This window comes from Tachysurus vachellii, chromosome 14, assembly GCF_030014155.1.
Source record: "Tachysurus vachellii isolate PV-2020 chromosome 14, HZAU_Pvac_v1, whole genome shotgun sequence".
NCBI classification, from domain to species: Eukaryota; Metazoa; Chordata; class Actinopteri; order Siluriformes; family Bagridae; genus Tachysurus; species Tachysurus vachellii.
In genome coordinates this window covers 13,525,308-13,669,486 of record NC_083473.1, presented here as the reverse complement: position 1 = coordinate 13,669,486, position 144,179 = coordinate 13,525,308, and the positions used below count along the sequence as shown (strand labels likewise).

Below are 144,179 nucleotides of genomic sequence, written 5' to 3'. Positions count from 1 at the left end.
CAGTTCGATTGTAATGTTAAATTGGTTCGGCTACCTCTGCTGTTGTTGTGATGAATGTTTGCCCATGTTCTTTTAGTGTAATTTGATTCAGTGTTATTATATGAAATGTGAGAGATAATTCTGCTGCTTCCACCATTTAAACATGCAAATGATTGTGCTCCAGATTCCACAGAGTTACGTATAGCTCCTTTGTAGAGACGCAGTAACCAAACCCTGGTCTTTGACTGAGAAGCTTTTTGTGGCTATGTTTATCTCCCACCACTTAGTGTGTGAGAGGAAATCTTCAAAGGCATCAGTTTAGCTCCACTACAATGGCCCCTTAAGGAGATTGAGATTACGCTGATCATTAAATATACTTCTATTCACCAGAGGCCTGTGCAACAATATCAATATATTTAATATACAATATTGTGTTTTATTTCACTTATTTATTTGTTACAAAATGCAGGCCAATTTTACATGCCAACACCTCACCTGGACAATGAGTATGAAGTACAGGGGAGATATACAGTATATGGCCACAGATGTTTGAGAGTTCTTGCACTGAATTTTCAACTGCACAGCGACATTCAAGTCATTTCCCATGCCTACTTACTGAGGCTGTGTCTCTTAGGACTCTGTTTATTATTCAAATCCAGCGAGGATTTGTTATTGCAGTTTTATTGCATTAGATATGAATGATGGAAAGCAGTGAAAGGCTGCGGTTGGACGAGAGAGGCTGTCACTGCTGCTGTGTAAATCTGGTTGACATATTTTTCACTCAGATCAAATTTCAATATTCAGGCTGTGGTGAATCAGATGCAAATTATGGATTTTTCATTTTCAGCACTCATGTGTGAGTACATCACTTCAAATCAACAGTCCTTATTGTCAGTTTGCTGTTCCAGTCCCCATGACTCTGCTTCACATGAATCATATAACCATTATATATTTACTATATATTTGCTTGGGATTATGAAGATATGAATGCAAATTTGGTCTAGTTATGTTTTTATTGCTTAATGCACTTTACTCTTAACAGACACCACATTTCATAGAGAAATGACTTCTTCTCTGTCTAGACAATACTGCTGTTGCATGTCATTCATTGATTTCTTTTAGCAGTATGCAGCTTGGATTAACTGTTCATATTTGGCAGGAAAGAACCTGTAGGTCTGTGGAAAAGACACATGCATACACTTGCTTACACACCAATATACAAATGTACACACACACACACACACACACACACACACACACACACACTGTTCCTCTACAGTCCCAATGCAGACCTATCACGTCTGATTAGTGGGGTGTCAGCTTTGTGTTTATGCCCTTAAGCTACGGCGCTTGTATGACAGCGATACCTCGTCCCTTATCGACTCACTTTCTTTTCAAAAGCTCCCCTCCTCTGGTCAGCGTGGGCATGGAGGAGGCGAGTGCCTGTGCCGGCCTCTGATTCGGCCCTGTCTCGCCGGCGGCTGTGTGTGGAAATTGTGTTTAGGAGCACAGGTGCCCACACTAAGTGTGTATCAATGGCCTGTTAACCAGGGTGCTCAAATTGAAGTAGGAGGGTTGTAATTAGAGGCAGAGCTCTTTTGTTGCTGCTTGAAAGGCCAGCAGGAGGGGGGAGATCAGCACAATGTGGAGGGTAGCTGGAGCTCTCCGAGCAGCATGGTGTTGTGGACTGGGTGGGAGATTATGAGCACTGTGAAGCGTGAATTGAGCAGAGTGGGAAAGGGGAGAGTTGGCCCTTGGTGGCCTCTCTGTGGGCTCTCTGCTTTCAGCCTCGGGCTAAAACTCAGTCTCAATGATCTATACTTCTGATTACGCCACTCATAGTGTCTGTTTTATGAGCCACAGCAAAAGGTAAGAACATTAGAAACGTTAACAACTAGGTTTTGTTGGGGTTGTCTGGCTCATTTTGGTGTTCGCTGCCAAATTAGGTGTGTAGTGGAATGACAGTGCAGCAGTTAATGCTGTGCGCTAGTGATAGGAAGATTGTGAGTTTAAAATCCTATGAGTTTTAGAGAACCAATGTTGCTCCCTTGAGAAGGACCCCTAACCCTTAAAGTGCTCAAATTCTGAGACATTTTTGTGAAACGCTGTTAATCTCTGATGAAGAAATATTAATTGTATGCTCTGTAGGTAAGAATGCATGGGTGTATGACTAAGTTGGCTTTCTTACATCATCTATCAACCAGCAATCATTTCTCTTCACTCCAGCATGTATATGTAGGGTGTGTGTTGTGTAGATAGCTCTCAGCTGTGCTGTACTAATCACTCTACATTTGACCTCAGGCTAAATCAGCAGGACGATCCATTCATCATCACTCCAGCTGGAGTGGGGTTGTGTGGCGCTACAGGACGCCCCAACATGTGACAGCTGAGGCCCCCAAACGGTGCTCCTCGTGTGGGGGGGTTAGAGGGTGGAGGAAAAGCACATCAAGCCTGGTCAATTCACACACCTACACACACCCCTACATGAGCTTTTCTGTTCAGGACAACCCCAAAACCAATGCAGGCTTCTTATCTGACTGAGTGCAGAAGGGGAACCATTGTTTGATAACCCAAACCTCCCACACAAGAACCCCCCAGAGAGGGGGAGGGGACTAGAGATTGGCTTCTGTAGCATCATCCCACACAGGTTAAGGCCTGAGCTCTTCCATTGGAGACCAGTCCAAATAAAGCACCCACTTGCTCTTATGCTCATTAATGATCTCCAGGAAGAGATTGAACCTCATGCTGAGTTTTCCACCGACATTGCTTACACAATCCCCCCTGCCTGCTGTGTCTGGTGTGGACACACACAGAGGGTTCTTCTTTGGGGTGGTTCTCAGGATGTGTTCCACTCTGTTGGTTCATAGCCACCTACAAAAGGTCAGGGGGGCTTCATGGTACTTACTGTGGTTATATCCTGACCCACTACCTCTGCCTCATCATCTGCTACAGCCATTAGCCTAATGGCTGCAGAAGGGCCATGCAGTGTGACTAATTTTTTGCCTCCATTCATCTCTGTAGGTGCTAATGACTGTTTAAGCCCATATGTTTACTATTCTATGTATTTTTTTAATAAACAGAAATAAGCAGCATTCAAAATTTGACAGTTTGTGTATTCATGTATTGCATCATGTATTTAGAAAAAAGTCCATGTTAGTTAATGGTAATGTGGTATTTTGATCATTTACCTTCTGCCCCACTCTAAGGCATGTAGATAGACACATCTGTGAGGTCTCCACTAGAAGCAAAACCACTCTCTTTCCTTCTGACATTCTTTACCAGTCATTAAAACTGTCTGTCTGTTCTGCTCTATAAACTAGAGATTAGTTACAGAAGTCATACACACAAAAATGGTGAGATCTTTATAAGCAGAACCATGTCTGTTTTTAACATGAACCCTCATTGATAAATGGCAGAAAACACACAAGGGGGTAATCTTTTTATAATTTGTGCATCAACTATAAATTTGCTGTAGACATGCTCATTGGCCCGAAATGCTAGTGACTAGTTTGCATATTGCTTAGTTTTAACTGGTCATGAAATCTCTATTGGAGAAACATTCTTGCCCTTTTCCGCTTGTTCTGAAGGGAAATTGCTGTTCTCCCCTCCATTCATATGCATCTGCCACTGTTAAAAAAAAACCCATGCAAACTTTACATTTTCACCATGGAAAAGGGAATCTTTTTAGGTCACTGGAAAGATTCAGACTTTTTTCTGTTCATGTCACCCATTGAAGTGCCTCTGAAGTGGAAGGGTCCATTCAGTTGTTTAGTAACGCCTTTTGAAGTCGCTTTTCAGGTCATTAGCCCATTTCCCATTCAGCCAGATTCTTCATGACAGCCATTTTAGCTCAACAATGACCGTTAATGAGTTAACGCTTCTGTTGCATTCTCTGTTTTCTTACAAGCTGGCCTGTGAGGCCCATGGGCCGGCTCTCCATTGGCTGCCTGTCTTTTTATTGGGTATCATAACAACTCCCAGCTGTGGGAGGGGATGCTGAGGTTTGAAGTTAACACAGTCTGAGAGGGGTCATGCCAAAGTTGAGAGGTCAACGTATTGTTGTGCTGCCAGTGAGAAGTGTATTTAGGAGCCTGTAAACAGTGCTCATCTCATTTGGCCTAAGTTGCCTTCCCTGCTAGCCTTTTGTGTATGCTTATTCAAGTAGCCAATTACACTCAGAGCTTCTCAATAGGGTTAATTTTTAGTCCGCTTTGTGCTCCTTGTGTATCAAGTGCTCCTTGATGGGCAAAAGGGCTCTGTAATTGATGATCATTAAGGGCTGTAAAGCTGTTTGGGCTTTGGAGGGTGATTTGTGAATGAAGACAGATGCAGTGCTATAACAGCACTTCTCTGGAGACCATTGTCAATGTGAGAATGAAATGGGAACTAAGCGATTTGACTGGCACCATGGTGCTGACCTTCAGTTAGCCGAGATTAAGTAATGCTTGGATAATGAACTAAGAAGTCTCTTTTGCAAGCTATACAACAAAACTCTATGAATAATGCTTTTATTTATTTATTTATTTATTTTTCCAGAAAAAAAAATTAACCAAATATAAACAGGAAATTCAAAGATTCACATCCTTTTATATCATGTGTGGTAAAGCTATACAACACTGGGGGCACAAAAATGAGGAAAACTAAGAAAACAATCAGCTGTAGCACTGTTGGCCCTGTCAGTCAAGTGTGCTTTAATCTTAATGGAATCAGGCTTATAAGAGAGGAAGACACTGAAAGATCAGTACAGTCAGGGAGGCCTGGAAAGACTCCTCTTCATCCTATCTGCCCTCTATCCACTCATCTGTCTATCAAAGCATCATTCTCTTCTCTTGTCCAATCTTCCTTCCCAACAGTACCTCCATTTCCTTTCCTTTCCTTTCCTTTCCATCCTTTCCTTTCCTTTCCTTTCCTTTCCTTTCCTTTCCTTTCCTTTCCTTTCCTTTCCTTTCCTTTCCTTTCCTTTCCTTTCCTTTCCTTTCCTTTCCTTTCCTTTCCTTTCCTTTCCTTTCCTTTCCTTTCTATATCAGTCTCTCTCCAGGAGAGGGGCCCACAGAGAATCTGATCTCTCTCTCTGGGAAGCTGCAAGGTTTGGTTTTCTGCCTTATCGTCTGATTCACTCCCACTTCCTTACTGCCTCAAATATTTGCAGAGCCAACATGCCATTTAGCATGTGTGTAATTGACGCAGTGATTGTTGCCACTACAGGAGAACACACATCAGCGCAATTTGCAATGTCCTGGCATGCTTTTGCTTCGCAGAGGTGTACAGTGTTCTCTCTCTTTTTCTGTCAGGTTGAAAGGAAGATACCGGCGCCATGGGCTCTGCACCTGGTTGACTTAAAAAACGACAGCAACAGTAAAAGGAATAATGACAAAAGAACTAACCTCTGGTCCATGTAGTGCAATACGTATAAATCACTGCCAAATACTGCATGTGCTTTCGGGATGTGTTGTCAGACCCAGGATTCCCCTCTTTTATCTGTTTTTATTTTTTTTAACAAACCCTTTAAGAAATCAATGAAATGCACCACAGGCAGCTATCACATCATCTGAGCACATTAATCAAAAGCAGTGTTATCAGTGTAGTTGCAGCTTTATTATGTATATCTGATTAATGCCACTGATAAAAGAGAGAGGGATTAATCAGGGATCAGCTCTAACTGATAGAGTTTTCATTAGAGGGAAACATTACATGTGTTTAGGTTGATTTTTAGGACTCAGGGAGCATGTGGGTCTCACTTGCTCAACACGGGGAGCAGAGTGTTTTTGCCCACTGGGCTCAAATTTAATCAGAACAGTGAGCTAAAATCTGTTCAATTCTGTAATGTACCTTCTCTTTGATGCCACAGACTGGGTGAACCTCATTCTTCTGTCAAATTATGTGCCATTTGACAGTCTAAACAAAAAGCTTTGTTGGCCACTTGCTGGACAGCTTAACTCTATAATCAGCGAGTACATGGGGAATCGTTTTTTAATTACTCTTTGTGTACATTGTCTTTCTCGTGAACTTAAAAACACACCTGCAAATCTAGGGCAACCCTCCCTTCTCACAATAACTTACAAATCACTCTTTAAGGCTGATTTACCTTATGCCATTAGGCGGATAAGTGTAGAAGTGTTGTATTATATTGTTGTACTCTGACTCAGTAGTTTGAAGTTGCATTAAATAGTTGTGATTAATCATTAAGCTTATATACACAGATACAATCATTTAGATGGAAGGAGAACAATGTTTACCCACCTGTTCAGATTGTACATTGAACTAAAAGGTGAGACATGATAATATCTTATCAGCCACATTGTGTGGGGGAATGAAAATACTCACCATACACAAGCGTCATATATTATAACAGTAGCACCTTTACTGTATGTATCCACTGTTTTCTCTCTTCTCCTTATAACACAGACAGAACAACTCACAGCAAATTTAAAAGGGAAAACATGTGGCTTTTTGTAACATATCTAATGACAAAGTGGGTGTGACTCATTCAAGGTTGTCCCAATGAGCTGAAGGGGCTGAAGTAAAACTCTACTGTAATTATCCACACAAAGGCCAGGCCTAATTGTCCTAAAGTAATCCAATGGCCACTGAGAGAAAAGGATCCTTTCTCCAGGCTGAGGTGATCAATCTTCCTGATGTCGCATGAGCACAAAGAAAGTTCAGGCAGGTTAAGCCATGATATATAGTCATGTATTGTATTCTTCACTGCAGACAAGCGACACAAAGAAAAAGTTAACCTGGATGACTCCATTGTTGCTGTTGACTCACATCTGAGGAGAATTTAGTAATAAAAACAGGTCCTTTGTGTTATATGATAGCTGAGATGAAAACAATATGAGAGTGGCTGTTCAGACTGACTTCAAGTGATTAACCATAACTAATCTACATCCAAAATTCCAAACAGTATTTAAACCAAAGGTTAAGGGAATTTCAATAATTTTCACACCTGTTGACTGTGTGTGTGTGTGTGTGTGTGTGTGTGTCTGTGTGTCTGTGTGTATGTGTGTCTGTGTGTGTGTTCATACAAGTTTCCACTAAAATCCTCAAAGAGCTATGCAGTTAGCCAGAGGTGACAGCAATATTTGATTTAAATCTTAACATAAACAAACATTTCTTTAGCTCAGAGCAGGTGACGAGTCTGATGTAACTGAGGGAGAATTGGGGTGGCAGATTCTTGACCTTTCTGCGTTCTCTCTGCTTAGCGAGGAACCCAGTAGCCTATGGCTGCATTTTGACTAGAGGTCTATAGAGAGTAATGCACCAAAAAAAAGAGAGAGACAAAAGATTCATGCCACAAGAATTAGACAAAGAGAATGTTAATCTATTGAATTCACCAGATTTAGTGCAAGTACTTAACAAACATCTACAAATATAAATAAGGAATAAAACATGACGAAAATAGGATTATAATCAACTATGGACGACTATGGACAGTTAGTGTTACTACCTCAGATATAATTATATTTGAAGAATCTGTAACATTTTTTATTCACTAAAAATCACACAGCATCTTTTTATCCACTTAAATTTACATATAATTTTGTTTACATTTTAACTTAGATGATACTAGGTTCTGTAATCACTTATGTTAGCAGCTATTGACGGTCATTTCCTTGCATTTGAACTTAACCAGACGAAAGTTTGTCATGTTATTAAGGACATAGAAACCGCAAACTCCTTAATCTTGAAAACTACCTTGTGTCAAAAAAACAAAGGATTATATTAGCACTGACACTTGAAAATCCTTAAATAAATGCTGAATAAACATCCCATCAAAGTCTAAACATATTATATTATAGCAAACATATTGAGGAAAAACCCGGGATTTGCCCATCGGATATAGAAATGTCAGAGTTGCTGTAACTGAAAATTAATTTTTGACCAATCAGATTTGAGAATCTGTCACGTGAGAACTGCTAATTCATGACACTAGACTCCAAATGAAATGGCACATTCTAGCTGATAATGGGAAACAGTTTAATTAAGAAATAAGACATGCATTACATTTTATTCATTGTCCTCCAGTTGAACCATCTACAGTGACCTAGGCTTTGAGCACATCTTGACTCCACATTGCCTAAATTAGACTGTCACCAGTGTGTTTGTTTTGAGGACAGCATTGGGAATGTCACACCCTGGCAGAAATGACTGTCGAATAATTAATGACGGAAGCTGCTACTAATACAAGTCTAAAACCAAGCTCTGCAGTGCAAAAGCACAAACTTATGCATGATCATGTAAATTGATAATGATTGGTTGTTATTCAAATTGTTCATACATTGCTTCAAATACAAATAACCATTTTCCATCTTGTAGTAAACAGACATATTTAATTTGTATTTATTTTTATTGCACAGAGACATCTCATTAACTGCATGGAAAAAACAACACCATTTCCACTCTAAAAGTCCCTGCCATGCTGGACGATGTCTGTGATAGCTAGTGAGAAATTCTACAGCTCTTGGTCAAATTGGTGGGAATAGAGAGAGCAGACAGGAGGACTGTACAATAACATGTGTTTCATGCTGTTACACAAATTGGAGTGTGCACTAAGAATGAAAGGAGAGTTTTGGTGTTTCACTGGCTGGTAATTGATGAATTTGGCTACTTTAAAGATCCTGCAATGTTCTTTAGTAAATTAAATTAGCAATTTCTTTTATTTGAAAGAGGGTTTTGTTGAGGTTTGTTGCATAGTTATGGGTTCTTAGATTCATAAAGGTTTTTTCTGAAATACGTATGATAAACCCTCTGTTGTAGGGTGTATCACAGGGAAGAAGAAGACAAACTCTTAGGAGTTATAGATTATACTTAGATTAAACATACAGACTTAAATGTAGATTAAATCTAACGGTGGTTGGGAAGAGCAAAAGGAACATCAGTTATACAACAATTATAACAAAGACAGTAGCAAAATGTCACAGTGGCAAAAAGTCCCGACTAAAGATGTCTAAATCCCAGAAAGCTAAGGGTGATCTCCTCACATATTTTATATCATAATTCAAAGACTAAACACACTGCTTGCATACTGGTTGTACAATTGTCCATAATTTAGCTGCAGCTTTCAATTCATAAGTGTCTAAAGTTTCCAGAACTATATATAGAAGAAAATGTCAAAATGTCTCCAGGGGAATGCTCTTCCCAGGTCAGCACACATTTATGTCTGTTGCTTAAGCTAGTGCCTGAGGATGTGTAGTGCTCAATGTGCTCAATAAAAGTCATTAAAGGAGACTGACAGATCATCTTCACTTTATCAATCCCAAGGCATTTCTCATTATTTCTTCTCCCAAATAATACTTATATTTGGAATTATAGAACAATGATGTGTACAATGAACGGCATAGTTTTATCAATGGTTTGTGTGCACATACTCACATGAAACAGATACTACAATAAATATCATTCACACAAGACATGTCAGCGTTTAGAATGAAACAGAAATGTGAGGTGTCAGCTCCAGGGAATCAGGCTCCAGTTCTGTACTGAGGATTTTTTGATTGCCAGAGCGAGACAGCAGAGCTGATAACAGGGCATAGTGCTGACTCCAACTCTCTCTTGCCCATTTTATACCTGAAATGAGCAACATGGCTGTCAATTACCTTTTGTAACCACAAGCAAGGACAGTCACCATATGCAGCATATGACATAGAGGAAGATATGAAGAACATATAGGGAGGAAATTTATAAATTGAGCACAAAGCTCCTTTAGTAGACATTGTGCTTGAGTGAGTGTCAGATTTGGGAAAAACATCCATGTATCCATTCCAGTAATGAGTAGCCAGCTTGTCATGGTCCCATTTAGAATCTAATGGGAAAGAAATTATGTTAGTAGGGCAGATTTTTTTAAACTTTACTAATAATTATCAAGCCCTTAAGTGGTTACCCATTGAGAGTAAACATATGTAATATTGTTTTTGTAGATGATAAAGAAGTTCCACATTTAGCAGAATGCTCGTATTTGTAACTTTGAAGTCACAGAAATTGAAACCACAGCATATTAGCTTTGCATATCATGTTTACGCAAGGACAGCTGTTACTTAATTCCCAGTGCATTATAGACATCCATATTACTTTGTGGTGTGTTCCCATAAACACACACACACACACACACACACACACACACACACACACACACACACACACACACATACATACATTCACACAAACCATTACGTACATCATTAAAGACATGAATGAGTTCTTAATGTTCCTCTACCATACAGCTGTCACCAACACAGCGGGTTTAAATTCAATCTGTTTTTTTTTTCCTACAGAAACATTAAAAAAAAACTTCACAGTCTCTCCTGCAGTAGCAGGGATATGAATTAGTGAGTACATTTGTTTCAGTCCGCTGATCCAATTCCTCGGGACAGCAAGAAAATATGTATCCAAACCCTCCTCGCATGAATGAAATGTTGACAGAGTGATCATTGGTGTGGGTGTGCATGAATAGAAACAATAATAGCATGTTCCTGCCTAAATCCACTTTGGATTAAATCGACTTAATGAACACATAATATCTTTCAGCAGTTGTGTAACAGCATAACATAAAAAGTGTCACTATCTTCTAGTTTGCTTTCTGGCTTTTTCCTTTTTCTTTCTTCCTTTCTCCCAGTAGTAATTTTATCTGTAGCAGCAGAGGGCAAATACATGTTAAAGAGAGGTCAAGGGCATGTGGAGTAGAAAAGCTTCTGCTTTAAAATAACAAATGTACCGTCATCTGTACCATTGGGGAGTCATTAAAAATAATATACTCTGGCTTTGTGCTAGGTGAGGGACTTGCCTCCACCTCCATCTTTCTCTCTCTGTGACCGCCGGTGATTATCACAGTGGCGGTGTTCCAGCCATATGGTCTCAGGCTGATCTGGGCGCAGCTCTAATACCTGGGTGGTTAATTAGGGGGCTGAATATTGGGCGACTGCATGCTGATCTGAACTCCCTCCAGATTTAGCCACACCAAGAGCCCTTTTAAGTGGCACAAGGCCTCCAGGGACAGGGCCGAAATGGAGGGCTAATTATTTGAGATAACACTGAATAGGGAAAGGGGGATTGTGCATTTGAAAGGAAGGCAGACACCATGAGAAAGAATGAGGGCAAGCATGAGAGTTAGCAGTAAAGGTCACTGGTTTCTCATTTTCATGTAGAGTGTCAGCGTCCTGTTATGCCTTTTTAAGTGAGTGACAACAGATTGGGATTTCTTTTATAAACAGATTCACAATGGTCTGCTCTATCTAACAAACGGACCTGCATTATCATCAGGTTTCATTTTAGATGTTTGCTACCTGTGCAATGAAATTAATCAAATTATAAAACAAGTATTTAAGTTGATAATTTTTTTCAAATTGGCACCGTTTATGGTATTATAATGGACATTCCCTTTCCCCTCACTGACTCCTTGTGTGTGTTCAGGATAATGAGCAGCAGACACAGACACACTTTACCTCCCTTTCTAAGGTTAGAAATTACAAACTGTCTTTGAAAAAGTTGTATTGAGCTCTAACCAAATGTTGTTTCTATTTGCCTTTCAGCTGAAGTAACAACCTCATTCCAGCCATGGAGAGCACAAAGAGGCAAAATGACTGACATCGATAGATACTACTGGTGATCCACAGGAACCCTCCCAAAAGACTGAATATCAAATCAAATTCACAACAAAACGAAAGAACCAAAATATAGAAAAAATTGGTCTGAGTCTGATTTGGAATCGGCATGTTACTGCCTGCACAATTTCTCTTGTGTTCGCTTTGAAATTGACATTCAGTCGTCGCTGTATCTTGAGAAACTGCAAACTGTCTAACACAGTTATATGATTACTGCTGTGTCTAGAGAAATTGTACATACTTTAATACAGTTATAGGAGGTCTTAAGCTTGCCGGCGCTAAGAGAGGCTTATGTTTCTAGAAGCACAGCAGTAATCCTATAACTGTGTTAAACTATACCGCTTAAGGCACAGCAAGCAGTCAGCTCATAACCATGTTAAACTATATTCAGTTTCTTCACCACCACACACACGTCTCCCACCACATTAGGTTTTGGGCTTAGCTTTCTTCAATCACACCCACTGAATTGTTTCTCACGATGCTAAAACTCACTTGAGTTTACTTCTATTGTCTGTAGATTTTAGATTCTAACAGTAACAAAGATGCTGAACATTTAAAATAGAAACACTTGTAAAATATCAGCCATCATTTACTTAATGAAAAGGAAAAACATTTACAATAAAAATGAAACATTGCAAATGTCATATCCGTCATGTTTTTAATTGACAAATAAACTGTGAAGGATGCTAATTTGCCTGAACAAACTGTAAATAACAGCCATCATTCAGTAAACACTAATCTGGACATTTAGTCACTAGTGCAGACAGGGCCTGGGAGTGCCAGCTTGGCTGGGCACGGCTCATTGGTTTTGGTGGTGCCCGGGTAAAGGCCTGGCAGCAGTGCACCCATCACTGTGATTGAGAATCAGTGCCACAGCGCCACTCAATTTATATCCAGAGACAGTGAGAGACCTCCTGTTATCTTCCCTTGATTAATGCCAGACTGATAATTAGCTGTGTTTAGCTGCAGTCCTGTCTGTCTGATATTACAGAGATAGATATTGGTATATTTGATACATTTTCGCAGTCCATATTACTGGGATTCCCTATTGTGATGTGCTCATTTTCATAGTATGGACTTGGCAAAGATGTGCAAATGTATGCGCCTGATGCAGTATATTGTGGCTACCCAGGGTTTTGGCAGTGACTGAAATGATATATTTGGATTGTTTGTCCTTGTTTGCAGTGAAATCTGATATCCAGACAATCAAGAAAGCCCATGCACATGCAGACACTGATGAGAAATGTAAAAAGTACACTGAACTCTGAATTTGTTTTTATTAAACTGAATTAGTCTGTTTACTCTAAAACAGTGGTAGATCCTCATATCATAGAAATTGTGAGAGAGGGAAAAAGAGGAATCTAAGAGAGTTTAGAGGTGAGCGAGTCAATTACATTTCATAAAACAAACTAAACAAATGTATATCTTGCTCTCTTTCTTTAATTCTTTCTGCCTGTCTGTCTGTCCCTCTTTCAGCACAGGAAGCAAGAGAGCACTAGGTGATGGAGGCAGACCATGGAGTATTCATTTCCACGCACCATATGGAAACTCTGTTGTGTGTACAGAGGAGGTGTATGGTAATAGTGACCTGAGCCATATGTGTTTTAGAGAATTACAAACACAACAGAGCTGTGAGGTTCCCTAACACACAACATGCAGGGTCAGTTTTGAAATAGAGGTTTTTACAAACAATCCCAAACACACACATGCACACACACACACACACACCCACACGCACACGTGCACACACACACACACACACACACACACACACACACGTGCACACACACACACACACACACACACACACACACACACACACACACACACACACACACACACACACACACACACACACACACACACACACACACACACACACACACACACACACACACACAAATAATAGCCAGCTCACAGTCCGTCCAGTCAATGAATCTCAAGGGATTGCTCTAATGAATAGCTCTATTGACACACTCTATGGTTTGCTTCATTAGTGAGGATGAGTGCTCACTCACAGTAAGGGGCACAGAGCAGAACTGAGCTTTTTGTTATAGTTCTTCTCTTTAAGTCACTTTATTATTATTCTTTGCCTCTAATTCATTATAGCACAATATTTATGTGTAGAATGTTGCTACTGAGGCATACAGATACCCACTTTATTATTTGGACATGTACACTCAGCAGTCACTTTAATAGGAACACCTGTACCCCTGCTCATTCATGCAATTATACAATTATGTGGCAGCTGTACAGTGCATTAAATTGTGCAGATACAAAACAGCTTCAGTTAATGTTTACAGCAAACAGCAGAATGGAGAAAAATGTGATCTTACTGACTTTGACCTTGGCATGGTTTTTGGTGCCAAACTGTGTGGTTTGAGTATTTTACACAACAGAAAACACAACAGTCTCTAGAGTTTAGATAAAAACAAAAAAGAATTGGGTGAAAGAATAAATGTCTTATTGATGAGAGAAGTCAGTGGAGAATGGCAAGATTACTTCCAGCTGACTGGAAGTCTACTGTAACTCAAATCAGCAATCTTTACAACCATGGTGATCAGAAAAACACACAACAACTTTGAAACTTGAGGCAGAAACAACAGAAGACAATATTGAGTTCTCCTCAGAGAACAGTAAGCATAAGCTCACAGAAATTAAACAGCTGAAAAAAAAGACCCGTTGAAGTTTTCCCAGTCTTCAGCTGCCCAATATCGATGAGTCAGATGTTTGACGTGAATGTTAACCGAAGCTCTTGTATCTGAATGATTTTCTGCCTTGTGCTGCTGCCACATGACGTGCCAGTGAATATGTGAGTACGTAGGTTATACAATCACATGTATAATTTTCTATATTTAAAAGCCAGAAGATAAATGATTTGGGAATGCCCAGGTCCAACACATAAATAGAAATATTAGATAAAAAAACAAGAAATAAGCATGTATTATCAAACAATAATAGTAAACAAGGTTGTTATCCTTCATCCATACATCGAACTGAAGCAGCCAGTGCGTTTGTATGTAATCAGCTATATGTTAAACGCATCTGTGTGTTTCTGCGGGGAGTAAACTGACAGCCGCTCTCACTGCCCCACTGTGTCTGTCTGACGATTGTGATATTAAAAAGCAGCTGGATGCGGATGCACACACCTGTATCAACTCAACGTTTATGCAGCTAGGCCAAGTGGGGAGTTTGCTGCAGGAGACACTACAGTACGCCTGTCATTTCCAGGCCTGCACATTAACACTGGCCATGCTCCTCCTGGAGCTACTGTCACTCATTCACCATTATCACACACATACACACACTCGGAGTGTTCCACATGTGAAAGATGTCTCTTTTACTACAAACAGGGAGAAGAACTGAGTTGCAGTCAGCAATGGCAAGAGAAGGCAAAAGAGATTCAGTGCTGCTTCAGTTGCGATCAACTGACGGCTTTACTAAACATGCTGGGTGCTTAGTGAAGATCAGTCCCTCTGACTGCACATTAACACTCCACAGGAGAGCATTTCCTGTGAAAGCAAAATTCTAGGAACTCCAAGATAAATGGATGAGTCTTGTCATTGCTTTCTTTCATTTGTCTGATATTGCTTTCCATTCACTTTCCTTTAAGGTGTCAGTCAAAATGCTGAATGTCTACATGATCAGAAAAAAATCAGCAATTAATCATGAATGAAAAAAAACCATAGAGGCCTTGATGGAAAAGTTGAACAGGTTCATATACCTACCTTTATAAATACTCTTTGATCATAGTTTAGAAAGCATAAATGTCACATCGGACTAAACCACAGACACCAACAGCTCCAGGCACTTCAAGAAGCTAACGGTTAAATTTAGCTCATCGAATAGAATGGAATTCAACCAAATAATCTCCCCAATTAGTCTCTGACAACTACAAAATGCAAACATTTATAACATCAAATCAAGGTTGTTGATCATAAAAGCAAGTTATATCATGCACTCACATAGCAAATTATGTGATCTTGTGGTCATTTCATAGGGTCTGTTCTGGCCAATACGGCAGACATGCTGATCTGTCACAGACTTTAAAAACAGCATGTTCTCTCTGGGTTTTCCAGTTTGCTTCCACATTTACATAAACAAGCCAGTAGGTGGATTGGCCCTAGGTGTGTGTGTGTGTGTGTGTGTGTGTGTGTGTGTGTGTGTGTGTGTTTGTGTTTGTGTGTGTGTTTGTGTGTGTGTGTGTGTGTTTGTGTGTGTGTTTGTGTGTGTGTGTTTGTGTTTGTGTGTGTGTGTGTGTTTGTGTACATGGTGCTCTGTGATGACCTAATGTCCAATCCAGGGTGTGTCTTTGCCTGTCCAGTGCTCCCAGAAAAGACTCTGATCAGCTGACCAAAATACTGCACATACTGGAGAATGATTTTTTCCTCACCAGACCTACAGCATCATGTCTGTGTTCACCACATATCTGTGTTCACTTCACCACAGTTCACTCTCAAGTCAAGTCTTACACACTAGAAATAAATGGCACTGTAGGTGAGAAAATGAATAGTTCCTAAAGGGAGTTGAACTAATGGTTTCCTTACTCATTTCCCATCAGTATATAATCATTTTAATGCTTAATGGAAACCATTAAGCCAAATCCCATTAGGAATGATTTTTGTTAAGCAGAGAATCTTTAATTAATTAAAGTTTACTCATGTGCCACTGGAGCCATTATGATTTCATAGTATACAGCCTACAGCTACACAACGTAGTCCTTAAACGGCATGAGAGCTGAATACAATAACAACCAATGATCGTTGCAGTTGAAGTGTCCCTGAGATGGCACTTCTGCTGGTGGCCTTTTGTAATGTGCAATACAGTGTAGCTATGTTGCTAACCACAGCGCTAGCATAATGCGTTTTCCCACAGCATTGCTGCTCTTAAAGGTTAACGTAGGCTTCCCTCTGCTCTAGTCCTCATTACTACATGAGTGCTAGCATTGACATTTTTTGGAAAGGTCACAGGCACTTTCATGTGCTCAGCTTCATGTTTACTTTAAATGTAAGTAAAGGCCAGGGAGCAGCTGGCCAGGGGGCCAAAGGAGCCAGTGGAGATCAAGGTGAGTCACTGGGGTTCATTTTAACGAGTCCATTTGACAAAACTACTCTCTCTCTCTCTCTCTCTCTCTCTCTCTCTCTCTCTCTCTCTCTCTCTCTCTCTCTCTCTCTCTCTGTCACACACACAAACACACGCACTTTTTTGTAGGGGCTCATAGGAAAAACCTTATTGTGAGGGGAGTGAGTGATTTCTGTATTGAAGATGAGAGGTCAATACAGATGGATTGGTGGATGGCTGTCCTCTTACACTTCTCTGTATGGCACTGTTTTTGTAATATACCTCAAGTATTGAGCGGCATTCACAGACTGTCAGTTCGTAACTTGCTGGAAAATCCAAAAGTGTCTCCCTTTTGAATTTTTAATAAAACCTATTTGTTCAATGTCCCTGCAGGGAGATGAGATTTCGTTCTCCAATAGCACACCACACAGCGCCTCCCACAATCGTCTCCTATACGTGGACACAAAATCACTGTGTAGTGTGACCGCACTTTGAATCTTAAGCACATTTATGCTAAATCCAGACTCATTTCACAGGTATATTAAAATAGCACTCACCCCCCTTCCCCTTTAGAGTGAAAGAGAGACAGATGGAGGAAAAGAAGGATGTCATCAGAGTCCAGTTTCCGCACTGCTATGCAAGAATAGGCGGGAGAAGGATTAAAGAAAAAGAATAAGCATACTGCGCAGCACAGGCTAGGTCAGGAACCTAATTTCACACTGACATTAAGGGCAATTTGGCCTTGGAAATATTTCGTCAAGCCTCCATTCAAGTAAAGAGTATAAAGCTATAAGTCTGCATTTTCTGAATATGAGATAGACAGTCTGAACCACGGTCATTTGAAGTGGATATAAATGGCGGTACTTACGTGCTGCAAGAGATCGAGAAGAAACAGCGTGGATCATAAAAGAAAAAAATGAAAGAGAGAGAGAGAGAGAGAGAGAGAGAGAGAGAGAGAGAGAGAGAGAGAGAGAGAGAGAGGAATTGTAATGACAGAAGGAAAAGTACAGAGAGAATTTAACATCTATGAAACTTTTTTGCACCCTACTGTTAGGCTATCATCTAATGCTGTGTGTCAAAATCCACAACACCTTGTCTAGAAGTGAACAACTGAGTAACTCACTTTTAAAAAAAAACACCCATTTAACATGAGAAGGAGGTGTGAAAGGCCCTGATGGCACTCTATGGATTATTGATTTTTTATTCCCTTCCTGCCCAGAAGGGGCTCCATTTGAACGGCACCATTACCTCCATAACGATTAGAGAGCAAAAGTTAATTATGTAATTATGAAGGCAATAAGTGGCACGTGTGTGCTTGTCTGTGCCGGTGAAGGCTTTAAACATTATCTCCAGCTCGCACATCCCGGCAGACAGGGTGAGAGGAAGAGATTAGTGCAGTCGAGGAGAAACAGACGGAGAAACCATTAACTAATCACAACAATTTCCCTCTATTACATTCACCAGTGCCTTTACACAGGGAGTGAACAAACACACACACTCATACACACAAACACACACATACACACACACACACACACACACACACACACACACACACACACACACACACACAAACACACACACAGCGTGTGTAAATACAATTGATAGACTGGAGAATCACACACATCTTCTTATACTAAAACTGTTACCGGATAGCGAAGTACATTCAGTAATCAAACACACAAACACACACACACACACACACACACACACACACACACACACACACACACACACACACACAGTATATATGCATAGCCAGAAAAGTAGCTCTTTTGAATTTAGATAAACTGTTTGTGGTGAAATGAGCCCCAGGCAGAGAGAAGATTCAAACTCTTCAATCCTCCCATCCGAATCTGTCCAAACTGAAAGGTGAAGAGACGAAATGAAATGGAATAAAAAGATGAGTGAGGCCAAGAGTCAGATAAAGAGAGTGAATGACTATTTCACCTTGACATAAAGAGAGAGGACTGCCAGAAGCACAATGATTCTCTCTGCACTTGGCCAGACCTAAATGGCGAGAGATAAGATGCTGCGATTTAGAATATGCATGAACTGGTGGGGTGAGGCCTGAGCAGTCACTGTCCACGTTGGACAGCTGCTCTGTAAATGCAGATTTTGAATAAATAAATGCAAGATCATGTTTATGCAAAGTCGCAGGAGAGAGTGTAGGAAATGGCCCGGAGCAGGTTCAGCTGATTCCTGAGCTCGACGGACGGATAAGTGCGCACACGCACACACACACACACACACACACACACACACACACACACACACACACACTATCTGTGCAAGTGTGTTTGATTAATAGACTAATTCATTCAAATAGTTAAGTTAGCCTAAATTAGAGGGAAGAGCCAGGGGAGACTGTGACCTAAGGCCACTTATCATAGAGTGATTAAAACAGAGTCAAATAGTTGATTTATGCACATGACTAAACACACATGCAAACACACACAAACACATGCTTAAACAGGGCATGCACAGCTAGAACTTAATGACAGTGAAAGCTGCTACACCTCAAGAGGAGGTGTTAATTTTCTGAGAGTGTGCATAGTACATATTTCTATGTGTGTGTGTATGTGTGTTTGTGTGTGAGTGAAAGAGAGAGAGCAAGAGAGAGCCCCTGCAGAGGTGTAAATGTGAGTGTGTCGGTAGGGGCTCTGGCTCCTGTCAGCTCTCACTGCTCGCTGGTTGACGTCTGCGCCAGAGCGAGCCATCATGTCCACCGTCTCTATGCGGCCCTGCTTGGCTGCCCACTGGAGCGCCATCTGCAACGACATACACACATGCAAAGCCTGTCAATCAAATACCTGCTGTCAATCAACACAGCCTGCTAAGGCACACTCTATATCCACCTTCTCCTGGATGCAATAAATTTATTAGACTTTTTTTAAATGTTCATATGTGTCATAATTTGTTTACCAACAGCAAGCTATATAAATATAAGCAAAACAGAATCTCTTGCTATATTCCACACATCTAATCACGATAAATATTATCTTCAGGAGCTATTAGAGACAAGAGTGTTAGTTTATAGTTGGAGCTAAACTGTGCCAAAAAAGAGCTCTATAAGTCCTAGACTCAGTGTAACAGGTATTAAAAATGAACACAACAGACAGTACAGTAAGCGCAATACAGTTTATCAATGGTGTAAGGTTACAAGTGGCACAAGACACAAGAGTCACTTTATTACTAAGTGAAAATGAATAGCTGATAGTACAGTTACTATTGTGTATGTTTAATAACCTGATTCTTATTCCACTGTGGGTCAGCCTTAAAATACACACACCTCTGGCCAGAAATGTGCAGCCACACCACAAACACACACATTCTCTTATCACACTGCATGAATCATCGTACAAGCTGCTTTTAAGGCTATCAACTTTAGCACTTATTTTCAAGGAAAAAAAAAGTTAAGCAACAAAGCCATCTCTGTTAAGCTCCTCTCTCCCAGCTTTGTGTAATGTAGAATGACTGTGCTGATTTATCAGCCGTTTGAGCAGCACCTCGCCTGTGCTGCATTCACGGTCCATTTGCATAAGCTGATTTGGCCTGAGCAGAATGGGCAAGCACTGCTGCTGGTCATTAGCATACCGGCTAATTCAGCACAATGTTAGCTCACTGAGGCTGCACTAAAGAGCCTGATTCAAGGACATTTATCCCATCGCCTGCACTTAGCTTTACATCCTGTCAGACAGCTTGTTATGAGGTGCACACTTCATTTTCTCTAATTTAGCTCACTGTATACATGACAGGGGAAAAGGAGTATTACCGTACACAACATTACCTTCATTATTATCAAAACTCAAATAAATTAATGCATTATAACTGAGCATTTCTGACTGCTGTAGACAAACTGGTTCCCTGTAAAGCTAACCTTTCTATAAATCAATACTGATGTATGCAGTGACTACTAAATAAATGTTTTTCCTCATTTAAATTTTACAAAAAATATTAAATACAAGAACTTTAGAAAATTGTAGTAAAAAGAAGATATTTCTTGTATTCTCTTATAAGTTGTAATCTTATATTAAAAAGATTTGAAAGTATGTATGTATATATACATCCATACATACATACATGCATACATACATACATACATACATACATACATACATACATACATACTGATAGATAGATAGATAGATAGATAGATAGATAGATAGATAGATAGATAGATAGATAGATAGATAGATAGATAGATAGATAGATAGATAGATAGATGTTTGGTACTTCTTATTTTTGATAATGTTATTAGACCTTGCTATAGACTATATCTGGATTGCTTGAGCTTACCCTTTTATAAACCAGTGATAACAGCTGATCCTGCTCTCTCAGACTGAATGATAAATGACCTTATCTTTAAATAAAATCAGCAAGAATCAACTTTCTTATTTATTATATTTGATTAGTTATTACAACAAACAATTTCGCTAGTATTTGTGTGCATATATAATACATACAACTTTATCAAGAAATATATATTTATACATGCAAATATACTGTCTGTCTGTGGGCATGCTTTTATATCTTGAATTATATTCCTTTCTTTAACCTTGTAAGGGACAACTATTATATATTATCTAAAAAAATATAACAACTGAAATGTTTTCTGATATTAAGGCTAAAGTTATTGTTAGATTTAGGTATAGGCTCAGCATTAATGCACAATGGAAGCCAAATGTGTGTATGTGTTCTAGTCGTGAGAGAGAGAGAGAGAGAGAGAGAGAGAGAGAGAGAGAGAGAGAGAGAGAGAGAGAGAGAGAGAGAGAGAGAGAGAGAGAGAGAGAGAGAGAGAGAGAGAGAGAGAGAGAGAGAGAGAGAGAGAGAGAGAGAGAGAGAGAGAGAGAGAGAGAGAGAGACAGAGACACAGAGACAGAGAGACTGGATAATTCTGACTTGTCAGTGCCCCTCTCCACATCAGTGTCACTGCCCATGTCAGTCTACTTATCCAACAGCACACAGAGGCTCTCCCTCACCCTACATTCCCTTGCTGAAAACGACATCAAAGCCAGAGGTGCCCTGCTTTTGTGAAACTCTCCTCCCTGGTTTTCTCAGCACAATCTTTATCCAACTCAGATCAGTGCCAGCCTTTAACTGATGCTGAGCAGATTAACTGAATGCTTAAGCGCAGCCTAAGGGGAACTATAGAAACCTGTAATCTTCAAGTGTCTGAAAAGAAACTATGTATCTTGTCACACAGAAACTGGCATACCACCTTGACCCCACAAGCCCTCTTTTCTATAGTCCTGACTGTGCTGACAGCTCTTTGGTTAATTCACACTGACACAGTCCATTGAGAAATTCCCTGCCTCCTACTTGCTCTCCTCACTGTTTCTCCTGTCTCTTCACATACCCGCTGAGCACAGACCTTCCTCTATCAAGGGCAGGAAGAAGGTACAATCACAGAACTGTACCCACTATACATTTATGGATTAAAACGAATGCTTCCGGAGGACGTGTTCACATGTTCGGGTTTACTCACTTAGCATATTAAGTAGGGGAGAGGAGGGAGGATAAAACACAGTATACTTTTGAGATACATGAGATTGTTTCAGGTTTGAAAAACAAGTTCAAGCTAAATAACGGTTCCATATTTTCAAACTTTTGAATAAATATTAATGTTCACAAAATGTAGTATAAAACATTTTATTTTTTTTATTGTCAATTGCATCTTATTTTCTATGTATTTAGCTACGTTATGACACACTCAGAAAAGTGTTTCATGATAAAAATATTTTATCATTATTATTTTGTCACAATGTCATATGTTTTTATTAATTTTTTAACATATAATACGTGTCTATTATTAACATATATGAAGCGATGTAGATATATTATTGTGAATATAGTAGAGATGAAAATGACAGATTTTGAATGGGTCATGGACTTCAAAGTTTGATTTGGGCAGAGAAAAGAAGAAAAAAAAACAAAAGAGAAAAAGAGAGTGTGTATGCCTTTTACTAAGGGCCAGATGGACACTCTTTCTTTCATTGTCAGTGTGAAAGGACAGCTTAAACTCAGCCTCCCTTCTCCAGCTCAATAGTGAGGCTGAGAGAGCAAGGACCACCACTACTCTGCCCTCTTTCAAAGCTCAGTGTCTCTCACCATATGGACCTGTTTAAAAACTCATGCAGCTTCACACAAAAGAGCAACACCAGGAGCCTCTCAGAACAACTGTAGTGATATCATTCAATTATATCATGGGGAGTGTGGTAATACTGTGGCTTCATATGGTCACACACACTGTGTGCTATAACTGTGGTTTATACAGAATGTAAAGTGGGATAAAGCTCCTAAATACAATACTCAAAACTCATTAATGGAATTTACTACTGTTTAAACATTAACATCTCTGCATGTTTACTGTGAAATTCTCTTTGCAAATACACAAAAGCCATCAGAGAGAGAGAGAGAGAGAGAGAGAGAGAGAGAGAGAGAGAGAGAGAGAGAGAGAGGCAGCTCTTGTTAAAGTACTAACCCTTGCATTTTAATCCTTTTACTCCATACTAAAACAATCATCTTCTCCCATTGGTTGAGAAGTCTCAAGAGGTGTCTGCTTGCCTTTAGGCCTTGCCTGAGTTATGTGTGTTTGTTAATAATTCCTGTGTAATTAGACTATAATTACACACAATGATTGTGGCACTAGCTTACACCAGGAAGCGCTGTATACTAGACACACCGATTATCATGAATTAGAGTCCCCCATCATAACAATTATTAATGTTAAACATGAGTGCAAATCCTCCTCAGAAAAGGCCAGAAGCTATAAAATACCATGACCATGTTTTTTTTTTCCTCACATACTTTAAGATAATAATGATGTCAATAACAAATATAAAATATTTTTGGTGGGAAAGATAATCTAATATGGATATTGTAATATTACAATATAAATGTCTCAAATAAATGTGAATTGTAAATGTAAATGTTATTGTTAGTATTTTTTTTAAATGTACAAATACAGACTGGAAGCAGATGATTTGATGTTAAACATGGAATCTTTAAAATTGTAAAGGTCAACATTTTGTAGATTCCTCCCTTTTTCCATGTTAAATACTTTTATTCAACACCTACAATATTAGAAACAAGAAGTTAATTAGTAAACCTATATATGACACATATTCTCTATCACTGAATTGTCTTCATGAAAGCTTTTTGTTATATTGCAAACAAAGATTTTATATGTTGTATACATGAATTTTTTTTTATTTTACTGAAGAAAATCTACTATACAAACCATAATTCATATATAGCCAATACACCCTGGGAGTCATTAGGAGTCATTAACAAAGAATAATAAAAAACAGTGAGTAATAATGACTCCCCAGAGTTAACTGCTAATACTAATTACATTAGTCTAACTCTCCCAATAACAATCCCAAACATCTAACTAGTTACTTTAGAGTAAGGTTTGTTAGCTGGTATTTTCTGAGGCTTCACCCATTTTCAATATGTCAGAGCAAAACTTTACCATCACAAGACAGGGGCACTGACCAAAGATGAGGCTAAAGGCAGAACTTAATCTAGGTACATAGATTAACATTCACAGAGAGGATTAGGGACACCTACTCCCATTTCAAAGCAGAAACTGGTTTGAAGTTTTGGGGGTTGGAGATGAGTTTAAAGGCTGATTGCAATGGGAACTACTCATCCTAATCCTCCTACTCCCCCCTCTCACCTTCTCCTGTTATATGATCAGAGCAAGATCAGTGTCCAGCCTGCCCATGGAGTTCTCTTCACTGTTCATTAATTTCTTTTAAGAGGATTATTACGCACATGTTTATTATTGTTTACAAATCAGGTTTTCCCAGGGTGTTGTATTGTAATAGTAATGTCATGAAGACATGACAGGTGAAACAAAAGAAAGAACTGTGGGTAATTATATATCCCTACCACAGGTCTTGGAGGCAAGAGGCAAAAACTTTAAAACTGGAAGTGTGATAGTTACTAGTTACTGTAAAACAGTGTATCAGGGTTGTAGAGTTCTAACCTGAGAGCTGCTGCTATAATCATAAAGACTATGATGCTCATAATGAATCTCATCCAAGCACTGTTAGGCAATATACAGTATCTTACAACTGAAGAGTAATGATCTATAATCCTAATACACTCCCGAACAAAATCTTAAGACCAGGGAAAATATTACAAGTATTCACACTTCACACTGGTGGATCGTAACCAGGTTGTAAGTACTTGCCAGAAGCCAAAAAGAAGAAACAAGAGCAAGAGACAAAAAATAGAGAGTATATAATTAACTGATAACTGCATTTAAACTCAACCAGGCTGGTCATCGGCTAATCAAAAGTTTAAACCATAGCCTTTAACAGTTAAAATTTATGCCAAAAATATGGCTTTAATGCCAATGTCCTTCAGAGAGTCACACTGTCATGATCTCCTGATGGCAAAAGCAAAAAGGCTTTCTGTGTTTGAACGTGGCAGGATTGTTGAGCTACACAAGCAAGGGCTCTCGCAATGTGCCATTGCTGCCAAGGTTGGACGCAGTAAGACAGTCATTTTAAATTTCTTAAAAGATCCTTAGAGATATGGGACAAAAAATTCAAGTGGTAGCCCCCAAAAAATTTCACTTGCACTGACCCGGAGAATCCAACAGGCTGTCCTTGAAGACACAGGCTGATCCTCGACCCAAATTAAGGTCATTACTGATGCTGACTGCAGCCCAATAACCATAAGACACCATCTGCAAGAAAAGGGCTTAAAAAACAAATTCCGTCTTCAAAAACCACCTCCCACACCACAAACTTGCTCTTTTGGAATTTGCAAAGGAGCACCAAACAATGGACATTGAAAGATGGAAGAATGTTTTATTCTCAGAGGAGAAATTTTTTTACCTGCATGGTCCTGATGGCTTCCAACGTTACTGGCATGACAAGAAGATCCCACTGGAGATGTTTTCTACCTGGCAAAGTGGAGGAGGCTTCATCATGATCTGGGGTGCTTTTTCCTTCAATTTTGAAAATGGAGCTTCAAGTTGAGCAGGGGCGTCAAACCGGGTCTGGCTATGTGGACATGTTGCAGTAGGCATCCCTCTTGACTGAGGGCCCTTATCTGTGTGGTAATGACTGGGTCTTTCAATAGGACAACGCTGCAATTCACAACGCCCGCCTGACGAAGGACTTCTCCAGGACAATAACTTTGCACTTCTGGATCATCCTGCGTTCCCCTGATCTGAATCCCCTTGAGTATGTTTGGGGATTGATGCCAAGGGAAGTACAGGACGTCAGTTCCAGACTGTGGATGGATGCCCTTTGTAAAGCCATCTTCACCACATGGAGCAACGTTTCCACCAGCCTCTTGGAAACAGTTGCATCAAGCATGCCAAAATAAATGTTTGAAGTATTCAACAAGAACGGTGGGGCTACTCACTACTGAGTCTTTTTTTGACACTTTTAGTTCTGTTGTGGGTATTTTTGGGCTATGGTCTATGCAGCTAAATGCAGCTTTCAATAAATTGCCAATCTCTTGCTCCTTTTTCTTTTTATGACATTTTGAAGCAGTTCTTACAACCTGGTAATGATTCACAAGCGCGAAATGCAAATACTTGGAATGTCTCCCCCGGTCTTAAGATTTTGTTCAGGAGTGTATCTGGTGTCATGCAAAAGAGGATGGATTCTTTTTTATTTTATATTTCTGGTTCCTCTTAAGATATCTTCACTGTTGTCTTCACTGAAGGTTTATTATCACTTTGAACTCTGGCTTACAACTAAATTTATGGAATTTGGCAGAAATCCTTCTCCAGAGCAATTTATAGAAGAAATCTCTATCAATTAATACATCCTGATACTGGTTGACTAGATAAAAACTGGGGAGGTAATACAGCAATAACTTTTTTTGTTGATGTTGTTAGTTTTTAAGTGCTAGTTTTAGAATTTCACTAAATGAAGGTCACATCTAGGAGAAGTTCAGTCTACCACGAAGATGCCAGAACAGAAATGAGTCTTGATGCATACAATTTTTATACAATAAGAGATGGTGGCTTGTTCATTAGGGGTCTAAAAATTTAATCTGCATCTTGATTTCCATAAAGCTGCTTTGTGACATTGTCAACCGATAAAAACCCATTATAAATAAAACTGAATTGCATTGAAAAAGGAGAAACAGAGTGATTGGACTTCAGAGACAGCAGGTGACTTTTGTGTACTTTCAGTGACAAAGACCTGAATGAAGGATAGTGGGGAAAAAAGAGAAAATATATAATGAGATGCCAGATATCATAGTCCCATACATTAAAACATGGTCAAGGATTGTGAAGTGAAGGAACCCCAATTAAATTTGAATTGATTTCCATTTTGGGGTTTCACAAAGTATCCAAAAGCAACTATTTGATGTAAAGAGGAAAGGCACATCCTTTCACTGATTAATTTGAAAGGATCTGTTATCTTCCTCTGTATCATCTTCTGTGAGCAGAGTTTTAATCATTTGGCTGTGATGATTCAAACACAAAATGCTGCCTCTCCCCTGAGACACCAATGCCAAGTTCACCACACAAAGCCTTCCAATCTGCCCAAGCAATTCCAGTCATGCCATTAATTCCACAAAAGCCAAATGTAATTGATTGATAAGCGTTTGAGATTAACCTTTCCCATGAGTTTTTGTCTCTCAATCTCGATGGCCACGTAAGATGCTGTCTATTCCATCAACACTATCTCCTTTATCAGATCCTGGTTAAGAGCATTGGCCATTACTGTTGACCTGGGGGGACTGGCAGAGTAAAAGAGGGCCACTCAACATGGCTGCCTTTGACTGCCACATCTACGGCCAGATCAGATGAGAGTGTCCTGCCTTATCTTTAAGGGCAATATAGATGGTGCTTTTGAACCTGCTTCCCCTTAAAATGTATTGTTACCTAGAGGAGAAAACCTTGTGTGCTTTTTGAGAAACTCTTGTATTGGTGTAGCATTATTCACACAAAAGCTGTGTTTTTGTACCTCTGCTTGCATACTAAAGCAAACATGAATGTCATAGATCCATGCATCCACTCTGACAGTTTCAAACCACTGTGTAAAGCAAAAGTCCTGAGAGTCTGGGAGGGAACATTATAGCAGAACTCACAGTGTGTGAATGCCTTAATAAAGGTACCACTGCCTGAAGGACTACGAAGAGAAAAGCGGGGTGGGGGAAAAGAAGCAACTATTATAGCTTTAGTGGAGAAATGTGTGATTATTATTTCTTAGGTTTCATTTTAAATACAAGTTTCCAGTGCAATACTACTATTAGTATCAGAAGCATTTAAACATAAGAGATTATGGATTTGTGTGAAACTGGCATTGTTGGGGCCTGATCTATTATAAACATTTATTAAGGGACATCGGTATTATTGAAGCTTATATCAATCTCCTGTTATTGACCGTGGTTCTGGCATGGCAATGCTCAGACAACTGTAACGTGCTTGAAATACTTTGATAAATCTAAGTCCTTGCAGCAACAGCAGTAGCTACCGAGCCTATAAGCGCATTTGTCAGTCGCTTTACGGAGGCGCTGCAGGCAACAGCACTGCCAGCCGCTCCCTGTTGACTTTACTCACCCCACTGATCCTGCAAATTCACTAAACTTCATGGAAATTTAATAAGTGCTGCTGCTTTGGGCCCCACTCCTGCAGAGTCCGAGCCTGCTGCTGCTGGGCACATATGTGATGATTTACAACCAGACACTTATCTACCACCTTCCTCTTTTTCTTCCTCTCTTCTTGGTCCCCTGCACCCTTGTTTCGGAAGTGCCTGTTATTGTAGTGTAACTAGCCGAATAGACAGCCTTGGGGCCTGAGACTTGTGAAGTTTAAGCTAAACCAGCCTTTGTACACATCCAGGGGCCAAACAATATCTGGAAATCGTCAACATGTTTTATTTTCTTTTCTGTCCACCCTCAAAGGGAGCAGCGTGGCCTTTCAACACTATCAAGCGACAAAATGCTCCAGGTCAAAAGACTATCTGTTCCTGTCTGGCTCTTTTTCATCCCCCAGCACTGCTTCTTCCTCCTTGTGAAAAGCTGAGTCCTGCAGTATTGCATGTTATGGTTTATATTAACATATATTTAACTTAAATGAGGCTTCATCCCACATTGTAACTCTCCCTCACATACCAATACAAAGGTAAAGATCACTTGTGACAGGTTTGTTATTTAAGATGATCTACTACTTCTTTGTAAACTAATTTTAGTTATTTTGTGAGAAGAGGATAAAATCTAGTTACCAGCAGTGAGGAGGGAGGGAGGGGAATTGGGAGGGTTAAGGAATTGGAGACAGGGATGTTTATGGTGGATTTTTACAGAGACAGGGCTCCATGGTTTCACCTTTTTACAGACCAAGGAAAGCTCTTATAGCAGAAGATGGCCTGTAACGTTCCCCAGTGCTGCACAATGCAACCACTCATGCTCCACAAGGTTAAACTGAACACGGATTACAGACAGGACTAAAAGTGTCAAAAATACCACTCATTTGCGACACTCAATATTTTTAAATGCAATAAATTACAATGTAACATAAAACCTAATTTCCATCAGACACATTGCACGTGTCTAGCTTCATGCCTCTCCTTCTCTACTGTATGTAATCAGTAACAGTTGAGCCATTTAGTCTCAGCTAGCTTTGACCTGACTTCTACACTAATCCGGAATTGGTTCCTAGCAGCTTTAGCCTAAATGAAAACAGACAGGAGTTCTTGTCTCTGTGATGATCAGTGAACTGTGACCAGTCCTGGGGCCCTTCAGAATCCTCTGGCCGGCACAAGAACCCTGTTGTTAAGCCTTGCAGAATAGAGAGGGGCCCCAGCATTCAGATAACACAGGCCAAGAGCAGCCAGCAGATCCAAACACCACTAATCCCCATGCTTAGTACCTGTTTATGATATGACAAATTGAAACCCCCACCGTGAAGGATTTCAACATCCTTGCAGTTTCGGCACAAAACATTGATCCATCATGAGAACTTGGCATAAGTCTCACAATGCTGTTGAAGCTATAGACATATGTGAATGATAAAATCTCATTGGAATGCAGAACCAAAGCATAAAATAATTAGGGGGCCAGGAAAGTACAAGAGGTCTCTAAAAAAAAGTAAACCAAAGGGTTGGTAATGACTACATATGTGTAGTGGTTGAGAGAAGGGAAGAGAGAAGGTAGGAGGTGGTGGTGGGGGATCCTACAGCCATGACTTGCACTGACCTCTGCCCTTGTGTTAAAGGCAGAGCGTGCAGAATGGAGAAGCAAAAACGGCTGCAGATCAAAAAGGCTGACAGATGAAGGGGAAGGGTCTGCTTGACCTTGACCCTTTAACGTCAGCTGTGTCTCCAGACAAGAAAACCCTGACATGAGCACCATTCATCTGCGTCTGTTAGTCGCACTGTGTGCCAGAGCACAACATAAGCTGTTAATTAAGAGCCGGTCATTAGAAAGCAACCTTATACACCAGCACATTTTCATAACAAATATGAAAAACTGAAAATGCATAGTAGTTCATCCCATAACGTGTACATTACAAAAAAATACATAGTACAGTTTGTTGATGTATTGACATTTTAAAACTGGCCTGAAAGAGAAAGATCTTGTAACTGGTCTGAAACCCAAGCCATAAAAGCACTAAAATGGTCCCTAGGTGCAAATGCAGCACAAAAACCTTCATATATTTATCCCACAATTCTGCAGTAGAGGAAATTCCTGCTGTGAGGGAGCAGACCTCAATAACAAGATCTTTAAAAATAAGTGTGACATCCTGTTGCTATGGTCAACAAACACTGAGATGACTGATGAAGACAAACTGTTAGATTGATGGACATTGGGTGATATCTCTTTTAGATGACCTGTCATTCCCAGACTCATTTTGACAAATGAAAGGTTTTAGTTTCTCTTCCAGACAAATCAGATATCTATTCTCAGTTTTTTTTTCCTCTCAAGGTGTTTTTTTACTTTCAGTTGTCTTCAACAAATAAAATGTGAATGTCATGTAGAAGCCATCAATTAGAAACGATGTCAATTCTAATAACTGCCAAAATATCTGTCATTTGGACATTTGACACAAAACATTTTGCACTTCAAAATGTAAAATGTAATAACTAGAGCTGGAAAAATACGTTATTATCTACTACTATTTTTATTTCTGCTTCTTTTTAAACAATGTCGGTGTTAAAAATAATTCAGCGCAATCTATTTTCTGTTGGCTTTTTGTAGCCTTCAGCTCTGTCAATCTTCAATAAAATCAAGAGCATAATAAGGCCAAGTTAGAAAGGCTACGTTTTGACTTGTTGAACTAACAAGGCATCTTAAATCTTGCTTGAAGCCTGCCCTCACTCACAATTCCAGCAAATTCACCTTTATAAAGTGAAAAGTTTCTTCTGATGGCCTGAAATAGGTAAGGTTGAGGTCAAGGAACAGGCCCTGCTGTGAATTTATCACTCAGACATAAAATTAACAAGGTAGAGAAGCCATAATTGGGAGGCCAGTTGGTTCCCTGCCAATAAAGTTTACAGCAAAGTTTACATAAAACTTTACAAGAGACAAACTCCCCTCGTTTATTCTGAAATTAATGTCTTTGGTGTTTTATGACTCTGTTCTCTTGTGACTCATAGTTTCAAAGCAAAGCTCCGAGTGGCTAGTTTACAGTGTGCTTTATGGTCTAGCTTCAAAATTCATAGCCATAGTCTTGCTTATATAAATCACTGGTGCTCAGTTCTCTTCTGGACCATGGAGGTATTTACGGGGTCAGAAAACACTGATTTCTAATATCCTCATAAGCAAGAAATACTGTGTATATGCACCAAAGCATTCCACTGTGATTCATGTACATGCACCTATGACACAGTTTGACCTTAATTAAATGATTATTAGAAATCCTGCTAATAAATTTTGAGCCCAGTGATAAACCTTCATATGTTCAGTGCGTGTTGTCATATTGTGGCCATAAGCTTGACTCCTCTAGTGAAAAGTGCTTGGCAGCATTTGTGCTGTCTCTCGCTGGCTCCCTATTAATGAGGTTTTGCAGTGAGCAGTGGCATGCAGGGTCACGGCCATGACGGCCGAGTTCACAGACCTGTTTACAGAGCAGGTGAAAGATGAGCAGGGGAGAGGTGTCACCTCCACGTTAATTAAAAAACGCGAGCATTCGCCGAGGGGGCTGTCCTTCAGCCGCCCGCCTGCTGGGGAAAAAGAGGCTAACTCGCCCTACGCTCAGGCACAGGTGTTATTATAGGAAGAGGTGTTGATACACAAGGCAAAAATGCTTTAAAGTAGTTCAATTACCTTTCATTAAGTGCACCAGTTTTCTCAGAGACTGGTGTGAATGTATGTGAATGTGAATGGCCACTCTAGAGTGTAATGTTGTATCATATACAACTATAATCATCATCGTTATGCTTTTTCCTTTTTCTATATGTATGTCATGAAGGCTTAAAGGTCATTATAGTGACAGAAGATGGTGTGACACTCCAGGAATATCTTCCTCAAAGCTTTCCTAAACACACAAACAAACAATACAGAAAGTATAGTGCATAATTTCATCCTATTCTGTTCAGCTGAAAATAAAAGTACTCAAAAGAGGTTTTACTACTGAGACCATACACTCTGGAACATTTTCTTCTGGAATTGCCTATACACACACACACACACACACACACACACACAAACACATACAAATGAATGATAATGAAAAGTTTTCCTTTGTATCATCTTAGGATTTGTACCTGCTTTATTATTTCTTCCAAATCAATGTGGATATAATGCAAGACTTATAATGCATAGAAGACACTATAGCACTCGTGGCATCTTCATCACTCTAAACACACAAAGATAGAAACTGAATGGATGATAAATGGCAGACAGACTTAAACCAGTCATTGATAAGGACTTTCCCATGGTCCATTCACTTTCTATGCACATAATCCCTCTATTTCACCAAGTAGAGCAATCCACCACAGTCATGAAGTCAACATCTTCCTGAATAAATAATGTCCATCTTCCCTTCAACAAAGTGACCATATTTTAGCATAACAAAGCCCTTCCAGCCTGCCCCTTTACGCCACTTCCACTCCCCCTGTACCCCATACAACAAAAACAACACACACATACACACCATCTCTCCTTTTCTCTTTCCCTCTCTGTCAAACAAAATGAAAGCCCTTCATACTCTGACAGCTAGAAAGCCCTGCAGCTTCAGAGTACCTTACTGTCAGCAAGGAGAATCGTCTCTGCATTTGAAACTACAACAGTCATTTTTATGAATAAATCAGTGTTTGGAGAACATTACATTTTCCAATACATTTTTATATCTGACAAAATGGAATAAAGAGGGGCAGCATGTTGCATTCTACAAGCTTTTATAAATGAGGAAAAAAATCTCTCTGAAAGATATTTACATCAAAAAAGCAAAGCAAAAAGCCTCGTAAACAGGGCTTAGTGAAAACAGAGTGACTGCAAAATCTGACAAAAAGTTACTGACAAACTCAATTCAGTTCTAGTTATAACAGCTGCCAAAAAAACAGGTTTAGGCTTCACATGCTGGCAAGCAGTCAAACAGCAAATGTGGATCTAATCGTTTCAAAGGCGCTATCCAGCTTCTGAATTTGGTTACATAACAACAAACATAATAAGCTAGCAAAAAATACACAATAGCACAATGAGATAGCGAAAAATGTTTCGGTTGTTTGACCAAACTCTTTAAAAAGTAAAATAGAAAATTTGGTTATAGAAAAATTAAATGCAAGTTTTCTTATTTTCAGTATGCACAACAGCTTTAGATTAGATCTTTTATTATTTTTCTTAATACTTACTATGTTTTATTCTTTTTATTTGATATGCTATGATATGATTAATTTATGTTGCACTGTCAATTCCTAAAAAAGGAATAAAAATACATTTTAAATTCATGTGTGCACACAGATTTCATGGTTTACTTATTAGAAAACTCACATCAGTACAGGTGTAATAGGATGTCTGTCCTACTACTAACACAGTGGCAGTTTCAAATCTTTCAGAAATAAGCAAACAACAGTTCTTTGGTCCTTCAGGAATTTGATAGGACCGGTTATCCTGTACAGTGTTTCAGTGCTAACCACTTTGATTGTTACTTCAGGCAATGATGAAAAATATCCTAATGTTATGATTAAAAAGCCTGAGCTAAACATGGGAATAATGTTTTTATACATAATCTATGAGACTTAGTAACCCATTTACATTTCTAAATGATTTACATACGGTAGAGAGACCCTCTAGTCATAAATAATTTAATATCACAACATATCCTGAAGGAGCAGATCATCAGTGCTGTATTTAACTTTAATTACTCTTTTAAAATCTAATGTTGGCCCTGCAGTTATGATTGAATAATTCTGTCTGAAAGCTAAATGTTCCTTAACAGTCTACTGAGATGGAAAAAAAAACTCAATGAAAAAGAGACCAAGACTGGGGGAGGGAAAATAATAGAGAAATAGGGAAAAGAACAGGAAGAGACGTGTGTGTGTGTGTGTGTGTGTGTGTGTGTGTGTGTGTGTGTGTGTGTGTGTGTGTGTTTCTGTTACCGATTTACATGCAATCAGGGGATACTTGACTAATGTCATACCTTTCAGCTGGTGGCGACAGCTGTGATGCAATTGTTCACTCAAACATTGAAAACAGAGTTTGATTTAAGAAAGAAAGAAAAAGAAATCAGCATTAAGGTTAACATCAAATTATAATAAACTGACAGCCACAAAATAACAGAAAATGGTAATCACTTCTCTAAAACTGCAATACATTCCATACTTACACTAATTAAAAAGCTTGAACAGCAACATTAACATATTAATTGAGGTTCCACCACAGGGCTGTTATGATGAGGATATTCAAATGAGCCTTTCAGGAACTGCACCACAGAGAAATTAAAGCGAGAGAGGGATGGAGATAACACTGGAACAAGACACACACACACACACACACACACACACACAAACACACACACACACCTATTGTAAATCTGACCTTATTTCAAATACAGGACCATATTTGTGTGATCTGACATGCCACCCTCTCGCTTTATCAGATGAGTATTTGAGAAATGAAAAACCCATTTACACAAAGCCCGAGTGTGTGGCAGAGAAAGATCGACTGTTCTATACAATGTGCCCTCACGTCGGCAAAGTGACACCACCATGCAAGGTCAGTGAAATTACGAGAGAATGTTTCACCACGTTTGTTCAGAGAGACAAATGATAGCGTCTCCCTGCCTCGTCGTTTAAGAGGTTCCCGCTTTCTGTATGATAACATGTTATTTTGGTGAAATTACAGGACTAGATGTGGGCCTAGTGAAACACGAGTGTAGTAGTTAAAGGATAATAGTTTGGCCAGCCCTGCTAGGCTCGCCTGAATGTCAGAGCAACGGCTGATAGCAGCTGCTCAGTGTGAACCTGGGTTTAGGCCACTGATCCAAGGCTAGAAAGCACTCAGCCTCCTCTCTGCTGGGAGCTGTGAAGGAGTCAGGCTCTGATGAGCATGAAATCACTGGATAAAGAGAGGAATCTCTCTCGTTTCAGTTTAGATTACAGATACAGCACTTGACTTATCGTTGATGGTTGTGAGGACTGCACAATATCATGTATTTCTTTATTCAAAGAATTACCAGTAATGGTTTCTGATGTAAGCACAGTGTGACACCAGTCGTCAAACTGCCATATGTAAAATATACAAAGAGTCCTGTATCTGTGCATTCAGACAGTGGCAGCATTTTATTGCTTGCACTTTTCTATCCAGAGCATTATACATTATTTTAATTACGTTCTGCAAATGTTTGCACACATTCATTTACAGATGAGTAAAAAAAAACAAAGAAAATTGTTAGATTTATACTGTACATGTGTATACAGTGCACCTCTAGAGATTTTCAAGTCAGGGTTCTGGCTAGACCACTCTATTACATTCACAGATTGTGCCTAAGCCTCTCCTGTGTTGTCTTGGGTGTGTGCTTAGGGACAATGTCATGTTGAAAGGTAAACCTTCTGCCATGTCTGAGGTCCTGAGCTCTGTGGAATAGGTTTTAAATGAGGATATCTCTTAACTTTGCTCTATACAGCTTTCCTTCAAGCCTGACCAGTCTCCCAGTCCTTGTTGCTGAAAAACACCCCCACAGCATGATGCTGCCACCACCATGCTTCACTGTTGGGATGGTATTAGGTAGGTGATGAGTGGTGCCTGGTTACTTCCAGATCTAACGTTTAGAAGTGAGGCCAAACAGTTCAATCTTTATTTCACCAGTCCAGAGAATCTTGTTCCTCATTGTCTGAGAGTCTTTCAGGTGCTTTATTGCAAACGCCAAACAAGCTTTCATGTACACTGAGGAGAGACTCTACCTACTCTGCCATAAAGCCCAGATCAGTGGAGGACTGCAGTGATACAGTAGTTGTCCTTCTGGATCCTTGTCTCTGATCTCTGGAGCTCAGTCAGAGTGGCTATCAGGTTCTTTGTCACCGCTCATACTAAGGCCTTTCTCCCCTGATCGCTCAGTTTGGCCAGGTCGACCAGCCCTCGGAAGAGTCATGGCTGTGCCAGACTTCTTCCATTTAAGAATTATGGAAGCCACTGTGCTCTTGGGAATCTTCAGTGCAGCAGATTTTTTTTAGCCTTCCCCAGAACTGTACCTTGCAGCAATCCTGTCTCTGAGCTCTGCAGGCAGCACCTTTGACCTCATGGCTTGGTTTTTACTCTAATTTGGATTGTCATCTGTGACGCCTTCTATATAGAGGTTTGTGCCTTTCCAAATCAGGTCCAGCCAATTTAATGTACCACAGGTAAATCCAATCAAGAGGTAGATACATCTCAGCAATGATCAATAGAAATGGGAGGCACCTGAGCTAAATTTCAAGTGTTGATTCAAAGGGTCCGAATACATATATACATGTGATATCTGAGTTTTTCCTTTTTCATACATTTGCAAACATTTCTAAAATTCTGTTTTCACTTTGTCACTATGAGGTACTGAGTGTAGATTTATGAGGGAAAAAAACGAATTGAAGGATTGTAGTATCAGGTTGCAACATAACAAAACTTAAAATAGTGAAGTAGGTCTGAATACTTTCTGAATGCCAATACAGACTGGCCTAACTTGTCTGCTTTCAGGATAGCATCTCTGTAACTCATTAGAAAGATATTCTTGTCACCTTTATCCTATGATGAAACATTTCTATCATGATGTGAGTGGTCACTACCAGAATGACAGTGCCCCATCCTCAAGACACAAGGGCTCCCTGAATGGTTTAGTGAAGATCATATTCTTTGACCTTTACAGTCACTCAACTGAAATAGTGTATGGAGATTTCATTCCTCTATGGCAAGCAACATGAAGTTGTTCTGGTGGTTATTGGCTCAACACCTTAATAAAGACACTTGACAATAGTTTATTTTTGTCATGCATCTAAATTGACCAAAGCCAATGATGTAAATAAACATTTTCAGAGGAGAAATTAACATAATCTTAAATCTTCAATTCACATGCTGATGGACTGCAAATCCTTTGCATATAATGTCTGTCTGTGACCCACAGATGTCTCGAGATGCTGAATATATTCCCTGGTGATGCTCTGCCAGTAATGCATTATGCCTTTAATGCATCCAATTTCAATCCCTGCTTGTTTGAGCAGCTTTTTGCCTCTAGTATCATCTTCAGCTCAATAAAATGCATGCATGCATGCACAATAGATTTCAGGTTGGATAATCAAGAAAATTTCACTTTTTTTTTTTTTTTTTGCTTGGGTAGTACATTGTTGGCCTTCTGCAAGGGAAACAGTCATTGTGAAGCACTTGCTTGGAGCTAAGAAGTTAATTTATCATCATGCTGCCACTATGTCTAGTGGCATCATCAATAAAGACAAGTAAATCAGTTCCGCACACATGCCCATCCCATCATGTGTCACAGATGTGGTGGCATGATTGGATCATAAGCAACCCATTTTATCTCCACACTTTCCTCTTTCCATCACTCTAGTTCAACTTCATCTTTGTCTCATTTAATATTTCATACCAGAGACCCTTTTAAATCTACCTTTAGAAAACTGTAACCTAACCTTCCAGTTTTCGATGCTTGCCTCCATTCACCTCTGAGTCTGCTGGTGACACATAGAAAAAAGGTTCTCAAAAGGTTCTTTGGCTATTTAATGGTTCTTGCTTTCTAAAGGAGTGAATACTTGAAGTCTCTGTTCAGGACCTTCAATGGTTTCACTAAGCATCACTAAGCAAAGAACCATTAAAACATTTTTAAGGGTGTGATTTTAATCCTATTAATTCCTGAATGTTGGATAATGTTCTTGAGCTGTATGACTATATACTATATAGACAATATATAACTTATAATAATATTTAATACCATACAGGATGGTACGGAGGACCAGGTGGTAGGTTTAAGCTTGGGTCTTTACAGTGTTTTGCGTACCTTGACTCCACTTTCCTCCCACATCACAAAAAGAATGCTGGTATGTGGATTGGTGGTTATAAATTGAAAAAAAAATATGAAAAGGTGTGAACAGGCTGTATGATGGACTGGCATCCCATTCCAGAGTGTTTTCCTGCCTCATACCCTCTGTTCCTGGTCTGCTAGATTTCTCACAAAGTTCTCCAGTGTATTATTGCTTCTACTATTTATACCAACAGCTACTGTAGTTTGGCCAGACCAAACTAAATACATCTTGAGGTCATTTGTTGGCTCTCTCATATATGAAAAAATGTGTGCTATGACTCACAGCCAACAAATGCCAAAATAATGAAGAGAAGTTGCAAATAATGGGTTTATGATTCATTCATTATCATTTTATATGCAGTTGAATAAAGGCTGCTTCAGACGACAAACAAAAAATGATGTCACTGTCCATTTGCTTGTTCTGTACATAATCATTCTACACTGAAACTCTTGCTTGTAAGCACTTTATAAGCACAATTACTACTATCTACTGTATCTCACCTTACACTGTATCTCACCTTATTTCATTATTTGTTCTTTGTACGTACAACATATATCTGTCACATACCTTGGTTCTGGTATGGACTACTTTAAAAAAAGCAGGGTTTGGTTTGCTGTGGGCTAAACGGATAACTCTATATTCTATCATTATCAGTTTAGCCCACAGCAAACCAAACCCTGCTTTAGAATACAGTGCATTGTTTGAACTAGCATAATGGAGTATGGCACATGTAATTACTCTACACTGAAGAATAACAGGCCAATAAATTTCAGTCTATTCAATTAACACACTGTTGATACAAGATAAACACAATGCTTACCTCACTTATGTTGGTTCTGTGGGTTCAGTAAAATGGTGTTCCAGGCCTAAAAACATGTTAAAAATGTTTAATCTTGAGCTTAGACCAGGAGGAGCATGTTTGAGGGTAAGAGCATATGTTTAAGCATCAGCTGAAAAACACCCACAAACCTTCATTTATCTTCACTAACCATTTTATCTTGGTCAGGGTTCCGGTGGGTCTGGAACCTGTCAAGGTGGTATTACATCCAGAATTGAAGGTAGTCCATAATAGTGCAATAGACAAAAACACTTTGACACAGTCATTCACACCTAGGGGCAATTTCATTCTAGACAGTCTGCCTACCTATGTGTTTTTTGGTAGATGTCCTGGTGGAAACCCATGTGGACCAGAGGAGAACGTTAAAAGATTCCTCAGCGCCAATAACCAAAACAGAATCAAACCAAGGATTTTACAGTGTAAACTCTTTTACAGTGTAAACTCCTTTTTCTAAATTAAAATCCAGTGCTAAATTCTTTCTTTTAGTTTCTAACACTTGTCTGTGTGAGAGAGAGAGCGAATGGGTTTAAGATTTTCTCTTCTCACTTTCCCAGAAATGGCTATTTCACTGAGCAGAGACAGTGAAGAACTTCAGATCACTAGGGTTGAGCTAGCCATACATCATGCCTTTCTGTTTTACTGATACTGTCTTCTACCTGCCATACATACTCCCAAACATATACAGTATGACTGAGAAACACATTGACATAGGCTTTTAGAAGCTACCACCAACCGAAGTTCCCTTACACTAGCATGTAGGCAAACAGGGTTTCTGTTTTTAGCCACACATATTTGTCATTAATATATTTAAAAACACACCTGATACAAATAGTGCTATAAACACAACCTGAATCTCTCTCAGCACACAGTGACAATTCTCAACATGATAAACAGCACACCAATCAATTTCAATAATCCTCATTGTTTTTCAAATCTTCTTCCTGTGCTACAAAATTACTGTGTGAGTGAATTTTACAGCCCCAACCAAATTCACCACTATGAAAGTTACATCCATCCCTGCCATGGATGAGATTAGAAAACCTTGCCGCACTTGTTGCATGCAATTATGGCCCAACAAAAAGACACATGAGATGGTTTAACGTCGCACAGACACTGTAATTACTCAGTAACGGCTCCAGACTCAGAGCCCCATGGGATCTCATTAGTGAGACACTCTCATCATACAAACCATTTAGACAAACACTTCCATTCACCAACAAAGTACACACTCAAAGGTTTCAATGGAAAAGAAACACGAGGATGGCAAACCAATCAGTTTGGTGTGTTTAATTACTCTTGTGAAACAGTGTGTCAGAGTCGTTAGGTAATTATGGCACTAATTCACTGCCTAAAAAGTGATTTCTTGTTGACTCTGGCTAATAATTAGAGGTTGAGTATTCTACATAGAAATAAAACTTCAGTACAAACTTTAAGGTGTTTTCCAATGAACACCTAGATGAGAAAGCATGTGTGAATGTGTGTATGCATGGACTTAAGTCCCATCCAGGGTGTATTGTCACCATGTACAACACTGACCAGAGTAAAGCAGTTACTGACGATGAATGATTGAATGCTATGATATTATTCAACACATCTACTATACTACTTCACTCTACTATTGCTAATGCTGGGTTTTGTCTATAAACACTGTAATCACTCACTCATTCACTCACTCATTTTCTACCGCTTATCCGAACTACTCAGGTCATGGGGAGCCTGTGCCTATCTCAGGCGTCATCGGGCATCAAGGCAGGATACACCCTGGACGGAGTGCCAACCCATCGCAGGGCACACACGCACACTCTCATTCACTCACGCACTCACACACTACGGACAATTTTTCCAGAGATGCCAATCAACCTATCATGGATGTCTTTGGACCGGGGGAGGAAACCGGAGTACCCGGAGGAAACCCCCGAGGCATGGGGAGAACATGCAAACTCCACACACACAATGCAGAGGCGGGAATCGAACCCCCAACCCTGGAGGTGTGAGGCGAATGTGCTAACCACTAAGCCACCGTACCCCCCTACTCTGTAATCACAAAAACTGATATGGAATATGCCTCCAGTGAACTTAAACTGTATTATGATAACTGATTAAATAGAATCCATAACCTGTTTGCACAGTACTTACAAATGATGCTTTTTGTGACATTATCCTTTCAACTCTTAGCCAGTTAGTCTACAGCATTTCTGTGTTTTTTTTAAAGAAGCAACACACTTTAATACAATAAGCACAGAAAACCAGTACAATAATGTGCTGAAAAACTAGTGATTCCTGTCATTTATTCAGAAGCATCATCCATCTCTGCGTTCTTTGCATAAGACATCTATATTTTTGCATAAGACATCTATGAAAATCTATATTCCAGTGCAATCCCAGATAAGTTACCTTTGCTTTTTGCTATTGAAGGAAATGAAGTCCAGCATTTTGCTATATATACATGAAAGATCCTTGAACTACAGCCCGACTTCTTCAGCAGCACATACAGTACTCTGAATCTCAGCGGATTCAGAGTACTGAATTTAGCTTGAGTTCTCAGTAACTTAGCTTGCTCTGGTGTACTGATTAGAGTGACACGTTTATGCTTCTCTTTAGTGGGTTTTGATCTGAAACATGCTGAGGGAGTATGCAGAGCTGGAGAAAAGTTCAGGTGAACAGTGTGCCATATATAACTGTAAAGGCCAGCACATTCGCTCATGCACATCTTTTACTGATCAAAGCAGCTCTCCTAATTTTTCTACGATCCAAAGCATGAACTGAAGAGCGCAATGAAGACCGGAAAAGAGGGGACGTTCCATGTAAAATCACACGAGAATCTTGTGTCAACACCATCGCATACATCTGTGACATATCAAAGAGAATAAACAACGGTGCTCTGATTACCGAGTAGCTGACAGGCAGGAAGGAGAATGAGAACGGCAGGCGAAGATTCCAGGTGAAACTCTGAGCTGCTGAGCTTCACATTTTAAAAAGCATTGCACTAAATTTGAGGCGACAACGCAGCACGAGCCTGGCATGCCAGAGCGAGGTGCTTGAGAGATTCTCGGAAGCTGAGCTACTGCTCCGTTTGTGTTCAGGTAAGCTCAGAAGTTGTAAAAACATCTGTTAGAAATTGTGCCACCAACCTCTTAAATGACCTCTGAAAGGCTGTCATAGCCACAACTCTTGTGTGTCATACAAGCTCACACTCCTAAACTGCTCCAAAGCCTGCTGCCAAACAAGCAGTGCATATGAAAGGAGTCATACTGAAACAAGAAGCATTCTTTGAAAAATGCTCTCAGAAGGCCTTTCAGGTACAATTCAGTCAAAGTTCTATATGTTCTCTGCATTTTTCTAGATTAAATAGGTTTCAGGACATTTTTGTTTTCATGAGATAACCTTTTACAAATGCATACTAATGCTGAATGATAGAAAAAAATGGTATATAAGTTTCATAATTATGAAACTGACTACACACTCTGACCATGAAAGGTTAAACTGGAATGTAGGAAGTGGGGAAATTCAGAAAGTGTCCTTCTTCTTCTTGTGGGTGCAAATTCAATTTATGTGTAAGTGTGTTCAGTTCAACACTGATTGAGAAAATGTCACTAAAAGGTGACTATGTCTATTTCATTATCACCAATTAGGCAAGACCTCAAGTTCATAATGTTTGTCATCAACATGAATGAGCATGTATATTGTGATTTTTTTTCTTTCTGCATGTAAGCTTTTAACCAGGCAAAATTAACACATTTATGCACTGAAGATCAAATACATGCACAGCAGTCTGATTAAACATGTTTTAAAGTTTTGAAAGTAGTGGGAAACTGCATTACACTGTCATTATTATTTAACCATTATGCCTTAATATTTAAAAGTGATGCTGCAGCTCCATTTCCATGCACTCTTCCAATTTAAACCTTGCAATTACACTACAAATGACTTATTACATAAGAGCTACAAGCGTTTGAAAATAATATTACAGTTTAAGTACATAGACAGTGTTTCATGGCACAGTAACCTGGGTTAATCAAATTTATCTGGCTGTTAAAATCACTCAGCAGCCTGTCTGAGAAGCAAAAAGGCTGTTTTGTGAGTCGTATTATGCCGTGCACACGATCTGGCCTTTTAGTTAACTTTATCCTAGCTCTTCTTTATTCCTTATGTAATCCTCTACAGCTATGAGCCATAAAATATACAGAGACATACACCTCAAAACACATAAAATATAAATCAAACTGCTGAAGTGCTGTGTCTTTAGGCAATATTCTCCGGCAAAACCAGCTGTTCGAATGTGGTAGGTATAACAGCAAAAAAAAAAAAAGGATCTTATGAAATACCACAGGGACAAAAATATCATACAGCAACTTAGAGATGTACACAGAGATGACTGCTGGGACTCTGAGGGAGTTGATGATTCCTAAAGCAGCAGGTGAACAGTGACTGTGTGTGTGGGCAGTCGTGTAATGTCTAGGCTCAGTTGTCGGCTTTTAAATAGCATCTCATTACTGTGAGTGGGACAGTGAAAGTGATCAGAGAGAGGCTCTCCTTTCCAGCTTATTATTTACACTTCAGATCAGACACAAGCCCACATTCTTCAGTCCTGTAACATAACCCTGCATGAATAAAACTACATGGTCAAAAAAACTTTGTTTGGAATTTACTTAATCATTATTTATCAGTTCTAATACATGTTATTTAACTATACAGTACTTAGCAAACCATGCAGATTACCGTGTTTGTCTCAGTTTCTCTCTCTGTTATTTAATATGTCTTGTACACCAACGTGAATAAATTACAGTTGATTTCTACTCACAACAAAATTTGACACTAAAAATCCATGGTCTTGTTTACTCTTTCAGAAATAATCAGGTACATGTGACTAGCCGACTCTAATTGCTAACACTGTGTGAGGACAGGCACCATGCTGCACTCTCACCGGCATCCTCCCGCTCGTGAGAGTGCTCTCGCTTCTACAGACTCCATCCCTGCCGAGCCCTCGGAGCTCTAAATTGTTTATCAGACACTAATGCAGCCGTTTAATCCAATTTGCATTCATATTAGTTTCTGGGTATCTTCGTCCGAGGGGAATTACTTCTTTAGTGCTCCTTGGAGAGTCCAAAATAACTTTATGCATAATATCGGTATCTTCATATTTCTCATCTGAGGAGCCAATTGCTTTTAAATACACTCCTCTCTCACAAGTGATCGGGTAAGTCATTTGGAGAGGCTGCAGATGAGTAAGCATGCACGCACACACACACCAGAGGGTTATGGAGCCTGTCATAGGCTAGCAACCACTGAATTAAATGCCACTGCATCAGTCGTCTCTTCCCACTGAGTCCAATTCTTCGCTGAACTGATGTTTGCGTTTAAACTGCTCTGTTCCTCTGTGTGCACCGAGAAGGTGAGGTGTCTTCACTCATTTGCACATTAATAAGCATTTTCCCAAACAAAGAAAATAAGATAGTGTTTGCTTTTAATATTCTGCATTCATTATGCATGTGCTTTACCATAAAAGGTAAATACAGAAAGGGGAGGTGGGTAGAGAAAACGTTGCGTTAAAAGTCGTTTGAATGTGATGTGCTGCCACCAAACTCTCAAAAACAGAGATAGATGAACAAACACAACTAATGAAAAACATAGATTAATTGCTTATGTCAGTGTGCATTCTAAAAGAGGTGAATTTATTTTGCTTCAGCTTTTAGTCATTTCAGCTGTGGTAAACAGAACAGGGACAGCTAAAGCTAAACAATAGTGCAACTGGAGTACAAGCTCTATATTTAGAGACAAAATCTATACTTTTATGACACTGAGAAATGCAGGGTTGCCAGGGGTGTTCACAACAATGGAGCGAAAACAATGAGATTCTTTTGACAGTAAACTGCAGGTTGCATACAAAGAGGCAGGGGTCAAACTAAAATTGTCCATCAGCCAGACAAGCAGAACTCATTTGGATGCAAACGAGTGCCTCTGATATTCAAATATTCGATATATATGCTCAAGGCTTGGTTGAACACTGGCCCCACCCACTCAGAGAGCTCGCTACCAAGATATGCATGCAAAAGCAAAGGGAAAGTTTTTTGTGAATATGTGTGTGTGTGTGTGTGTGTGTGTGTGTGTGTGTGTGTGTGTGTGTCTGTGTGTGTGTGTGTGTGTGTGTGCGATTATATCTTAGTAAGGGCAAAAATCCTCACAAGGATAGGAATATCTGTCTGATAGTTTCGATCATTTGGCTGGTCCTGCAGCTTTACACACAACACACACACGATATATATATATATATATATATATATATATATATATATATATATATATATATATATATATATATATATAAGGTGTGTGTGTGTATGTGTGTAGCTTACACATCCATTTAAAATGAAATTTCTGCATCCTAATTCTGCTTCTTAAATCCACACCCTCAGAGCTGTATGTGATATGTAGTAGACAGCAATGCTAAAGAAAAATAAAAGATCTCTCAAAAGCAATAGCTATTGTATTAAAAACATTCAGTTTTCTCTTCTTTCCCAAATGTGGTAGCAGCCTCCAGTGATGGTAATGCTTGTTTACCATCAGTTTATGTGAACATAAATAAATAAACAAACAAACAAACAAACAAACAAATAAATAAATAGCAACTTTCCACATCTTTATCAGCTTTTGCTGACACAAGCAGAGCACTATCAGCAGGCATGACCGTGAATTGAGTGCACACAAAAGTATGCATGAACATGAAACAGTAAAATGAGCATGTGGACAAACCGTGGCGTGCAAGTGCACTTCACTACTGTGAGGAATGAGGACAGAGCACTGAAGCACTTGATTCTTTCCCTGTCGCTCGTTATCTTCTACACTTTACTCAAAACACAAGATAATTAAACTGTGTTAAAAAAAAGCTCATTTTTAAATCTTTATTTTTAAATAGCATTACGATCTATTGTGTTTAAATAAAAAACAAAAGGTTATGTGATTAGTTTTTTTCCTGCCATCTTTGAAAGCAATTTATTTCCTTACCCTTGTGAAGTTTGCAACAAGCATTTAACTGTGGTTATTTTCCCCACAGTTACCCGAATAAGATGATTCTGTTACTGGCACAGGCCTACTATATTATGTCCATTAAATGTTGCCTTGCATCAGCTGATAATTCCCTGATACTGGAAACTGTATAGATTAGCACAAACACACAAATGAAATAAACACAATGAGATTGCAGTGAGTGTGGGTCAGTGAGAAGTGAAAGCCTATTCACCTGAATAAGGGGGCAGTGTAATGTATTGGAGAGGCTATCACATTAACCTGCCAAGGCCTCTTTAAATGGGGTCCAGGGCTTAAACTGATTTATCTATTGGCTCCTTCAGGGGCACTTTAGAGTGTGCAGCTCTGCCTGCTGCCCATCAATCTCCCCTATACTCAATAGATATCATTACTTTGTATACTAGCAGTCAAGAGAGGGGAGAAGAGGAAGACATACACACATGGAAACACACATGGATTCGATTCATCAAATGTTTTTAAAGCTTGCATCCATTATTCATTATAGTGTCGGATGTATACCAAAATGATACAAATTGTTTCGACTGTGTTTTGTGCATTTTGTGCTTAGAGTTCTACAGCATACAACAAACTTTTCAGTTGTATGGTGAGTGTAAAAGAAGCTGGAAATATATTACTGTATCCTCTACACTCTCCTAAAACCATCAATGCAACACTATTTTTTTCCCAAGAAATGAATACATAATTGGTTTAGCGAATCTGTAAAATACCGACAATATCATGTTCAGAGGATGAACTGTTTCATTTGCTAAGGAAAGAAATGTTTGATGAAGTAGATTCAGAATAGAAAATGACTGTCAGGCAAGCTTTACACTGAATATGATCAGAGAAAACATTTACACTGAGAACAAAGACTGCAAATATGCAAAAGAGAGAAAGTCTGCTGGAGAGTTACAGAGACAAATAGTCCTGAATTGAGGAAAAAAAAGAAAGACATCAATCAAGTGTACGTGTTAGGTGGCGTGATGTGTTTAAACAAGACATATACAAATTGCAGGAATTTACATTTATTTATTTACCAGAATTTTCTATGCATGGCTGAATGGGGTGTTATTCAACCTATTGTGGGAAAAAGCATACAGCATACAGTATGTGATATTTTAAGATATAACAACATTAACTAAGCTGATATTTTTGTCGAATTTATGCACACATTTGCAAAATGTCCTATTAGTAAACTTTAACTGCTGATGCACTATTTAAAAAATACAGAACATAATAGTTATCAAGGATGTATAAGAAAATAGTACAAGTTTATTAGTAATAGTATCATGCAGCAGTGTTATACCACACCAAATCTTTTTTAATAGACATGTTGCTACCATTTATGGTTACAATTAATTTTGTGACACATCCAAGAGACAAATTAGCCCAGTTTTTGTTTTCCTTTTTTTTCTTTCTTGAAGTTAATAAAGGGAAAAATAAAATTAAAAAATAAAAATAAATTCACTTAGAATTTTTCATGTTAGCGAAAAACTTAGAAAGAATGGACACCTCTTCGATAAATGTAATAATTGCTACCTTTATCATATTACTGATTATACATTCTTCTTTATTAATAACACATTTTTTATGTTTATTATTAGGCTTAGAATATGTGCAGAATCTACTGTATAAGCTCAGAGGTATTACTATGAAAATGATAACATATTATATTACATTAGATAACATAACATATTATTAGCTGTATGTCACATCACTATATTAGATCACATTTATTTAAAAAAAAATAAAATAAAAACTTGCACCATGATCACTACTGTTATAAAAATAAAAAAGTTATCAACAACTTCAGACCAATCAGAAACAAGACTTCTATAGTGCTGTGCTGTAATAAGAAATAAAAATGCATACACTAGATATAATCACATTTTCCATTAAGAAGCATAAGATGAATAAATGGCATCCAAAGGGCATGAGTAGAATACAGCATAGTCTTACTTCACTGCTTCTATAATGTTGTGACCTTCAATGTTAGGACAACAACAACTCTGTTCTGCTCACACAACACTGATGGCAGGCTCACCTGGTGTTCGATGCACTCTGACGTCTCTGTCACTTTTGGGTTTTCCTCATCGCTCTCTGCAGGATCCAGGTCTTGTGTCTCTTGGCTCTGTCCACTCTGTCCTTGTTCAGTTCTGTTCCCAGATACTTTCCTACATGCCTAGGGACCTGTTTGCTTTCATGCTGACCTGTCTGGTGTGTGTGGACAGATTTGTCTGGACTGTCTAGGGTTTGTGTTGGTGTAGGGAATTGAACTGGTGCATGTAGGAGGGGTTAATTCACCTGAGCACTCCTGCTGATCACAGGTCTCAGAAGGGACTGTTAAGGACTGATGGATTAGATGCCATGACTCCTGTCAGTGTAGGTAACAAATAGCATCGTTTGCATGTTCCAAAACAAAGTAGGTGTTGGAATATCTGAGATTTTATATAACTCTATTTATAGTTCTTGGATGTGACTGTTCTAATAGCTGATCTACTGTATAATAACAGCTGATTCACATTCATTTGTATGGTGGACATTCCACATAATCTTACACTGATAATAAACATATTAATACGTGGTCTTATATGATAATAAAAATCGGAATCTATTTTTTAATGTAGGATTCTCCAGTGCCGGTGCTTTTGTAACATTAACCAGTGAGGTTAAGTTTTCTGGATGGAAATAGTTTCTAGATTTTCAAACACATAACAAACATTGCTTTTGTCATTTTATCTTCAAGAGAGAAAAAGAAGAGGCTGGTGAAGGAACTGCTCTAATATAAGTCATAACAGCTAACTTATCTTGTGACATTTTATGACATTAAATGTAACTATACCCATGTTCAAAAAGAATAATGTGTTGTTCATTTGTTCATTCAGTTGCAATCTTTGGCAAATCTACCCTACTAAAATACCTTGAACGTATTTGAACATGCAGCTTTACAGGTTTGAGGCCAGTGTTAACCTCCTACCTAGTTAAAATATGATAATAAGCTATTATGTCAAGTTGAAGTTCAGAGATATTTATGTGACCACATCCTCCACCCGATATAATCATAAATGTATAACCTCCCCTTTCTCCGCCCTAACCTAAAACTGGCTGACAAGCACAAATACCTTTTAGCCAAGAATAACATTTCACTCAACAGCAGCATGATTACTCTTCATTAGGCAGTAATGGGACAGTTTGACAAGTAGAGCTGCTGCTTTAGTCACCTGCTGATGTGCATGCATGGCCCAGTGGAGATGAGACCTCTCTGTAAGTGGCCATTAACCACAGTTCATCTGTCACACTTCAGTCCCGGCTCAACCTCCGCTGCACTTCATTTGGGCAACAGAATCCCACAGGGGCTCGTGCCATTTATAGTGCTGGCCATGTTCATTAAGGCCACAGCAGCAACAGTGGATATTTCTGATAGTGCCGTAGTCACGAGGCCCTTTAAAACTGATGTGCACAAAAAAAACATATCTGTGATCTATCTACTGCCAGCCGGAAGAGAAAAGAATGAGATCATCGCACAGACCTAATCAGTCGTTCAATCATTCCTTCAGTCATTTATTTACTCACTCAACCAATCAATAGATCAGTTCCAAATCTCCTCCACAGACCAACAAGGCCTTCAAAATTAGAAATATCACTAAAGACTAAACCAAATCAACTCCTCTTGGGGATCAGGGAAAACTGAAAACTGGAATGCAATCACACGAGTTCTGTGGCTCGTACAGCTCCCACCAATGAGACGTCACATTAAAATGTCCCACAGTGCTTTGTTCATGTCACAGCTGTTCTCTCCTCCATTTCCACTGATATGTCATCCCTTTCATTAGAAAAGAATGTCTCTGAAAAACGTTCGTCCATTCAACCCACTCCAAACATCCATGCCCAAGGGGTATTGGTTACACAAGGACTTGTAACAGGAGGAATTGTTTTCCTGGCTGTAATGACTGTAAGTGTAATTCAAACTCTTGTAATTAATTAGGAATGCTGTCCGCATGTGGCCACTGATCATTTATCCCTATTTAGGCTGTGGCTAATTGGTGTGTGAATAAATGAGAGCATTTAATCTTTCTGAATATTATTTTCAAAGGAGTTGTTTAACCAAATATGCACAAAAAATCTATTAAATAAATGTATCATTCGTATAGAATTATATATATATAGTAGAAATAAATCTCATTGTGAAACTTTTTAACAGCTACTTTGATCAGCATTGTATTTTCACAAAAAAACATAATTTAATAACAATTTTTGTGTATCTTCTATAGCATATTCAAAAGTGCATATGCATTGCTTTTAGGATGTAAAACTTATAAACATTAAAATTTCCACTCCACAGCTGCTTCAGACACTTTAGCTAATCCATGCTGAATAGCGAGGCCGCATTTTAGAGTTTGTTTTGCTCAAAGGACATTTGATACCTACAACACTTCGGTCTATACTAAGGAGTGCAAACCCAAAAGATCCGACTGAGGTCAAAACAAACCACGGGAAAACTATGCTTTAAGGACAGTTATTCTGTTAGCACTACCTTTAAAAGGACATAGAATAAAAGGTCTCTGGACAGGAAATACCAAACAGGATTTAGGAGTGTTGAGTAAATATAAACAAACAGGAATTAAACTAGGTAGTGCAAATCTTTGCTAATCTCTAATTTTTGACTGCAGTTAATTCTTAGTTAAAATAAGGAATATTAGAACACAAGTAAAAGGAGCACAATACAGTATTTATTCCATATTTGTTGGATTGTATATAAATCACAAGTAAATTCATGACTGAAGCTACGGCTCATACTGTAACACAAGCTAATATGCAAATGCATGGGAAACATGCATATCTATCATTTCACTAACTGTGTACAACTACAAATGTTAAACAGAGGCTGTAAATGACAGAATCAAACGTGTCTTATAACAACTTTACACGAGTAGCTTCAATGATGTTTCTAATGTTGTAATTACAGACTGCAACATTTCATCTCAGTACTAGAGGCCATGTACCAGAGCTGCACAAGGATGCTCTGAGAGAAAAGGAAGGCTGTTCATGAGCACTGTGTGTTCAGCCATTATTCAAGCTTCATTATATTCAATCAATATTCATTTAGCCACTGGGGTTATTGACTCATTCTCAAATAAAAGTACACTCTACAGCAGCTAAGCACATTATGAATCATTTGTCTTGTCACAGACAGGAGACTAGCACCATTACAGAGCAGTAACGGTTTGATGCCACCCTGCGGTTATGACTGTAATTTATGTGTTTTATGAGTCTTCAGAAAAATCAATGCTACCTGCAGTGTGTCACTGATAAATCAATCACAGTTAATGTGTTAGGAAATAAGCTGTCTTTCATTTGTTTGTTTGACAGTTTCTGTCTTGGGTGGGAAGTAGTGTACTCACTCTGTTTCATGCTGGAAAAACGGTATACGGAAAAGGAAATAAAACAAATAATTGTGTAATAACATGACTGCACATGCTGTCTCATCAGCTCTCGCTCCCAATTCATACAGAACAGTTACCTTCCTCATGTCAGTGCAGACTCATACTGCTCTGAGGAACTGACAGCTGCAGAAAAAGAGCAAACAGAAGATTCATTGTGAATGGCATCAAATATCAGAGTATATATTACTGACAGACAAATGAGGATTAAAAAAAATCAGATAAGAATCCTTTTTCTCTACCTTAAGAATTGCACAAAAATAAACTGCATGAAATGATTTCTTGAAGTTTTCCAATAACTTTCTCCAGGTTGACCTCACACTGCACTGTTTGTGTGGTTCTGTTAACTGCTGGTACCTATTAATAGCAGCCACAAATGAGATTAGTGACCGCAGGTTGTATTCACATCACTCGAGAAGGATCCAAAAGTTTGCCTTTACAGATGGCCATTTGTGTGACATCCTGAAAAATAAACTGAAACCTTTCTATTCACTCAGAAAAGCATTGACACATCTTGCCTTTAACCTACACAATACTACCATTCTACTTCTAGTCTCAAATCTATGTTGCAGATTTTATCACATTAGGAAAAACGCAACTTTATAAACAAAGTAAACGTTCAGTGATGCAATACAGGCCTACCTGTTTGGGTGTAGGATAAATGCTGTGTAATCCTGATAAATGCTGTTCTCCTTTTACACCCTGTTTCCTTCACTGTTTACTCGATGTGTTGTAACTCTTCCACTGCCGAGTCCATGTGGAACTCTCATTCAGTCGCTATCACCTTAGAGGAAGTCATGCTGATCGCATTTGGACCATATTGTCTTAATGTTTATCTCGCTAAACATCTTTAACCCTGCCCAACTCTCCTGCGTCTTCTGCCGCTCCATCACAGCGCGCGCGTGCACACACACGCGCACACACACACACACACACACACACACACACACACACAGCGCATAAACACTAAAAAGAGATACTGTCTTAAATAAGCATCGGCATGTACTTCACGTTAGCGTTTTATTTTAAACAATAATTTTGAAAAATGTTATGATGGCTAATCGTTTTTGTGTAGTCAGTCAATGTGCGAGAGAGAGAGAGAGAGAGAGAGAGAGAGAGAGAGAGAGAGAGAGAGAGAGGCAGTCCGCCAATTATCGCGATGGACGCAGGAAACTCAGCATGAGCCTTTCCTTCTTCCCTTCCAATTCCTGTCGCTGTGGAGCCTGTAGCCACCGCCACAGGGAACAGCGGAATAAGTCTCTTCATTCTTCAGCCTAGCGCTTTCCGACCCATTTATATTTCCACCCGACAAGTTGCTCTAAATAAAGACGGCAATTTTTCCATTCGGATAACGGAGACTAGAGCAAATGGAGATGATCTGAAGGAAACCCGATGGGCACTGAACAGACCTCTTCCCATCACTTCCATTTAATCCACTATAGGTACTTGTGAATGTTCCACGTGCGTGTTAACAGTCTACACAGCGCGCAACTCCATGCGCGCGACTCCAATGTGAACGAGTCCAGCAATAACTCGTGGGAAGCAGTGCACACATTTTACTGGATCGTTTGGCTGGGATTTTCAGCATGGCATACCCTCAGGGCTACTTGTACCAGGCGTCTACCCCTCTGGCTCTCTACTCGTGTCCTTCATACGGATCGAGCGCGCTGGCTGCGCCGCGAGCGGATGAGCTGAGCAGAGGAAGCTCCAGCTCCTCGGGGTCTGCGTTTGCACCGTACGCGGGATCTACAGCTTTCACCAGCCAAACTCCAGCCTTCAACTCGCTCCAGTACGGTTCAGAGCCTGCATCCGCACCACAGTTCTCCTCATTCGTGGTGAGTCCATGGAACGCGATAACGCAGGCTAGATATGACCATGAGAAATATGGATATGATCCCCGTAAACTTTTAGACACTGCTGCAAACTCACGGTTTTGAGATCTAAACTTGGGTGTCCTTCACGTATAAGAAATATTAAGAGAATACGAAATGTATATCTGGTTCCAAGCGCAATATTGTAGATCTTCCAATTTATAGAGATGACAGGCATGATGTATTTGGTAAAACAATCATTTCTCCACAAACTCGAATATCTCTTATATGCACAAAAGCTAATATAATAGGCCTGTGCTAAAGAAACAAAACAGCAGTTTCGTTGTCAATATATTATTAAATAAAATGTCACCACGACTATAAGACTATAAAAAAAACTAAATAAATAAGTACATCTAAAAGCTGACATACATAAGTAAAGTACATATACAAGCTGTATTAACCCTTTAGAATAATTGCTTTTTAATGATAGGGTAAGCTACATGCTCAGTTTCTACAATTATGTCTGATTTTTTTTTATTTGTAATTATATTATTTGCTAGTTTGGGGACTTCATTTTAAATGAGAAAAGCAAAGGACGAAAAATTTAAAAAATCAGTTGTTTAAATTCACCAAAAAGAAAAAGGTCGTTGTCTTTTGGTGTTTGAGATCTTTAGGTTATACTCGTTTATAGTTTTACTATTGTGTGTGTGTGTGTGTGTGTGTGTGTGTGTGTGTGTGTGTGTGTGTGTGTTTTATTAAAATAATATCTATAATGTCACTATTCCAGGGTTCCCCATATGAGCCGTCCCCAGGTCTGGCCGCCTCTTTGAGCTATGCGCATCCGTACGGAGCGCCGCTGGGTGCGTTCCCGCTTGGAGACCCCGCATACCGGAAGAACGCCACGCGGGACGCCACCGCAACGCTTAAGGCCTGGCTGAGCGAGCACAGGAAGAACCCGTACCCCACTAAGGGGGAAAAGATCATGCTGGCCATCATCACCAAAATGACCCTCACCCAAGTGTCCACCTGGTTCGCCAACGCGCGCAGGAGACTGAAGAAGGAGAACAAGATGACCTGGACCCCACGGAACAGAAGCGAGGACGAAGATGAAGAAGATAATATTGATTTGGAAAAAAACGATGATGAAGATGAGCCAATTAAGGCAGTCGAAATGGCAGAGTCGACCAAAGAATTAGGTATATAATGACGTTGTGTGAAATAAAATTATTATTATTATTATTATTATTATTATTATTATTATTATTATTATTATTTTTTATTTTTTTATTTTTATTATTATTATTAAAGAGAATTAAACTTTAAAACTCCTTTAATTTTCTTTCAGGCCTTCCCGGTAGTCCAGGACTAATCACGACCGAGAAGCACACAGAACACACTGATGATGAAGAGGGTCGTGTTATTAATGACACCTCCGCTCGGAAAGATGGTGAGCCGCAGACTGGATGCGATTCTTCATCACCCACGACCTCCTCTCTTCAAGGTGGTCCGGAGAGAGGACTGGAGACGCCTACAGATCAGGGAGACACTCCAAACGCAGTGAAGCCCTCCGGAGAGAGCGGCCTTGGCACATCTGTCATTCATTCCACGAACTCGGCCCCCAAACCCAAACTGTGGTCTTTGGCCGAGATCGCCACGTCGGATAAGCCGTGTGGTGAGCGGTTCCAAACATGCAGAGCCGGTCAGAGTCCGGTCATCATCAGCACGGGCACCTTCTCCCCCTCCAGGTCGCCCACACGGGGTCCTCTCCTCCCCAGGCACTTCTACTACGCTTCAGCTTTTTATCCCGCTTTCACGAACTACAGCGCGTTCGGGCCGACTGGCCGCGCCTCCAGCTCCGGATTAAGCGAAGCGGCGCTGCACAGAGCAGCCAGAGGAAACACACCGGCCGACATGTGCAAAGAGCTGGCACAGGGGGACACACACACCAAGCGTTAAATTTCTTCCATCGGTTTTATTCCGTTTATTTATGCTGTCTGGGATGAGAAACTGGATTTTCTTTAGATAAGAGTGATAATGAAGAAAATCGGGGTTGCTGTATAGCCCACTTGTGACTGTGCACATCAGGTGTAAATGAAGCTTTTTGTATTCGAAAGGGAATTTTATGAAATGTAATGATTGAAATACTATAAAGTGAAATATTGCTTCTTTGCTAATCCGTCCACGTGAAAGCAGAGCGGCGCAAAAGGCCAAAGTTAATTCACTATTTTACATTTCAATAGGTTCTAGCTCACCTTTTGTTTTATTGATTCTTGGGTATTTAAACGCCTGTACCATTCATGGCATTTAAATTTTAGGATAACTTAAAATCTTGAAACGAATATGTTTCTTTTCTAACAGATATAATGATTTTGTTGTAAGGCTATTATTGATCATTAATACATGCAATCGAGTGGAATTACAGTTGAATTAAGGTTTTATTCACAGTTTTATCAGTTGGTTATATAACAGAGATTTTGTGTGGCCAATAAATTATATATTGTTTGATTTAACTTTCCCTGACAGAGTGGTAACAAATCATACTGTGGACAGTAATTTGTTGATTTAGCAGGGAAAGGTTAACTGTACATATCCAGAATGCTTTCACTGAGGGTTTCTCTTTCTTTTTGCCATCAGCAAGATGTGATTAACACCTGGACTAAGTTACAGTGGAGAAACATGAGCGCTGGTCCTTTTTGGTGTCAGATTTTGAAACTCATAGTGGATGTTTAGCATGAAATTCTGAACCTCATCTGTCATCCAATATCAGAACAAAATCTTTTTATAGTGGAACATTTTCAGGAAATATACAGATTTCAGCACTGTAAGCAGTAGTCTATTATTACATTCGTCAAAGACTGTGTATATGTTACTGCTTTGCTTTTAGGCAAAACACTGAATATCTTAAAAACTGTCCTTTTCATAATTTCATGGGTGAAGCAAGAGTTTTAATATATAGAGTTCAGATTTATAATTGAGAGATTATGGCACATGGTTTAGTGGATGAGATATTAAATTCATGCTCCACTAACCATCATCTTATAAAATGTGTTTTGCTCTATTCCATCAATGTAGCAAGAGTAAGGGGCTAAAAATGCCCAAAAGGCCATTTTAAAAGGGATTAAATGTGTAAGTTCAAAATGTAGTAAACTCTACAGAAGAAAAATGGGATTATCTCAGATTCCCTATTACCACTGGCATTGCAGGGTCCAACAGCAACAAACATCAGAGAATCGTCTCAGGCCTCGTGGCTTACAGAGGTAATGCCACTTTTCTGCTCACAAAGCCCTGAAAAGAAGCAGCAGCATCTTAGAAAGAGACATAATCCCTTTGGTAAAATCAAAGTTGGAGTCTGGTATATAAACATGGTGAAGAGATATTTTTCAGTTGTATGGTTACAAAAAAGTGTAATGGAGGAAAGCTGGGCATATACGTTCCTTCTAATATTACATGCCATATTATAACTTCCCACTTCTTTTACTATTCCATGTTTGCTGTGATACACTGAAGGGTTTTTATGACAAGGATTTATTTTTCACTCAAGGGTATTTTCAGAGACACATTACACTCGGTGTATTCAATGCATTTTTAGAAAGCTTACTGCAGAAGTCAGGAATGCAAACGGCAGCTCGGGTAAGTGCTAACCAAAACAAGTCCCAGTGATGAGCCATCTGAAAAATCTATGCCCACTTATACAGATATTATACAGATTTTTTTTTTCACTCTCCACTACACAGACAACTTGTTCATGGTCATTTAATATAAATGTCAAATTAATTTTAACTTAGAATAATTCAAAGGAGCATATTTTTCCTTGTATTATACCACTCATAGACCAATATTTAAAACTGAGATTTAAAGTGATGTAGTTAAGCCCATATTACAAGGTTAGATTGTAAAAGAGCTTAAAATGTACAAATGTTATTAAAGGAACTAATTTTTTGGAACGTGTCTTATACAGATGAAGTCATAGGAAAGTAAGATGAAAATGTGATGACAGAGCTGTAAGAACAAATAGAGGACAAAGTCTTCAACACGACAGTGAGTGAACTACAGAAAGCATGGCTGTAATTTATCGCTCACCTTCATGGTCTACCCTGTAGCACAGGAAAGTGAAACTAATTGTGAGGCATTAAACAACATTTTACAACAGAGAAAAATATGACATTAATGGAAATGGTTATTCCATACCCTGAGAAGTAAGACGAGCAGAAAGGAAGAGTCAGTGTGAGAAAAGCATGCTGTCTATCCCTCTCTCCTCTCACCACCTCCTCCTTCTAATCAATACAGTCAGGTCAGAGCACAACATGCACGCTTTGGCTCGTAACTAAAGAGTGTGTAAGGCTTTTAAAAGCATTGATTCTGGACCGATCGATGGCGACTAAGGAGACTTTTCCTGCATAGTGAGAAGGCACTAACGGCCAGCTGATGGGCAGGACAGCTGAATTGCAAAGGTGTTGTTTATATTAACTTGTGGATTCATCAGTTCGAGGTCAGACTGAAAGGAAGATTATCTCTGTGATTACTCAAAACTCTCACTTTGTTCCAATTTTGACAGAGGTTATGGAGGAGAAAATTGGATTTCTAACATTATTTTCATCATATTATTTTATATTTATCTTCCCTTAAACTAAACTGAAACTGATTTATTTTTAAACAGATATTTCGACTGCACTTATATTAAGCCCTCCTGTGTATTCTGTCTAATCAGCCTCACTGCATCAAATGTGCAAGTCCTCCAGGCATTAGCAAATAGATTTCATTTAAGGCCCAAAATGTCCAGAGACACTGATGGCTCAATTTACTCAATAATAGATGGGAGGCGGTCTTTAAAATAATATTGACTTAAATGCTACAGCACAGCACAGCAGCGCAGACAGGCGTTACGAGATGGAGGTGTTTTAAGCAGGCAGCTGTGCGAGCGCCTCAGGGCTTCTCTCTAATTGAAAGGATCATTAGAAGCAGGAGTTGCCTCAATGTCCCTCAGCAGCTCCTCTTCAAGCAAACAAATATGCCACGCACCGCAAAGCCACTCCAGCTAAACACATGACTGCTGTTGTCACATGCTCCATGTGATAAGAATGTCTGGTGAAGGGATGAGGGTAGTGCAAAGAATGAACGGCTAATTAAAAGCTACCATCTTGGACTGTTTTTGAGCACGAGGTCCTGTTTAGACTAAAAGAACAGGTAGACAAATTTAAAAAAAAGAACATATATGTTCACTTCTACACAGGAAGAATTTTCTCCTGATAACACAGTGAATGAGAATCAGGGCATCATACTGATTACCCTATCAAATATTTCTGGAGCATAACTGAGGCATAATCACTGTGATAAATCTCAACTGTCATTGTTTTGTTTTCTTTGAAAGCTGAAGTGTCCACTTTATAGACATTAACCGTAATTTCAAAGTTATTATGTTGCTCTAAATCTGCTTGTAAAGATATATGAGAAATTATTTCAGACACTGTATATTTCGTGTAATAATAAGGCATCAGCTTTTGTGCACTCATGTCATCTCATTCCTGAGGCACTTGGTTAAGGTCAAGAGAAGTGAATATATTTGGGAAATTGGACCAGTTTGAATAGCAGTGCTTGAAGGCTTAATAGCTCTGTATAACATAGCGTGCCTAATCTTTATTGTACTGTGCCCTCTGAAAACAATTGACAAAGAGTGCCTCTGTATTCACTAGGGCAGCCTTGAGTTATCATATTTAAAATACATTTATTCTAAGTCAATTTCCAAGATTGTTTAGCAGCACTGGAAACAATAACATCACAGAGTACTGCATATTCCTGCCAACACCCTGGGGTGGCACTATATTTCTTTTTGATGTGATTAAAAGACAATGATAAATATGTTTTGTTTTGTACTTGAATAATGCGTAGGATACCAAGACTGGCAAATATCGCTTTTGTGAATGAGCCCCTTCATCTCAAATGGAAAGGCACAAATATAGATAATTGCATTTTTCTACTTTGAGAATTTTTTTGGTGATTTATTGCAGATCTCATATAGAAAGGTCCAATTTATTTCTGCGCATAGGCATCCTGTATAGGGATCTGCTTATTTCTAATAAGTAGACCACCCACATATTACAAAAATTATTGAACTGTATTTGTAGAATAAATTACTGTCCCACTCCTTTTTCCCAATGATGCGGTAAATGCATAAATCATAGGCTGCTCGTTCCTTTAGCAGCAAATCCCTCCATACCTAGAGTGTTTGTGTGTACTGTGCAGAGGTGACAAGGAGACTCTTCTTAGCAAACAAACCAGACAAGAATCCACACTGAGTTAATAATCAAAAGCTATTGTACAGTAAGCAGTCAGGCTGATGTTGCCACACCAGTGACAGCTTTGCCACATGCTTTGAATATGCTTCTTACATAAAAGAAGAAAAAGTGCTGAAAGAAGGCATGTCACCTTTATATCAGTGAACTTGGTTGGAAAGGAGATATGTGGCATCCACAAAGGCTAACTTTGCCTCTGATGCTTTAGTGGGACCTACTTCTCAAAAAACAAAAACCTTTAACTGATCCAGGGAGTCAAGGTTAAGTCACAAAAAGTGTGTCAGTGGCAGTGGCAGTGGCACACTTTATTCAATGCTCACTAAGGACTATAACAGATTCTCAATAGCATGGGAGATTGTTTAAAGTATGTTTTATGTTATGCCCTCTATGTTTTAGACTTACAGGTTTTAAAAATTAATCATTTTTTTTACATCATCACAGCACATGAAAATGTTCTTTCTTGATATCATGAGTCAGTTTGTGGTACCAGACTCATGTCTATGTCTGTGTAGCTCCTGCTGAGGAAAGCCTGAGCTGTAACAGCTGTCGGGATCAGTGCTCAGGCACCCAAGCCTCTCACCTCACTCCCTCTCTGGCTCCTTATCAGCCCTTTAATCCGCCTAAATTGCACTACCTACACCCCTGTGGCCTGTTGCTCCTCCTCCAGCAACACACACCCACCAACACATGCACACAAGTAACAGTACAATAAAATTCTCAAATATGCTGTCACTTCGGTTGTTAAACATAAACACTCGAACACTTGCTCCAGCTACACTGTTATACAGACACACACCACCCCAGGCCCCCTGCTCGGTCACCCCATGCCTCCATCTAATATTTCCTAGTGACATATGTGTTCCTTCCGCCTTTTCTCCAACAGTGCCAATCTAACATATGCATATGCATGCTTGCACACACATTTGTATTTAGTCCACCGGGTACTTGGATAATAAATTATAGCCAAGTATTTATGTATATTATCTATTCCAAACCTAATCATCACATGAATGCTGACTTTTCTTTTCCATGCAGAAATAGTACATAAATCACTAGGCATGTATACCCAATGGCCAGTTGTATTTGTTCACTCCTACATCAATCTTTCAATTAAATATTCATTCAGTCACCTAAAGGTACTCAGTAAGGGAGGGAGTAGATGCTGAACAATGATGCTACTTGAACAAACTGTTCTCATAGACAAACAATCATGAGAATAACTCATTCATTCATCTTCACTATCTGATTTATCATAGTCAGGGTCATGGTCATTCCAGAGTCTATCCTGGGAACACTGAGCATGAGGTAGGAATACAAGTCATGATGTAGCACTGGATCTTCACAGTGCTCCATGCACAGAGATTCACCCCCCAGGTGTCATTTAGAGTAGCCAGTCCACCTATTAGCATGTTTTTGGGCAGAAATTGGAGAATCTGTAGGAAAGTGCGTGATCATGCACAGCTCCGCACTGACAGTAACCTGAGCTTCGGCTCAATAGCAGACCTCTGGAACTGTGAGGTGGATAATAATAGACATGGTTACTAATAAAATATCATATTGATTCTGCGCTATTGTTGATGTCTCTTCCTATTTTTCAAATATTAGTACAGATATTTGGCTGTAGCTTGGACAGCCCACAGTCTTTTACTCACATTCTTCCTTTCCTCCCAGCTGTCAAGTTTCAAACATTCAAAGTGACAGACAGAGTGTGTGGGTGTTACCCTGTAACAGCTCCCTTGGCTCCTCATATTTACATCTAAAAAGTGAATACTTAATGAGGAATATCAAAGAAGTGTGGATCAAAAAGATTTTAATAATGTACTATCTGCGCTGGGATAGAAGTCCTCGTGTCATTGAGCTCATGAATTCCGAATGAAGAGGGGCAGACATCTATCAGCACATATTCACCGCAACAGTGTAAAACTCCTGATCTCCTTTGATACAAGCAGGAAGTACTTTAAGAAATCAAGCTTTTAGGTGTACTAATACAGTCAGTGACACTCACTAGTGATGCCTTTGAAGAACTTTTGGGAAATATAGGTGGGTCACAATTTCTGAGTTTTTTTGAGTCTTTTCAGTCAGAGACATTATACTGAGCTTAATGGTGATATCTCCAAGCCCCTGAAAAACTAAACAGTGATCTGGTCTACTTTGACCTTACACTGTAAATCCCAGATTTATCACCAGAATAAATACTGTTGTATTTTTTACCGTGATGTCTCATGGACATGGAAGAAAAACATGATAACTGGAAGGAAATGCTGAATTATTGTAAGGTCATTTGAAAGCAGCAAAAAAGAGAAAATAAAAAGTGGCAGTTAAAAGTGAGCTGTGTCTGAAATTGCTCCCCTACTCATCCTTTCACCATTTATTATACAGCTCTGGACTGGGGCAGCACTATCCAAGATGCCATACTCCAGAAAACATCGTAGTGTTCTGCTGTTATGTAAACAATTCTGAAATGATAAATTACCCAGAAGTATAATTCTGTACTAAACACAAACAGCAACTACCTGTTGGATTCAGTGGTCATGAAACAATGTTTTTTATTTAGTTATGATGTATTAGCAAATACACAAAATGTAAGGATGTTCTTAATGTTCTTACTGCCAATACTGCTAATTACATGAGAACATTAAAAATCATCCAAATATATATTCTATTTGCTTCTCTATTATTTGTGCAATAGGGTTGTACTGGCATTGTCTGTGTATAAGAACCCACAATATATGAATTATATTTTGTAATTGTATAAGAATAAAGTTTTTTTTTCTGAAACATGATATAGGTTGTTGTGAAGGACACGTTGGCTTGACACATTACTTTACATCCATATTTATATATTTATAATCAATGGGTTACAAATAGTACCCCAAATGTAGAATCACACTAATATACAAAGTTGGCCACTACAAAATCCATATTTACAAGAATGTTTGGATATTTTGAGCACAAAAGAAATCATTTTGCATTGTTGTTGTGTAGTGTGCATCAGCTGTACACTGGATTGACTGCATTATGGCAAATAATATAATAAACTAATCCAATATAATTTGTCCACTGAGAATTCAAACAACAATGCCAAGAAGCAATCTAAATAATGCACTACGTTGGTAAATAGGAAATGAATCCAGAAAGATGAAAACATCTTTTAATGTTACTAAAAAGTAAGGTTGATTATTCTGAAGATTCATGCTGGTCTCTCTTATTAAGGTGAGCGTTGTTTCTACCTGTTACTCTAGCCCACCTCCACAGGATATGTACTAAAGTCAATATGCTGATATTACGTTCTAAAATGTAGAATGAAATTGTCTACTGCATTAAAAAAACAAACCAAACAGGTCATCTAGATATACGACGACGACCAAACATCGTCCCTCAATTAGTATTGTCTGTCCAAAGGTTCAGAGGCAAATAGACCAGAGCAGGCATGCCCAGACTGGGCACAGGTGTTACTTAGCATGGGGTCTGTCATGCACATCAAAAGGACACCCCTGACACTCCACATAACTTACAGATCCTTATGCTGCCACCAGAACGAGAGAACAAAAGAATTGGCTTGAAAGAGAAAATCAATAAGCATATGGCAATTAATAAAACATTTTCTACCTGAATCAACTACAAAGGCTTTTCTTTTTGTTCTTTGACTTTTCCAGAAGCCAAGATCTGTAGAATAAGAGACAGGACGAGAAGGATCACTGAGCGTTGGTTAAAAATGCCATTTTCCTGTTCGATAAAATTTCTTATCAAAAGAAAGATCTACCGTGGCAATCAAGCGGGTTTTGGATACTATCAGGTACAATTAACAACAGAAAACTTAACAATTTGAAAGTTTAAGAGCAATGATGAGAGAAGTGACAAAAGAAAATGGTTGGTTTCAAACATTTGACTCCAACTTGCTGCAAATGTTTTATATAGTATCTACATGAATGTAGATTTCATCAACACACATATACACCCAAACACACACCCATGCCTGTGTCTTATCCAGCACGAGTCTCTGCTGCAGGAAAAAAGCTTAGGATAAAGCTAATCATGCATATAATTGAGTTTAGACTCTTGTGTCTATGGGGGCCTGACCCATGGTTTTCGGGATGACTGGGCCATCACCTGTGTGATTAATACATGTAAATGAACAAAGGCCAGAATTATTAGGGATGTTCAATCCCTTCATCCAGATCATTCTGGACTCTTGATAGACTGACTCCACACACTGATAAATGTCAGACTAAGACTGTACTGGAGAGAATGCCTAAAGGAGTTTTCAAGTAAAATTAACAAGACACACACAGATAGCGAAAAAGATCACCTGAACAGGAACAAGAGGTTGGCACAAAACTATAGGTGTGCAAGCAACAGCTGGAGGACGTCAAGGCCAAAAAGCACTCAATGGGAGGGAAAACAATGCGGCATGTTTGGGTTTTGGACAAGGGCACACTGTCACAGCTTTCATATTTGAGCAGAGGCTTCACAAGCATTTTAATTATGAATCACAAGCTTGGGCCATACAGGAGCTTGACAGCAGCGCAGCAGACTGAGTACCTCCTGCATAATTTAGCACTTAAAGAATGCATTGCCAGTGACTATGCTGAACTAAAGTGCACAGCATCAGAAGGGTTATAGGATTACTACATTGTTCTAGAGACGCTGTGACATTATTATATTTCCTTTGTATTCCTCAATGGGATAATGATATCTAACATGTACAGCAGGTGTTTCCAAACTGTTATAACAGAATCCCTTTTAAGTGGCCACACAAACACACTTAAAACAAACTGGACACACAACTAAACAAATGAGCAACTCATTTCCAAATGTGTTATGAAGACATCGTAGTAGATTTAAACTCATACTTAACTCAAGTCATGCTGAAACATTGCATTGTTGAATTTATTCATTTGTCTTTTTGTTTGACCCCAATTTGACTTTTCAAGCACTTAAGAAATGTGTCTTAGAAGAACAATTTTCCAGTACATGCAAGGGATAACGTCGGGGATCACGCTTAAATCCAAACCTTTAACTGGTCTCACAACTGTGTATGTATATTTTTTTGGAGAACAGATGAGAAAATGGCAGCCAAAATTTTAAGCAAGATGGGTTGAAACAAAATAGTAAAAATCCCAGACTATTAAATTGCATGGAGTTCTTTACAGAGTCAGTGACCCCTTCACTTTAAATAAGTTCTAAATAAATGGACTAGCACCATACAGATTTATTTTCTAAACATTATTTAAATTCGTATGATAATCTAATAACAATTTAATTACAAAATGTGCATATAATGTACCTTCAAATTTTTACACTAAAAGTAATTATGGTCCAATTATGTAGTTAATTTTTACATTGTTATGTGAGTAGCTTCGTAGCTCGGACAGTTAAAGTGGTGGGTTGTGATGGCTTTGCACAATGTAATGATAATGACAGCAATCTCATTAATTAATACAATTAGATATAAATGTTCTGCCCACAATGCTGGATTATTATATTTAAGGTTCTTTGCTAAAACCTCAGCCAAGATAAAAATGATCATTACCTCCTCCCAGAGCAAGGAGACAGCTAATTGTACATGATAATATAAATTGAATTGGAGAGATTGCCCACCCAACAGATTTGCAGCCTAAGTTGGAACTCACTGACTGACACTAGACTGACACTAGTGAAACAGGAGCTGATTTGGCTGTCTATTGAAATGTTTTGCATACATAAATAAAACACGTATCTAATCAACTCGAGCTTTGGTTTGAACATATGGCAAACACATAATATCTAGTGAAAAAAGGCCCACGTGACTGATTGTCACACCATGAACAAACAAAAACCGAATCCTCGATTATACTGAACAAGCTCTGAAATCTTTCATCGCCTCATAATTGCCAGCAGCATAGCCGCATCCGTTATGAGATGTAAATCCTGCCACCCTCTTGTCATGGAGGGAGCTAAAGGAGCAGCACAATCTGTTTGTTGTCCTGTTCCCGTCTGGCGAGCTTTGACATTTCCCCCTTCTGCTTTTGTCCCCTGCGTTCTCTGAGGGCCCAGCTCCCTTGGCCCTGCTCGAGGCCCACATTAAGTATGCATCTCTCCCAGCACTCCCAGCTAATCTCATCAGAGTGCAGGATGCTGGAAATGTATGTAAATCTACATCTGTTGTGTCCTCAGCAGGCAGAAGCGACTGGAGCACCCACTGAGTACAATCTCCCAGCTCACTCCCAACGAGCAAGCCGAGCACATGACCCCACTCGGTGTGTAAACATGCAGGCATACAACCACATACACAACCACACACACAACCACACACACACACACACTTCTGGTGTCTCTGGTGCCCCTTTCCTCAATTAATTAGTCAACATCTTCCGTAGCCCAGTGGAGTCCTTTGACACAAATCAGACATTACAGAGCAGTTGGTTAGCCCCATCTCTTACTGTACATGCACAAGTAATCCAGTATCTTCAAGCATGTTCAGTTTTCAACATAACACACTTTGCTGACACTCCAAAAAAATTAATTGCAGTTTTTACTGACATTTACGATAAACTATCCAATGATAGTTCTCATTCAAAAATGTAGTATGCAAGGAGTAATCACCAAACTAACCAAATGCTCAACCAAGATTAAAGCCATTTTATGTCTAGGAGAAGAGTTAGAAACTACCTCTTAATCAACTTCATTCTACCCTTGAACATGAAATAATGATTTTCTGCCTGATCTGTGTTGCATCCGATGGGATTAGCTCCAGTGGTGGCATTAGACTTCATTACCATCTTGAGTACGGAATTATTACAGCTTGTAATTGGATGAGATTTGAATATGGGTTTTAAAATATTATTGCTATTGGACAGCGAGTTCACTTGTCAGTATATGAGACAGAGAAAGATGATAAGAGGAGGAGGATTTCAATAACATTTGACCTATTGAGAATGAAATTGCTGGAACCTCAGTTGCTGTGTTTGAGGGAATAAGATAATTAAGGTAACGGATGAAATCACAGACAGTTCACCACTCAGGAAAAGTTACTTAAAAGTATTATATTTCATTTCACTGAAGTTCCTGCATCAGTCCTCAAATTATAGCTTTAGTACATTTGATCAAATCTGTCTTATATCGACCCTGAATTAGCCGGAAATGGTTTGAATCAAATCAAGACAATCTCACTGCTGGTATCAAATACCAAGATTATATATTTATGTTGAGATATACCATTTTCAGTAATTACAATATTCAGGTCTAGGTTAGCAAGATATGTCTCTAACTTAGGAAAACTTGCAGAATCTCAGTTTTTCCATAAAAGACCTACACCCACCTATCCAATAACACTACTTAAAATTCAAAGACAAGCATCTCAGACTTCAAATAATTGCATTTAATATGCATTTAATATAATAATTTCTTGGTAGGCTTTTTACCTCATATTGTGATTAAGCGTTTTCACTGAAAGCAAATGTTAATTTAGATGTATTCAATCCAAATTAATAATATAATGCTGTATATATAGATCCTCACTGTAAGGTTAAACAAAGAGAGTTTTATTAGTTTCCTTTTCCTCTATTGACAAAAAGACTATGAAATCTATCTGCTCACAAAATGTTTCATTCAATAACATAGTCCCTTTATCAGCAGGTCTACTGTGGTGTTCCTGTTTGACTAGGAAATATCACTGTGGATGGATCAACACTTTATTATACTGCAAAATGATCTGATAGTAAAACAGTTAATATCCTCAATTATTGATGAGTGATTAATTGATTATTTAAAATGATCTTTAAATAAATAAGTGGAGAATGAAAATAAGATTTCGTCCCAGTCTTTGTGCAATGAATGCTTACATTATAGTTCAAAGAAAACTTGAGTGTCTGAAGTGTGTTAAAACAAAACAAAAGCATTAATGAGGTAGTTAGTTGAATACAAAGCTCCTGAGGCCTAATTAATCCTTGGTGCAGTGTTGGCACACTTCACGGTCATTATATCACAAAGAATACGTCCCAATACTGACATTTCAATAACAAGACAGATTTTCACCAAGCACTAAATCATGGTGGAAAACTCATGTCTACAATTTTTAAAGGCATTTAAAGGCTATTTATAAAGGCACATATATACATATATGTACGTTTAGTGAAATGTGTTCAGAAATTCAGTTCCCTATTTGTTAGTTTGTATTTGCATTTTCATTAATCCCATATGAGAATTCAGCAGTTGTCTGTTCTTTGTATGTCCTGAAGTCACAAGACATTGCTCGCACAGTTACAGTGGTGTTTACCAGAATTTAAACAATCCAGAAAAACCTTTTTTATTTTATTACTCACCAGTTGCAGTAATGTTGAATACTGGTTTACGGTTATTGCTGACCTTGTGACTATCCTGTAGTGAATATGGTTCCCCAGTCAATGTCAATTGCAGGGTACCATGTATTGTATACACACTAGCATGTTTTGGAAAGGCAGGACAAAACCAGAGAACCTGAAGGAACCTGGGCCTCACAGAAACACCACCCACTGATCCCCTCATTTAATGATATATCACTTAAAAAGAAAAAAGACCCAGAATGCAGTGCTGCTACATGACACAGTGCCTTTGAGTTAGACATGGCTAGTTAGATTTATATTTGATCAAAAGGTCTGGTTCTAGAGTATACAGATGAGGAGGCAAGAAATCTGTTTATTAAAAAGCTAAATCTAGAGCTTTTGTGGTTTATGATGATAGAAAAGAAAAAATCATTACTGAGATTCCCCATGATTGGATTTTAACATTTAGTAAGGTAAATTTGCTGGTACTGGTGTCGGTGTTGTTGTTGAGGTGGATGGCATTAATGGTAAGGTGTTGGGCTACAAATCGGAAGGTTGTGAGTTCAATCCCAGGTCCACCAAGCTGCCACTGTTGGGCCCCTGAGTAAGGCCCTTAACCCTCCGTTATATAAAAAAAAATTAGACAATGTAAGTCGCTCTGGATAAGGGCGTCTGCCAAATGCTGGAAATGTAAATGGATGTAGTGGGGTGACAGCAGGCAGAGGTACGATTGATTTCCACCTCTGTAAAAGCACTCTGGGGAGACTTCTTTCTTTTTATAAAACTCACAAGCGCATCGTCAAACACCTTTTACCATCCTGACATATGCAACTCACGCCACATAAACAGGAATATTTATCCAGCGCTGTGTCTATTTTTAAACTGGTTTAAAATCACAACGGTGGAGTAAAAGTGAAAAAGCGGTGGAAAAACAGATCTGGTGTTAACTCTCTGAATTAGAATTGCAGAACTGTCTTATTTACAGCCATGTTCTTACATCACAATGTAGTTGTCTACTGAGCGCGCCAAATACTACTTAATTAATCTATATAATAAATTAGGCTAAGTGGTATAGAGTCATCTAGCTTTGGTTGTGTAACAGGTCGACCTTTCATGTCTCTTTATCCCACAGTTTATTGTAACTTACTGTAGCGTTTCTATTTCAAGTGCAGAAAGCTCTACAAAATGACTATTGATTAAACAATTAAACTACTCTCCTGATCTTCAAGGGAAATGGGCACAACCATTATCTGTAACATATGCAGATGAGAGTAAAACACTTAACCTTGTATAAATCTATCTTATGTCCTTGGCTAGTCCTTATTTGTGCTAAAGTGGATAGATAGCATAAAGTTAAGAATAATTATTAGTGACCACATTTTTTTTATTATAATCTCTGCTTGACACTGTTAATAAATATAATATAAATAAATGTGAGATTAATACACATTTGTATATACACCATCTCTTAAAGTCATATTTGCCTTTCATACATTTTAGAATCTTTTAACTTGTCGTTGTGGTTGTGTAAGTAATAGGAAATCAATGGAAGTGGCAGATATAATACTTGCATACGAAAACAGGGTCTAAATGATATAGATTTCCAATGCATCCACATGATGACTACTTTAATTTGAATTGCAAATATTTGTTTCTGCACATGGGTCCTTTTAAGAGTATGCCTGTATTGATTGCCTAAAACAAGCACTTCAGTGATCCCAAGATTACTCATTTGATTTTTTCTCTCTATGACATTGTCTGTCTTTAGTTTATAAAATGACTTGACATTTCAAAGCCCAGTTGTCACAGAGACGTTTAATTTTAATGGCCTGTATGTGCCCAATTTTAGTATAAATTGCAAAGAAAAATCTGGTTTTGATCAGAAAAGAAAAGTGTAACTCCTGTGTCAAGAATCTAGAATTTCCCATGTGGCAAAGCTATGAATTTAGTGTAATTTTTTCCAACAAATTCCCTTAAGATCGGATATGCACTGCTGATGTTGCACTGTACATTTAGATCTGTGGTCAGAAATGATCTTTGATAGTAGACTCTGTGTTGCCTGAAATAAAGACTAAAAAATATTCAACTTTAAAATGGAAATTTTATGCAGCTTTAAGACTATACATAGTTTAATCTCTAAGTATATATATCTTGAAATGCATGTGTGGAATTGTTGGTTATGTCTGCTTTCCACAAATATGTAAAAATATTTTACTAATTGCTAATAATGAATACTACATATAATATAATACTACATATATTAATGGAAATTCTACAATTGTGTGTGTGTGTGTATATATATATATATATATACACACACACACGTGTACAATTTCCATTAATGAAAACATGTGTAGGCCTGTCTTATTATTTTATCAGATACTATATATATATATATATATATATATATATATATATAGAGAGAGAGAGAGAGAGAGAGAGAGAGAGAGAGAGAGAGAGAGAGAGAGAGAGAGAGCTTTAAACACCATTATAGTTGTCTCAAATGGCTACCTACCAGACATAGAAGACACTACATATGGTGTAGAATCCATTGCTTTGTGTCCTGTGTGTACAGTGTTGTCATTTGGGATTTGGCCAGGGCTAGCTTTTCATTGGCTGGAAGATGTAAACATTGTATACTATGTGATCCGCACTGATCCCTGTTACACCAGCTTACACACTGCACCTAGGCTGCTAAAAGTGCCTGTAATCGCCATACGGATCTTCATCGCCCTCTAGTGGTCTATATCAGTACATACACTTGTAACAATCCTTCCCACATGCTTTTAAACCTTTCAACCCACTTGTAAAACCAATTAGAGTTCAGTTTTAGAAGTTCAAAATTTCCAGTTTCCATATGATTTCTTCTTTACCATATGTTAGATATAGTTTCATCTATTCTCAGATGCTAAATGAGTGCATATAGCAGATCCAGCACTGAAATCTCTCTTATGACTACCACAAAAAAAGAAACAGCTGCAGTTGTAAGTAGTATATTAGACAATGTATGGAGTATATGAGTGCCTCATCAAGAGGTCTGTTCATGGCTATATAACATGACTGTAAATGTAACCCAAAATGTGACTTTTTACTTTTTACAGAACACATACAGCTATATCCATCAGCTTCATTTGGGCTGAGTACTGAATATTTTAGACTCATAAAAAACTGACAGACAGATTAAACCAGAAAACAACCAAACACTTAACATTGACAGTACAACACATTCATTAATTCTGAATTTTATTTTATATAGGGTCATTTAACAATAATTATAGTTTTTATTACAAAATTATTTACAGTTCAACTGATCCATGGGTGAATTTAGGCACAAATGGGGAAAAATCAATTGAAAAAGCATTCAGACAGTTCAGATTTAGTATACAAGGTCAGTAAGGAGTAAACAACGTGTTAACAGCAATGACAATGAATGTGAATAGTTTTGTGGAGACAATATAGTTCAGATGCTTCCACTTTTCTCAGGGACAGAAACACTGATCAAAGGTGCAGCTATAAGAGCACAGTCTAGAGCTCCAAATCTGACCTTTATCACTAGAAAAACCAATCACAATTTCAAGCCTCAGGTAAAAATGACTTGTGGTTTCTTTGGAAATACTTTGTTAGGCAATATAAGACCTATGCATCACAAGCGATGATTTCATGCATAGAAAGAGGCAACAAACAGATGACAAAAATGAAAGAAATGAATTAAATGGTAAGCAATTGTAAAAGCTCTTATAAAGCAGGATCACTTAAGTCAAAATAATAAGCCACATATCCACTCTGCATTTACTGTGGGAATGCTAGGTGAATCCTGCATATGCTTCAGTGGTAGAATATCAGAATAAACACATTCATTTTATTTAAAAAGTTTTTTATATTATGATTTATTATATTATGCAAAATAGATCTTTCTCCCTTAAGCTGAAAAATATTAGAAATTATTAAAAATAATTAAACAAAAGCTGACAAGTTTTGCCACTCATGCTGAATTGGAAAACTGTCATACCCAGAAACTATAAGCAGAATCCCAAACAAAATAATATAGCCTATCATTACATCTTCATGTACCCTGATCAAATCTGAACAGCTCAGTTCATGCTTCTCTTACATACAATAAGACCAAATAATAGCATGTTAAGTAACATTTTACTGTTGCTTACAAAGCTATGAATCATTGATGTAACACAACCAAATGCAAACACCAAAGCAAAAACTTGACAAGAGATGATAAAACAAAGCTACACGACTGATACATTTCCTCCCAAAAAAAAAAACCTCTTGATTGACGAGCAACTTGAATAGAAAGCTGACAGGCCGTTTGCAGTGTTCAACACACCCTAAATGTGGATTGAGTTTAAACCTCAGGCATTCAAATCAGTGCAAAATGATACACACGTCTGAAGCGTGACACTGCTGGGAGAAGTTAACCATGTTATGTCTTAAAATTTCTAATAAGCTCTCCAGAATTGGAAGAGTTAAAGAGCTTTCATCTGAACCAGAAAAATCTCCCCTACAGACACAGCAAATGATCATTTTAAATTAGCCAAATATGCCAATAATTTTCTTTAGCTCAAGCTTAACCAGGTTTCTCAAGTTTAGCCTGTGCTTAAGGTACAATCACAGAAACTAGACTTCATAAAGCTCAGAGTTTAAAAGTCACACTTGATAACAGAACAGTTTGAACAAACAGCTAAAGGCAACCTTCCCAAACTAAAATAAATGTAAAGTAACACTTGCACTGCTGTGGTCCTTAAAGAACTCTGCTAAACTATGCTCATGACACATGAGATTTCAGATACAGCTTATTTCTGATTCCAACTTGGTTGAGGAACTTCCAGGAGTCAGGTTTAAATTTGTTTTCTGAAATCTACTGATGAGCCCATTGTTGTTTAGACGGATTAGTAACTTAACGTTTTAAAAGGTATAAATGACACATGCACTGAGATTTTTCCATAGACGCAGCCAAGCTGGCATGTCACATGAAAAGTGCACGATAGAAATGTTTTAAAACACTGAACCTTATCAGACACACAGCTGGTCTGCTACGGACTGGCCATGGCTGGTTCATGGCACAGGTGTGTGTAATGCATGTTTTGGCTTCATATGAGAAGAAAGTGACCAAGAGCTACTTTCCCCTTCACAGACACAACCATGGGAAGATAGAAATGTGGCAGAACGACAGGAGTCACCGATGTGTCACCCTCTCAGATGGGTGTGTCTGAATGCCTGTGTATACGTCGCTCGGCTGCAGCTGCCAGCATCCTGCGGCGAACAGTCACAGTGTCTGAAATGAAGCCCTCTTCTTCAAGAGCGGGTACGACATTATCATCCTCCTCTTTAGAGTCAGCAACAGAGAAAAGGAAAGTGTCGTCTACATTGCTTTTTGTCAGATATCGTCTGTAGGAATAAAACCCAGAATATGATTCTGATTTGTGTCAGACTGTACAATATCATAGTTGTCATGTGGAATTAAAAAACACCTTAAAAATACAATTCACCCACTTAATATGGGTAGCAAGAAAAGGATCATTAAGGAGTATTAGTAGACCTGCGAGCTCTATGCAGCAGCTCCTCTTTCCTCTGGCGCAGCATCCTCTCTCTCTCATCTGAAGATTTTGAGAAGCGGCTGCCTCGCACCTCAAGGTCCTCTGTCTCTACAGTCGGCTCTGAATCCCCACTGGCTCCTGCAGACTCTTCTGGGGTTGAGCTCTCCTGAACAGGTGGTCGTTCCAGGGACTAAGAAAAGTAGCCCAAGTTGGGAAACTTCCTTTTAATTTAATTTTCGAGTTACAGTTATTTTACATTCTAGTGCAAGCCAGATATTATGTTTGCCAATAATAAATGGCTATTGCAGGTACAGCTAAATTAGTCAGTTCAAAAACAGCAGGGCTATGGACAGTGACACCAGGACACTTGTTTTGCACATATCTTTGGCAAGATTGCCTTTCTCTGGGAGGAACAACAGCTATCATGCTTTTGTTCCTTCTTTTCATGAGAACTTTACCTGGGCAGGGAAGGGCACCTGAATCCTACCCTCCAGGATGTTGTCAGTTGTGACTTCCACAGAGCGAGTCAGCTGCAAATCTTGCAGCACCAAATGGTAAGGAACCTGAGGAAACATCTCCTGTATCTGATGGGCCTAAAACAACCAGCAAAAACCTTCTTATGGTAAACATTTTAAGATATTAAAAATGTAACCAAAAATGTATGCCACAGATGGCATAATTAATACTGCAGCACAGCTTAAAGCATAAATAAATATGTACAGACATCGCTCACCATTGTACTGAGCTGCGAGTTGTTGACTTGAGCAATGCTCAGGATGTTGGTTGTATGCATAACTTCCACAGAGAAGCTTGGAAGCCAGCTAGCAATTCGTGAGCCTAATACGAGTGGGAAAATTAGGAATTAACTGAGCTGTTGGATAAAAAATAAATAAATATTGGACATGCCACAGTATTTGCTTACAAATTTAAAACAGGGTGACATTGAATGGCTTAGTTTATTAAGATGATTTAGAAATAACATCAAACACATATATATTATAATTCTGGTGGGCACCAAATACATTTACTCACTCTGTATATTCAGACATGTTTTATAAACCTGAGCAGCTTCAATGAAGACATGTGTTGCAAATGTTAAGCATGCAAATACACAGAACCAGGATTATAATGTGTGAAATGACTGCACATACCATCAAAGTGAAAGAAATGGTTGTGTTGGTTGAGGTGAGGCCGGACATCATTTCCAGGTGCTGCCGCCATGTTGTCATCAGCTGGTGCCCTCTGCCCCACCTCCCTCTCACTCACGCCCTCGTTAATGTTCAGTGACGTGCGGCATGTTGGACAGGATGTGTCTTGCTCTAGCCATGAGCGCAGACATGAACTGCATGTACATACATACACAGGAATATACATGAAAAACATCATATATGGTATCATGAGCATATCTCTGTGACAGTTTATTGCCCCTCTCTCAGTGCTGTAGATGGCTTACCTATGAAAAAGGTGTCCACAGGGCAATTTCCGTGCTGAGGTCATAGAGTCCCAGCAGATTGCACAGTCATCATTATTGGCAAGAAGCTCATCTGGGGTTGCTACTGCAAATCTGCACAAAGACAAATAGCAGCAAAGCAAACATCTCAGATACCAAACTAAAGCTAGACACACAACAACATCAGGAAATAGGCAAAATGGCTTTCTAACCTGGACTCCATATTGTCAATGACACGCAAGTAGTTCTTGTGGCGACGGATTCTCCTCTGCACCTCGTGGAAGAGGTAGCGAAGCTGCATAAAGATCACCAGGCTGGCCATCGACAGCCAGATATTTCCAAAGAGCTAAGAAGAAGAGCAAAGTTTAAATTTGAAAGCAACTGGTAAAAATAAATTATTTGAGTGTTTTAATTTGTACAGGTTTAATAACCACTGCGCTGTCTAGACATGGCTTATGCAGAAATTGTCCTCATATTTCTTCTAACATATGGCTGTCCTTGTTTTAAATATTTCCTTTATCTTCATAATAGATACCTTTAATGTGATCTTTATAAAGGCTTCAAAAAAGATTATCAAAGGGCAAATCTAAGACAGCTTTTTTGTCATTTTTTATTTGACTGAGCAAGCTAATGGCCAAAACAGCCAGAAAGCATCCATAAAAGCCAACCGTACATTTGAAAAACTACAGAACTGTGATAATATCATTTAATGTAACTGACTACGACTCAAGTTGAGGTTTGTTGAGCCAGAAGAAAAATTCAAACAAAACCTTACACTCGACTGGACGACAGACAATAGCAGGACACCATACACACATTCAGGCCAAAGGGCAATTTATCTTTATATCAGCAATTATAGCGGACACATTTAGGGAGATATTAGGACATCAGAACCCAGAGGAAACACGTGTAGACATGAGGAGAACATGCACAGAACCTTTACAGAGACTAAACCAAGATCAGGTTCTAACCTGTAGCTCTACACACAACAGCATCTACCATGCCACCTACTACTTTACTGATTTTAGCAAGCTAAAGTTTTCAATTGTTTAATTTTGTAGTTGTCCAATGGAAAAGACATTTGTGACAAACTACTCTTTTTACTGACTTTTGCAAAAGAAAATTTCATCTCATTTTAAACTTTTTTGTTTCATGGTGGCACGGCACACCTTAATGCTGTAACTATAGCGTTCACTATTCCATCGACCCCTGCTGGCCTTGACACATCAGCCAAATCATAATCTGGTCAAAGGCAGAATAGCTTTACTAGGTGGATAAACATGTGTACACTAATAACAGATGTTCTTTACAGAACCATAAATGTGCAGGTATGTGAAAACAGTGAAACACTGTGGAAAAACTGAGCAAAACATAGTCCAAGGTTCGGGTAAATAGATCTGATAAATAAATGTGTTGAGGAAAAATCTTTTACATTTAATGAGGAGACCACATCTATTAGCTAGCATTTTGGCATTATTAGTCATTTTGGGGTGTGAGGACACAAACAGTGTGCTATAAGATCATAAATTCATTTATCTCCCTTGACTGCCTTACAATACTAAGCTAACTAGCTAATGCTACATTAGCTTTTATCTGACAGTTACAATTGCAGGAAACCAAAACATAGGACTGGGAAGCAAAGTAGAGCTTATATGTGCCCTGTGGGCTAAATAATAAATTTATGATTTGTTCATCCCAATGTTGAATATAGTTTATACATGGTGTCTGAAGATATCAAGTTTAATAAAATACTTTAAAGAAAATAATACAAATAAATGACTGTTAAATGTTAAAAACTCACCAGCATGTGGATGTGATGCATCAGGTCTAGGCAGAGGAGAGTGAGCTCCATAATGAAGTCAGTATAGTAGACATATGTGCCTTTGCTTTCCCAGGTGCCTTCATGGTTCAGGTCCCACAAGTGAATCGAGTACCTACAAAAAGCAGTAGCAAGGCCTCAGTGCTGTTTTTCCCTGCATGCACAGAAACCTGAGAGAGCTACACAGCTCCAGTTTCACAGTCTCCAAATGACACAGCTTAGATGGCATGCTTATATTGGAAACTAAGACACGCAAAATGCTTACCTTGTAATAACATGTCCAGTGCGCACAGTAACAAGTAAACACTGAGGAAGAAAGGCAAAAATTACGTCTTGTACCTAAAAGATTTAACACTCTCTCAACTGATGTAAAGCAGAACAGAAACTGAATGCTTCCTACCTCAGCAGTCATAAAAGCAACAGTATGCATGCTCTGGAGATGGTCACCAGGGACACAGAGCACCGCTAGACCCCCACAGCACAGCAGCATGGACACCAGCAGGGCCAGCACTCGCACATGACTGCTCATTGCGGTTGTTGGAGAAAAAGACAGCTAAAAAAACAGAGGTAAATGAGGTTAACGAAAGACAGATATGGGAATGTTTGTACTGGCTTCATTATACCGTTCAAAAAACATCATAAATGTTTTCAATGAAAATAACATAAGATTTGAGGGGCAATTCAATCACAAAATAACATGTGTACTACTCTCCGTACTTCCATCAGTTCTGTTTGTACAAACAAACAAGATCATAACATTCACTACTGTGGTTACACACAGAGCAAAAAAAAAAAAAAAAAAAAAAAAAAAAAAAGAAGAAAAAACCAGTTAAACACATTAGGCAGGTTACAGTTTCTACCACTGTGCATAGATAAAGGCCTTAAAGTCTGACCTCAGGGCCCCAATGCAACCAGTGTTGCAGTTCCTATCACACCAGTCATGCTATATGCTGAAGGTCCAAGAAACAGACTGAGACCATTTAACATAAAAGTTTAAATCCAAGCAGATTATGTTTCAATGAAAGCTTTACTACAACTCACATATTCAAAGCGATCTTTACAGAGTTGGACCATGAGATGAAGGAAGATTAGAACTGCAAACCACAAACACCACAGCACCACCTCTTCAACGGTCTGCACATTCAGCACCCCAAATATGAAGATGAATTTATAAAAGATGAAATTCCAGAACTTGTCCTTCAAGTGCTGTTGGGGGAAAAAGTGGACAGTGGGAAAAAGTGGATGAAGGAAAGTTTAATTGTGAACTAGGGTTGATTTAAATTTCATTGAAAGTTATTTTAATGAGTTAAAGCAAGAACTCGTTATGGTAGGAGACAGAGTGATAACACTGCAACCATATAAAGTTTCTGCCCCCACAAGTACCACAGGTAAACTTTGAGGATTAAAATAAATGGCTAAGTCAAGTCACATGTATGAAGAATTTATTTCTGGATTGATAAGACAGGGCATATATGCATTATGAATACTAACGTTAGTATATTTTATGTATTATACATAAATGTCTCCAAACACAATATCTATTGTTTTTTTACTTTTGATTGATTTAGATGTCAATCACATTTTTCAAAGCTAATTGAACACAAAACAGTGACAATGCTTCTCTACACAGACATACCAAAAATCTGAACTGTTAAAAGTCACACATACAATCTATGATTGCAATGAGTGAAATGTGCACTGATTTACTGTAGTAGCAGGTTTTGTATTTCATGAGGATACTCACTCACCCAACAATCTGAACTTACCTGTTTCTCACTGACTCTCAGAGGACCGAAAACAATGCACTGTATCACTTTGGCAATCAGCATAAGGACACAGCAAGCAGTATTCACTAGAACCTGAGAAAGACATGCAGTTCACCTCATCACTATTCTCCTGCTCATACATGAGAATACAAAGGAACAGTTCAAAATGTGTATTTTACGAACCCAAACAAACAAGCTGTCAGTGATGAGATTGCGCAGTATATAGTTGGTCAGACTGTCATTACTGTCAGCTTGCTTCACTTTAATGTCATCTATAGAGCTGCTCTGAGTTTCTTCCTCAGCAGATGGAGCTTCAGTCGTGTAGGAACTGAACAAAGTCCCAGCCAGCAGCACTACACTCAGAACAGTGTAAGTCTGCAAACTGGGCCATGGAAATCTCTCCAAAAACACCAAAGGCATGGCAGCAGCGTCCAGCGTCCAAACTACACAAACTGCTCTTTAAACTGGGCTATGCACAAACTGTTTAGCTTACAAACTTTATAAACCAAATAAAAATACTATTTTTACAACCTATTAGTAGATGTAAATAGTACCGATATATTATATTTTATTATTTAAGCTACACAGAAAGATTCACTTGGTTGGTCAAGACTCGGTTTACGTGCAAACAACCGACTCTTTAGCGAGCATTACAATACAATGAAGACGGATTTACCTAATCTCACTTTTTTATTTTTATCATTCCTACAGATTAACACGAATGTTGTTTGCCAAATCGAGCGACTGTAGTTTCAGCAGTGAAGAAACACTGATAAAGAATTAATACCCCTTTTATCGACAGCTAGCAGTCAGGCTAACGTGCTAACAAGCTAACATGCTAACAAGATGTCCAAAGGTTTCAGCTCGCCAAGACTAATATTCTTAAGAGGATTATTATAAACTAAACGGATGAAGAGAAGGACACGTCACACTCCCGTGCCTTTTTCGCCCTAGTACACTCGAAGATGATGTCTGAATGATCATTCGAGACGCATCAGTTAGGTTGTAGCCTCGTTTTGTTGTTCCAGTCGTTTCACCGAGTTTCACTTGCCCCCCCCCTCCCCTTTCCGGTGTTTATACGTCACGTGTTCTTCTGGCGCTGACGCAAGATTGCACGTGTCACGTGTTTCAGAATCAGAAGGATATTTTTCCTGAGGTTTATAATACAGTCAGTTTAATACGGCTACTAACATCTATAGCTACTTTATAACAAACAAAACAAAATAAAACCTATAAAATTTATTTTCTTATAGTTACAGTCTTAGTTACTGTTATTTTTTTGTATGTATAGAAAAGTAAATATGTTTAATATCACTCCACATTAAGCAACGTGTCATGGCTTAATACAGTTTAAATGATCATTTCATTGTCTTTGAAAATACTTAATGGTCCTTTCTGCCTGCTGACCTTACAATCAAAGCTGCTCTCAGTGAACCAGTCACCATAATACACACTGTTATTACTGTTTCACTGCAATAATAAACAATAACAAAGTATTTTAAACATGTGCGATAACAGAAATTTTGAGAAATGTGCAATATTACCTATGTGCTATATGTCTTCAGTGTACTGTAACTACTGCTCTTTTTATACATTTATTTTGTATATAGCCTACTGTATATTATATTATGTCTTTATTCTTTATTCCTTTTATATATTTTTGCTGCTGTAACAGAGAAATTTCCCATTGTAGGATGAATAAGGGTATATCTTATCTTATCTTAAATGCAATATGTAGAATGTTTAAATGTCCAGCTTTACATAATGCAATGCAAAGAACAGGGACAGTAAAAGCATCCTAATAAATAATTATTTGCTGAATTGCCTACCTTATAACTAGCAATGATAACATACTAATGTCAGTGCTCATGATAGCACGGTGATTGGACTCATAAGCATCAATGTTAGCTGAATTTTGCATCTTTTGCATCTTACAAGTTTTGTTTCCAAGTGATGTTCCATCAGTGTCATTACAGATGCTCTTGCCAGCATGTTAAGTTTAGTTTAAACACAAGGTTCTGTGGCAGAGCTTAGTGTACGTGGGGGTGGGAACGGGGTAACATAAAATATATGGGGTAATGGGGTAAAATATAATAATGTATAGTAAGTCTTTTTTTAATAAATATGGAATTATGTCAGTACTTTGGCATTGTTTTTTCATGTTTTATATTTTGTACCAGGGCAGCAATGCAGAAGGGATATTTTAGATCTTTTATATATAGTGATATGAAGGGATATAGCAGTGAATGCAGAAGGGATATTTTAGATCTTTTATATATAGTGATATGACCTTTTGGCTGAACAGAGATGTCAGGGTATCTGAAATGATGCTGGATTACCAAGTGATGTGACGGAGGGGCAGTCATTTATTACACCAACCAACATGCGTGTGCGCGCGCACACACACACACACACACACACACACAGACACTCCTACAGTAAGAGTAATTGAAGGAAAATGCAGAACCCAGAGAAAAACCAACCAAGACATGAGAGCCAAAAGACATGAGAAGTTGATCAACTTGAAGCTGTAAGGCAGCAATGGTAACCAGTGTTCTATCACTTCACCAAAAATAAGTTAGAAGAAAGAAACCACTCAGGTTCAGGTGAACCAAACACTGTGAGTTTAAGGCTAGGTTTGTACATGTACACAAAGACTTTCATAGAAAATAATGTTAAAACAAGATATTATGTTCAGAGAATACAGGGACAAATTTCTTTATTTCCACAAAACCAATATAAATTTCAATAAAACATGTCATGTACCATAATGTTTCATATAAATTTATAAATACAAACCTGGGTTTTGGGAAACAATCACTTAAAACATAGACAAATACATGTCTCAATTAATTGGTTCAGTACATGAAAGCATGAAAATTAATGGATATTCTGCAAATAAGTCACAACGAAGTCAAATTACACATAAAAAAAAAACAGAAATATGAAAAACTAACACAATGAGCTGACAGTGTAACAGTCCAAATGATCCTATGCAACTATTCTAAAATATTATGTTTATAAAACCACTTTGCATAGTTTTTAAATACACTTCACAGTCAACAATTACAAAGATCTGAATGTTTTACACGTAAGGCACCTTAGCAAAAGGGACATTAATGCCAGCAAAAGAGTCCTTAATATAAAAAAGTCTCAGGCAGATCATTCACATTTGCCAAGATAGGCTATCACCTAGCATAGCTTTAAAACCAGCATAATATACAGCAATATTCGTAACATTAATTTATTCATTCTTTTTAGTGGCAGTCAGAGTACATACTCTAGATACTGCATCTACAGTGCTGAGTTCCTGTTAACGTAATGATAGTGATTTCTCAGTGTGGATACTTTAAGCTAGGAACATCCATCCGGTGCCGAATCCGGTCTCTGGAACAAATCTCTCACTATGATCTCACTCACTGAAAAGATAGAAAAGAGATGATAATGATAAGAATGCTTAAATCTTTAAGAGATTATGGTGAATGTTTTTTTTTTTTTTGGTTGTTTTTTTGGTCATTTTTGTTACCAAAATTTGGTTTAAAACAAGATAAAAATGCATTGGTAGTGACTTTCCTTTGCTTAAAAAAGGCTTTGAATATTATTAAATCATATCATGCAAGTTAATTTACGAATAAGAAACCTCAGAGTTCTACAGTGTTTATTTAAGAATACTTAGGGAGCGTATAGTACAGACTGAACCAGACTGGGGACTCTGATATTTCTAGTGACAGTCCAAATAAATCCATATAGTTTTGTGTTTATATTGCCATACAACTTTTAGAGTCAATGTTGTTTATGCAGTCTCACTTATACAGCGGTTCTCTGTAATTGAGGGCACGCACAAGTTTGGGTGCATCATATTACAGTTGCAACTTGGATATGAGGTGTAAAGGCACAAGAGTTAAATATATTGCTATGATATCTTACATTGCCATGCATACTGCTTGTCTTTAACTTTACTACAGCCAGAATTGAGTTCTAGTCTACAATGATTCATTCATTCATTCATCTTCTACCGCTTATCCAAACTACCTCGGGTCACGGGGAGCCTGTGCCTATCTCAGGCGTCATGGGGCATCAAGGCAGGATACACCCTGGACGGAGTGCCAACCCATCGCAGGGCACACACACACACACTCTCATTCACTCACGCAATCACACACTAGGGACAATTTTCCAGAGATGCCAATCAACCTACCATGCATGTCTTTGGACCGGGGGAGGAAACTGGAGTACCCGGAGGAAACCCCAGAGGCACGGGGAGAACATGCAAACTCCACACACACAAGGTGGAGGCGGGAATCGAACCCCCAACCCTGGAGGTGTGAGGCGAACGTGCTAACCACTAAGCCACCGTGCCCCCCCGTCTACAATGATAATAAACCCAAAATTTACATGAGTCTATTTACATGTTGTAGAACAAATAGAAAAATACATTTATATTTTTTCAGTAAAAGACAGTGAGAGATGGATGAAACACAACATTCACTCGGAGTTATACAAGTGCCTACTTGTAATGGGCTACAATAAGCAACAACAGCACTCAGTCATCAGGGGGGCACAAACAGTCCACTGCACCTGTCCTCCCCAGCACAGTAAAATGAGGCTGAGGCATAGTGGCAGAAGGCCAGGTAGAGTGGGTGGGGGAATGTTCCTGTTTGCACACAGCACTAAAAGTACAGGGAGGATGCATCTTACAGAATTGCGTCTGTATTAATTAAACTACAGCAAACAGATTGTGTGTTTGTGATTACTCCTAGTCATAAACCACCAAACTGCCAGCGAAACTGTAATCTGGTCACAGATGGAAAGAAGATGAGCAAAGACAATATGTAAGGACGTTATTTTGCTATACGGCACTCATTATCTACAGAAGAATAAGCAGGATTGTCTTGTATGACAAATGTTTATCTCTACAGTGCCGTAGCAGTTGTACATCAGTAACTACAGAAGATTAAGCTCTGTGTTATATTTAGCTCACAATGACTTCATGCAATACTGTACAAAGGCCTATATCTTACCCACACTGCTGGAGGCTCGAGACTATAATTAGGTGCAAACCAAACAGGTTTCCACACACTGGGGGTGGCAGCTGTCTTTGCTTGGGTGTAAACAAACATAAGCATATGGCATATCTTTTAGTATAATGGGTGGGTATGAATTTGTATGAACACATGTCCCAGTCCAGCAGTCATTGCTGTAATAATCTGCCACACATATCTCTTGAGACTAGACTGAGGACCAAGTTTTCAAACAGCACCCCAGTCACTTCCTCCACCATCTTCCTGTAACTGCATGCATCAGATTTAAGAACTCCGATGCTTGCAAAAAGCCAAAAACTAACCAATCCCCGCCTACCAGAAGGCACTTATCAAACACCACACTGCACCACACTTCCTTTAAATGTCTCACATGGATTGACTCGGCCTGCTCTCTACTGATGGTACAAAAAAGTCTAATTTATATAATGTTCACTTGGCTTTTTAATTTTTCTCACTGCACTATACTGTACACTGCATTCGACTTAGAAAGGAAGAAGGAACTCAGAATTATGTAGCTTTAGACCTATATATATTAGGGCAACAAATGTGGGGAAATGTCTCCATGCTCGTATTTTGTTAGCAAAAATATAACCACCTAACTGTGATGAGAGGTGTATGGTATATGTGACTTCTCAAAACAAGTCAATCAATATATAGTCAATATTCAAAATTTAACAAGCAAATATGCATGTTGATTAATCTATAGCAGACTTGTGTATGGAGCACAACTCGTTAAAAAGTAAGAAGTGCTGCTTTGTTAACTGAATTTGGGTCTTGAGTTCCCTGAATAGGAGGGTGTACTTGGGATTCGATCTCAATCAGGGTTTTTACTTATTAGTATTCTAACACTGCGGTCTATTATTATTAGTTTGAGGGTATATTTTTGATGGAGACTACACTTCTGTAAGTTGCTCTGGATAAGCCTGTGAACCAAATTAAGATAAGTCGTGTAAAATGTAAGTAAATAAAAGATCACAATAACCTTCACATAACTAATAGAATATCAGATTCATACCATCATCAAGAGTGATGTCCTGCAGCCCAATAGACTGGAAGGTGAGGTCCTTCTCCTTTTCCGGTTCCTGTTTAATGTTATGCCTCCTTCCATCCATGGAGTGGTTTAATGAAGCTCCTGAGCTTATGGTTTCACTTGTACCAGCCAGAGAAGGGGATGTATTAGACTTTGGGTTTACAAGGACCTCTCTGTTCAAGTGTGAGGTAGAAGGCACTGTGGCGGAGGCAAGAACCTCTAGAGAGGACGAGGACTTCGGAAACACCCCCAGGTCTCCAGAATCTTGAGCAGATTGATAGTTATTTAGGTTATTTGGATCACACTGGGTTGTAAATGAGGTAGGGCTGGGATGGCCCTCATTATGCATCTGACCAGAGACTTGATTCACGCTATGAACACTGCCAGGAGTGTTTTGATACCCAATTCCTAGAACAGAGCTCCCATTCTCAGACAAAACAGATGATGACCTGCCTCCTTGCATTGAAACAGCATTACAGGGAAGATTGAGCTGTCCAGTGTAAGACTGGCTTTGTTGAGGTCCCTGATATAGGGAGGGCTTTGAAAATTGCTGTGAAACTGGGTGTAGTATTGGGTGAACTCCAGATGCATCATCTAAAGGATGATGTTGACTGAGATATGGGGAACCCATAGCAGAGTAGCTGGAGGATGGAACACAAACTGGACCTGCGGAGTAGAGCCACTGCTCCAAAGGGCTGAACTGCTCTGTATGACCCAAAGTTGTAGTATCTTCAATACTTTCATATTCCTGCTTTACTTGCACTGCTTGAAAAAGACAAAGCCTTGTTAAAATTGAGATAATATAATCATAACTTCTATCCAAACAGCCAATACAGTTTTTTTTTTAAATAATCCCTTGGTTTCCTAAACAGCTCAATGCTAAAAAAAAGGAAAATTCTAATTGATCTAGTCAACATTAACATTATTAGTATTATTTGCATTACATCTTTCTACAAATACAGCACAACTTATCACAATCTTATGTACATATGTTTATTGTGCCTTTACCTGGGACATAAGTAAATCGTTGTACAAGACTCCTCTTTCTTTTCCCATTGCTGACGTAAAACTGTACCTGCACGGACGACCCCAAGATCCTCTTATGATATGGAGGGATTTTTACCACAATGCTAGTCTATAAAGGCAAATAAGTATGATTATTCAATCTGTACACACATATATCTAATAATAAACAATAATAATTAATTGAATATACATTTGCACTTCTGTGAAAAAAAAATCTAATATATTCTATTTTTAAAAAAAACAACAATAGAGCGAGAAACTTCAACAAATGTAGAGAAACGTACATCTCTGCTCTTTTCATGAACTGTTTTTGCATCCACTTCCCACTGAGTTCTACCATCTGGAATGAACAATAAAACATCAGGTCTTTAGTAAAAGAAAGTCCTTTGGGTGAAAAGATGTGCTTGAAAGAGATGGGGAAAGAACTTGCTGTAAGAACTCTGCATCTTTTTATAAATTATTTAGGCAGGTAGCTCTGTGGATGCCTCTTACCATGACCTTTTTCCAGGAAGATGACTTTTGACTCTGGGGTGATATTTGGGCCGTTGATAAGCAGCTCCTGGCCTCCCATCACAGAGTCACAGTTTGGGCTAAACTTCTCTATCTGAGGAAGCTCCTGGGCTGAGCGTTGGGCTGAAAAATAAACAATACCAGTGGAACGTGGGAAAAAGTTAACATATATGGATCCTAAATAAGTTCTATTATAGAAGTTATTATAAAAATCATAACATGTCAAGTCAAAAAGCTTTTATTGTCATTTCAACCATATAAAGCTGTTGCAGTACACAGGAAAATGAGACGTTTCTCCAGGATCGTGGTGCTACATAAAACAAAGACAGGGCTATAAGGACTTAGTAAGTAAGTCTTAGCCACATAAAGTGCAACTGTGCAACCTGGTGCAAACAGTGCAGGACAAGACAAACAAGACAGACAAGACAGTGCAGCACAAACACATGTGATTTAAATTATAGCTGGCACTAGTCACAGCTGCTGTTATAGAAAATTAATCCACGCCTTCGGACCATTTCATCAGCACTGACATCATATTGTCTCCAGGCTTTGCTATGATTAAGAGTATATACTCACAGCACTCTATAGGGATGGAGGCCACTTGCAGAGAGAGCACTTTTCCGTTAGCCTGGGGAATGTGCACACGGAACACAGCTCGCACACGTGTGTTCTTACGCCCAATGTCGGTTTCTCCCTTCCGCAATTCAATGTCAGAATTTCTGAGCTTCAGAATCCCAGCACAGTCAATACTGCAAAGGAAACACCAAATTCATTCCACGATTAAAATAATCACTTTAGAGAGCTTGACTGTGCAGTCTTTTTTATTAAATGTATTATATTATATTAATATTATTATTTTATTTATAAATGTATTAACACCTAGTAACTATATTTTAATCAAAGATTATTTATTTAGAAAAAAGGCATGACACTTTAGAACTTTCCAAAGCATAGTAAATGTAACTCATCAGTACCTGGCAGACATGTTGTTTTCAGGAAGAAGAGGAATCTCTAAGATTTTGGTGCTGCTGATCACCATCTCCTGACTCAGAGTGGCCACAGTTTTTCCTGTTATCCTGTGCACCTGATAAAATACATGTGGTCTCACATGACGATCGTCGGCCGTCCCGATGAACATCTGGAGGCTGACCGGTTTCTCGTTGTAACCAAGCAGCTGTCAACAAATAAAAAAAAAATAAAATAAAAAACATGATTAAAAATACAAATTCCCAACTACTGCAGCTGAACTGAAAACATTATTAAATTTTTATTATTTTGGCCATGTATTACAGGAAATGCCATTTGTGCTGAAGTCGTGCTGAAAAAGTTTTGCTGACTTGTTATGATAAAAGCAAATGATTTAATAAAATCAAATACTAAGACAAATTGTTTCCTTGTGATTTAATGACTCATTATGCAGGTGCGGAGCATTTCTCAGCCGTAGCTCAAACAGGTCACACTAAATAATATAAAGAGTAATATTACAAATGAATGTTAAGTGCGCAGCTTTGTCATCATCTGTTCCACTGCTGGTAATGTCTTACCATTGGATCTTAGGTAACCAATGTAAACAAACCTATCAACAAATACAACATTAACTACGCCAGATGATGGTATGATAGATGGCTTGCCTGATAGTATTAGCAAAAAGACTACAGGGCCAATAAAAGCAAAGATTTAGGAACCTGGATATATAAATTAATATAATACAGCTGATACAAAAAATAAAAAGTTGTTTACACCGTAGCAAGGCAGCTGTTATCATGATTTCTATCATGAACTAAAGATAAAAGACTGATGATGTCAGAAAAGACTTAAGCAAGATCAAACACTCAAAATGAATAAAACAAAGTGGTTCATAATCGGTCACAAAGAATTTAGTGCAGAACACAGTAAAACAAATAAGTGCTAGTCCAATAAACCTCACTGTGTTATTGCCATTTATATTATCCACTAAAGTTGATGAGCAATGGTCATGTCAAATTACAATAAGTTGAAGCACAGAACACAAATGTAGTATGACATACGTTTTGAGAATGTTAACATGGATTTTTACCAAATTCAGACCATCTGTTTAAAGCTGTGGCAATGGCAGCAGTGCTGAATCAGTGACCTATGTATGCCGTGTCATATTTACATAAATTTTCATGTATTTGCCTACAGTGTCTGGCACATTGTTTGATCTTGGCTAATAAAGATAACCTTAGTATGTAAGGTTAGTACCCTTAGTATGAGTTATCCAATGAGGAAGTAGCCATCTTATGCTCTTAGAAGAAGATATGAAACATTTCTCTTTCATGTCCCTTCCAGTTTAGATCAGGCATGAAGTACAAAGCAAATCTATTTGGGATTAAAAGAAGTCATACCTTTACAACAGGGTGTCTTCCACATACTGATTTAATGGCCCCTCGACTGCCCTCCGTCTCATAGTGGGCTCTATGGTGGGGTTTGGGTTGGACCTCCAACTTTAGCTCAAATTGCCCATACTGGCTGGGCAGTGAACAGTCCAGTGAGGGTAAAGATGTAGACCTGAGAAACATATACGCAGAAGTAGGCTGAGCCACAAAAAGGCATACAGATGATGTGGTGAAAGTTAGAAAGAAAGAGTTGAACTATACAATTTCACCACACAATTCTGTAGATAACAAATCAGAAGAATCACTTAACATTCGAGCAGCATATTACACAACACACAAGTCATTTTTGTTTTAAAGAGAGAAAATAAAAATAAAAGAAAGCAGTGAATATAACATTAAAACAGTCCTATACCTGAACAAAGGAGTGTGTGTTTGCTTAGGCTTTCCCCAAGTAAAGGGTGTAGGGACTGACAAGTAGTGTTCCACTATGTCTTCTTTCTTCAGGGTTGGCAGTGACACTTCTATATTTGAATCCAGCGAAGGGGACACAAGGTTATTCTCCTCAAGCCCTGAATCTCCATGTCCTGGCAGCAAGGCCATACAATCCTGACTGCTGTTTCCCTGAAAAGTCCGTCTGGTTTTAGAGGGAATGTCCATTTCAGGTGCACATGCCTGAAAGTAGCCGGCCATCACGGCAGGACTTCCCAACCAAGTTTCATCGGTCACACTGCCTCGTGGAGAGTGAGATGGGCTCGGAGTGGGAGAGAGATGAGGCGAAGATGACCCTGGTATACCATCAGCGCTGGAATACGGGCGCTTCCCATACGGTGAAGTGGGACGAGAAGAGGGTTTTGAGGAGGATGATGACTGCGTCCGTGCGCTGAGCCAGGTGTCCTCGTTAACACTGGTGCGAGGAGACTGATAAGGTGAATGATGGGGTGACAGTGAATAAGAGTAAGGGCGTTGCTGCTGATGATAACGAGACCAGGGGTCCTCAGTGTAGGCACAGCCTGGAGAGCCAAATGGCGACACCATAGGAGATACCTGTGGAGATGCTTGGGGTGATGCAAGAGGAGAGGGCAGAGGTGAGCCCTGTGGTGACACCAGTGGCGATGTAAACCTGCAACCCGCTGCTGCTTCAGTAAGCTCAGCCTCTACATCATCATAAATATGGGAGAAAGACTCACACGAGGAGGCGTCCGAGAGCCAGCTGCGGGACGACAAGCTACTGCAAGGACTTGCGCACAATGCCGACGTGTCTCTATAGGATGCATCTAGAGGTAAATACAGCTGGTCCCTAGATGTTAGAGAACCAAAGGCTCCTTCTTGTTCCAAATGGACACCATGTTGCTGGGCGCTCAAATCTTGTTGGCAGGTTGTTGGGATGGAGGTGATCTGTATGCTGGGGCAATCAAACACACGGCTTGGAGAATCCACAGGATTGGATCCAGAGCTAGAAGCAACAAAGCTACTGGTAAGAGGTCCTTGGGAGTGTGATGTTTGGGTGAGTGATGTTTGGGTGACACACTGCTGCTGGAAAACAGGCTGTTGAAGTGCAGAGAAGAGGTAGCAAGACGGGCCATTGTCTTCACCCGCATCTACAGCAACAAGGGAAAATGGGTGTTAATTGTGCATTAGTGCTTTGGTATAGTCTACTTATGACTTGTAATTAGAATGCTGTAGTACAATATCTTGTTTTATGAATATGTTTGAACATAATATATAATTTAACAAATATTATTTCAATTCCTTTTATGTCCATTACAAAAAAAACAAAGCCTTCTTTTTAATGGATACTTCAATAAGAGCAATCTATCATGAGAATCACTTATTAAGCCAATACACAAGTGAGCAAACTAAGTGCTGTCAACAGTGCAACAGCAGTTTACTATAAATAACACCATTCACACACACACACATACACCAAACACAGCATGTAAGAAATGTCAGAGCACACTGATCAGCAGACAAATCAGATGTAGAGTAAGAGTACACAACTTTAGTCAAGGAGAGCTAGCCAACAATGATTGATGATTTCCTTGCTCTGACACCTATTTGAACCCACCACCATAGGTCGATATCACCAAATGTGCAGCCCTCCTTGACTGAGAGGATAGAGAAAGGGGCTCTGAAACAATACTCTCACAATGCTAGAAAAAGTGTAAGTAAATGTGTAAACTTGAGTTTGCCTTTGCAACCTTACTTTTGACAGTTCTGCACTATGTGAAGCCACAGGAAAAGGTCAAACACACTCTCACTCTTTTTATATTCTCTCTTTATTATACATAAACACAAACAATATCTATATCTATATCTATCTATCTATATATATATATACATACATACATACATACATACATACATACACACACACATATACATATACACACACACACACACACATACATATACACACATATATATATATATATATATATATATATATATATATATATATATATATATATATATATATAAAACACATATATATTTATATACACATTTATATATATAAAATGTGTGTGTGTGTTTGTGTATAATAAAGAGAGAGAATATAAAAAGAGTGAGAGTGTGAACGATTAGGTGACAAGTGATCACTCAGTTCTGGAAGTGGAAGTTCTGGAAGTGCTGAAAGCAGGAAAAATGCAAAAGCAAGGATCTGAGTGACAAGGACCTGAGGAAGAGATGGTACCAGGATGCACTATGGGAAGAAAACAAGCTGGCTGAAACTGTGATGCTCTATGCAATGCTCTTTTGATAATCCTGCCATTCATGAGGATGTTACTTTGGCACGTACCACCTACCTAACACTGTTGCTGACCAAGTACACCCCTTCATGACAACAGTATTCCCTAATGGCTGTGGCCAATTTCAGCAGGATAACGTGCCCTGACACACTGCTAAATGATGTCAAAGTTGGCCTCCAAATTCCCAACAACTTTTCCTGAACAACAAACCTCTCAACTTACAGGATTAAAGAATCTGCTGCTAACATCTTGGTGCCACATACCACACCACACCTTCAGAAGTCTTGGAGCCTTAGAGGTCAGAGTAGTGTTTTGGCACAAGCGGGAACTACACAATATTAGCAGGTGGTTTTATGTTGTTATGTCTAATGACACTGTACATGCAGACATCCACCCATCCAGATAGATATACTGTAGATAGATACATAGTAGGCAGCAAGTGTGCATATAAACACACACATATACATACACATACATTATATATGTAAGACAAATGCCACTTATCCTGGGACACTGGATATGAGATAATAGTCCATCACGGGGCATCATGCACACAGACATTCACACATAGGGGCAATTTAGAGTAACCGAATCGCTTGGGAAACCGGAGAACGTGGAGGAAACCTGGAGGAAACTGTACACTTGGAGATCATGTGAAACTCCAGAGAGACAGTAACCCAAGCTAACTCAAACAAATTATTATTATTATTATTATTATTATTATTATTATCATTATTATTGTTGTCGCTGTTGTTACTACTATTGTCAGCAGTTTTTTTAACTAACATACTACTTATTTATGATCATATTGTGAACGCTGATCACACAAGGAACTATTATTATTACTACAGTTATTATTTAATTGTTGTTAAAAGCTGACTCATATCAAACAGGTTTATAATTATACCAGCATATATACGTATATATACAGTCAACTGAATCTAACTTTAAGTTTAATAAAGCTTAAGGAGAAAAGTGCTGTTCAGATATAAAATCATGTTTCAAACCAACAAGTTAAAAAGCTCAGATAACACTTATAAATAATCAAAACATTTAATGTGATGCAAATGGTCAGGAAATAGTGTGGAGTTTAAAACACATGCCTGTACCTTCATCTCATTTGAAGTAAAATAAATAAAAAAATATTACTGTCTTTTCTTTATTTCTTTATTTGTTTGTTTGTTTGTTTTTCTTGGAATCCTGGTAATAAATCCTGCAGCAAGTATCTATAGATATTTTTACTACTAAAATGTAATCTGCCCTTCAGTAGGTGAGAATATCAACTTTTACTGTATATTATTAAAGTATTGACAGGACCAAGCCTGGTTTGTGGTAACCAAAATTACACGTTGCACATAAATAAATGAGCGGAAGTCTGTTTTTAAAAAAAAAAAAAAAAAAAAAAAAAAAAAAAAAAAAAAAAAAGGGGGAACTGGCAGAATTAGTGCCCTACTGTAGCCACTGAACCGACTGTAGCCACTGAACCGACTCGCCAAACACAGAACCATTTTCATGATTCATAGTGAAACTATATCGCATATCTTCCTCTGTAAGTGTTGCACAGATGAGAGTGAAGAGATAAGACGACTGTACGCTCAACATGGCTTGTTTTTTGATCAGAAATGACTTTGATCAGAAATAATGAGTCATATGTGAATCAGTTGTAGGAGTCATATGCACCTACCTGTGTGGCCTGGGGCCGTCGCTTGACTGTCCTCTCCAAAAGTCAGTCTGAAATCGAGCTCCTCGCCTCCGTACTTCGCGGCAGTCATTTCATCTGCGCTCGAGTTCGCTTTTTCTAACCCTTATCTAATCGATCAGATCTGCATAATGCAAGCTGCTAAAACAGGACGGTAACTTTCTAAAGTGTACTTTGGGTCACGCTGCAGCTCGCAAACCCGGAACAAATCTCCCAAAACGGCCGCTGGGAGTAAATTCGCTAACATTTGGTCCGCAATTTACTTATAGCTATCTATCGACGGTTCAATGCGAAGATCTCAGGTTGTCTTTAGAGAGAGAGACCAAATATTCGCATTCGCCAAACTTCTGTACTACGCGCTCGCGAGGGCGCTACGCCGCGCGTGACGTCAGCACGTTTGACACAACAAACTCGGAAAGGAAACAAACAGCCGCACGCGCTGCGTCCATAACCACACACTACACTCTGCTGAAACATAAGCATGAACACACACACACACACACACACTGTTGCAAGACCATAACTTACATATATAAGGGGAAGTGCAAAACAATTGAGCATGAAAAGCCCCTTCCTCATCATACATTAACATGTTTTACTATATGAAAAGTAAAGCCATAGCTTTATTTAACTCGTGAATTTACAGTGGCTTGTTTATTTGTATATTTGTGTATATATATATATATACACACACACACACATACACACACACGTCCCTAAGGTGGGTTCTTGTCAGTTTTGTGCTGGTAAACTTGAAACTGTATAAGAATGGATCTCCAGCACTGTTTGTCAATCCTCTTATTCTACATCCTTCAAAGTGCTGAGAACACATTACTTAGTTGGTCAAGGTTTCTATATTAACGCTCTTTAAACACTGGTACAGCAGTGAAAAGCATTCTTATATGCATATAAGTATGCATTATACTGCATTGAGAAAAACACAATACAGTCTAATACTTCAGAAATTTTCTGTGTGATGTGCAAGACAATTAAAGATTTAAAAAAAACACCACCACATTTATCACATTATACATTTAACATGTTTTAATTCAAGTAATCGGAGTTTAAATAATAAACAGCCACCCAACAACCAGTCCATTAAGGCCTCAGGTCCTCTTTACTATTTAGAAGAAACATGTAATAGTTGAAAAAATGCATAATTTGCAGGTTTTTGGTTTATACCACATACTATAGGTGTGGTCAACAGGTAAAAGCCTCCTTGTGGTCTGTGGCAGTGATTCTACACTTATATCAGGATCGTACGAGGTATGTTGGGAGCTGTACAAACTGTACACTAAATGAGAATGGGTTCGCATGACCGGAGTTAAGGAACACTGGTCTATTGAACATCCATTTATCCATATTGACTAGAACAGGGTTTCTCAATCCTGGGACTAATACTCTGCACTTTTTGCTGCTTCTCTCCTCTAACTCACCTAGTTAGCACTAATTACTAATACCTGTATTGAGAAACCCTGACCAACAATATTACCTAAATGTCACATGTATTCAAAAAAAAATAATTTAATTGCCACTTTAAGGGGTGCAACTCCCAAAAAGGTCACATTGCTTACTGTAGATTTCTTTTCATTTTTCTGTGTACAATTTGTCAGCCCTCTTTCATCCATCCATCAATGTATAGGGACCACCACAGGGCCATGGCTGGCCAGATATTCTGCGGTTGGTTTATTTTATTATAATAATAGTGACAATTAAAAGGTTGTAGCATTACCGGGTGTCTGGGCTGCTCAGATTGTGCAGGTTAAGTAGGTGTACATTATAATAAGAGCATGTGCTGCACATACACATAATGAGAAATAGAACTTAAAACATTTATCCAATAGTCTCTGTACGATTCAGATATGTTGTGGTGCACCACTGCAAATAAAATGCAGCCACACAGCAGCAGACTCACTCCTTGTTGAGAGTCCATAATGTGAGCAATGGTCATCTAATCATGGCCAGGACACAGTCTGACCACAGGAGCCATTCACTACTACCAGACTGTCATTTGATACTTGTTCCTCTTTTTGCGATGGCTCAGTGAGCCGTCTCTTCCTGTGTGCTAAGTCTATAATGTTGTTGTCCTCTGAAATAGCGCTTTTTTTCTCTTCCCTTTTTCTCTTGTTTACCAGTCCTGAGTAACCCTCTCCAATGCGACCCTCTGGTACACCGAGAGTGCGCAAACACACAATAGCAGCAGCTTGTTCAGCAAATTTCTTTGACTTCTCCCTGAAAAGGAAAAAAAAATAACTAACACGAATTACAGTTTGAAGCTCTCATAATAAAAGCTACTACAACTATTACTACTACTAATAAAGCACTTACCATAGTGTGGACCTATACTTCTTATTTGCCACTATTACTGTAGACTGAAAACATCTGTCTTGGGCACGTTGCTCCTGAAAAAGGAGAAGTTATGAAAAATTTTGAATTTGTAATTCCAATGTGCAGCTGTTGTGTGGGGTTTTACTTGTTGTGGTTAAATAAAGATTCAGAGAATGTTGGGATTTTGGGGTTTGAGTCTCACCGTCTTATACAAAGGCTGCTCCAGCTTTTCCTTCCTGCTCCATTCTAACAAGTACATCTTTGGGGTGATCTGAGGGGGATACTCTCTCCTGGAGCACACATGCAGTTTGTTGCAATGTAAACCCTTCATATAATGATTTACATATACTTATATTTGGAAAGTGCCTTTGCTTAACGACCAACAAGATATACTGATTCACTCTTTTGAAATATTTTACAGTGTAAATTTATTATACTTAACTAGCAACATTTTGTCATTTCAAATATTTGGAAATCAACCTTTCAAACTTGATAGCCATAGTGATGACGTCTCCGTCCAGTACAGGCTGGTCTGGAAGACTGCTGCTGTTGGCATCAAGGGCTTTTTTGCGGACCTCCAGTTCATCCCGGGCTTTCTTATAGAAATCACTCATTCCAAACACCTCACTGCACATGTCACCAACACACACAAAGACACTAATGATATTGCAATTCAAAAAAGTGCAAAAAATTTTTTAATAAATAATTAAAAATAAAGTCAGAAATAAAGCTCCTCAAAGCTTGAATAATGCAAGTGCAGAAGATGGGGGAAAAATAATGGGGAAAAAAATAATGAAAACTAGAACTAAGCGACATGATAAAGTAAATAAAATCCAAAAATATAATTTACATGCCATTATAAGGATATATATTTGTGCTTTCCTAAGTCAGTAAACACCTTATGCCACAAAAGGTTCCATGTTCTAAGGTGTTTAGCAAGGCTTGCTGTAAATGGCAAGAAATGTAAACTAAAATTTTAATCCATCATCTCATATTCATATTTTGAACTTTAACCAAAATGTCTTCAAATGTATAAGAAAAAAAAATACTTCCAATACCTTTTGGAGCAGATTGTATATACTACTGTGGAAAGTTTCTTGCCAGAGGTAACTTTTAGAATCTTGTTAAACACTGTGGGCCCCTTAATGGAGCTGAGCTGCATTTCCTCCTATAAAACATCTGCATTTTTTATTAAATACTTTACCAGATTTCTTCATTGGTCTGCGCTGCATGAAGCTGTTTGCCCATTGGCGATTCCACCCTATCCCTTAACATCTGGCACAGGCAGTATTTAGTGTTGAATGTGTTGTTGTCATAGCGAACAGCCTGAAGACAAAAACAACACACACTATTGTGCAAAAGCTCTTTACAATACTATACCTGAAGCATGAACATGTGCAAAGCAAAACAATAAGAACGTTTACAAAAACATTTATTTAAGCAATTTAAAAGGCTTGGTACTCACATATTTGACATATTCTTCCATAACCTCATCTACTGACACCATTCCCTGGCAGCGAAATATAGAAGGGTTCCACATGGCAGCACGAGCTAACATGACAGAGGACGCTCCTGTAGACTCTCGAAATTGCTCAATATCATCATATGTTTTTATGGGATCAAGAGAGCCACCACTACAAAGATTAAAAAAACAAAAAACAGATGTAGAGAGAATGTTAACATAGTTGTATGCTGAGAAGGTGAGAAGAAGAAAGTTGGGTTATATGCTAGCTTTTGTTTCACTACACATTCAAGATAAACCACACTCAAAAGAGAAGAAATCTATTCAGATTTCTTAAAAAAAATAAAAAATAAAAAAAAATAAATCAGTTACAGTACTAATGTAATTCAAAACTCAGAAAGTGTAAACATAAGAAGATACTCACTTAGCGATCACTGGAACAGACACATTTTCAGCTACAGCTCGAATGTAATCACAGTGGACGGCATGCCTTGGTCTCTCCTCTTTCATCCTTAGGAACAGAGATACAACGACTGAGCTGCCCTAAACACACCTTCATGCAATTTACACATACCATGTAAATACAACGTAAAAAAAAAAGCTGCATCAAAAAATGCCATACCTGCCGTGCACTGCTATTGCTGCTACACCTGTTTTTTCAATTCTTTTCACCAAACTCACTGTTTCCTCCAACTGATAAAGCAGTGGAAGTGATTAGTACAAACAGTGATATTTGTAGTTTATTCATTTCAGTGAGTTATTCATTTCACTTTCAAATATTCTATGTAGCCAAAAGTATGTGGACCCCTGACCATCATACCCACAGGTGGTTCATCTCATTTACATTTAAATTTCCTGCATTCAGCAGATGCCCTTTTCCAGAGCGACTTTCATTTTATGCAACTGAGGGTTAAGGGCCTTGCTCAGAGGCGCAGCAGTTGCAGCTTGATGAACATGGGACTCAAATTCACAACCTTCCGATTGGTACACCAACACCTTAACCACTAGGCTGGAAATGAAAAAGCACACAATTGAACAGAATGTCATTGTCTTCTGCAGCATTACAATTTCCCTTCAGTAGAACAAAGGTAAACACAAACACATGGTTTGCTAGTTAGAGTACTGAACTGAGCTCTGAACTCCCACTGAACACCTTTGGGATGAAATAAAATTTCTAAATGCACCCCAAACTTTCTCCCTCGATCTGACATCTCTAACACTCTTGTCTTCCTAGACGTCTTCCTAGAATAATTGAGTTAAGAGCAAAGAGGAACAAAATCTGGAACTGGATGTCCATATAGGTCTGGTGTCCACATTCTTTTGGCCATCTAATGTGTAATACAGAATCATTAATGATTCCTCTGAGCAAGCAAATCCTTTCATCAATGTGATTTTCATCAATGTGTAAGATGCTAGACTGCTTTTAACTATGTAGCTTGTGCCTGTAAAACAGCTGAAAGAGAAGGGTTTTTAAACAAATCAGCTTTTCTTCTCTGATTTTTCCACATAGTGCTCCACATCAGCGTTTCAGTGCCTTGTGAAAAGGATCTACAAAGGATTGTACACATGACTGTGTTCACAACATTAAAAATATTTCCAAATCATTCCTGTATCAATACAGGTATTCTAAAACAAGTGAGTAATGCTCATGATCACTTACAGTGGAAAGGATTCGGATTTTGCAGGTCACTGGTTTTGAAATTCCCCGCACTAATCTGGTCAGAATCTGAACAAAACAACAAAGATGGTAAAAATTATTTTAGATATTTTACAGTTGTTGCTCTGATTTTGCTGCAGCTTTTTCAAAATTCAGTTTTTTGTGCTTTTCTTGCAAAAGTATTTGGATTTGCAAAATTTTTCTTTTAAACTACTATATTAAACTACATATGTAATTACTTTCGATGATAGCCGTATTGACAACAGCTTCAGCTAAATGTGCATTGTAATGTCACACACTATGGCTTGGCCCAAATTTGTTAAAAATTTACTGTAATTTTTGCAAAATTGCAAGCTCCATAGAATATCAGTGTTTGCTTGATTTTGCTTTAATCCTGGGGAAACTGATTTATGAAAAATAAAAAACCTCATTAGAATTTAAGGGCCACTAGCTGTGTTTTGCACTGTACCTGCTAAATACTTACAGCCTCAATCTTGTCAGGGTCAGAAAGTAACGCAGATCCCATTCCGCCCTGCATGAGGCACCAAAATTAGCCATTATTATATAAACATATCACACTAATACAACCCAGTCCAAATAATGCTTTCCACATATATAACAATTCGGACAGCAAAACCTGAACATAAGAAACAGAGAACAAAATCCTCTCAAAGAGGACTGGTTATGTGTGGATTTGTCATGTAGTTCACACCTTAGTAGAGTATTCCTTTGGACATCCCATATTCACATCAATAGCAGCCACATCATGCTCACTGTTCAGGAATAAGATATTACATTATCTAGTAGTTCCTAAAAGGAAAAACTAGAAGATATTTATTCTGAATAAGATCACTTTAATGCAACTCACACAAGTTTGGCTACTGCTAGTGCTCTCTCTGGATCAGCTGTTCCCTGAGTGCAGAAGACAAACACATGAGAAATGAAACTTTTTTTTATTGCATTATTAAATACTATTTGATCTTTGGCACAGATCCATTATAAAGAAATTCCCAAGACTAACCATCTGAAAGACAACGTGGTCTTTCTCTTTATTACAGGTGCGGAACATAACCCTTTCATCTGGTGCTATAAAGTCCACAGTCTCCAAGACATCTACCAAAGAAAAAGAGAAAGGACTCAAACTCCAACATTTTCTCCAAGTATTTCTTAAAAATATCTTTGTATGCCAAAATGAGAAAATGAGCAAAGGACTCACGATTCACAACCCTATCACACTGAACCATTTTGAGATCAATCAGTTCCTTTAACAAAAATACAAATCTTATTAGTTCATACAAGAAAATCAAGTGATACCAGGACACACAATTTTAATGCACATGCTAAAATGTAGTAGTAGTACATAAAATGTGTGTTTTAAATACCCCAATACTTTTAATAAATAATAATTTGTATAAAACAGATTTAAAACTGACCTCACAGTAGACGATATCTGCACCATAGTCCAATGCCAAAAGCCTCATTGGTAGAGTTCCTACCCTCACCATGGGTGCTAAAATCATCTTATTGTTGAATCCCAGTTTACCCAGTGAGGATGCCATGATGTTACCTTCCTCAAGCCCTGACAATAAAAAGAAGTTGAGCTCAGCACATTACAGTCACAATCACTAACCCCAATGCTTGAAGATTAACCTGTTAAACAGGACCATAAGATTTATATGGTCACTGAAAGAGGTTTTCATGGATCTAATGGATGTAATGTTGTATCCTGCACAGGAACTTTTGTTGCATCACCATCTGAATTTGATTTTGAATTTACAATGGATGTGAAACAAAAGGAAATTGAATTTGTTTGGAAACTGTTATCTAACAGATGTTGTGGTGGGGTATGTTAGAGCCTTCAATTCTAGGAAAAGAGAGACTGCAACATTTTTACAAAATTAAATCTCCTCCAGGGTGAGGACACCTAGACCTACAAATATATAGGCATTCACATGAATGATACAGTAAGTTGGGTTGGTCCAAAACAAGTACATACTGAAATAAAAAAAAAACTTTTCTTCACCATCGGTAGTGTAGTATAGTGTAATGTAGTATAGTGTAGTATAGTGTATTATAGTATAGTATAGTTAGTATAGTGTAGTTTATTGTATTAGAGTATAGTGTAGTGTAGTATAGTGCATTATAGTATAGTATAGTTAGTATAGTGTAGTTTATTGTATTACAGTATAGTGTAGTATAGTGTATTATAGTGTAGAGTATTGTAGTGTAGTGTATTATAGTATAGTGTATTATAGAATAGTGTAGTGTAGTATAGTGTATTATAGTATAGTATAGTGTATTATAGTATTGTATAGTTAGTATAGTGTAGTTTATTGTATTAGAGTATAGTGTAGTGTAGTATAGTGTATTATAGTATAGTATAGTGTAATGTATTATAGTGTAGTATAGTATAGTGTATTATAGTATAGTGTATTATAGTATAGTATAGTGTATTATAGTATAGTATAGTGTAGTATAATATAGTGTATTATATTATAGTATAGTCTAGTGTAGTATATTATAGTATAGTGAAATATATGTATAATAGTGTAGTGTAGTGAATTTAGGTAAACTTAACATGCAGGTGCATTTCATGGTTACTTATGTTACTATGTACTGTTTTTACCCCTTCGGTAATCACTAGACCATCAATCATTAGATCCGATCAGCTGGTCCTATAGTGTTTACAGTAATGTGGCAAACAGGGAAAAGAGGGACTGAAAAATTGTACACTAACAAGTGGCTATATGACTGTAGCCGGTTGGCAGCTAAATATTTACCATCTTCAAACATGTAACCTTCGAACAGTTTGACATAATACAACAAAAACGTTGTGCATTACGTAAGCCAATACTGAATTTCGTATTAGACAGCAAAGAATGAATTTCAATAACCTCACCGGCATCCAAGGCACACTTCAGTGTTTACAGCTCCAGTTGTAACGCGTGTTCTAATTCAAGTTCCTGGTTACGTCATCAACAAGCGACAGAGCATTCGTCCACGTTTATAGGTGACATACTAGTTTACTATACAAAATATATAAACAGGATTACTTTAGTTTGTGCTAAATTGATTACCTCGTATTTGTGTATTTTTTTTGGAATATATCCGGTTCAAATTCATATACCCTCAAAATCCTTTCACCCTTTCCATACTGGCATTCACACAAGCATACAGGTGCTGGTCATATTATTAGAATATCATCAAAAAGTTTATTTATTTCAGTAATTCCATTCAAAAAGTGAACCTTGTATATTATATTCATTCATTACACACAGACTGATATATTTCAAATGTTTATTTCTTTTAATTTTGATGATTATAACTGACAACTAAGGAAAATCTCAAATTCTATATCTCAGAAAATTAGAATATTACTTAAGACCAATACAAAGAAAGGATTTTTAGAAATCTGGGCCAACTGAAAAGTACGAACATGAAAAGTATGAGCATGTACAGCACTCAATGCTTAGTTGGGGCTCCATATGCCTGAATTACTGCAGCAATGCGGTGTGGCATGGTCCATGGAGTTCGATCAGTCTGTGGCACTACTCAGGTGTTATGAGAGCCCAGGTTGCTCTGAGAGTGGCCTTCAGCTCTTCTGCATTGTTGGGTCTGGCATATCGCATATATATTGATGTTGGACATAAATTTGTGAGATCTTTTTCTTGCTGTTTGGCTGGCATCTGGTGAGACTCCTGTTATTGTATAGTTGAAATACATCTAATTGGCCTTTAAGATAAATCCTTCCATTATATTCTACATCTTATAAATAAATGAATAAAAATGTGTTGAAAATCTGGGTGATTCATTTTCAGAACAGCCTACGAGATTAATTGTCAAGGAATATGTGTGAAACACAATGTGATTTATTCAGAGCATTTCGGTTAGACTAGCCTATTTTCAGGATTAATTGTTTATACATAACTTTGATTTGTTTAATATAGGTAACAGTCACCGGTTCTCCAAATCTGGACTTTGAGAGTCCATCTAATCTTTACGTTCTGCGGATTCTTGTAGTTGACAACAGTACAGGCCAACAGATGAGCCCCCAGTTTTCTTGGATGAAAGTATGGATGTTTTTTGAGAATTGGCATGTGTGTAGTCTGATTATAAAAAGGTCATCGTGGTGTGCTTGTCATAATAAAATATCTCTGTTTTAGCCTCATTCCTCTGCATAGTGGAGAAGTCTCTGCCAAGCTTAATCTATCAACCAGCTGCCTATGATAAAAATAGCCCTCTAACTATATGTACTGTAAATATCTTCTGATCTCTGTTCATTGTAAAGCAGTGTGCTTCTCTCTTTCTTATTCTTTCACACTTCTCATTCTTTAAAATAGTACTGCAAAACATCAGTTTGTAAATCTTTTATTGATGTGGTTAACGTTCTCGGTGTCATCTGTTATTTCCTACAGTTCACTTTGAGCCCTCTGAATTTTGGGGTCAGTATCGATCACAGCAAGGGCTTCATTTTCACTGTCAAACAGCTTGATTATGTAACTGATCCCAGGGGTAAGGTATCTCCTGCATTCCTTTGGGAAATGTAAGTGTGTTTGTATTTTTAACACTTAAAGTAAGTGAGTAACATTAATTTACATATTGCTATTGAATCTATCATATTTATATAAATCTAAAACAAACTGGTCTATAGTCAGTGCAAGGTATTCCTCAATTCTTCATCTTCCCTACAGCATATAATTATGATTGCTTTTTATGGCACCATTACATCTTTTACTGTCCCAGAAGACAGAAGACTGCTGTTTTCCCCACTCACTCAATTTATAGCAGTTTCCTGTTCTACACCATAAGTGACAACATTTATCTTGCCATACATAAATGTAAGATTGATCTGTTAATATATGATTGATTCTCTAAGCTTTCATAACCATACATCCTTTTTTTAAAATTTGCTCCACAATCTGAGATGTTCCTTGTGTCTATTTGCATGTAGACTCTATATTGGCCAAAATTGAAACCACTCAGAGACAGTTCTACATTCATAGTGCATTCACAGCTTCAGTCTAAATGAACCACCACTGCTCAACTCAACAAAACGGTTACTGTCTAAGACATTAATGACATCTTACTTATTTGCTTTTCTGACAGCCAGAGGTGAATAAACTTTTGGAATTTAACATACACTGTATATAAAATTAAATTCAATATATTTATATTGTCTTATATATACCATCACACTCACTAATAATGATCTGTTATCTCAAATCAAAGATTGTATCCATATTGGTCTTTCCTAGATGTATAGCTAATCTGAAATCTTGAATGAGGATAGCCAGGTCTGCAGTTTAGCCAATAACATTGTTTTAACCATAACAAGCCAACTAGTGGGAGCAAAAATGGATAAAATGACTAACTGTTTAGTTTGTATTGGTGTAGAAACAAATGCCAATCTTCTGAGTTATCCAATCACATACTGTATAAACTCTAGAAACTGTTCTTTGTGAAATTCCCAGGTGATTATTTCTGAAATATTCAAACCAGCCCATCTGGTACCAATGACCAATGCTGCAAAGAAAGTCACAGAGTTGCAATGGCATAACCATATGCTTGGCTGATTAGATAAATGCATGAATGTGCAAGTGTACAGGTTTTCCTATTAATGTGGAAAATGTGTGGCGGCAACCTTTTTATGACATTTTGCCCAAAGTTGACATACCAATTTTTCATTTCAGGTAGTGTTGTGGTTGGCTTGGTCAATGCCACTGATACAGATTTGCCTCCAAACGTATTGCTATACTTTGTAGTGACCAGTGGAGGAACAGGAGTACTAACCACGTCGGGTTGTCACTACTGTGTTATAACAATGTCGGGTTGTCACTACTGTGTTATAACAATATCGGGTTGTCACTACTGTGTTATAACAATGTCGGGTTGTCACTAATGCGTTATTACCACGTCGGGTTGTCACTACTGTGTTATAACAACGTCGGGTTGTTATTACTGCGTTATTACAACGTTGGGTTGTTATTACTGGGTTATTACCACGTCGGGTTGTCACTACTGTGTTATTACAACGCCGGGTTGTCATTGCTGCGTTATTACAACGTCGGGTTGTGGCTACTGCGTTATTACAACGTCGGGTTGTCGCAACTGCGTTATTACAACGTCGGGTTGTTATTACTGTGTTATAACAATGTTGGGTTGTTATTCAGGTTGGTGGAGAGCCCCTGCCTCAAGTGGAAGAGTTTAAGTATCTTGGGGTCTTGTTCACGAGTGAGGGAAGGATGGAGCGGGAGATCGACAGGCGGATCGGTGTATCTTCTGCAGTGATGCGGTCGATATACCGGTCTGTTGTGGTGAAGAAAGAGCTGAGCCGCTAGGCAAAGCTCTCTATTTACCAGTCGATCTACGTTCCTACCCTCACCTATGGTCATGAGCTTTGGGTCATGACCGAAAGGACAAGATCCCGGATACAGGCGGCCGAAATGAGTTTCCTCCGCAGGGTGGCTGGGCGCTCCCTTAGAGATAGGGTGAGGAGCTCAGTCACTCGGGAGGAGCTCAGAGTAGAGCCGCTGCTCCTCCACATCGAGAGGGGTCAGCTGAGGTGGCTCGGGCATCTGTTCCGGATGCCTCCTGGACGCCTCCCTGGGATGGTGTTCCGGGCATGTCCAACTGGGAGGAGGCCCCGGGGAAGACCTAGGACACGCTGGAGGGACTATGTCTCTCGGCTGGCCTGGGAACGCCTCGGTATTCCCCCGGAGGAGCTGGAGGAAGTGTCTGGGGAGAGGGAAGTCTGGGTGTCCCTGCTTAGACTGCTGCCCCCGTGACCCGGCCCCGGATAAGCGGTAGAAGATGGATGGATGGATGGATGGATGGGTTGTTATTACTGTGTTACAACAACATCGGGTTGTTATTACTGTGTTATTACTGTGTTATAACAACGTCGGGTTGTTATTACTGTGTTATTACAACTTCAGTTTGTTATTACTGTGTTATTACAACTTTGGGTTGTTATTACTGTGTTATTACAACTTCGGGTTGTTATTACTGTGTTATAACAACTTCAGTTTGTTATTACTGCGTTATAACAACGTCAGGTTGTTATTACTGTGTTATAACAATGTTGGGTTGTTATTACTGTGTTATTACAACTTCAGTTTGTTATTACTGTGTTATAACAACGTCGGGATGTTATTACTGTGCTATAACAACGTCGGATTGTTATTACTGTGTTATTACAACTTCAAATTGTTATTACTGTGTTATAACAACGTCGAGTTGTTATTACTGTGTTATTACAACTTCAGTTTGTTATTACTGTGTTATAACAACGTCGGGTTGTTATTACTGTGTTATTACAACTTCAGTTTGTTATTACTGTGTTATAACAATGTCGGGTTGTTATTACTGTGAAATTACTCTAGCTATGCCCTTTTTCCACCAAAAAGAACCAGGTGCTGGTTCCAGAGCAGAACCAGAACCAGAGCCAGCACTGGTGCTGGTTCAAAGTTGGTTCCACTGGCGAACCTTCTAAGAACCGGTTTGCCTTTCCACCGGCTAGAGAGCCATCAAAGAGCCGAGTCTGACGTCACTGTATATGTGTCACGTGTGCCAGCGTTAGCGCAGCAGCGGCAAACACAAACATATCAACAATGGCGTATGTTGCTTTACTGTTAATGCTCATGGCTTTGTGAACCTACATTAACACCCAAATGTGTCAAATCCAATGTGTACGTGCAGCTCCATGTAATCTGTATAAACGGAGTTGTAATCGAGAAAGTACATAACGTAAAATTTTATCATTAACACAGAAAAAAGTTAGCCTTAGCATGTAGCTACCTACTATCATGTGTGCTGTTAATGTATCATATCGCGGTAAAGTAAAAGTGTATTAAACATTAGTATACCTAAGGTACATTATCAAATGCGCTAACAGTAGCCCCGCCCACAGCCCCTAACGCAAGCGGTTCTTAAGTCTAGACCAGCAACGTTTTGGTGCTACTTAAGAACCACTTTTCCTGGTTCAGAGCCAGTGCTTTGGCTGTCGATACAGAAAGAACTGGTTCTAAATTAGGCTCTGGCTCCGAACCAGCACCCAAACTGCCTTGGTGGAAAAGGGGCGTAAGGAATATTTCCCACTTGGACCCTATACTAGGCTGGATAACCCTGCTCACGCAGGACACTCAGGTGCTTGTCCTAATCATTATAATGGTACACAGTAAGTGTCCAATGAGTGTGGTATTAATGAGTAAATAATGTTCAATACAATGAGCTCATTTTTGTTTGTCCACTTTCAACTTGTTATTAATATCACAGAAGTTAATGATCAGCCTCCGGTGTGTGGACTCAATAGCACAAACCTAGTAGTTCCAGTAGATAAGCGCTTAAAAACAGCTGTCCACAGTTTCACTCTGTCCTGCACAGACCTGTGACTCTCTACCCACTTAATTTATCTACTCTATCTTTTTTGGACCAAAAACAGTCAAGTGATATACTCTGTCATTATGATGCGCTTTTATAACATACTTTCTTGGAGTCTATCTTAGTGATCTATAAATAGTATACTATAAATTTTAGGTTTTATTTCTAAAATGTAACAACACTGGCTCATACAATACACAATTCATACCACTTGCTGGCAGGATCCTGCTGAAGATTTCTATCAGCTTTTATAGGGCTCCTCTGGGTTAGTATGATTGTTACAAGATCTATGGCAATGATTTTTTCTCAAGCCATCTTTAGGATTTTTAGAACCATCAAGTCTCAGAAGCCAAGGAAAGTAGACCTTTTTTTGGTGAATGGGGCTCTTGGTGTAGGTCAAGCAGAAGAATTTTTTTATGTGCTGGAGAAATGCTAATAAAGAAAGAACTACAGCAAGCCATAGCATTTGTAAGCACTATTGCTGAATGATTTTCCTATGGAGAAGCATGCAGTGCTTGCATAAATATTCATCTCTCTTGAATGTATAAGTTATATGGATCTAATAATTAAGTTGGGGAAAATCAATATAGTTTGAAGAAATGTTAAATTTGACTAAAAGAGTAAAAAAGAGTAAAGCCTATAAGTATTGTAGAAATGTTTGCATTCACTCCTGCTGTAAAACCTGTACCTATTATCCACTTTGGTGTTTTTAACAGGTGTAGCAGGGGGAAATAGTCATTTCAGCAAGAAGAAAGTAACAAGAAAAAATGTAAACAGCAGAATATAGAGGGAATTGTATATATGGTGAAAAGGGTGTGATGGTGTGAAGGGGCTGTAGAATATTTATGTTTTACCATGGTTAAATAGGTGTGGTATGATAACCAAACCATGACAAATGCTAGAAATACCAATAGAGGAAGTAGAAAAGAAAGAATGTCAGGTTTTACTCTACAAAAGGCTGAACTGAAATCTATGTTATACAGCTCATGATCAAGAGCTGATCTTTATTTTGTGTGTGTATTTTCAATGAAAGAAAAACTCACAATGGTCACAGAAAAAAACTTTAATCTGACAAAAGTAATAATAAATTAAAATTCTATGAATGTTAACCAAGGAAAGTCAGACATTGCTTTTCAACCTTGCTTCAACGGAATTATTAAAAAAAAATAAACTCAGGGAACAGGCCTGGACAAAAAATGATGGTACCCCTAGAAAAGACTGAAAATAATGTGAACAAAGGGACATGTTAATTCAAGGTGTGTCCACTAATTCGCATCACCGGTGTCTACAATCTTGTAATCAGTCAGTGGGCCTATACAGTATTTAGGGCTCCAGGTAGTCACTGTGTTGTCTGGTGACATGGTATGTACCACACTCAATATGGACCAGAGGAAGCAAAGGAAAGAGTTGTCTCAGGAGATTAGAAAGAAAATTATAGACAAGCATGATAAAGGTAAAGGCTATAAGACCATCTCCAAGCAGATAGATGTTCCTGTGACTACAGTTTGCACATATTATTCAGAAATTTAAGATCCATGGGACTGTAGCCAACCTCCCTGGACGTGGCCGCAGGAGGAAAATTGATGACAAATCAAAGAGACGGATAATCCGAATAGTAACAAAAGATCCCAGAAAGACTTCTAAAGAGATCCAAGGTGAACTTCATGCTCAAGGAACATCAGTGTCAGATCGCACCATCCATCGTTGTTTGAGCCAAAGTGGACTACATGGGAGACAACCAAGGAGAACACAAATCATAAAAAAGCTAGACTGGAATATGCCAAACTACATGTTGACAAGCCACAAAGCTTCTGGGAGAATGTCCTATAGACAGATGAGACAAAAATGGAACTTTTTGCCAAGGCACATCAGCTCTATGTTCACAGATGGAAAAATGAAGCATATCAAGAAAAGAACACTGTCCCTACTGTGAAACATGGAAGAGGCTCTGTTATGTTCTGGGGCTGCTTTGCTGCATCTGGCACAGGGTGTCTTGAATCTGTGCAGGGTACAATGAAATCTGAAGACTATCAAGGGATTCTAGTGAGAAATGTGCTGGTCAGTGTCAGAAAGCTTGGTCTCAGTCGCAGGTCATGTGTCTTGCAACAGGACAATGACCCAAAACACAGCTATAAACACCCAAGAATGGCTAAGAGGGAAACATTGGACCTATTCTAAAGTGGCCTTCTATGAGCCCTGACCTCAATCATATTGAGCATCTTTGGAAGGAGCTGAAACATGCCGTCTGGAAAAGACACCCTTCAAACCGGAAACAACTGGAGCAGTTTGCTCATGAGGAGTGGGCCAAAATACCTGCTGAGAGGTGCAGAAGTCTCATTGACAGTTAGAGGAATTGTCTGATTGCAGTGATTGCCTCAAAAGGTTGTGCAACAAAAGTTTAAGTTAGGGGTACCATCATTTTTGTCCAGGCCTGTTCTATGAGTATATTTTTTTAAATAATTCCGTTGAAGCATGGTTGAAAAGCAATGTCTGACTTTCATTGGTTAACATTCATAGAATTTTTATTTATTATTACTTTTGTCAGATTAAAGTTTTTTTCTGTGACCATTGTGAGTTTTTCTTTCATTGACCGAAGGGTACCAACAATTTTGTCCACGTGTGTATGTGCTCAGTTATAAGCAGCAGATGGCAGTCTTGTCTAATTTTTTTTCTAGTAAACTGTCCTTAAAACGGTCCTGCAATTATAAATACAGTGTTTAATTTATTAATATAAGTGATAGAACCAGTGTTATGAATGTTCGACCGTCACATCTTCTCTCTCTCTCTCTCTCTCTCTCTCTCTCTCTCTCTCTCTCTCTCTCTCTCTCTCTCTCTCTCTCTCTCTCTCTCTCTCTCTCTCTCTATTACACACAAACACACACACACACACTGGTGCTGAGTCAGGAAGCCTGCTCTTGCTGGAAAACATTCTCATAGCACTAATGTGACTGCTCGGGCCCCAGGCTTGAAGTCCTGACATTTGCATTATTGTATTTTGTTTCTCCTATATTTCATCAGCCCTGCTTTGTCTGGGGAAGGTTTTCCACTTGTATGCACTTAACTCTCATTGACTTAAATATGATGCCGTGATACACTGTACATGAGATAGATTCATAATCTGCCGTTTTGCAACAAGACAAATCTAATTTGTATAGATTGCTGTCTCAAAATAACACACAGTCTGTGTAAGGTTTTACATACTCCATACACACAGAACAGCTTTAAGATTCTAGATCAAATCCAGTTTACAATCCAGTTTTTTCGCACCTTTAATGATGTCTCTCAATCGAGAGAGAGAGAGAGAGAGAGAGAGAGAGAGAGAGAGAGAGAGATGTTTCCAGTCCATAATCAGCCCTAATTACTTATGTAATGTATCAACATAGTGGTATTGGCTGTTTGAGCATAAGAAATAAGTCTTTATTTGTCACATAAACATTACAGCTCTGTGAAATTATTTTCTTTGCAAATCAGTGCACAGAGGTCAGACCACCGGGAGGGTTGGGCCTTGCATTGGGACAGGTTGAATTATGAGGTCACTCCTGAGCTCAGGTTAGTGTTTGTGTGGATTCTGTATCTTCTCTGGTTCCTTGCAGCTCCTGGAAACATGCCTGCAGATACAGTTCCTCAGACAAACTGACCCATAAGTTTGAAAGTGACAATGTGTCAGTGTGCATGGTGTACACTTGTATAAAAGAATAATTAAAATACGTCATTGGGTGAATGTGTACTAAAAGTTTGTATTTATATTTAATAACCTATAATGGATGACTCGTGGACAATTATGCTCCAAGCAGGACCTGTTCAATGGATTTTCAAGTCATAGCAATTTTTAATGATTATATTTAAAGGTAAAGTGTAGTAGATTTTATTCATGTAGATGTAGATACCACATCTATGTATTCACACACACACACACACACACACACACACACACACACACACACGATTTACTCATTTTCACTAAAGAATACCCCTAGCCGAGAATAAAGCGTGCAGCAGCATCAGTGCCACAAATCATATCATAATGGTGGTATCTGTCAGGCCGCACTGTATTCAGCAGATACGTATGTGTTTTGTTTTTTTTTGTGTGTATGTGCGTGTGCGCGCGCGCGTGTGTCCACTTCACTCCCGCGCTGCTGCAGTCTCGCGCACGCAATCTCTACCCGCCCGGTTGCCATAGTTACCCGGGTCACATGCGCGGCTTTCCCGTGGCCAGCGTAAAGAAGAAAAAAAAGAGGATGCTCTCTGCCATTTTAATGAGGACGAATTAGATAAAGGAACGCCATCGAAAACAAATGGAAATAGGCGCCATATGGGACTGTGAGAGGAGGTCCATCGATCGTTCTGTCGACATTATTACAGGTTCGTCGGTCGTCGGTTCCGTTGATTTCAGCTGACGCGAGCGCACACGGACGGAGCTTCATCACACAAACCCCTGCCTGCATTTTGCACGTCTTCCACTGGAGCCCTGCTATCAGGAATGAGTATAGAAATCCCCGAGGGCTTGACGGAGCTTTTACAGAGCTTTACGGTGGAGGTGTTGAGGAATCAGCCGCGGGATCTTTTGGAGTTCGCCTTGCAGTATTTCACCCAGCTGAAGGAGAACGAAGCGCGGGCGGCCGCTTTCGGCAATGAGCAGCATCCGGCTGTGCGCGCAGGCAAAGCCGTTAACTTCATCGAGGAGGCCATGCAGATCGACTCAGAGAACGGAGACGACGAGGATGACGATGAGGAATTCGTAGGTAACAGAACGGGTTACCTAAAATATCATCCTTTCCACCGCATCATAACGTATCTAGATGGCTTTTACGCGTTGCAGTGAGCTTTTTGGCAATATCACTGTGATCTGTGAACGCACAGTGCGTGGTGTGGCTCAAACGCTTCTCACCCTAAACACTGGACAATAACACATGTATTTGACTTGCAGGTTGTCATAAATTGACATGTATCCAAATCTTACACGTATGATTCCATATCGCTTGTATTTTATTATTCGCTGAATGAAACGAAAGTGTGTCTGAGAATGCGTAAAAATAAAATAGTACCTATGGGGGCGTGATGCTATTTTGACACGCTGTATAGAACGTTAGGAAGATGTACGGAATTTGAACGCAGTCTTTAAGATGAATAAATAGGATACAAATGTGCATGCATGTACAAGAATACGGAGATGAAGATCTACTACTGATCTAAACAGCAGCATCCTGCAACATCACCAGCCTCCATCCACTGAGCCTCTAAAGCAGGGTTGCCAGGTCTGTTTTTTATAAAGGTACCTCAAACGCCAATCAAAATCAGCAAAATACAGAATTGCAAAGTCTGCTCTACCTATAATTTGTACATTATGAAGTACATTGTATAATACTTTAGTTAACAGCTTTAAATCGTGCACCTCTGTAGCCTGATATTTCAGATATTACACAAAAACGCCTATGAGGAAGAAAGAGTATGTAGCTGTATTTACTTTACTATAGTAACCATACCTTATTTCCCTTGCTACATTTTTACTTGTTAATTCTCAACACTTTAATTATAATGGCAGGACATTCTAGATGTACAAATCTCAGATTTCTTAACAATCCAAGACAAGTTCTATTCTTACGGCAAAGGTTTGATACTTGACGCTAGCACAGAATATGCTATGATATGATGTGATTCAATTTAGTAATCTCCATTTAGTATGTGCCCAGATTTATGGAGTAGGCCTAAAGTTAATTCATGAATGATGATGTACAAAAGGACTATTTTAAAAGTATAATTATGGGGAAAATGACATTACTAGCCTATATTTACTCCTCACTATAATGAACTATTTATAGTCACTCATAAAATTGCTATGAATTGATTTATGCCTTTTAAATTTGGCAACATCATTGTTCATTGTTTGAATTATATGATTGTTTCACCCTGGAGCATGCAATGTTTGCATTTTTTTTTTAAAATTCATCTACCTAACAGACCTGCAGAAGATTAATGTCACTTAATATATGCAAAGGCACAAACTCCAGCACACAAATGTAAAAATTAACTTGAAGCAGTTCAAAAGCCCCTATCTGGTGGAGTCCTGTGGACCTGGCAACACTACTATAAAGAGCTTTGGACCTTTCATGAATAAGACTCTGCTTTAATGAAGCCTGAGAAGGAAAAGCTATTTTGCATGTGTGATAGGCACTAACCCAAAGCAGCTGCTTTCTGTCTCTCTGTGCACACCCACACTCTTCAAAGCATTTGTCAAAACACAAAACTGTCCAACAGTTTTATAACCATGTATGTCTATTTGTGTGGGTCATTTTAGAATAACTAGAATAAGTCCATGTGACTAAATGGTTCAGTCACTTCAATATAAAGGTAGCTGAATGGCATTGCTGGCTGACCATGCTAATGTAATTTTCATGAGAGGATGATTCTATCTCTGCTTAGTGCTTTTTATTGCCAATGCTGATGCTTTATTATTTCTCTGAATATGAATGCCAATTAGGCAAGTATCAGCTTCAAAGCAGAATCCATGTTTGAACGTATTCTGGTATAAATGATTTAAACATGAGCCATGTTTCTTAGTGTTTTATAAAATTTTATTGCTGACATGAACATTATTGTCTTCTCCTCACAGCACCAGTCATAAACAGATTCATAAGGCGACCTTCCGGTAAGTACTACAAGTTTCTGTAAAGGCAATAACATTCGCAATCATGATCTAAGATAGTTAGCAGACCAGGTAGCACTGAGGGCACTGTAAAAAGTTTTCAAAAATAGCTGTTTACTCATTTTTTACTTTTTTGTCAGTTTATTAATTCTGTTGGGTGGGGAATGGTGGTGCAGTTGTCAGGGTTGCAGCCTCACAACTTTAAGGTCCTTGGTTCAATCCTGAACCCGGGTTAGATTTTCCATTTTTATGTTCTCACTGTGTCTTTGTGGGTTATCACTAGCTTTTTCCAACATATCAAAAGCATTTCAGTAGGAGGAATGGTTGCAATAATTGTCCCTAGCTGTGAAGAAATGTGTGAATGTGTGTATAGTTTGCTGTGATTCATTTAGTGTGTTCCTGCCTCTTGCCCAGTGAGTCTGGGATAGTCTCAGGATCCACCAAATCCCTGTGGAAAAAGCGGTTATTGAAAATGTATGAATTAATGAAAAGTAAAAATGTATCTGATATTAAAAATGATTATAAATATGTTTTAGAAACGGGGGGCACAGTGGCTTAGTGGTTAGCACGTTTGCCTCACACCTCCAAGGTTGGGGGTTTGATTCCCGCCTCCGCCTTGTGTGTTTGGAGTTTGCATGTTCTCCCCGTGCCTCAGGGGTTTCCTCCGGGTACTCCGGTTTCCTCCCCGGTCCAAGACATGCATGGTAGGTTGATTGGCATCTCTGGAAAAATTGTCCATAGTGTGTGATTGCGTGAGTGAATGAGAGTGTGTGTGCCTTGCGATGGGTTGGCACTCTGTCCAGGGTGTATCCTGCCTTGATGCCCGATGACGCCTGAGATAGGCACAGGCTCCCCGTGACCCGAGGTAGTTCGGATAAGCGGTAGAAGATGAAAAAGCCTTAATAAATGTACACAAAATGCATGTTATGTAAAGATATAATATTAGATTAAATGAATAGACAACAGACACTGCTGAACTCACTGAAGTCACAAAGTTCTCTAACCCTGACAGCACTCAGTGTGCAGTCATTTTTAACCCAGGCTTGATTTGTTCAATCTCTTTGAGGACTTCAGCAGATTCAGAAGTGGAAACTTGAGGCTTGACGTCAGCACACGTCAATAGAGAACAGACTACCTAGGAAGTGCTGTAGCTACATGTTTAACATCAGATTGAGATAGAGAAGGGTGACTGTTATTACAGACAGTGATGGAATGAAATAAACCAGCAAGGGAAATGGGGTGTTTAAAGGATTTGTTTCTTAGAGTCAACTATTACATGCAAGGACAGCAGTCTTGTGTCTGACCTTGAACATTAGGAAAAAGTTTATTTTTTTTTTTTTATCTATTACTATTAAAAAAAGGACAGGGTAAAAAGAAATGTTCAGAGCTCATTTGAAACCTTTTTTTGTTATATGTTTATTACTTATATAAATATGTCCAAGCTGTTTGCTCTGAGATATTTTTTAAAGGCACATACATTAATTAATTTATGTAAGCCATGCTCATGCACATGCATTGTGTAATGCTTGTCTGGGTAAATTAATGTGCATGTAGTTTCATTGACCTTTAATGTACACTCATTAAGTTCACAAAGAATGAGAAAGTACTTCTCACTAACAAGTCTAATTGTCCCACATAATCATGAACTGTTACATATCTCTGTGTACTCCTACTCTCACCTACTACTCTATGAGCTATGCATCATTTATAGAAGAAAAGGGTGAGAAACAACATGAGTAAATTTGAAAATGTCCTAAATGACTTTTTGCAGTAGAAGAAAGATATTTCTTAAAACATTTACTGTAATATACTGAATATTAAATGATGAAAAAAAAAAACAGAATGAACATTCACTATTGGCTGCCACAAAACAGTGATTTATTTAAGATTGATTTTCACCCCTAATTGGCTTATGAGTTCCTGTTGCTGAACAAAAACAACTAATTTAACTAGCACTTAATTTAGCTTGATTCGTCTTAGCTTTTGGAGAGCACACTGTGTACTTAGGCACTGTATGGTTAACATTTTATACTAAATAGCAATTTATCCTAGGATTTATTCTATTGCAGTCCAAATGTTAAAGTAATTCACTAATTCAGAATACAGCTGAGCTACTGTTCACAATCACCTGTAAATATAAAGATGTAATTATTTTAAAGTATAAATGTCATTTAAAAATTTTGAATCTCAAGCTAGAATAGTGATCTCAATTTGAAGTCAAGAGGTTAATAATAATAATAATAATAATAATAATAATAATAATAATAATAATAATAATATCCCCAAATACCCCAAATAATATCCCTTCTCTGAGCCTACAAAATCAAAACATGATACACATATAGACTATACACAGTATTATCATAATTTACATTCTATTATATTATTATAGGTTTGGTCCAGTAGCTGTGAATTAACATTATACATTAAAACATGCAACAAATGTTAGAACAATTTTGGATAGTTGTATCTGGAAACCAAATACTGCAGATAAGTCAGACCATGACACATTACTTAAAAATTGACGCTGGCCCGGTGTCATCAGACAGACATAGGAGGATATTTTTAGGAGGATCCGATTTTTATTAAATAAGTTTTTATACATTGCATTTAATTAGTATAGCTTGAAATGTAATGATATTAATTGAATGAGTTAAAAAAAAAACACAATATGACTAGAAAGGTTTTACACTATCTTTATGTGCTCTTCCATTTCACATGACTGTTATAGTATAGAAAGTGTGACAGTAGAAAGAACCTAATAACTGCATTTAGACAAATAAACATGAGAAGCCTACAAATGAAGATGAATTTAAATACATAGAACATACCATTTTATGTTTACTGCACAGTTAACTGTGTGCTATAACAAAAACTAGAATTTAAACTAAAGTGAGCAATAAACTAATAGTGTATACTAATTTTCAAAACTATAGTTTTAAGTTTTGATTTCTCAGTTTGCTTTGTTTTGTGCCGAGCATTAGTACTCTTTTGTCAATGCTAAATTCTCTGTAAGTCAAGGGCTTGTCTGAATCACAAGATATTACCGCATTTACGAATAAAAATTGTTCTTTTACTGAGAGTAGCAAGCAAAATATGCTGGTGCTGCAACTATGTATTGAAATATCTGGAATTATGGAGCACAGTGATCCTTTATGATGAAGTCAAATAATCCTGATAAGATTAAATGTTTGCGATTAGAGGATTATGGAATAACTTTGACAGGCTTTTCCCCACTACACATGATCTGCAATGCGTTTTATGCTACAAGGCTTATCAGTGTTGCAGGAAGAGAGTTCTATTGTGAAACATTTAGCTAACACATAATACCAAGACTTTAATAATCTACAGAGCTTCTAGACCACTAGAATATATGCAGTGTGGTCTTGAATAAATTATTAAAAGCTAGAAATACATTAGTGTGTGGTTTTGGATGAAGAAGTTTTTAAAAGTAGCCTGAATGCTACTAAATGAGTGTCAGTCTCAACTCTTGAGGTATCGAACCGATGTGAACATCTGTTTTGAGGAAGATTGATAAACCAAACAAATGATCAGTGTACACAAGATCCATAACTCTTATCGACTGATTTCTGCGGTTAAACACATTCCACTATGCCTGAGTGTAATGTAGGTTTGGAGCTCATATTCAGGCCATGGGAGGGATATCGATCCAGACAGTGTATGCTCCTGTCATGCTCTTTGCTGGTAATAATAGTAGGAACACCGGGGGCGTGTGGCAGGGGAGAGCAAATGGGCCTCTCATCTCAACACAGCATGCATAATAGAGGAAAGAGGGAGACAAAGGACAGACAAAAAAGAAAATGAGTCTCATGATACAGAAAAGAACAAAGGGTTCAGACTTGTTCAATATTTTGAGAGCACACTGGTGAGCATGATGAACTTAGGTGGTCGTTTGCAATCTGTCTCAACAAACAGATGGCTTGAGTGATTTTTATTTTCCACTCTCGGATATGCTCACTTTAACCACACCAATGACTGAAGGCCATACCATTGTGTAGACAGCAAGCTCATAAATGTCCTTCTCACTTTTGTTTTTCCATACCCAGTGTGTGCAGAGGCCTTCAACCCAGATGATGATGATGAAGACAAGGAGCCCAGGGTGAGAGATTGATGTTTGATGTGAAACTGTAACATTGCTGTGATGCTGTGGCTAGAAATCAGGGAGACTTGAAACCAAGCTTTGTTCCTTTCGTTTGTATCATTTACTGTACATTTTTGTAAAAGGTCAAAAAAAAATATTTTTTTCTGAATGTTCTTGCTGTCACTCCAGGTGACTTACCCCAAAACAGATGAACAGAGACAAAGACTACAAGAGGCTTGCAATGACATACTCATTTTTAAAAATCTTGACCAGGTAAGGACATTAATAGATTGTTCACTTTTTGCTTTGCATCTTGCCACCTTATTATCATGTTCTCAAATGTATATCATTACATGTAGGTTGAGGTGTTCAAATGTCCACTAGAGATCAGTCATAAAGCTGGCTTGGTAATACCCCAGTTCACATTTTACGCTGACTAATTGAAAAGCTCTGTGATACAAGGAATGGATTAAAAAGAATAAAAAAAAACTGCATGGCCTAAAAAGAAAATCAGCATTTCAGTTTAAAGAGCATGGGGGAGGATTTACTAATGTTATCAGCTATGTAGTTGGAAACTGCTTGCTGGCAGCAGCAATGGCTCAGCAGGACGTTAAATGCTTTGGTGATTCTGCAGTAATGCGCAGTAAACAGCAAACAAAAAATAAGTACAATTTCTATATAATCCTTTTACAAATCTCTCGTCTATGGCAATATTTTCACTGTTATGCTGCAGTTTAAACTTTTAGTGGTAGGGTAGTGAAGACTTAGTGTCCTTAGTGACCGTTAAGGTTCTGGGTTACTAATAAAAAAAAAAAATTTGAGGGTTCAAGCCCAAGCTTTTTTAATTACCGTCACCATTAGTATTATCTGTAATTTGGGTAACATTATTTACACATATTTAGTTAATATTTCTGTGTCAAAATTAGTTTAAGGCTAATGTTAACTATGTACTCGTGTAAACTTAAACAAACATTTATAGATTTTATTATTCATTACCGAATTCATAATATTCTCTATTAACAATGACAGACAGTGAGTGTGATTCATGTCTATTGGCACATTCCCTCTTTTTTGGCAAGAAGCAGACTGCACTTTTGCTGTATTTTTGAGTGATAATTTGTTCTAATATAGTCTGGTGTTAAATAGAAGCACTTCTACATCAAATGTGTAAAGATCTGACAGATCTTTGGAACAGATCTTTGGTACTGCTGGGATAATCATAGTAAACAGCACTGGGCACTGTGGTAGTGTAATATTGTGGAAAGACATTTAATTCATTTCAACTGGATAGTTTAATATGACAGTTTTACTACACAGAGATTTAGATCATGTTGGCTTGTAATGGTATGTGCAGCCATCTCATCTCAGGTGTGATGATTGCTTTGCATGGCCAAATAAAACGAAGGCAGCTTTACAAGACCAAATGTGCTGTATTGTTCATATGCCTACCATATTATAAGATGATTGCAGGTTGATAATGCTACTCATAGACCACTAAAATCATTCACAGTGTGGTTTCAAGAACACCAGGATTGAATGATTACACATTCCACTACAAATCTTTCAGTACTTGCTTTATATTATTATGCTGTTACATGTTTCCATGTTAGGACTGTTACTATTGTACAGTACTCTGAGCTGGAATTATGTAAAATACTGAATTTGTGTTTGGATTTTTCATTATGATCCACAAATAGACTGTATATTATGCTGTAAATGTGTGTAGTTTTGACTGAAACATCATGATTTATTCGTGTGAACACAGGAGACAGCTTCAGAGTTTAGCAGCTTCTAGTTTAGAAGTTTTTAGTTTCGAATTTTCTAGTCAAGAGTTAAAGAGGCTTGCATTAGAAGCTTGATTGTCAAGAAGTCTAGCATCATGTCAGTATATATTGTGTTTGCCCGTATTATTATTTGTTTGCAGGAGCAAATGTCTCAAGTTCTGGATGCCATGTTTGAGAAGACAGTTTCTGCTGGGGAACACATCATTGATCAAGATGATGATGGAGACAACTTCTATGTCATTGAAAGGTAAGGATCAAATGATTTCTGTTTCATGAGCAACATATGATTATATAATTTTCTCAATCGTGTATTAATTTGCTTTATTTCTTTATTCATTGAGAGGGACTTTTGACATCCTTTTGAAGTCAGAGGGCACCACAAGAACAGTGGGCTCGTATGACAACCGTGGGAGTTTCGGGGAGCTGGCGCTGATGTATAACACTCCGCGCGCTGCCACCATTGTTGCTACCTCACCTGGTGCCCTGTGGTGCCTAGTAAGTCACCCTTAGATTTGAAAGGGTTTGTTTTGATTTCTTCAACAAAAAGATTAATCACCATCTGTTAACAGTGAATAAAATTATTATGATTCCATCCTATTTTTAATCATTAATATTGGTAATGTATTACTAATATTGAAATATTTAGTAGTGATTTGATAATAATGTTATGCAGATTCTAAATTATACATTTTGTTTTTGGTAAAAAGTACAACATGCTGTTTTGTGCCACTTGTAGCTCTGTCTTCTGTTTTGATGATATACCAAAGACCCAGATTCAAATGAGAACACTAAACACTATCACAGGGCTCTGTATTACAGGGTGCATACTGTATATCTAGGTTACCTAAAGCATTGGTTTTCAAAGTGGAATTAAGATACATAGTCAGAGGTTCTTTGTTTAAAATAAAATCCTATCAAGTTAATATTTATTAGCCAGGAGTTCTAATTATTTGCCTGTTTGAGAGATTACTTGAATTTAAAAGGTTTAATTTCACCAAATTTTATGACTATAAATAATGTCAACTTGGACATAATAGGTAATGTTGGAGGAATTTCAGAACTAAAATGCTCCATGGCAGGAATTCAGAAAGCCTAATAATATAAAACATCCTCCCAGGTTCCCAGGCTAAAAAGTTTACCTAATGAAACCTACTTTACAAAGCTTTATATAGCGTTTAGGCGACATTCAGGTACATTCAGGCAACACAGAAAATAAATGTCTTGCTTTTAACTTAATATTTATTTTCCTCATTTTAACTGTAGGCAACTTTTCAATGTTTGTGATTACAGGACCGATTGACATTCAGACGGATCATTGTAAAAAATAACGCCAAGAAGAGGAAAATGTATGAAGCTTTTATTGAGACCCTTCCACTGCTCACATCTTTGGAGGTCTGTACCAGTTGCTTTTCCTACAGAATGTTTATGTAATACAGAAACAGAAACCTTTAACTGTTTATTTCCTTTCAGGTCTCAGAACGAATGAAGGTGGTGGATGTCTTATCATCCAGAGTGTACAACAACGGAGAGCAGATCATTGCACAAGTTAGCTTTATTCTCATGACCTCCAAATTTAGAAAGGATTATGATACTGTACTGATGCAGAATGACACAGAACAGTATGATTCAGTGTTGTATTGCATGTAACCAAACATCGCAACCTATTATGAAATCCAGTAATTAATTTTTTTTTTCTTCCTAGGGTGACATGGCTGACTGTTTCTACATTGTAGAGTCAGGTGAGGTTAGAATCACCATGAAGAGGAACCGGGTAAGTTTTTAGTGTTTAATCTTATCTCTATAATCTGATTCTGGCTATTTTTGTTCACCAGTTAACAAATGAATTACTGATAAATAATTGTATCTAGTGTGGTTTATGTGATAAATAATGCGAATTCAGAAGTACATATTTATGCAAAATGATTGTCATGCGCCATATTGTAGAGATTGATTTGCATTTTTATTAACAGAAAGTCTTATGAGGAGACTTAGGATAGTAGGATACAAACTTGAATTAAAGTGTAATGGCATGTCTGAACATGCCAATTTTGGATTATCTTATTCATCATGAAATGTTCCAGCAATGCTATAAAATCAGGATTGTGTAATCCCTAAATACGATAACAGGTGAAAAGTAAATACGTTTACTGAAAAAAGAATACAGATCGGTGTTAAAAGGTATTTAGATGCTAATGGAGCCTGTTGATTAACTGAGTCAGGAGTGTTAAATCTTGTTATTTAAGTTAAAAACTTAAAATATACTACTACAAATTCTGAACATACTGATCAGCTATAAAAACCTGGCTAAAATTAACAGCAGATCATTTAGGACCTGTATGTTATGAGGTGAGACCTCCATGGATCAGACTTGTTTGTCCAGCACATCTCACAGATGATTGATCAGAATGAGATCTAAAGAATTTAGAGGACAATAGAAGTCAATATTTTGAATTTTTGTCATGTTTCTCATAGTGTGTCAGGCCAAATTATCCTGCTAACTTTTGTAGTGTATGTTCTTTTCATCACAATTTAAACTCAGAAATTTGCAATATTTGTGTTCCCCTGCAATTTTGGAACATGCATATTTTTAACAAGTCTGGTGCTACATAAAGACACAGAACTACATAAGACAACACTTAACTAAGGGCTAAAAAGTAAAAATGAACCTATCACATAAAGTGTGCAAGATACATTACAAAACACAACAAGACAGATACATAAAACAAGATTGTCTACATCTACATCTATATTTAGAGGTTTGTAAGTGTCCCAGTACAATACATTGTGAGATAAAATGATGGCAAGGAAATTTTCATGTGTAGACAATTGTTATTGTGGTGCCTGTTGGCAGTTGAAAACAGATTCCGAGTTTGAGGAGGTGGACATCGCCACATGCACTAGAGGGCAGTACTTTGGAGAATTAGCCCTTGTTACAAACAAGCCAAGGGCCGCTTCTGCATATGCTGTGGATAATGTCAAGTGCTTAGGTAAAACTGCCCTTTTAAAATACGTATAGACTGAGCTACAAACCAATAGACAATATGTTATTTCATAATGAATGTAGTATTCTCACTTTTTCTTGGATGCTTTTTTACAGTAATGGATATCCAGGCATTTGAGAGGTTACTGGGACCGTGCATGGACATCATGAAACGCAACATCGCTAACTATGAAGAGCAGTTGGTCACCCTTTTTGGGAGTCAGATGGAGATAGAAGAACCAAGTGTATAAAATAAAAAACAAACAAACAAACAAACAAAAACGCTTCAATGCAACATAATGAAAAGAGAAAATAATGGTGAGTACAGGTCACTCACCATTGGTCATATGATCCTAACTTTTGAACATCAAAGTTATTGTTTTGCATCACAAAGTGAAGCTCTGGTGTGTCGGTGATAGTGAGTTTTACATGTAGGAGAAACTTAAAAGGTTATGTAAGGATTGAAAGGTTTAATTTTTTTGTTAGTAAAGTGTTTTGTTATATTGGGAATTTACTGTTTATCCAGCTATTTAGTAATGTCATTATCTCCACTGCTGTTTTTATTTATTTATTTATTTATTTATTTATTTATTATTAGTTTTTGAGTTTTTTTAGTTTTTTTATTTTTTTAGTTTAGGCTTTGACAGAAGAAAGACGTTGAAATCTCCTGCCATGTATTCGTCATGCATTTCAAAATCTTGTTTATGAATCCTGTACATTCCAAATTACAAAAGGCAATGTTCTTCACGCATCTTATTTATAATATCCCAATAAGTCTTGATTAATTATCTTCACAAAATGAACAAACACAAACATGAATACTGTGTGAGTCTATAAGGATGACACAAACCAAAACCTAGTAATGTGTATTTAAAACAGGATGTATGACATTCATATATAAACTTGTAATGGTTTGATTACTGAAAAGGGACCCATAAGTGTGTATGCAGATTGCATTTTGCTGTCAGAATCATGGAAAAAGTAAAACTGCACATTAATTTATGCTGTACACAGTAGTTTAGAATTTTAGTTCCCTCATGAAGAAGAAGAGTCTGTGTAGTAACCCACTGTCTCGAAGGTAACGTATTTATTGTACATATACATTGTTTTAAGATTTATTTAATAATCCCCAGTGTTTCAGAGTGGAATAAGACATTTCATGTTCGTAAGATAACATTCTGTTGCCAACTATTTCTACAGTGTTTATGCTTTTTGTTAAAAATAATAATAATTATTATTATTATCAAATAAGGTATGGCATACTTATTTATTTTACTCAGATATGCTCATTTGCCTTTAAAAAAGTTTTACTTCTGAACTGCAATATGTGTCCCCAGTTGTAGTCCTGTTATCCATTATTCCATCCATTACAGTATTATAGTGTCTTTGTTCCACTGGCAAGTAAACACTTTTTGAATTTTCCTTCCAATAACGTTGATGAGAATTATTAATGTTTTCATAACAATGTTGCACCATGACACTGTGTGAGAGTCTACAGCTTCTGTCTCTGAGTAGCCCACCTCAACCGTATGCTTTCATTGTAGGATTTTCTGTTCTTTGTTTTATACCTTTTAATACACTCATTAAATACTTTAAATGCTGACCTGTGTTTATATTTATATCATTTATCTGAATGACCATGTTCAAAAGTAGCTCTTTGCATTATTGCTCTATTTAATGACATTCATGTAGAAAGGTCTACTCTTAATGCCAGAGGCACTAGTACTATTGTGTGTTATTTCATTTTCCATTCAAATAAAATACAATTTTGTATTAAATTTTAGTAATGTCTGCTTTTTTATGCCTGTCATTCATCAAACTGTAAAAAACACATAATCTCAAGGATTAGTTTATTTTAACTGCAGATTAAGAATAAACTTGGAATAAAGTTACAGCTGACTGCTTATACTGACGCAAACAAAGGCGAAAACAAAAGAGAAAACTGGGGGAAATACATTCACACAGCCAATGAAGTGCACTATTAAATGTAACGGGCATGAAAAACTTACCAATGAACATAACAATAACAAAGCAAGTCACGCCTTCTGCAATGCACCCAGAGCCGTCCAATCAGGCTTCGAATATATTATATTGACATACGAGTTGACCAATAAGCGTGCAGTTCTAAAAGTAATCGGTCCACCCTCCTCAAAGAGAACGCTAGAGAGACTCGGTAATGGCGACAGGTCTGGTAAGTGGAAACTTAGACAACGATTAACAAAGAGACCAAAACGTTCATTTTGATCTCTTTAAACGGCCCCATGTGGCGTTTTTATTAAACGACGGTCATTTCTCTGACGATCAGAAAGGTTGTCATTCAGCGTTTCGTTTTAAACACGCGATGTTCTGGAACGATAGATTTTCTTTTCTGTTTTTTTTTCTCACGTCACGTCGCTTGTTGTTTAGCTTTGTGGCTAAAGTAACCTGCTAGCCGTCTCAAGCGCTTCAGTAACGTCTTTAACCGACTAGTTTGAATCACCTGGACGTCCTATAGCTAGCTGTCGAGCTCGGATTGATCCCATGTTACACACACGACCGAAAATTAAACGTTCCTTCATTCATTTGCGGGACTCAGAAAGGCTCCGAGTGCCGTGTCTCAACTTGTTGACATTCTTTTGTTTACAGTTCATTGAGAAGTAAAGAGACTTCCAGACAGCTCAGTGAGCACAGGATTTAACCCTGATATCGTTTTTCTTTATTCGTGTGAGATGTTTGACTATTAGTTCAGAGTGTTGTGTTGTTGTTATTATTGTATTATATTATATTAATCACGAATAGGTTTAAAATTACTTTCTCAGAAGTAGCTCTTCTGAAATATCCATTATGTTTATAAACGAGACTGTTTTTATTTGTTGTTTGTTTTTATATCGATATTTGTGTAGGTTTAAATGACCGTATTCGAAATTAAATCTCTCGTTCTGTGTCGAATGTTGTTACGCAGTTGTGAATGAATGAGCTCAGACGCGCATGCGCCAACTTTCCCAGCGTTTATAAACAAGGTTGCGTGCAAGATGGTCACGTGACCAGACTCTAAGCCTCCCCCCCCCCAAAAAAAAAAAAAAACAAAGCTCTTACATTTCCTTAATCAAACTTGTCACTTTTTTCTTTACTTTTGTTTTTTTAGCTTTTATTTCAGAATTCGTATCGATATTTCAATTATTCGCTGTGTATTGTGTTCATACGAGGTTAGGCAGCATGGCAGTTATTGTTGACATTCTGTGTTTGACAGTAAAAATGGTATAAAAGTAAATGGATGAGCAAATACAAGTGTTGGTTTAATAAATAATTAACTGTTTTGGTGGAGTAAGTTTGTGCATATTCATTTGAAAGTATACAAAGTGATAAAACAAAGAGTTCTTTGAGAATTATTATATTATTATAACATATCTGTTTTTTGTGCTTCACACCAAATATATTCAGCCTGCGCATGTGATAAGGTGTAATATGGTGTGGGAGGTAAAGACAGTCCCTAAAAAAGTCCAGGAAACCGAGACAGATTGCTCCAGCATGGATGAGGCCTTTGACCTGCTCAAGTGTAACGAGGACCTGCCATCTTCACCAGGCTGCCCCTCTACTGAAGGCCCTATAGAATATGGTGATTCAATAATTTACTTATTTTCTTAGTCTTTCTGTTTTTTCAGTCAGTCTGTTTATGTGAATTTATTTATTAATTGGCCATAAACGCATGCGTACAGTAAAACCTTCTCATGTTCTTCAACAGCAGTGCAGCTGAACATGTAATTGCAGTGCTATTTATACACTGTATATGGTCTGTCTTTGTACCTCTTTAACAGATGACTTGCCAGAGTTACAGGAAGTGCAGGATGACCAGTCGTCCCCAGCAGTGTTTCAAGTGACCCCGGGTGTGTCACATGAAGAGAGACCTGAGCAAAGTTGGAGCCTGCAGTCAGAGAGTGCAAGCATCTCTCACACAAACTGGCTCACAGAGTTAGCCAACATTGCCACCAGTCCCCAAAGTCCTTTACTGCAGAGTGCACCCCACCCCAGGTCAGCAACATGCAGGAAATTCATTGGAGAATGACTTATGAGTAATTATATGGAAATTTATGTAAACTCCTTAAGTAAAAATATATTTGGACCTCATTTATTAAATCAAAATGACAAAAATGGACAAACATTAATGTTTTTTTAAATAATACACAGGTACAGTATTCAGTACCTTCTACTTGAAATTATTATTTATTATACTGTATGCTTCTGCAAGTCTGTAGTTTTTCTGTAAATAGTCAGCTGGTTCTTTTTCCATTCATGAACATATTCTTTGCTTGCAGGTCCTCGCCTGTGCACATCTTTGCCCATAGTAACAGTTTACATTCCTACGCTCGTCCTCCGTTGGCCTCCAGCAGTGCACCCAGTCCTGCTCGTAGCCACATGAGGGAGCGCCGCCGCACAAGGGTAGAGTATTTAGCAGTAGGTTAGAATTGAATAATTAGAACATATATGCACATGGCTATGGGTTATGTGCATTTTTACAATTTCATGATATGGCAGTTACATTACACTCAAATAAACCTATTGTATAAGGTGAACAATGCAATTTCTGACCTTGTTTTAGGCTAGCAGTGAGTCTGAGTCTGGGGTATTCTCTGTGTCTTCACTGTCTGATGATGATGACATGGGATGGTCTCATTCTTGGCCCTCCACCATCTGGCACTGCTTTCTAAAAGGTAAAAGCCATAATTACACAAACACATTGTGAGGTAGTTACATAGATTTTGAGCTCAGGTTACAGACTATGGTTAATAAGATCACAAAGGAAAACCATAATGCCTTTGTAATAAATTTACAAAAAATCTGGAAAACCCAGCTGACCTTTTTTTTTTATGTGTTTGCTAAACATCAGCCATTTTATGAATGAGCGGTTGAGGTTGAGGCTGAATTAGCACCCTCTTCTGTTAGATCTGTGCCTCTACAATATAAAAAGAACAAAACAAGAACATGGTTCAAGGGAGGGGCGCAGACACTGTTGAGTTGTTTGGTTTTTTTCCACTCTCTGATTTTGGGTCACAGGGCTAGTCTGAATTGTATTTACTTTTTCCCCACAGCAAAGCTGACAAGGAAACACAAATCATTTAATCATATTAAGTTTGTTTTGGTTATTTTTTTTTTTTATAGGCACACGCCTCCGTTTTCACAAAGGGCCAAATGTGGAGTGGCAGGACGTAGAGGACGTGGCTGAGTATGAGGATGAGTCTGATGATGATGGAGGCTTGCACCCAAGTCCCATTAAAGTAATTTAAGTTTTATATGCATTATAAAGTCTTCCTACATGTCATTTTTGTGTCCCGTGATAACAGAGAAGCTAATGACAAGCCACCCAACACTGAAATTAGCAACATTTATGATCATCTTAAACAGATATTGTTATGTATACTTTAAAACATACTTTGGGTTTATTGTAACAAGAATTGAGTCAGTTTAGTTGAATATTGTGTTGACATTGACCTCTGGATTTTACTTTGCAGAAATATGGATGTGAGGGGTTAAAACTCATGGGCCTGGAGGAGACCGTGTCATTTGGTCAGTCGGTACTGAAATTAACCTTTGACCCTGGTTCTCAAGAGGCTGGGCTTCTAACTACTGAGTGCCAATTGGATCATCCATTTTATGTAAAAAATAAAGGTAAGTCTTCATACTAGCTGTGGCCACATTTTTATTAAATAAAGCCTGAATCTGAATGCGCATCCTGTTTAAAATATCGATGACTGTAAACAACCTAATTGCTCATATAAATGTGTACAATATAGGTTGGTCCTCCTTTTATCCAAGCCTTACTGTGGTGCAGCATGGTATTCCCTGCTATGAAATGCAGATTGGAGACTTGTGTCTACCTCCAGGACACCGCGATGCCATCAACTGTGATGACTCGACTGTTTTTGACACCTTCAGGAGGTAAACACTGTCTTTGCTAGTTTACTAAATGTACGTTGGTTGAATGTTAATAGGCGCTCTGTGTAGATGCTCCTAAGGCCTGAAGTTCATTATACTTCTCCTTACAGTTATGACTTCACCCCTCTGGACTCATCTGCTGTGTATGTGCTGAGCAGTATGGCACGCCAGCGGAGAGCCTCCCAGTCAAGCGGGGGTACTGTGAGTCCTGACTGTGACAAGCTGGAGCGTTCTGGCTCTTCACATCACTCCCCTAGTAGCAAATCACAACGTAGCCACTCGTCAGGGGGAAATGGATCCACACCCACAAAATGCAAACGGCCAATGAACGCCTTCATGCTCTTTGCTAAGAAGTACCGAGTAGAGTACACACAGATGTATCCTGGGAAAGATAACAGGTAAGTGATAACAGTAGTAAAGCATACATTTGTCAAACATAGATCAAATAGATCAGATTGACTTTTAATGCTTATTTTGAGAAATAATATAGTTATTAACAGAAAAATACAGCACTCTACCTAAATAGTGTCACATGTTTTGTAAACATTATTTGATTTTCAGTCAAAAATACATATATGCTGCAATATTAGTAAAAAAAAAAATTCCTCTTTACCCCAGAGCAATTAGTGTGATTCTTGGTGATAAGTGGAAGAAAATGAAGAATGAGGAGAGAAGGATGTATACCATGGAGGCTAAAGCACTGGCTGAGGAGCAAAAACGCCTCAACCCAGATTGTTGGAAACGCAAGAGAACCAACTCGGTAAAGTTCCGTTTTCATATAGACAATTCTTACAGTGTGTACAAAGTTTTTTTTTTTTTTAATTTATCAATTAATTTAGGTTTTGAATCACTTAACCACAATGGTAAATGGCCAGTTCACATTTCTGCTTTGTCTTAGCTCTCTTTTTTGTTCTTTTAGGGTTCTCAGCAGAATTAGCCATGAGACAAGACTGGGAGTGATTATCTATGCCATCTGTTCACCTGTAGAAATGAGGAGAATTAACTGTGATGATAAAAACCTAGGAAGCATCATTGCAGATGTTATAAATATATATACACACACATACACACGCACACGCACATTCGGGGGCCATTTTTGCTATGATGACAGTGTGCACTTGGACTGGCATGGACTCCACGTGTTTGTGTAAAAATGATCTATGTTGGATATTAATTCAAGTCTATCAGAGTCATCTGAAAACATGATTGATTAGAAAAGCCTCTTCATGAGGAGCATGTGATCTTCTGTACAAAGCAGTTAACATGGCCATCATTACAAATTTGCTTACATTTAAATAGTGACCTGGAAATAGTGAATAATCTGGAAAATCTAAATATTCAAGCTATAGAACATTTAGGCATTTAAAAATTCTAAAACCTTCTGTTTATTTCCAAATTTTTAGTGTGCTCTCAGATTCCCTGCAGTGTGTATGTGTGTGTGTGTGTGTGTGTGTATATATAAATAATATTATGAAGCATATTATCTATTAAACTAACTGCATATATTTTTCTTATTCTTTCAAAAATTATGAAAATGCCTTATTCTTCCAAAGTAAGAAAATGCTCACTTGTATGTTCAGGTAATTTTGTATTTCTATGCTTGAAAGGTGAGACCCTGTGGTGCTATTTTAGTGAGAGCAAAGGAGCAGTATAAATAGCAGGAAAAAAAAGTATATTTTTAAATGTAAAAAGAAATTTTAGATGCTAGTCAGCTTGGTTTTGCAGTTGTTCATATGAGTTATATTTGTATAACTCGAGAATATTGCACAGACTCATTGTATTGCAAATGGACAAATGTTGAATTTCATGTTCACCAGTGAACTGGGAATGGTTGTATTCTGACATCAAGACACCAGCCTAGACCATAAACTGTGTATGGGAGCACGAGTGGCGTGCATTTGGGTTTTGTACACCCCCCAACCAGCCATATTATAGTGCATAACATGCTTCACACACACATTTACTTGATCACAAATGAACACATACATACATGCATCACACACACATTCACTCTCACATACAGCACTTCAGGGCCATGCCTTCACTGTAAGTGTTTTGTTTTTGCACTTTACATACATAAACTTGTACAACCATTAAATGTATACAAACTGATATATTGTGTATAAAATTCTATATATACTTTACTCACAGTCATGGCCAAACTGTATAGTTTATTTTCTGCTTTGCAGGGCTGCCATCACATTAAAGAAAATGATTTGTTCATAATGTACAGGTCCATTTTACCATTCTTGCACAAAATATTCTTGTATCATATTATAAATAAAATAAAAAAAATATTGTAAACTCACTTGCTTTGGTTTGCTGGAATTTCTTTCCATTTATTAAATGTTAGACTGTTAAAGACTGTGAGTATATATCTTTTAAATTAGATACTTTATTTTGTTTAAAGACAAAATGTAATGGCCCCAGAACTACCGGGATCCTGTATAAAAAAAAAAAACTATAATTAAAATAATAGCATAGATTTTTTTTCCTTTATTATAGTATCATTCATATAATGAATTCATGTCCTGCACAAATAAGGCTAAAGATATAAACATACATAAGCAGTTAAAAACGGCATTAAGTAGTAAATAATATTTTAGACCATAAACATTTGTTCATTTGCCAGAAAATGGACAGAATCTACACTGCCTCTGCGTGTATCTCCAAGCCTTTTAGACATTAGGAGGTAATGAAGTCTCAGTGAAACAGGTGTTACAAAATATTAATGGCAAGGATGCTTATCAGTTTGAAACCAGCAGTTTGTAGAATATATTGCACCACTTTAAAAAAACAAAACAAAAAAAAAAAAAAAACATTTTACACAGAAATATCATTTATTGTGTTCATTCTCCATCTACATTTTTAGGATCGCCTGTATACCTGCTTATTTTGCCATTTACCAGTCAGCCAATCATGTAGCAGCAGCATAGTGCATTAAATCTTGCAGATATAAGTCAAGAGCTTCAGTAAATGTTCACATCAAACATCAGAATAATGAGAATGTGTGATCTCTGTGACTCAACTGTGGTTGCTTGTTCCAGTGGGACTGATTTGAGTATTTCAGTATCTGCTAATATACTGGGATTTCACACACAGCAATAAACGCTAGAATGTTTCTAGCAATGTCTTTACACAGAATGAAACTCTTGTCCTTTATCTGCAGGATTCTTTTGCATTGCACTTAGGCATGGCTGGCTGCTAACTGCATGAATGTGCAGGTGTACAAGTGTTCCTAATAGAGTGGACAGCGAGTGTAAATTATTATCATTAAATATTCATTTCTGAGAATTTTCTGAGCAAGGAATTGCAATAATATTTAATGATAGTAATAATATAATAATAAAAAGGGAGGGGAAAATCCTTTGTCTCGTACATGACCAATACTTGAATATGTAAAAAGTGTTTGCTTCAACTAATGCTTTAATACTGACAAATCTTGCTTTATCAAAGCTACATCTACAATATTATTCATTCCTCACTATTTGAAAATGATAAAAGTATAAAATAAAGTATAAAATTATTAAAGTTTACCATTACATTAATATGTGACCCTTACATTTATCCCTAATGAGCAAACCTGAGGCATCAGAGCAAGGAAAAACAAACTGAGATGATATGAGGAAGAAACCTTGAGAGGAACCAGGCCCAGAAGGGAACCCATCCTGCTTTGGGTGACACTGGACAGTAAATAATGTAAATAATATAATTTCCTTTCTTCCTGCCATGTCCTCAAATCTCAGCAACACTAGATTCCCACTAGACAGGAGGTGTGCTTAGTTGTGCTTCATGTCTGGTCACTGCAGGTGATGTCAGTGGCGTTTTGATCTGTTGTTCAGAGGGAGCACAGCGGTTGTCAGTCACATTTCCATGGCAGCAGTTTCCACAGAAACTTCTGCACATCAAAACAATACAGAATCTAATTAATGTGGTAACGCTCTAGAGAATGATGGGCCTCCTGTTGTGTCAAGTACCCTTTGAAGGCTTTAATTAAATCTTTACCTTACCATAGAGCTCCCTCTATAGAACAAGAAGTACACCAATTAATATGTAAGTAAATAAAGGAGGGGAATGATTCAATAACAGGGCTTTCATTCAATATCAGCAGGTTGCTTTGATTTTCATGATATATAGCAGTCATGTGGAAACAACCACAGCCTCAGTCCATATACAAGGATTAGTTGCAGGAGTTTGTAGACACATACACCCTGATCGAATCCCCTGAGTGGAAGACTAAATACATGACAGACATTAATGATCGTGCTGTCAGGGATATATTTCAACTTGTGATCTAGTACTCCAGACTGATGCACTTTTTCTGTTGTGCATTTCTAAAAAAAGACCTCCAGAGGGCTCTATAACAGCACGTTCCCTAAACATGTTGGTCAGGTTTGGACAAACAAATCTCAAATCGTTTGAGAATCCGCTTTTGTTGCAACATTAGTCTTTACTGCTCTGAAACTAATTTATACCAGAATTTGTAATGCAGTGCAAGAAGCATGTGACCTGAATCATGCAAAAGCTTGCCATGAAGAATCTGAAAGTAGTGATCCTTCCCTTCACATGATGGACCCCTCATTCTTTCATGATAGACAGATCATGCGGCCAGTGTAGAATTACCTTGTAAACCAAAGATTGTCATCAGGATTGCGCTCACTGTCTCAGCATTGACCATGTTAAGGATGTGGTCTCTGGCTTGAATATCACCTGTACTATGTGGCAATTCAAAAGGTGTTAGAGCATGGTCAGCTGGCAGATTTATGGCCTGAATCAAATCTGTCCCAAACATCACAGCCTAAAAGTTTGTTAGATACATCTGCTCACATCATGCTATGACTGATAAATATGACAAAGCAGGAGGTCCACAAATCAATCTTAGTCACTTTCTTGGTGAATCAATAGACATAGTTCAGCTGAAATTGATGAGTCAGGAGCTGAGACTGCAAAATTCAGAGACTAATGTCCTCCAACTGAGCCCTCCAATCCAATCCAATGACTAGTCACCCTCTCTGTTTCTCAAATTGGAGCAACCTGAGACTGCTATGTCTAGGGCCCCGTATGAAAGATTCTTACATGCTGATAATAACCTAGTAACTGAACCGCTTTATTTAACTACAGCTTCAGCAATGGCTGAAAATGGGTCTGGGTCAGTCTTTTAGAGCACACAGGCATCACTGTTTGGCTCTAACTAGACCTGGCAGCCAGTATTAAAATGACAATTGCCCTAGTGGGGTTTGTTAGTGCTACACAGCCAGTGACACTGAATATGCTTTTCGCACATCATTGGCCAGCTCAAGGTTTTTTACAAAAAACATTATAAGGCCACAATGAATTCACTGAGCACTTTAATAGACGATTTGAACACAACCACTGGAATCAGCTGGAATAGAGGTTGTTTTTCCTTATTGGGTTCTGAGATGTTGACATGTCATTGTGCTGTTTATAACATTGTGCTGTTCAGATATATCGATAAAAGGGTGGCACAAAGTTAGTCATCTCTTGCATACAAGTTCCTCTGTTGGCCTCAGCCATAGTAAGCTTAAATTATCTAGCAGCACACAGTCACATGCTATGTCAGATCACCTGTGCTTGTTGGTTTGGTGCCTGGGAAAGAACTGTGGATAGAGGAATGTGACACAGCAGTCCAGGGAACACTCATGAACACAAGAGACTCTAGTACATAGGCCTTTTATAGCCAATTCGCTTGGTGCTATTTTTTTCTTAAGTGACGAGTAACAGTGGCAGCCTATCTACACTAAAAAAGAATTCAGTAGCCTGTGTAGTGTGTCACCACACAGTGCAGGGCAGCTCATTGGCGGCTAAAATATATATATAATATATATTATGTGGTTTTAGAGAGGGTGAAGCATCACAATTACCCAAGATCCCTGCTTGGGAGATCCCTATTGTGCTGAAGTCCCTTAACAGCAATCATTATGAGCATCTAGTGTGCTATGTATCTATGTTTGCTAGTGATTACTTCAGCAAGTGGGAAAGCTTCATGTTTTGGGTGATAAATACATTCATTCATTCATTCATTTTCTACCGCTTATCCGAACTCTCGGGTCACGGGGAGCCTGTGCCTATCTCAGGCGTCATTGGGCATCAAGGCAGGATACACCCAGGACGGAGTGCCAACCCATCGCAGGGCACACACACTCTCATTCACTCACGCAATCACACACTGCGGACAATTTTTCCAGAGATGCCAATCAACCTACCATGCATGTCTTTGGACCGGGGGAGGAAACCCGGATGAAACATGCAAACTCCACACACACAAGGTGGAGGCGGGAATCGAACCCCCAACCCTGGAGGTGTGAGGCGAACGTGCTAACCACTAAGCAACCATGCCCCCGTGATAAATACAACACCCAAATTTGTAAAAGTGCTATTATATTAAACTGGGAGTAAGCTATTCTCTCTAATTTAACTTGATAAACCTTGTTAATAGTTATTACAGGTTTTGTGTCTTTTACCATACATGTACAGTGGTGTGAAAAAGTGTTTTCCCCTTCCTGATTTTTTATTTTTTTGCACGTTTGTCACACTTTAATGTTTCAGATCATCAAACATTAAAGTGTGACAAACGTGCAAAAAAATTAGGAAGGGGTCGAACACTTTCTCACCACTGTATACTTGTCTGGAGTAGTTGTAAACTAATAGAATGTGAGATGCAAAGTATACAGTTTATCTAACATAATTTTACAGTAGAAAGTACTGTAAGTTATTATAAAAAACAGCAGATAATTAACTACTTAGTGTAAGTGTCTTTTTAAACAAGTTTGATTTCTTGGTTGTGGTTCAAACATGTTGATGTCTATTCAGTCCTGTAGGGTAGAAGAATGAAAACAATCTTTTGACGAGTGCTAACTAACAATGAAGCTGTTGTTAGTAGATATGCAGTTTTTTTTACTGACTGTTTTACCTCAGTCACTACCAATAGAGGTGAAATAGTGACAAAACATCAATCTGAAAGTACCTTGGATTTTTGCTATTATACCTGTTGTTATATTTGCATGGAGACATACACAGAGCTGCATATTTCTGGGAGTTTTTTTAATGAAAGAAAGAGTAGACATAATTCTACCATTTTATGTTTTTTGAAACTGTAATGAAATGAATGTAATGAAATTAATATTTTATTCATCATTTATACATTTTCATTATTTATCTCAGAAAACATTTATGGTTATAGTTTTTAATACAAGCTTAAAATAGAATATAGCACACTTTAATGTTTATTATTTTGTCTGTATTATCAGTCAGAATGGGATAAATTAATTGTGTATTGCTATAGGGTTCAATATATCTAATAATTTCTGTTTTTAAAAAGTCCTGAGTAATAAACACTAAAAATCTGTTAATCCGTACTCCAGAAGACACATGGTTAAAAATCAATGAAATGTTATATGTTAATATCTTCATACTGTTATTGCTCCCTACATATTCATGAGTATTATATAACCTCAGAAGCAGAACTGCATACACAAACACTGTGTATCTTTACTTGCATCTGAAGCCTGCCATTCTTCAGTGTTGGTGTCTTGCTGTGGCAGTGTGACTGGCTCATGTTTATGTATGGTCAGAGTCCTGGAGCTGACTGGCACTGAGGAATCATACCCACTATTGTTCCCCTTCCATCCTTAATGCACAAAACCAATCTTTCTGATCCTCAAAGTCTCTGAGCTCTCTCGAATGAGCAATGTTGACTGAATAACTTTCAGAAAAAGAACAATGTTGAAATTCGATCCATTATAGTGTTATTGTTACCAGCAGACTCTAAGTGCAAGCCACACAATTGAAGGGCCTCAAGGATTTATCTAAAGCTGAAACCACAACAAAGGAGCATGTTGCTACTGCACCATGGACAATATTGATTGGCCTTTAGAATCATGTCACTGTTTCAATGGACTGAGGCTGATATTTCCATGTGTTCAGCACTAATCCTTTACTATGTACTTCTCAGAGCACTTAACTATAAGTTGGTTTCATTCAGTAGTCATTTCAGAGACTCTGTTCACTTTCATTATGTATTAGATCTTGTGAGAAGAGCAATTTGGGGAGCAAATGAATAATAAAATTAACAATTAAGGGCAGAGGAGAGTCAGCATCAGGGAGAGAGAAATGTCAGCAGGTGCATTCACCTAATCAGAGCATGCATCTGCACCACGACTCCTTTGTTAGGAACAATTAGGCTGCAGTAAATGGAAGAGAGAGAGAGAGAGAGAGAGAGAGAGAGAGAAAGAGAGATTTTGTGTAGACAAACCCAGAGAGTGAACAGACTTTGTGTCCTGCTTAGAAATAGTGTGTGTGTGTGTGTGTGTGTGTGTGTGTGTGTGTGTGTGTGTGTGTGTGTGTGTGTATGTGTGAATTTTGCATTACCTTTTTGTTTTTATCCTTCTGTTCTCTTCTCTTGTCAAAAGAAATTCCCAGGACGTTTCACCAGGTCTAGACATATGTTTATCTTTTTGTACCTACTGCCAATGCCCCTGTGACAACAACTGCTCCCCCTTGCAGCCCCCTAAATGTAGTGGGGCTTAGCTCTGAAATAATTATGTATAGCCTAATTACTTTTTGCAAACATAAGGAGATAAAACTGCTCTCTGGACCACTTCAGGTGGACGCAAGTCTCCTTTGTGGATCAGAAGGCATTTTTTTCCAAAACTGGAAGGTATTAAGACAAGCTGTAAATTGGCAGTAAAAACAGGAACAGGAAATAGCAGGAAAAAAATATCAGCTGAAGGTTTCAGTGAGACTTGATACCTAACGCAACTAGTAGAACCGCAATGACTCAAAAAAAGGCTGATAAACAACATCAAATGTATTATACTCTATGCATCTATATACTAAAAAATACTGTTTTTAATGCTGTCTAATGCATTTCACTGACATCTTTTGGCTCTACTTGTGAATAAATACAAAATGTGAATAAATACAAAGTTCTTTTAAACTGATCACCTCTATCCTTAGATAAAACATTTCTATACAGATTGAAGTGGTCTCTTCCTGGATGGCCCCATCCTCAGTCAAAGGAAACAAGGGCTCAGTTGCATACCTAGAAATTCTTACCTAGAAATTATCTAATGTTTTACAGTTAAGCCAATGTGTTCATTGCATTGGTAAAATGTAGGTTGAATAAAGAAATGTAAGCTCAAACATGTTTTATGGATATTAACAGGCTCACTAAATTGGTTGGTGAGTCAGAAAATGGTGTAAATCTTGTGTTATGGCCCTTGCAGTTGCTGGATTTCAATCCAATTGAACACCTGTGGGAGATTTTTTGAGTAATGTGTTAGACGGCACTCTCCAACATAGTCATCAAAACACCAGCTGAGAGAATATCAGTTAATAGAAAGGTTTTATCCCTGCAATGGGAATAGTAGAATCTGCAGCACCTGATGCCATTTTGGTGGTTTGTGTAAGCCCATAACATTATTAAGACACCTTTTGTTAGGGTTTTTTTTTCCTTTAATTTATAACCTTACTCATTTTCTGTTTATAAAAAAAATCCTCTTTGCTTTTATTTTTAGAATTATTAAGCAAGCCCTGAGTCAAGGACATAAAATGTGAAAACACATTGTAAATATAGTAAAGGTTCATGACTCTATACATTTCTCAACTCCACTGCAATGCCAGCTTCATATTTATTGCTTATATTCAGTCTCTTTAGCATTTGAGATTTTTGTTGCAGCCAAAAAATGCTCAATTTTTGGTGTTTCTTTTTTTTTCATTTCAAAATTTTCTACAAACAGAATTTTTTGTGTTTTTATTTCTACTTGAATTGGTGAAATTACAAGCATAGAATGATTCATTTAAACTATTTCCAGTGAAGACACGTATATAAGTACTTTCTATACAAGTAGAATAGAAGAATTGATAGGAGGTTTCTACAGTTGCAAAATTGCTAAAAATCTAGATGGACTGTATAATCCTTAAACCTGCAGCACAACTGCTCAGTATGAGAGTGTGTCCCTCAGTTCTTACTGTATGCTCTATAACCAAGCCAGCACTACCAGATTCCAGTTGACATTTAAAAGCTACAGCAGGGTCAGAAAAGGTGACAGAGAGAGCAAAAAAGTGAGAGTGAGAGTGTCTTGATGTCTGTTTTGAACATCACAAATGAAGTCAAAGGTTACAGTGGATAATGAGACTAAAAAAGGAACAAAACCTTCCGATGGGCCACTGTAGTGAGGAGATAAAGAACTCAAAGGTTGAGCGTCCCCATTTTTTTCTCCCTCTCTCTTGAATGCCGCTATTCTTCCCTCCCTTTATACCTTATTTTACTCATTCTCAAGGTGAAATACATTGTGTGCTGTGCACAGACAGTAAAAATCAAACATGAACAGGAAAAGGTGCACCTAGGACCTTGTTTGTGTTAACAGTTGGGCATGTGTGAAATCAGATAACATGCACAAAGATGTGATAAGAGTCCAGAGGAAGATGGGGAAAAAAATTGAATGTTGCCTATTAAAGCGCTATTATATGCAGGGTGGCAAACACTTAAATGTTCATTTGTCAGCTTAACAGAATAGTTATCCCAAATTTGCACTCTCAAATTTGTCTCATTTATCTGCTAAAAAAAATTTCTGGTAAACCACTTATTATAAATGTTAAACCATGAACACTTCAGTCTCAGAGAAGGAGACAGTTTTGAAAACAAATTATTCTGGGTCATTCAGGGCCATGTTTTGTTCATGAATTATTACAATAATATAATTCCTAGTTCATTGCAAAATAAAGCCATGTCCTACACTCTTAAACAAGGACATATTCAAATGATTAAAGTGCCCTTGTCCTCATTGCAATGGAGAAAAAAGCAATATAATTACCTTCCATTTGCAATAAAGGCACTACCACAGCAGACCACATGAAATCACATGATGATACTGTACTTCATGGGTGACAGTTGTATTCAGAACAAAGGAAACATGATTTTATGATGAGTAAATATAGGCAGTGTATTTATATCATGTCATTGTTGACATGAGGAAAAATCTTACACTAAATTTGCTGGCATTTCTCATGTTCTGGTTGTTGTGATTATTATTTAAAGTCACAAGAATCAACAGTAAGGACAGATGTACAAGCCATGGATAGGTAACTTATTGAACGTAAGATTTCACATCTGGGGGAAAACTGGTTCTCAAAAAGTCTGAATCCAAAAGAAAAAACAGAAATTTAGCATTTTAATCAAACTTCATAAAAATGTTTTGCTTTGCTAAACTTCTTTTGAGAGCTACGTTTTCCATTTGTACGCAGACTCTTTCTGAGGACAGGATGCCGTCAACAACATGTTTAAAATATGGCTGACAAAGCACAGAGCCTGGAGATTCAATAAACATTAAAAATCAACTGTTGATGTAACTGTGCAAACAGGCAGTGGACCATAACTTACCTTATTCAATCCCATTCACACTAATCTTTTGTTGTATCCAAAAAGGATGAGCTGATAAAATCTAAATCAACATACCTGTGATGTTTGTATACCTGTTTAGGACAGACAGACAGGTGCAAGTGAATGTAAACTTTTGATTACTACAGTGAAAAAACCAGAAAGGTTAGCAATACTCAAGACAAGCAATGGAGCAGGTATTCAGCAAACAGGGTTGAACAAGGCAAAGCAAACAGGAGAACAGAAAACATAACTGAAATGAAAACTGTGATGCAAAACAAAACAGAACAGTTTAGTAACATCACAGACAACAACAAATCACTTATCTAGTGAGTGATAATAGTGTTTGAGTATTGTATCGTGCTGAGATTATGGGAAGTGTAGTTGGTAAGCAACATGACTGATCTTCTGGTTCTGCTGCTCTCTTATGTTCCTTAAACCAATAATGGACTGAAGGCATATTTGTGAGTTAGGTGTTCCATGTATACACTGGAATGCTATGTTATGTGTTGCCAAGTGACAGAGGTTTGGGTGTCCATTCATTTTATTCTTTTGGTTATTCTGAGGAAACTTCCAATCAGATTCTTAGTACATAGAAATCATACTTGCTATTCACTCCCTGCCATTTCAAAGACGGTTGACAAGGCCAGGTGAGGGATAAGTCCGAGGGATTTAAAGAAGCAGCTGGTTGGTTGGTTGCTTAGCCTTGGCAAGATGAGACTAGAACAGGGAGGAGATGGCCTGCTGGGGAGTATGGGTGACTTTGCCTTTGGCACAAATTGAACATGATTTGTTGACTGTCTTGTAACAATTTTTCATGCAGAGGAACTGGCAAGTTTTTGTGACACCTGGGTGTCCTGTGGCTAGTGAAGTGTGAACACATGTGATCAGAGCATTGTGGAAATTAGAAGGGATGTAATCATTGTCTGTGGACACTGGACAGGAGCAGGGTGATTTTGAAGGTCCTGATTTATCTTTCAGTGTCCCAGCTGATAGCTGCAATAAAGCAGGATTCATGTAGGATAGTGTCAGTAGTCACAGGCTTGGAGCTTGATAGATAAATGTGTGACAAAGCAACAGCCTTGATATTCTTGGAACTGGAGTCGATAGGAGTTAAAAAAACAGGGCCAGTTTGCTTGTCTTGGTGTGAGTCTTGTTGAATTGTACTAAAACCTGTATGCATCGGCAAAGCTTTCTTTCATATCAGAAAAGCTAGGTAATACTCAAAACAATAAACAGTCAATGGGTTAGGTGATTGGCAAAATGACAGGCGTGCAAGCCTGGAGTGAGACTTCAGCAAGTGTGGTCATTGAGAAGAGGTTAGTACAGTAAACAACAATAAAGATAGCTGGGGACCATAGGAATTAGTGTTCCTAATGCTGGGATGACGTAGCTACAATCTCTGCATTAATTAAGAGGGGGTTTCTTTGCTCATTTTCATGTCTGTCCCACTACTACTTCATGTTTTTTTTTTTTAAATATTTCCTTTGGAACACTGAACTATGTGTTAAATCTTGGAACAGACACTTGGTTAATGATGTTCTCCTAGCAGATATTTATAAGCTTCTACATCATCTTACACCTCAGGGTATTTAGTAATTCTTGCTGGATGTCCTTGTCTGCTTGGCTCAATAACTGTCATGCACAAATGAGCATTGATGAGAAGCTGAATGAGCTAGTGTTATAATTTATAGTTGTGTTTGGTTGGTCATGACATTGCGATTACATGAAGAAGGCTATTAATGTTGTGCAGTGGAAGCATACATCATAGTGCAGCCATCATGGATGCAATTGGCTATAGGCATTGACTGCTGTTCCTAAACTCAGAGCTATTGTTAACCTGAATAGTAGACAGAAAAATCACCTCAAAAGACTGAATCAGCATTCATCTCATCCCCATAAGTACTTTTACTTAAAAACAAAAATGCAATGCTTTAGTTACGGAGGTTAAGGTTATTTTAGGGTAGGGGATAGAACTGAATAGCTGTAGTAACACACAAGTCAATGAAAATATCTGCTGACTGCTGCAGATGAAAATATAAATGTGCAGCCAGGAGAAAAATGAAATCTTTCCGCTCTGTGTTTACAATGTATTTTATGACTGCTTTAAATGAAAACATATACACCATAAAGAATCCACCATGCCAAAAGATATTTTATGCACTTTGTTTTCCCAGTGTCCTTAAATTGTACATACACTATATGGCCAAATGTTTGTGAATATAGAAGACCTGCTGTATGCACTAGGTCCATATTTTATATTATATCTATATTGTTGTTAATGTTCAGATAACATTCAAATTTTGAAAGCACTGAATTTATGTACAGGGAATTTATGTAAAAGGGATTTTACTGTTTTCAGTCTTGTGTTATTCTGAAATTGTCCATCTTACTGTTTCTGCCGAAATGTGTGTCTGACATTATGCAGTCTTAATTGCTGCTCAACTGCTGTAAAGTGAACTACACATCATCGTGTTTCACATAAACAATTTCCACAAAGGCCATAAACACAGCAAGGCAAGTAGTTTATATACCCACTCTCGTCACAGGTTTATCTTACTGATAGGCTCAGTGGATGCACGCATTTACAGATTGATGGTGCATCCTCAGCATCATTTTATGCGCACCATCCAAAGCTTCTGGCAGAATGAATCACTGAGCTATGTGCAGTCATTTCACACTGAGACGCTGCCACAGACCACAGAGAACCATGCCTTTAGAAAACATGCTCTGACAGGGATGGCAGCAAGACCACACTCATGCATAACAAATGCATAACAAATGTACACTTGTTATGTAGAAGGCAACAACATAATGTCCTGCAACATTTGCATCAATATGAATAAGAGAGTAAAAACTGCAGTAATATGTTAATTATTTAGCCGACGTGAAGGATTACAGTTTATTTTTACAGAGCATCAATTCAGCCTCAAGTCTATGACTGGTAATGGAGACTGACAAATTCTACATACTGTTAGGTTATTTAAAAACCCTTTGTGAACAAACATATACACTACAGGTTTGTAACATATGTGTGCCTGTCTTGGAGGAGCAGCCAGAATAAACATGGCTCTGCTGTTGTCGTCTGCTTCACTTCACAAACACTCCTGGCTTCCATGTTCAGAATACTAATGGCGCCCGGACGCTCTTGAACAGCAAAGGGCAACACAGTATTAATCACAGCACCAGCACCTTCCCCACTAAGGCCTACACTACACCATGTTGTCTCCTACCAGCATAGCAATCTTTGCCCGTCAGTGTGTGTGTTTAGGAGAAATACATCATGATGACAGCACAGAAATACCACAATAAATGGTTAATCAGAATCTGTCCAAGCTAATGTTGGAGTGAAATGAAAAATCAAACTACTTTTCAGTTTGTTACTAGATTTAATCTGCGTCCAGGGATTTCCACTTCAAGTGTCAGCCTTCATTTAGGCTTGATAGTTCCCAGTCGTCTTTTGACTTCCTCAGTCAGGATTCAAAAAATTTTACAGGAACTGTGCGTATGGCACCTGGCCAGTCAAATTGGCTGTATGCCATATGCACGAAAATAATATCAGGTAAGGTACAATGTCTATGTCCTTTAAAAATAATGGCCTTGTAATTGAACATTGATCACCAGTTTGAAACTATGGTTCTATTTGTTCACTTGGAAAATTAAGTAATGCTTTTTAAACTGCATGTTACTTGGGTGGAAATGTATCATTATTCGTATAATGAAGCAAACCTAACAGATTAATGAATTCTTTACTGAAGAGACCGTTTAGTTATCCATCACCTAAATGTACAGTCTATACAGGTCAGTGTCTAAATAGCAGTTCATTCTGTGCTTCTGTGACCTTATTTTCTGATGTTTACTTTGGTTAAACAGGTGAACCACCTGGAACGATTCAATTATAAAGTCATTTGGCTTACAGTGTGCTTGTTAACACTCAGATGATCCATGATGGGAGTACTCAGTGGATGAGTGCATGTCTTAATAGACCTGTCCAACACACACTGGCATATGTTTACTTATATAATGATGAGAGCTGGGGACCATAATAACTGTTCTTTATGTATGGTATATTGTTTATCTACCAGATTGGACTGAGAATATAGTATAAGTATGAAATAACCACTTAATTAAACCATTTAACATTGTTTAATTATAGTCTGTGTAAACATCAATGCTAAATGAGAGTAGAATTACAGGCGAACTGGTCATGGAAAAAGAGAAGCAGAGGAAGTGTGAAATATGCCCTTCAATCATCCCCTATTAGTCCTGACGTCAACAGACTGGAGGTGTTCTTCCGCACAAGAAGCCAAAAAAAGAAAAACTGGGCCATATTCCGATACCCACAATCTGCATTTCACAGTTCGAAATCTGGATTACTCAATGCTCTCTTTCTCTCTCTCTCTCTCTCTCTCTCTCTCTCTCTCTCTCTCTCTCTCTCTCTCTCGCTCTCTCTCTCCGTCTCTCTCTCTCTCTCTCTCCCCCTCTCTCTCTCTTTTTCACCAAATGTCGGGGCTTCTTGCCTTTCCATCCAGCCTTCTTTGCTACTGTATGTGTGTCATGCCTAAAAATACTCTCGCCTCTACTTCAAAAGAGAAGACTCTCAGCTTCCTCCAGCAACATTTACTTTGGCAGAGAGCAAAAAATCTTTAAGTACTCAAATGTGAATTTCATAGATAATCGGAGAATTCATTCCTGATTAGCACATTGATTAATGACTGTGTGCAATCAGCACTTTAGTGAAGAGGTAATCACCTCAACAACTGTCACCCCCACCCCCTCTCCCCATCC

At 38.2% G+C, this 144,179-nt stretch overlaps 6 protein-coding genes across 7 annotated transcripts; 3 read left to right on the top strand and 3 right to left on the bottom strand.

Moving 5' to 3' along the window:
- Positions 1–52,473: 52,473 nt before the first annotated feature.
- irx5b (iroquois homeobox 5b) lies at positions 52,474–56,160 on the top strand. Its single transcript, XM_060886784.1, has 3 exons — positions 52,474–53,202; positions 53,969–54,377; positions 54,527–56,160. Exons 1-3 carry the CDS (start codon positions 52,954–52,956, stop codon positions 55,135–55,137), a joined length of 1,269 nt encoding a protein of 422 aa, XP_060742767.1. The 5' UTR covers positions 52,474–52,953; the 3' UTR covers positions 55,138–56,160.
- A 14,819-nt stretch (positions 56,161–70,979) lies between these two features.
- amfra (autocrine motility factor receptor a) lies at positions 70,980–79,381 on the bottom strand. The gene is made up of 13 exons (XM_060886467.1): positions 78,521–79,381; positions 78,338–78,430; positions 77,613–77,777; positions 76,972–77,124; positions 76,837–76,877; positions 76,554–76,686; positions 74,965–75,098; positions 74,756–74,866; positions 74,454–74,644; positions 74,036–74,139; positions 73,761–73,895; positions 73,305–73,492; positions 70,980–73,153 (listed from the first exon to the last, which is right to left on the bottom strand). Exons 1-13 carry the CDS (start codon positions 78,755–78,757, stop codon positions 72,961–72,963), a joined length of 1,878 nt encoding a protein of 625 aa, XP_060742450.1. The 5' UTR covers positions 78,758–79,381; the 3' UTR covers positions 70,980–72,960.
- A 1,644-nt stretch (positions 79,382–81,025) lies between these two features.
- Positions 81,026–93,124, bottom strand: nfatc3b (nuclear factor of activated T cells 3b). Of its 2 annotated transcripts, none has more exons than XM_060886370.1 (10): positions 92,734–93,124; positions 88,715–89,900; positions 88,312–88,474; positions 86,920–87,119; positions 86,522–86,694; positions 85,928–86,068; positions 85,720–85,775; positions 85,418–85,544; positions 84,395–85,174; positions 81,026–81,756 (listed from the first exon to the last, which is right to left on the bottom strand). In XM_060886370.1, exons 1-10 carry the CDS (start codon positions 92,819–92,821, stop codon positions 81,692–81,694), a joined length of 2,979 nt encoding a protein of 992 aa, XP_060742353.1. In that variant the 5' UTR covers positions 92,822–93,124; the 3' UTR covers positions 81,026–81,691. The 2 variants fall into 2 exon arrangements, with proteins under 2 accessions (XP_060742353.1, XP_060742354.1); XM_060886371.1 differs by having other exon boundaries at positions 84,395–85,171; positions 92,734–93,123.
- Positions 93,125–93,765: 641 nt separating this feature from the next.
- dus2 (dihydrouridine synthase 2) lies at positions 93,766–101,191 on the bottom strand. Its single transcript, XM_060887205.1, has 16 exons — positions 101,095–101,191; positions 99,629–99,774; positions 99,412–99,457; positions 99,217–99,308; positions 99,064–99,107; positions 98,908–98,968; positions 98,680–98,727; positions 98,199–98,264; positions 97,161–97,231; positions 96,963–97,049; positions 96,542–96,710; positions 96,281–96,402; positions 95,557–95,703; positions 95,279–95,366; positions 95,077–95,150; positions 93,766–94,980 (listed from the first exon to the last, which is right to left on the bottom strand). Exons 2-16 carry the CDS (start codon positions 99,752–99,754, stop codon positions 94,704–94,706), a joined length of 1,518 nt encoding a protein of 505 aa, XP_060743188.1. The 5' UTR covers positions 99,755–99,774; positions 101,095–101,191; the 3' UTR covers positions 93,766–94,703.
- A 9,518-nt stretch (positions 101,192–110,709) lies between these two features.
- LOC132856676 (cAMP-dependent protein kinase type II-beta regulatory subunit) lies at positions 110,710–123,861 on the top strand. The gene is made up of 11 exons (XM_060886327.1): positions 110,710–111,316; positions 113,185–113,220; positions 117,285–117,337; positions 117,509–117,592; positions 119,244–119,350; positions 119,445–119,598; positions 120,394–120,495; positions 120,574–120,648; positions 120,806–120,874; positions 121,955–122,090; positions 122,201–123,861. The coding sequence occupies exons 1-11, from the start codon at positions 111,055–111,057 to the stop codon at positions 122,332–122,334; spliced, it is 1,212 nt and encodes a 403-aa protein (XP_060742310.1). The 5' UTR covers positions 110,710–111,054; the 3' UTR covers positions 122,335–123,861.
- Positions 123,862–124,204: 343 nt separating this feature from the next.
- Positions 124,205–130,301, top strand: hbp1 (HMG-box transcription factor 1). Its single transcript, XM_060886325.1, has 11 exons — positions 124,205–124,274; positions 125,504–125,678; positions 125,878–126,091; positions 126,376–126,499; positions 126,660–126,771; positions 127,220–127,335; positions 127,570–127,726; positions 127,852–127,996; positions 128,104–128,391; positions 128,612–128,753; positions 128,913–130,301. The coding sequence occupies exons 1-11, from the start codon at positions 124,260–124,262 to the stop codon at positions 128,928–128,930; spliced, it is 1,506 nt and encodes a 501-aa protein (XP_060742308.1). The 5' UTR covers positions 124,205–124,259; the 3' UTR covers positions 128,931–130,301.
- Positions 130,302–144,179: the final 13,878 nt, after the last annotated feature.

Bases quoted from the DNA above. Each gene is read 5' to 3' on its own strand.
- irx5b (XM_060886784.1), top strand. From the start codon at position 52,954: ATGGCATACCCTCAGGGCTACTTGTACCAGGCGTCTACCCCTCTGGCT. The intron at 53,203-53,968 runs GTGAGTCCATGG...TCACTATTCCAG, and splicing joins CACAGTTCTCCTCATTCGTG to GGTTCCCCATATGAGCCGTC. The intron at 54,378-54,526 runs GTATATAATGAC...ATTTTCTTTCAG, and splicing joins AGAGTCGACCAAAGAATTAG to GCCTTCCCGGTAGTCCAGGA.
- amfra (XM_060886467.1), bottom strand. From the start codon at position 78,757: ATGCCTTTGGTGTTTTTGGAGAGATTTCCATGGCCCAGTTTGCAGACT. The intron at 77,125-77,612 runs GTGAGTTGTAGT...CTGTTTTTTTAG, and splicing joins GTAAAGATCGCTTTGAATAT to CTGTCTTTTTCTCCAACAAC. The intron at 76,878-76,971 runs GTAGGAAGCATT...TTTCTTCCTCAG, and splicing joins TTGCTTTTATGACTGCTGAG to TGTTTACTTGTTACTGTGCG.
- nfatc3b (XM_060886370.1), bottom strand. From the start codon at position 92,821: ATGACTGCCGCGAAGTACGGAGGCGAGGAGCTCGATTTCAGACTGACT. The intron at 88,475-88,714 runs GTATAGGACTGT...TATGTTTCTCAG, and splicing joins ACACACACTCCTTTGTTCAG to GTCTACATCTTTACCCTCAC. The intron at 81,757-84,394 runs GTATGAATCTGA...CTATCTTTTCAG, and splicing joins GGACATCACTCTTGATGATG to TGAGTGAGATCATAGTGAGA.
- dus2 (XM_060887205.1), bottom strand. From the start codon at position 99,754: ATGGCATCCTCACTGGGTAAACTGGGATTCAACAATAAGATGATTTTA. The intron at 99,309-99,411 runs GTGAGTCCTTTG...TTTCTTTGGTAG, and splicing joins GTGTGATAGGGTTGTGAATC to ATGTCTTGGAGACTGTGGAC. The intron at 96,403-96,541 runs GTGAGTACCAAG...TTTTGTCTTCAG, and splicing joins TGGAAGAATATGTCAAATAT to GCTGTTCGCTATGACAACAA.
- LOC132856676 (XM_060886327.1), top strand. From the start codon at position 111,055: ATGAGTATAGAAATCCCCGAGGGCTTGACGGAGCTTTTACAGAGCTTT. The intron at 117,338-117,508 runs GTGAGAGATTGA...CTGTCACTCCAG, and splicing joins ATGAAGACAAGGAGCCCAGG to GTGACTTACCCCAAAACAGA. The intron at 120,875-121,954 runs GTAAGTTTTTAG...GCCTGTTGGCAG, and splicing joins TCACCATGAAGAGGAACCGG to TTGAAAACAGATTCCGAGTT.
- hbp1 (XM_060886325.1), top strand. The intron at 127,997-128,103 runs GTAAACACTGTC...TTCTCCTTACAG, and splicing joins GTTTTTGACACCTTCAGGAG to TTATGACTTCACCCCTCTGG. The intron at 128,392-128,611 runs GTAAGTGATAAC...TCTTTACCCCAG, and splicing joins TATCCTGGGAAAGATAACAG to AGCAATTAGTGTGATTCTTG.